Source organism: Delphinus delphis, chromosome 20 (genome assembly GCF_949987515.2).
Source record: "Delphinus delphis chromosome 20, mDelDel1.2, whole genome shotgun sequence".
NCBI classification, from domain to species: domain Eukaryota; kingdom Metazoa; phylum Chordata; class Mammalia; order Artiodactyla; family Delphinidae; genus Delphinus; species Delphinus delphis.
Genome location: NC_082702.1, coordinates 30484159 through 30626694, shown reverse-complemented (window position 1 = coordinate 30626694; position 142536 = coordinate 30484159). Strand labels below are relative to the sequence as shown.

Below are 142536 nucleotides of genomic sequence, written 5' to 3'. Positions count from 1 at the left end.
ACCTGACGCTACATTCCTTTTTCTATGAAATCTGTGACTTGTAATAAAAGCTGTTGACTTTATTCTGGCTCTGTCTTCCTTGGTCTGTCTTGGACAAAGAGACTCCGTGCCCATCAGGGCTGGCGTGGGGAACTGGACTGGACGTGCAGAGACCTCGGCTCTGGACCAAAGAGTACCTCCCCCACACCCCACACCCCCAAAACACACACACTGAGCGTCTTAGCCGCTTAGGTTAATTTGAGCTTCCGTTTCTCAGCTCCAAAGGATACCCTCGCCAGATGACATAGGGCATTGGACACACAGAGGACACACTCCCTCTATTCCCCTTAGGAGTATGGATTGCAGAGAAAGTTGCCCATTTCTCATTTTCCCTCTCTGGGGGCCCCTGCCAAACTCAGCGCTCGGTGATGACAGCCTAGAAAAGCACCCAGAGGGGATGGAATCCCACACCCCTCTCGTGTGACTTCTGCACGGGGCTTGCGTCTAAAACACCCTGGAAAGACCTCTTTGTATTTTCTGCCACAGTTTTCACCCTGGTCAGTAAAACGGATCGCGAAGAAAACACGTCAAAGGACACGATATGTGACACCCAGTTTTCCCTTCAACACGTAAAACCACCTTCACACGTGGAGGAGCAATTCTGGAAACTGGACGCTCTCATATGCTGCACGTACGTTGAAAGTGTGCCCGAGTCCTGGGAACACTTCACAGATGCCCCACTGTGTGGACCACACACGCCTGGAGCAGCTCTGCCCCCTGCCTCCCCACAGGGAACATCAGCCTTGGCTTGCCCAGGGCTACGGACAGGACACCCGCCACCCGTGACAGCTCCCTGCAGGGGCTTGGCTCTGAATCTTCGCAAGTACCTCCCTAGGTCAGGCTGACATCTTCCCTTCCCTCAAAAACCAGCCCGTGGCTCCCTGACACCCCGAAAGAAAGTGATTTGGATTTGGTGGGAATTTCCCGGCTGTTTCCCTGAGACCTGGTTTCAGAAGAAGGACTTCACGTGTTCCTCTGCAGAGTGATGGTGGTGCTGCAGTGCGTGGCGGCGGGGGGGGGGGGGGGGCCTGGTGGGGTTTATTAGCAACAAGTGTGTGCTGAGGGAACGGGTAGTATATTTCAGGTGTTGGGCCCCCTGGCGGTCTGGGGAGGGAACTCCTATTTGATGGGCACTCCGAGAGAAAGAGGAGACACGTGGCTCAGAAGTCAGGACCGAGATGGGCCACAGGTGCCCCGAGTGCACAGGGCATTTCGGGAGCCGGCCCGTGCTGCGTGCGTGGGCGTCGGCGTCAGGCACTCAGGTTCACAGCCACCGTGCCACTTCCTGACCTGGCAAGTCACTGATACTCTCTGAGATTTCATTTCCTCCTTTCGATACAAAAGATTAATTTCAATGAGGGGGAATGAGCGAGATAGTGGCCTGGCTCCCAGCTCGGGCTTCCCGCACGGTGTCCCGTACGATCGCTCTCTCCACACTGACATCTGTGCACAGAGAATCCTTGAGCTCCCGACAAGCTCCTGGAGAAAGGCTCCCTGGTTTGCAAGCAAGCTCATGGTGAGGGCAGGGATGGATAGGAACCTTGCTTATCCAGTGCCAGAGGGCGTGGGGATGTCCTCCAACAAGCCCCGTGGAACGAGTCACCGCCACAGCGTTTGGACAGACTCGGTGAACCTGCATGGTCTGTAGTGATGGTGCCAGTTCCAGAGAGGTTAAGCAACCTACCCAAGGGCACACAGCCTATACTCAGAGGACTAAACCTACACTGCAGCTGTCTCACCTCCCGGCCACACGGTGCCGGTTATGACATCACTGGAGGCTGAATCCGGCCTCTCCTTTTTCAGGGCTGCAGGGTCTTCGGAGACAGTCCAGCTGTGCTCCTGGCTGCAGAGGTGGGAGGCCGAAGCCCAGAGAGGTCACAGAGCTGTGCGGAGGGTTCTGGCTGCCGGCTCAGGGCTCTCCCACTGCTGCCTCTGTGCCAGGTGTTCAGTGTTCTCACCCTTCGTGGGATGACATGGTGTCCGGTTGGGCGCGGGGCTGCAGTCAGCCTGCAGGAGGGCCAGTCCCGTCTGTGCCACGTACAGCCACGGGACATAACCTCTCTGTGGCTCCGTCTGCTCTGCTCTAAAGGGAAAATAATAGTGTCTGGCTCTCGGGATTAAAGAACTGAATACATGCAAAGAAGGTCAGAATATACTGGGCACTCAGTGAGTAATCGATCACATCACCCATTCATCTATTTATCTATTGATTTATTTGTTATCATCAGCCTAGGAGACACTGTTCTCCTTCCAGACACGCAAGCAAGGACGGTGTGTTTAGCTCTGTGCTCTGGGCCGTCCCCATCGACCCTGTGAGCGTGGGACCAGTACCCCCGAGAGGGTTCTCCTGCCTTCACGCAAAGAGCCGTCGACACTACAGATAGAAAGCCGTGAGGAGCACAGTCGGTGTCCTCCTCACAGACACAGAAGGGTCCTGCCACTTCTGCTGTCACCTGCATCAGGATCTCCTTACCATTTTCTTTTCAGTGATTTTCTGAAATACGTTCTACCAAAAGAAACCTCTTGAACGCTACTGAAGGAGAGAGTCAGAAGGTAGCCACAAAATCATAAATACATTCCTACTGTGTCACCTTGGTCGCCCCCGGGATTGAGCTGGACATGGTAGAGACGGGCCGAGGACACAGCTCTGGGCCAAAGGGGAGCTTGCTCACTGACTCCCTCTTTCAGCTGCGAAGCGACAAAAACACAGAAGCAGGGCACCACTCCCCAGCCCTGTGTGCCTGCCTCAGTAGCCTCCCTGTACTGTAGGTACTTTGGACTTTGGGAACCGGGCTCCTGGCTGCTGTCTCCCTTCCCGGTTGGTGTGACAATTCAAAGAGCAAAAGTGACTAACAAGGCTTGGCATGGACTCCACGGTGAGTAACTGTCAGGACTACTCAAAGGGAACTCTATCCACTTGTCTCGCTTTGTTATTTACCGCCAGGTCTGCCTATCACCTACAATGATGCCGCCCCTGGGGAAGCATCCCATGATGAGGGAACCTCCACCCTGGCGTGGGGGTGGACCGGCTACAGTGAGGCGCGCCCCTGGAAAGTTCAGGCAAAGAAGCCCCCGGACAAATGAGCCAGGATCCCCCCCAGGAAAGGAAAACACAAGTGACGCCTCGCGGCTGAAGGCAATGTTCACCGCGCTGCGGTTACAGGAGGCGGTACCGGAAAAACGCTTCCAAAGGACCGTGGTGGGGACCGGGGCTGGCAACGCCCGGGGACACATGGGGTCGGCCAAACGGTGGTGAGGGTCACATCCGCCTGCGCTCTCTGACACCGCTCCCCGGCTCCAGCCAAGCCAGGGACACGAGCGGGAGGCGGGGGCTGTTCTCAGGCTGCAGGAAACGGCGACCCGGAGGCCGGCGGCGCGGGGCCTGGGGCGGGGAAGACCGGAGGACGCGGGAGCCGGATTCCTGCACAAGCCGCCAACACGGTGGCTGCTCCCGTCGGGCACATTGGGAAGGGGCGGCCGGGGGGCTGGGACACCGCTTACCGCACGGCACCCGGTTCCTCCGCTCCAGCCGGCACCGACGTGGAATCGTGCGCTCGGCCCCGCCTGTTGCTCACAGCCCGGCCCAGGGCGCTGCGGGCGGCACGGGCGGCGCGGGCGCGGAGCCGCGGGGCGGGTGCAAGGCGGGGGCGGGGCCTCTGCGCCCGGGCCGCCTCCTCGGCCTATAACTGAGCCCCCGGGCTCCTCGCTCCCACACGGCCCCCACCGGACCCGTGAAGCGGCTTCGCCCCTTGCTTTGGACCTCGGGCCTCACTCCTCCTCCAGATGGACCCCAAGTGCTCCTGCCCCACTGGTAAGGGAGCCCTGCCTTTGAGCCTTAGGATGCCCCCTTCCCGGGCACAGGACGAGAAGGGAGGGCTTTGAGTTTTGAGCTCAGGAGGACTCCTGTCACGGGTCCAGGGCTTTCTTGGTAGCCAGGCTCCTGAGGGCACGTCAGTCTCCCTTTGCCTCTCCGTTGACACTGAGGGCACGGAGGCTCCAGGCTGTCCTTCTTGAGGTCACCCGGCAGGTCAGGGGATTGCTAGACCGGGACCCAGCGTCTGGAGGAGGCCTCGGACCTGCCACGATTTGATGGGAGGAGGGGGCGCTGCCTCTTTGGGGTTCAGGCCATGGGCCCCGGCCCCCGGCCCCAGTCGGCCTGGGCTGCGTCTGGAGCCCGGGACCTTCCCTGTGGAGTCCCATCAGGAGGGGACCTACTCTCCTTGGACCAGAAGAGAGGAGCTGGGGCTTCTCTATCCGCCCGAGTGGACACGAGCTCCCAGGGCTGGGTCCTGACAGAGGAGGAGGGCTCAGGGAGGCACTGCTGACCGTCTGCTGTGGCTCCTGCATCCCCGTCCCTGCTCACCGCTGGCCTCCTTTCCCTTCCCGGCAGGCGGCTCCTGCGGCTGCGCTGGCTCCTGCACCTGCAAAGCCTGCAGATGCACCTCCTGCAAGAAGAGTGAGTGTGCGGGGCCTTCTCTGGGAATGCGGGGTCTGGGCTGAGTGCGAGGAGGGGGCCCAGAGCTCAGCAGGCAGGCAGGAGCAGGACAGTGACCAGACTTCCCGGCACCCCCCTCACCAGGAAGGGATTCACAGTCAGAGCTGGAATCACCTTCGGCATGAGCGAGACCCAGGCGCGCACTAGAGAACAGGGAGACTGAGGCCCAGACGGGCCACCGACAAACAACCTCAGACCTGTCACTAGAACTAGTCCTCCTGCCTCCTGAGTCCCGCTTCCGAGTCCTCTCAGGGACTGAAGCACTTTAGGGACAGGAACCAGTGGCCGTGCGTGGCTTCTCGGACCTGGTGCAGCCCCTTCCTGTCGAAGCAGCCCAGAGCTTCCCTATCCCGAGCGGGAGCTGCTCTGTGCGGGCTTTGCCTCCACTTTGATCCTGAGGACTTGGCTCACATCACTGGTGGTGCTGGGGGCTGGCTTTCTCCTGTCCCCGGAGGCCCTGCTCACTGTCTCTCCAAGGCGCTGTGCCCTGTCCTGGGCACAGATGGGCCGGGCAACCTGAACCTAGTGTCTGAGAGCAATTACCTCAGGACAGGGGACACCATCGTAAACTCAGGGTCTGGGCCCGAGGGCGGCTGGGGCCAGGCCTGCTGCTGGGAAGGGTGGTTCCGGACAACGCGTGGTCCGACCGCACGCTGCCCTTGCCTCCCCAGGCTGCTGCTCCTGCTGCCCCGTGGGCTGCGCCAAGTGTGCCCAGGGCTGCGTCTGCAAAGGGGCCTCGGACAAGTGCAGCTGCTGTGCCTGATGTCGCGGAGAGCCTGCCCCGGGTGTCCACAGAGCAACCAGGACAAACCTGCATTTTACCGTTTTTCATACAACCGGACCTGACGCTACATTCCTTTTTCTATGAAATCTGTGACTTGTAATAAAAGCTGTTGACTTTATTCTGGCTCTGTCTTCCTTGGTCTGTCTTGGACAAAGAGACTCCGTGCCCATCAGGGCTGGCGTGGGGAACTGGACTGGACGTGCAGAGACCTCGGCTCTGGACCAAAGAGTACCCCCCCACACCCCACACCCCCAAAACACACACACTGAGCGTCTTAGCCGCTTAGGTTAATTTGAGCTTCCGTTTCTCAGCTCCAAAGGATACCCTCGCCAGATGACATAGGGCATTGGACACACAGAGGACACACTCCCTCTATTCCCCTTAGGAGTATGGATTGCAGAGAAAGTTGCCCATTTCTCATTTTCCTTCTCTGGGGGCCCCTGCCAAACTCAGCGCTCGGTGATGAGAGCCTAGAAAAGCACCCAGAGGGGATGGAATCCCACACCCCTCTCGTGTGACTTCTGCACGGGGCTTGCGTCTAAAACACCCTGGAAAGACCTCTTTGTATTTTCTGCCACAGTTTTCACCCTGGTCAGTAAAACGGATCGCGAAGAAAACACGTCAAAGGACACGATATGTGACACCCAGTTTTCCCTTCAACACGTAAAACCACCTTCACACGTGGAGGAGCAATTCTGGAAACTGGACGCTCTCATATGCTGCACGTACGTTGAAAGTGTGCCCGAGTCCTGGGAACACTTCACAGATGCCCCACTGTGTGGACCACACACGCCTGGAGCAGCTCTGCCCCCTGCCTCCCCACAGGGAACATCAGCCTTGGCTTGCCCAGGGCTACGGACAGGACACCCGCCACCCGTGACAGCTCCCTGCAGGGGCTTGGCTCTGAATCTTCGCAAGTACCTCCCTAGGTCAGGCTGACATCTTCCCTTCCCTCAAAAACCAGCCCGTGGCTCCCTGACACCCCGAAAGAAAGTGATTTGGATTTGGTGGGAATTTCCCGGCTGTTTCCCTGAGACCTGGTTTCAGAAGAAGGACTTCACGTGTTCCTCTGCAGAGTGATGGTGGTGCTGCAGTGCGTGGCGGCGGGGGGGGGGGGGGGGGGCCTGGTGGGGTTTATTAGCAACAAGTGTGTGCTGAGGGAACGGGTAGTATATTTCAGGTGTTGGGCCCCCTGGCGGTCTGGGGAGGGAACTCCTATTTGATGGGCACTCCGAGAGAAAGAGGAGACACGTGGCTCAGAAGTCAGGACCGAGATGGGCCACAGGTGCCCCGAGTGCACAGGGCATTTCGGGAGCCGGCCCGTGCTGCGTGCGTGGGCGTCGGCGTCAGGCACTCAGGTTCACAGCCACCGTGCCACTTCCTGACCTGGCAAGTCACTGATACTCTCTGAGATTTCATTTCCTCCTTTCGATACAAAAGATTAATTTCAATGAGGGGGAATGAGCGAGATAGTGGCCTGGCTCCCAGCTCGGGCTTCCCGCACGGTGTCCCGTACGATCGCTCTCTCCACACTGACATCTGTGCACAGAGAATCCTTGAGCTCCCGACAAGCTCCTGGAGAAAGGCTCCCTGGTTTGCAAGCAAGCTCATGGTGAGGGCAGGGATGGATAGGAACCTTGCTTATCCAGTGCCAGAGGGCGTGGGGATGTCCTCCAACAAGCCCCGTGGAACGAGTCACCGCCACAGCGTTTGGACAGACTCGGTGAACCTGCATGGTCTGGAGTGATGGTGCCAGTTCCAGAGAGGTTAAGCAACCTACCCAAGGGCACACAGCCTATACTCAGAGGACTAAACCTACACTGCAGCTGTCTCACCTCCCGGCCACACGGTGCCGGTTATGACATCACTGGAGGCTGAATCCGGCCTCTCCTTTTTCAGGGCTGCAGGGTCTTCGGAGACAGTCCAGCTGTGCTCCTGGCTGCAGAGGTGGGAGGCCGAAGCCCAGAGAGGTCACAGAGCTGTGCGGAGGGTTCTGGCTGCCGGCTCAGGGCTCTCCCACTGCTGCCTCTGTGCCAGGTGTTCAGTGTTCTCACCCTTCGTGGGATGACATGGTGTCCGGTTGGGCGCGGGGCTGCAGTCAGCCTGCAGGAGGGCCAGTCCCGTCTGTGCCACGTACAGCCACGGGACATAACCTCTCTGTGGCTCCGTCTGCTCTGCTCTAAAGGGAAAATAATAGTGTCTGGCTCTCGGGATTAAAGAACTGAATACATGCAAAGAAGGTCAGAATATACTGGGCACTCAGTGAGTAATCGATCACATCACCCATTCATCTATTTATCTATTGATTTATTTGTTATCATCAGCCTAGGAGACACTGTTCTCCTTCCAGACACGCAAGCAAGGACGGTGTGTTTAGCTCTGTGCTCTGGGCCGTCCCCATCGACCCTGTGAGCGTGGGACCAGTACCCCCGAGAGGGTTCTCCTGCCTTCACGCAAAGAGCCGTCGACACTACAGATAGAAAGCCGTGAGGAGCACAGTCGGTGTCCTCCTCACAGACACAGAAGGGTCCTGCCACTTCTGCTGTCACCTGCATCAGGATCTCCTTACCATTTTCTTTTCAGTGATTTTCTGAAATACGTTCTACCAAAAGAAACCTCTTGAACGCTACTGAAGGAGAGAGTCAGAAGGTAGCCACAAAATCATAAATACATTCCTACTGTGTCACCTTGGTCGCCCCCGGGATTGAGCTGGACATGGTAGAGACGGGCCGAGGACACAGCTCTGGGCCAAAGGGGAGCTTGCTCACTGACTCCCTCTTTCAGCTGCGAAGCGACAAAAACACAGAAGCAGGGCACCACTCCCCAGCCCTGTGTGCCTGCCTCAGTAGCCTCCCTGTACTGTAGGTACTTTGGACTTTGGGAACCGGGCTCCTGGCTGCTGTCTCCCTTCCCGGTTGGTGTGACAATTCAAAGAGCAAAAGTGACTAACAAGGCTTGGCATGGACTCCACGGTGAGTAACTGTCAGGACTACTCAAAGGGAACTCTATCCACTTGTCTCGCTTTGTTATTTACCGCCAGGTCTGCCTATCACCTACAATGATGCCGCCCCTGGGGAAGCATCCCATGATGAGGGAACCTCCACCCTGGCGTGGGGGTGGACCGGCTACAGTGAGGCGCGCCCCTGGAAAGTTCAGGCAAAGAAGCCCCCGGACAAATGAGCCAGGATCCCCCCCAGGAAAGGAAAACACAAGTGACGCCTCGCGGCTGAAGGCAATGTTCACCGCGCTGCGGTTACAGGAGGCGGTACCGGAAAAACGCTTCCAAAGGACCGTGGTGGGGACCGGGGCTGGCAACGCCCGGGGACACATGGGGTCGGCCAAACGGTGGTGAGGGTCACATCCGCCTGCGCTCTCTGACACCGCTCCCCGGCTCCAGCCAAGCCAGGGACACGAGCGGGAGGCGGGGGCTGTTCTCAGGCTGCAGGAAACGGCGACCCGGAGGCCGGCGGCGCGGGGCCTGGGGCGGGGAAGACCGGAGGACGCGGGAGCCGGATTCCTGCACAAGCCGCCAACACGGCGGCTGCTCCCGTCGGGCACATTGGGAAGGGGCGGCCGGGGGGCTGGGACACCGCTTACCGCACGGCACCCGGTTCCTCCGCTCCAGCCGGCACCGACGTGGAATCGTGCGCTCGGCCCCGCCTGTTGCTCACAGCCCGGCCCAGGGCGCTGCGGGCGGCACGGGCGGCGCGGGCGCGGAGCCGCGGGGCGGGTGCAAGGCGGGGGCGGGGCCTCTGCGCCCGGGCCGCCTCCTCGGCCTATAACTGAGCCCCCGGACTCCTCGCTCCCACACGGCCCCCACCGGACCCGTGAAGCGGCTTCGCCCCTTGCTTTGGACCTCGGGCCTCACTCCTCCTCCAGATGGACCCCAAGTGCTCCTGCCCCACTGGTAAGGGGGCCCTGCCTTTGAGCCTTAGGATGCCCCCTTCCCGGGCACAGGACGAGAAGGGAGGGCTTTGAGTTTTGAGCTCAGGAGGACTCCTGTCACGGGTCCAGGGCTTTCTTGGTAGCCAGGCTCCTGAGGGCACGTCAGTCTCCCTTTGCCTCTCCGTTGACACTGAGGGCACGGAGGCTCCAGGCTGTCCTTCTTGAGGTCACCCGGCAGGTCAGGGGATTGCTAGACCGGGACCCAGCGTCTGGAGGAGGCCTCGGACCTGCCACGATTTGATGGGAGGAGGGGGCGCTGCCTCTTTGGGGTTCGGGCCATGGGCCCCGGCCCCCGGCCCCAGTCGGCCTGGGCTGCGTCTGGAGCCCGGGACCTTCCCTGTGGAGTCCCATCAGGAGGGGACCTACTCTCCTTGGACCAGAAGAGAGGAGCTGGGGCTTCTCTATCCGCCCGAGTGGACACGAGCTCCCAGGGCTGGGTCCTGACAGAGGAGGAGGGCTCAGGGAGGCACTGCTGACCGTCTGCTGTGGCTCCTGCATCCCCGTCCCTGCTCACCGCTGGCCTCCTTTCCCTTCCCGGCAGGCGGCTCCTGCGGCTGCGCTGGCTCCTGCACCTGCAAAGCCTGCAGATGCACCTCCTGCAAGAAGAGTGAGTGTGCGGGGCCTTCTCTGGGAATGCGGGGTCTGGGCTGAGTGCGAGGAGGGGGCCCAGAGCTCAGCAGGCAGGCAGGAGCAGGACAGTGACCAGACTTCCCGGCACCCCCCTCACCAGGAAGGGATTCACAGTCAGAGCTGGAATCACCTTCGGCATGAGCGAGACCCAGGCGCGCACTAGAGAACAGGGAGACTGAGGCCCAGACGGGCCACCGACAAACAACCTCAGACCTGTCACTAGAACTAGTCCTCCTGCCTCCTGAGTCCCGCTTCCGAGTCCTCTCAGGGACTGAAGCACTTTAGGGACAGGAACCAGTGGCCGTGCGTGGCTTCTCGGACCTGGTGCAGCCCCTTCCTGTCGAAGCAGCCCAGAGCTTCCCTATCCCGAGCGGGAGCTGCTCTGTGCGGGCTTTGCCTCCACTTTGATCCTGAGGACTTGGCTCACATCACTGGGGGTGCTGGGGGCTGGCTTTCTCCTGTCCCCGGAGGCCCTGCTCACTGTCTCTCCAAGGCGCTGTGCCCTGTCCTGGGCACAGATGGGCCGGGCAACCTGAACCTAGTGTCTGAGAGCAATTACCTCAGGACAGGGGACACCATCGTAAACTCAGGGTCTGGGCCCGAGGGCGGCTGGGGCCAGGCCTGCTGCTGGGAAGGGTGGTTCCGGACAACGCGTGGTCCGACCGCACGCTGCCCTTGCCTCCCCAGGCTGCTGCTCCTGCTGCCCCGTGGGCTGCGCCAAGTGTGCCCAGGGCTGCGTCTGCAAAGGGGCCTCGGACAAGTGCAGCTGCTGTGCCTGATGTCGCGGAGAGCCTGCCCCGGGTGTCCACAGAGCAACCAGGACAAACCTGCATTTTACCGTTTTTCATACAACCGGACCTGACGCTACATTCCTTTTTCTATGAAATCTGTGACTTGTAATAAAAGCTGTTGACTTTATTCTGGCTCTGTCTTCCTTGGTCTGTCTTGGACAAAGAGACTCCGTGCCCATCAGGGCTGGCGTGGGGAACTGGACTGGACGTGCAGAGACCTCGGCTCTGGACCAAAGAGTACCCCCCACACACACCCCACACCCCCAAAACACACACACTGAGCGTCTTAGCCGCTTAGGTTAATTTGAGCTTCCGTTTCTCAGCTCCAAAGGATACCCTCGCCAGATGACATAGGGCATTGGACACACAGAGGACACACTCCCTCTATTCCCCTTAGGAGTACGGATTGCAGAGAAAGTTGCCCATCTCTCATTTTCCTTCTCTGGGGGCCCCTGCCAAACTCAGCGCTCGGTGATGAGAGCCTAGAAAAGTACCCAGAGGGGATGGAATCCCACACCCCTCTCGTGTGACTTCTGCACGGGGCTTGCATCTAAAACACCCTGGAAAGACCTCTTTGTATTTTCTGCCACAGTTTTCACCCTGGTCAGTAAAACGGATCGCGAAGAAAACACGTCAAAGGACACGATATGTGACACCCAGTTTTCCCTTCAACACGTAAAACCACCTTCACACGTGGAGGAGCAATTCTGGAAACTGGACGCTCTCATATGCTGCACGTACGTTGAAAGTGTGCCCGAGTCCTGGGAACACTTCACAGATGCCCCACTGTGTGGACCACACACGCCTGGAGCAGCTCTGCCCCCTGCCTCCCCACAGGGAACATCAGCCTTGGCTTGCCCAGGGCTACGGACAGGACACCCGCCACCCGTGACAGCTCCCTGCAGGGGCTTGGCTCTGAATCTTCGCAAGTACCTCCCTAGGTCAGGCTGACATCTTCCCTTCCCTCAAAAGCCAGCCCGTGGCTCCCTGACACCCCGAAAGAAAGTGATTTGGATTTGGTGGGAATTTCCCGGCTGTTTCCCTGAGACCTGGTTTCAGAAGAAGGACTTCACGTGTTCCTCTGCAGAGTGATGGTGGTGCTGCAGTGCGTGGGGGGGGGGGAGGGCGGCTGGTGGGGTTTATTAGCAACAAGTGTGTGCTGAGGGAACAGGCAGTATATTTCAGGTGTTGGGCCCCCTGGCGGTCTGGGGAGGGAACTCCTATTTGATGGGCACTCCGAGAGAAAGAGGAGACACGTGGCTCAGAAGTCAGGACCAAGATGGGCCACAGGTGCCCCGAGTGCACAGGGCATTTCGGGAGCCGGCCCGTGCTGCGTGCGTGGGCGTCGGCGTCAGGCACTCAGGTTCACAGCCACCGTGCCACTTCCTGACCTGGCAAGTCACTGATACTCTCTGAGATTTCATTTCCTCCTTTCGATACAAAAGATTAATTTCAATGAGGGGGAATGAGCGAGATAGTGGCCTGGCTCCCAGCTCGGGCTTCCCGCACGGTGTCCCGTACGATCGCTCTCTCCACACTGACATCTGTGCACAGAGAATCCTTGAGCTCCCGACAAGCTCCTGGAGAAAGGCTCCCTGGTTTGCAAGCAAGCTCATGGTGAGGCCAGAGATGGATAGGAACCTTGCTTATCCAGTGCCAGAGGGCGTGGGGATGTCCTCCAACAAGCCCCGTGGAACGAGTCACCGCCACAGCGTTTGGACAGACTCGGTGAACCTGCATGGTCTGGAGTGATGGTGCCAGTTCCAGAGAGGTTAAGCAACCTACCCAAGGGCACACAGCCTATACTCAGAGGACTAAACCTACACTGCAGCTGTCTCACCTCCCGGCCACACGGTGCCGGTTATGACATCACTGGAGGCTGAATCCGGCCTCTCCTTTTTCAGGGCTGCAGGGTCTTCGGAGACAGTCCAGCTGTGCTCCTGGCTGCAGAGGTGGGAGGCCGAAGCCCAGAGAGGTCACAGAGCTGTGCGGAGGGTTCTGGCTGCCGGCTCAGGGCTCTCCCACTGCTGCCTCTGTGCCAGGTGTTCAGTGTTCTCACCCTTCGTGGGATGACATGGTGTCCGGTTGGGCGCGGGGCTGCAGTCAGCCTGCAGGAGGGCCAGTCCCGTCTGTGCCACGTACAGCCACGGGACATAACCTCTCTGTGGCTCCGTCTGCTCTGCTCTAAAGGGAAAATAATAGTGTCTGGCTCTCGGGATTAAAGAACTGAATACATGCAAAGAAGGTCAGAATATACTGGGCACTCAGTGAGTAATCGATCACATCACCCATTCATCTATTTATCTATTGATTTATTTGTTATCATCAGCCTAGGAGACACTGTTCTCCTTCCAGACACGCAAGCAAGGACGGTGTGTTTAGCTCTGTGCTCTGGGCCGTCCCCATCGACCCTGTGAGCGTGGGACCAGTACCCCCGAGAGGGTTCTCCTGCCTTCACGCAAAGAGCCGTCGACACTACAGATAGAAAGCCGTGAGGAGCACAGTCGGTGTCCTCCTCACAGACACAGAAGGGTCCTGCCACTTCTGCTGTCACCTGCATCAGGATCTCCTTACCATTTTCTTTTCAGTGATTTTCTGAAATACGTTCTACCAAAAGAAACCTCTTGAACGCTACTGAAGGAGAGAGTCAGAAGGTAGCCACAAAATCATAAATACATTCCTACTGTGTCACCTTGGTCGCCCCCGGGATTGAGCTGGACATGGTAGAGACGGGCCGAGGACACAGCTCTGGGCCAAAGGGGAGCTTGCTCACTGACTCCCTCTTTCAGCTGCGAAGCGACAAAAACACAGAAGCAGGGCACCACTCCCCAGCCCTGTGTGCCTGCCTCAGTAGCCTCCCTGTACTGTAGGTACTTTGGACTTTGGGAACCGGGCTCCTGGCTGCTGTCTCCCTTCCCGGTTGGTGTGACAATTCAAAGAGCAAAAGTGACTAACAAGGCTTGGCATGGACTCCACGGTGAGTAACTGTCAGGACTACTCAAAGGGAACTCTATCCACTTGTCTCGCTTTGTTATTTACTGCCAGGTCTGCCTATCACCTACAATGATGCCGCCCCTGGGGAAGCATCCCATGATGAGGGAACCTCCACCCTGGCGTGGGGGTGGACCGGCTACAGTGAGGCGCGCCCCTGGAAAGTTCAGGCAAAGAAGCCCCCGGACAAATGAGCCAGGATCCCCCCCAGGAAAGGAAAACACAAGTGACGCCTCGCGGCTGAAGGCAATGTTCACCGCGCTGCGGTTACAGGAGGCGGTACCGGAAAAACGCTTCCAAAGGACCGTGGTGGGGACCGGGGCTGGCAACGCCCGGGGACACATGGGGTCGGCCAAACGGTGGTGAGGGTCACATCCGCCTGCGCTCTCTGACACCGCTCCCCGGCTCCAGCCAAGCCAGGGACACGAGCGGGAGGCGGGGGCTGTTCTCAGGCTGCAGGAAACGGCGACCCGGAGGCCGGCGGCGCGGGGCCTGGGGCGGGGAAGACCGGAGGACGCGGGAGCCGGATTCCTGCACAAGCCGCCAACACGGTGGCTGCTCCCGTCGGGCACATTGGGAAGGGGCGGCCGGGGGGCTGGGACACCGCTTACCGCACGGCACCCGGTTCCTCCGCTCCAGCCGGCACCGACGTGGAATCGTGCGCTCGGCCCCGCCTGTTGCTCACAGCCCGGCCCAGGGCGCTGCGGGCGGCACGGGCGGCGCGGGCGCGGAGCCGCGGGGCGGGTGCAAGGCGGGGGCGGGGCCTCTGCGCCCGGGCCGCCTCCTCGGCCTATAACTGAGCCCCCGGGCTCCTCGCTCCCACACGGCCCCCACCGGACCCGTGAAGCGGCTTCGCCCCTTGCTTTGGACCTCGGGCCTCACTCCTCCTCCAGATGGACCCCAAGTGCTCCTGCCCCACTGGTAAGGGAGCCCTGCCTTTGAGCCTTAGGATGCCCCCTTCCCGGGCACAGGACGAGAAGGGAGGGCTTTGAGTTTTGAGCTCAGGAGGACTCCTGTCACGGGTCCAGGGCTTTCTTGGTAGCCAGGCTCCTGAGGGCACGTCAGTCTCCCTTTGCCTCTCCGTTGACACTGAGGGCACGGAGGCTCCAGGCTGTCCTTCTTGAGGTCACCCGGCAGGTCAGGGGATTGCTAGACCGGGACCCAGCGTCTGGAGGAGGCCTCGGACCTGCCACGATTTGATGGGAGGAGGGGGCGCTGCCTCTTTGGGGTTCAGGCCATGGGCCCCGGCCCCCGGCCCCAGTCGGCCTGGGCTGCGTCTGGAGCCCGGGACCTTCCCTGTGGAGTCCCATCAGGAGGGGACCTACTCTCCTTGGACCAGAAGAGAGGAGCTGGGGCTTCTCTATCCGCCCGAGTGGACACGAGCTCCCAGGGCTGGGTCCTGACAGAGGAGGAGGGCTCAGGGAGGCACTGCTGACCGTCTGCTGTGGCTCCTGCATCCCCGTCCCTGCTCACCGCTGGCCTCCTTTCCCTTCCCGGCAGGCGGCTCCTGCGGCTGCGCTGGCTCCTGCACCTGCAAAGCCTGCAGATGCACCTCCTGCAAGAAGAGTGAGTGTGCGGGGCCTTCTCTGGGAATGCGGGGTCTGGGCTGAGTGCGAGGAGGGGGCCCAGAGCTCAGCAGGCAGGCAGGAGCAGGACAGTGACCAGACTTCCCGGCACCCCCCTCACCAGGAAGGGATTCACAGTCAGAGCTGGAATCACCTTCGGCATGAGCGAGACCCAGGCGCGCACTAGAGAACAGGGAGACTGAGGCCCAGACGGGCCACCGACAAACAACCTCAGACCTGTCACTAGAACTAGTCCTCCTGCCTCCTGAGTCCCGCTTCCGAGTCCTCTCAGGGACTGAAGCACTTTAGGGACAGGAACCAGTGGCCGTGCGTGGCTTCTCGGACCTGGTGCAGCCCCTTCCTGTCGAAGCAGCCCAGAGCTTCCCTATCCCGAGCGGGAGCTGCTCTGTGCGGGCTTTGCCTCCACTTTGATCCTGAGGACTTGGCTCACATCACTGGTGGTGCTGGGGGCTGGCTTTCTCCTGTCCCCGGAGGCCCTGCTCACTGTCTCTCCAAGGCGCTGTGCCCTGTCCTGGGCACAGATGGGCCGGGCAACCTGAACCTAGTGTCTGAGAGCAATTACCTCAGGACAGGGGACACCATCGTAAACTCAGGGTCTGGGCCCGAGGGCGGCTGGGGCCAGGCCTGCTGCTGGGAAGGGTGGTTCCGGACAACGCGTGGTCCGACCGCACGCTGCCCTTGCCTCCCCAGGCTGCTGCTCCTGCTGCCCCGTGGGCTGCGCCAAGTGTGCCCAGGGCTGCGTCTGCAAAGGGGCCTCGGACAAGTGCAGCTGCTGTGCCTGATGTCGCGGAGAGCCTGCCCCGGGTGTCCACAGAGCAACCAGGACAAACCTGCATTTTACCGTTTTTCATACAACCGGACCTGACGCTACATTCCTTTTTCTATGAAATCTGTGACTTGTAATAAAAGCTGTTGACTTTATTCTGGCTCTGTCTTCCTTGGTCTGTCTTGGACAAAGAGACTCCGTGCCCATCAGGGCTGGCGTGGGGAACTGGACTGGACGTGCAGAGACCTCGGCTCTGGACCAAAGAGTACCCCCCCACACCCCACACCCCCAAAACACACACACTGAGCGTCTTAGCCGCTTAGGTTAATTTGAGCTTCCGTTTCTCAGCTCCAAAGGATACCCTCGCCAGATGACATAGGGCATTGGACACACAGAGGACACACTCCCTCTATTCCCCTTAGGAGTATGGATTGCAGAGAAAGTTGCCCATTTCTCATTTTCCTTCTCTGGGGGCCCCTGCCAAACTCAGCGCTCGGTGATGACAGCCTAGAAAAGCACCCAGAGGGGATGGAATCCCACACCCCTCTCGTGTGACTTCTGCACGGGGCTTGCGTCTAAAACACCCTGGAAAGACCTCTTTGTATTTTCTGCCACAGTTTTCACCCTGGTCAGTAAAACGGATCGCGAAGAAAACACGTCAAAGGACACGATATGTGACACCCAGTTTTCCCTTCAACACGTAAAACCACCTTCACACGTGGAGGAGCAATTCTGGAAACTGGACGCTCTCATATGCTGCACGTACGTTGAAAGTGTGCCCGAGTCCTGGGAACACTTCACAGATGCCCCACTGTGTGGACCACACACGCCTGGAGCAGCTCTGCCCCCTGCCTCCCCACAGGGAACATCAGCCTTGGCTTGCCCAGGGCTACGGACAGGACACCCGCCACCCGTGACAGCTCCCTGCAGGGGCTTGGCTCTGAATCTTCGCAAGTACCTCCCTAGGTCAGGCTGACATCTTCCCTTCCCTCAAAAACCAGCCCGTGGCTCCCTGACACCCCGAAAGAAAGTGATTTGGATTTGGTGGGAATTTCCCGGCTGTTTCCCTGAGACCTGGTTTCAGAAGAAGGACTTCACGTGTTCCTCTGCAGAGTGATGGTGGTGCTGCAGTGCGTGGCGGCGGGGGGGGGGGGGGGGGGCCTGGTGGGGTTTATTAGCAACAAGTGTGTGCTGAGGGAACGGGCAGTATATTTCAGGTGTTGGGCCCCCTGGCGGTCTGGGGAGGGAACTCCTATTTGATGGGCACTCCGAGAGAAAGAGGAGACACGTGGCTCAGAAGTCAGGACCAAGATGGGCCACAGGTGCCCCGAGTGCACAGGGCATTTCGGGAGCCGGCCCGTGCTGCGTGCGTGGGCGTCGGCGTCAGGCACTCAGGTTCACAGCCACCGTGCCACTTCCTGACCTGGCAAGTCACTGATACTCTCTGAGATTTCATTTCCTCCTTTCGATACAAAAGATTAATTTCAATGAGGGGGAATGAGCGGGATAGTGGCCTGGCTCCCAGCTCGGGCTTCCCGCACGGTGTCCCGTACGATCGCTCTCTCCACGCTGACATCTGTGCACAGAGAATCCTTGAGCTCCCGACAAGCTCCTGGAGAAAGGCTCCCTGGTTTGCAAGCAAGCTCATGGTGAGGGCAGAGATGGATAGGAACCTTGCTTATCCAGTGCCAGAGGGCGTGGGGATGTCCTCCAACAAGCCCCGTGGAACGAGTCACCGCCACAGCGTTTGGACAGACTCGGTGAACCTGCATGGTCTGGAGTGATGGTGCCAATTCCAGAGAGGTTAAGCAACCTACCCAAGGGCACACAGCCTATACTCAGAGGACTAAACCTACACTGCAGCTGTCTCACCTCCCGGCCACACGGTGCCGGTTATGGCATCACTGGAGGCTGAATCCGGCCTCTCCTTTTTCAGGGCTGCAGGGTCTTCGGAGACAGTCCAGCTGTGCTCCTGGCTGCAGAGGTGGGAGGCTGAAGCCCAGAGAGGTCACAGAGCTGTGCGGAGGGTTCTGACTGCCGGCTCAGGGCTCTCCCACTGCTGCCTCTGTGCCAGGTGTTCAGTGTTCTCACCCTTCGTGGGATGACATGGTGTCCGGTTGGGCGCGGGGCTGCAGTCAGCCTGCAGGAGGGCCAGTCCCATCTGTGCCACGTACAGCCATGGGACATAACCTCTCTGTGGCTCCGTCTGCTCTGCTCTAAAGGGAAAGTAATAGTGTCTGGCTCTCGGGATTAAAGAACTGAATACATGCAAAGAAGGTCAGAATATACTGGGCACTCAGTGAGCAATCGATCACATCACCCATTCATTTATTTATCTATTGATTTATTTGTTATCATCAGCCTAGGAGACACTGTTCTCCTTCCAGACACGCAAGCAAGGACGGTGTGTTTAGCTCTGTGCTCTGGGCCGTCCCCATCGACCCTGTGAGCGTGGCACCGGTTCTCCCGAGAGGGTTCTCCTGCCTTAACGCAGAGAGCCGTTGACACTACAGATAGAAAGCCGTGAGGAGCACAGTCGGTGTCCTCCTCACAGACACAGAAGGGTCCTGCCATTTCTGCTGTCACCTGCATCAGGATTTCCTTACCATTTTCTTTTCAGTGATTTTCTGAAATACGTTCTACCAAAAGAAACCTCTCGAACACTACTGAAGGAAAGCGTCAGAAGGTAGCCACAAAATCATAAATACATTCCTACTGTGTCACCTTGGTCGCCCCCAGGATTGAGCTGGACATGGTAGAGACGGGCCGAGGACACAGCTCTGGGCCAAAGGGGAGCTTGCTCACTGACTCCCTCTTTCAGCTGCGAAGCGACAAAAACACAGAAGCAGGGCACCACTCCCCAGCCCTGTGTGCCTGCCTCAGTAGCCGCCCCGTACTGTAGGTACTTTGGACTTCGGGAACCGGGCTCCTGACTGCTGTCTCCCTTCCCGGTTGGTGTGACAACTCAAAGAGCAAAAGTGACTAACAAGGCTTGGCATGGACTCCACGGTGAGTAACTGTCAGGACTACTCAAAGGGAACTCTATCCACTTGTCTCGCTTTGTTATTTACCGCCAGGTCTGCCTATCACCTACAATGATGCCGCCCCTGGGGAAGCATCCCATGATGAGGGAACCTCCACCCTGGCGTGGGGGTGGACCGGCTACAGTGAGGAGCGCCCCTGGAAAGTTTAGGCAAAGAAGCCCCCGGACAAATGAGCCAGGATCCCTCCAGGAAAGGAAAACACAAGTGACGCCTCGCGGCTGAAGGCAATGTTCACCGCGCTGCGGTTACAGGAGGCGGTACCGGAAAAACGCTTCCAAAGGACCGTGGTGGGGACCGGGGCTGGCAACGCCCGGGGACACATGGGGTCGGCCAAACGGTGGTGAGGGTCACATCCGCCTGCGCTCTCTGACACCGCTCCCCGGCTCCAGCCAAGCCAGGGACACGAGCGGGAGGCGGGGGCTGTTCTCAGGCTGCAGGAAACGGCGACCCGGAGGCCGGCGGCGCGGGGCCTGGGGCGGGGAAGACCGGAGGACGCGGGAGCCGGATTCCTGCACAAGCCGCCAACACGGCGGCTGCTCCCGTCGGGCACATTGGGAAGGGGCGGCCGGGGGGCTGGGACACCGCTTACCGCACGGCACCCGGTTCCTCCGCTCCAGCCGGCACCGACGTGGAATCGTGCGCTCGGCCCCGCCTGTTGCTCACAGCCCGGCCCAGGGCGCTGCGGGCGGCACGGGCGGCGCGGGCGCGGAGCCGCGGGGCGGGTGCAAGGCGGGGGCGGGGCCTCTGCGCCCGGGCCGCCTCCTCGGCCTATAACTGAGCCCCCGGACTCCTCGCTCCCACACGGCCCCCACCGGACCCGTGAAGCGGCTTCGCCCCTTGCTTTGGACCTCGGGCCTCACTCCTCCTCCAGATGGACCCCAAGTGCTCCTGCCCCACTGGTAAGGGAGCCCTGCCTTTGAGCCTTAGGATGCCCCCTTCCCGGGCACAGGACGAGAAGGGAGGGCTTTGAGTTTTGAGCTCAGGAGGACTCCTGTCACGGGTCCAGGGCTTTCTTGGTAGCCAGGCTCCTGAGGGCACGTCAGTCTCCCTTTGCCTCTCCGTTGACACTGAGGGCACGGAGGCTCCAGGCTGTCCTTCTTGAGGTCACCCGGCAGGTCAGGGGATTGCTAGACCGGGACCCAGCGTCTGGAGGAGGCCTCGGACCTGCCACGATTTGATGGGAGGAGGGGGCGCTGCCTCTTTGGGGTTCGGGCCATGGGCCCCGGCCCCCGGCCCCAGTCGGCCTGGGCTGCGTCTGGAGCCCGGGACCTTCCCTGTGGAGTCCCATCAGGAGGGGACCTACTCTCCTTGGACCAGAAGAGAGGAGCTGGGGCTTCTCTATCCGCCCGAGTGGACACGAGCTCCCAGGGCTGGGTCCTGACAGAGGAGGAGGGCTCAGGGAGGCACTGCTGACCGTCTGCTGTGGCTCCTGCATCCCCGTCCCTGCTCACCGCTGGCCTCCTTTCCCTTCCCGGCAGGCGGCTCCTGCGGCTGCGCTGGCTCCTGCACCTGCAAAGCCTGCAGATGCACCTCCTGCAAGAAGAGTGAGTGTGCGGGGCCTTCTCTGGGAATGCGGGGTCTGGGCTGAGTGCGAGGAGGGGGCCCAGAGCTCAGCAGGCAGGCAGGAGCAGGACAGTGACCAGACTTCCCGGCACCCCCCTCACCAGGAAGGGATTCACAGTCAGAGCTGGAATCACCTTCGGCATGAGCGAGACCCAGGCGCGCACTAGAGAACAGGGAGACTGAGGCCCAGACGGGCCACCGACAAACAACCTCAGACCTGTCACTAGAACTAGTCCTCCTGCCTCCTGAGTCCCGCTTCCGAGTCCTCTCAGGGACTGAAGCACTTTAGGGACAGGAACCAGTGGCCGTGCGTGGCTTCTCGGACCTGGTGCAGCCCCTTCCTGTCGAAGCAGCCCAGAGCTTCCCTATCCCGAGCGGGAGCTGCTCTGTGCGGGCTTTGCCTCCACTTTGATCCTGAGGACTTGGCTCACATCACTGGGGGTGCTGGGGGCTGGCTTTCTCCTGTCCCCGGAGGCCCTGCTCACTGTCTCTCCAAGGCGCTGTGCCCTGTCCTGGGCACAGATGGGCCGGGCAACCTGAACCTAGTGTCTGAGAGCAATTACCTCAGGACAGGGGACACCATCGTAAACTCAGGGTCTGGGCCCGAGGGCGGCTGGGGCCAGGCCTGCTGCTGGGAAGGGTGGTTCCGGACAACGCGTGGTCCGACCGCACGCTGCCCTTGCCTCCCCAGGCTGCTGCTCCTGCTGCCCCGTGGGCTGCGCCAAGTGTGCCCAGGGCTGCGTCTGCAAAGGGGCCTCGGACAAGTGCAGCTGCTGTGCCTGATGTCGCGGAGAGCCTGCCCCGGGTGTCCACAGAGCAACCAGGACAAACCTGCATTTTACCGTTTTTCATACAACCGGACCTGACGCTACATTCCTTTTTCTATGAAATCTGTGACTTGTAATAAAAGCTGTTGACTTTATTCTGGCTCTGTCTTCCTTGGTCTGTCTTGGACAAAGAGACTCCGTGCCCATCAGGGCTGGCGTGGGGAACTGGACTGGACGTGCAGAGACCTCGGCTCTGGACCAAAGAGTACCCCCCACACACACCCCACACCCCCCAAAACACACACACTGAGCGTCTTAGCCGCTTAGGTTAATTTGAGCTTCCGTTTCTCAGCTCCAAAGGATACCCTCGCCAGATGACATAGGGCATTGGACACACAGAGGACACACTCCCTCTATTCCCCTTAGGAGTACGGATTGCAGAGAAAGTTGCCCATCTCTCATTTTCCTTCTCTGGGGGCCCCTGCCAAACTCAGCGCTCGGTGATGAGAGCCTAGAAAAGTACCCAGAGGGGATGGAATCCCACACCCCTCTCGTGTGACTTCTGCACGGGGCTTGCATCTAAAACACCCTGGAAAGACCTCTTTGTATTTTCTGCCACAGTTTTCACCCTGGTCAGTAAAACGGATCGCGAAGAAAACACGTCAAAGGACACGATATGTGACACCCAGTTTTCCCTTCAACACGTAAAACCACCTTCACACGTGGAGGAGCAATTCTGGAAACTGGACGCTCTCATATGCTGCACGTACGTTGAAAGTGTGCCCGAGTCCTGGGAACACTTCACAGATGCCCCACTGTGTGGACCACACACGCCTGGAGCAGCTCTGCCCCCTGCCTCCCCACAGGGAACATCAGCCTTGGCTTGCCCAGGGCTACGGACAGGACACTCGCCACCCGTGACAGCTCCCTGCAGGGGCTTGGCTCTGAATCTTCGCAAGTACCTCCCTAGGTCAGGCTGACATCTTCCCTTCCCTCAAAAGCCAGCCCGTGGCTCCCTGACACCCCGAAAGAAAGTGATTTGGATTTGGTGGGAATTTCCCGGCTGTTTCCCTGAGACCTGGTTTCAGAAGAAGGACTTCACGTGTTCCTCTGCAGAGTGATGGTGGTGCTGCAGTGCGTGGGGGGGGGGGAGGGCGGCTGGTGGGGTTTATTAGCAACAAGTGTGTGCTGAGGGAACAGGCAGTATATTTCAGGTGTTGGGCCCCCTGGCGGTCTGGGGAGGGAACTCCTATTTGATGGGCACTCCGAGAGAAAGAGGAGACACGTGGCTCAGAAGTCAGGACCAAGATGGGCCACAGGTGCCCCGAGTGCACAGGGCATTTCGGGAGCCGGCCCGTGCTGCGTGCGTGGGCGTCGGCGTCAGGCACTCAGGTTCACAGCCACCGTGCCACTTCCTGACCTGGCAAGTCACTGATACTCTCTGAGATTTCATTTCCTCCTTTCGATACAAAAGATTAATTTCAATGAGGGGGAATGAGCGAGATAGTGGCCTGGCTCCCAGCTCGGGCTTCCCGCACGGTGTCCCGTACGATCGCTCTCTCCACACTGACATCTGTGCACAGAGAATCCTTGAGCTCCCGACAAGCTCCTGGAGAAAGGCTCCCTGGTTTGCAAGCAAGCTCATGGTGAGGCCAGAGATGGATAGGAACCTTGCTTATCCAGTGCCAGAGGGCGTGGGGATGTCCTCCAACAAGCCCCGTGGAACGAGTCACCGCCACAGCGTTTGGACAGACTCGGTGAACCTGCATGGTCTGGAGTGATGGTGCCAGTTCCAGAGAGGTTAAGCAACCTACCCAAGGGCACACAGCCTATACTCAGAGGACTAAACCTACACTGCAGCTGTCTCACCTCCCGGCCACACGGTGCCGGTTATGACATCACTGGAGGCTGAATCCGGCCTCTCCTTTTTCAGGGCTGCAGGGTCTTCGGAGACAGTCCAGCTGTGCTCCTGGCTGCAGAGGTGGGAGGCCGAAGCCCAGAGAGGTCACAGAGCTGTGCGGAGGGTTCTGGCTGCCGGCTCAGGGCTCTCCCACTGCTGCCTCTGTGCCAGGTGTTCAGTGTTCTCACCCTTCGTGGGATGACATGGTGTCCGGTTGGGCGCGGGGCTGCAGTCAGCCTGCAGGAGGGCCAGTCCCGTCTGTGCCACGTACAGCCACGGGACATAACCTCTCTGTGGCTCCGTCTGCTCTGCTCTAAAGGGAAAATAATAGTGTCTGGCTCTCGGGATTAAAGAACTGAATACATGCAAAGAAGGTCAGAATATACTGGGCACTCAGTGAGTAATCGATCACATCACCCATTCATCTATTTATCTATTGATTTATTTGTTATCATCAGCCTAGGAGACACTGTTCTCCTTCCAGACACGCAAGCAAGGACGGTGTGTTTAGCTCTGTGCTCTGGGCCGTCCCCATCGACCCTGTGAGCGTGGGACCAGTACCCCCGAGAGGGTTCTCCTGCCTTCACGCAAAGAGCCGTCGACACTACAGATAGAAAGCCGTGAGGAGCACAGTCGGTGTCCTCCTCACAGACACAGAAGGGTCCTGCCACTTCTGCTGTCACCTGCATCAGGATCTCCTTACCATTTTCTTTTCAGTGATTTTCTGAAATACGTTCTACCAAAAGAAACCTCTTGAACGCTACTGAAGGAGAGAGTCAGAAGGTAGCCACAAAATCATAAATACATTCCTACTGTGTCACCTTGGTCGCCCCCGGGATTGAGCTGGACATGGTAGAGACGGGCCGAGGACACAGCTCTGGGCCAAAGGGGAGCTTGCTCACTGACTCCCTCTTTCAGCTGCGAAGCGACAAAAACACAGAAGCAGGGCACCACTCCCCAGCCCTGTGTGCCTGCCTCAGTAGCCTCCCTGTACTGTAGGTACTTTGGACTTCGGGAACCGGGCTCCTGGCTGCTGTCTCCCTTCCCGGTTGGTGTGACAATTCAAAGAGCAAAAGTGACTAACAAGGCTTGGCATGGACTCCACGGTGAGTAACTGTCAGGACTACTCAAAGGGAACTCTATCCACTTGTCTCGCTTTGTTATTTACCGCCAGGTCTGCCTATCACCTACAATGATGCCGCCCCTGGGGAAGCATCCCATGATGAGGGAACCTCCACCCTGGCGTGGGGGTGGACCGGCTACAGTGAGGCGCGCCCCTGGAAAGTTCAGGCAAAGAAGCCCCCGGACAAATGAGCCAGGATCCCCCCCAGGAAAGGAAAACACAAGTGACGCCTCGCGGCTGAAGGCAATGTTCACCGCGCTGCGGTTACAGGAGGCGGTACCGGAAAAACGCTTCCAAAGGACCGTGGTGGGGACCGGGGCTGGCAACGCCCGGGGACACATGGGGTCGGCCAAACGGTGGTGAGGGTCACATCCGCCTGCGCTCTCTGACACCGCTCCCCGGCTCCAGCCAAGCCAGGGACACGAGCGGGAGGCGGGGGCTGTTCTCAGGCTGCAGGAAACGGCGACCCGGAGGCCGGCGGCGCGGGGCCTGGGGCGGGGAAGACCGGAGGACGCGGGAGCCGGATTCCTGCACAAGCCGCCAACACGGTGGCTGCTCCCGTCGGGCACATTGGGAAGGGGCGGCCGGGGGGCTGGGACACCGCTTACCGCACGGCACCCGGTTCCTCCGCTCCAGCCGGCACCGACGTGGAATCGTGCGCTCGGCCCCGCCTGTTGCTCACAGCCCGGCCCAGGGCGCTGCGGGCGGCACGGGCGGCGCGGGCGCGGAGCCGCGGGGCGGGTGCAAGGCGGGGGCGGGGCCTCTGCGCCCGGGCCGCCTCCTCGGCCTATAACTGAGCCCCCGGGCTCCTCGCTCCCACACGGCCCCCACCGGACCCGTGAAGCGGCTTCGCCCCTTGCTTTGGACCTCGGGCCTCACTCCTCCTCCAGATGGACCCCAAGTGCTCCTGCCCCACTGGTAAGGGAGCCCTGCCTTTGAGCCTTAGGATGCCCCCTTCCCGGGCACAGGACGAGAAGGGAGGGCTTTGAGTTTTGAGCTCAGGAGGACTCCTGTCACGGGTCCAGGGCTTTCTTGGTAGCCAGGCTCCTGAGGGCACGTCAGTCTCCCTTTGCCTCTCCGTTGACACTGAGGGCACGGAGGCTCCAGGCTGTCCTTCTTGAGGTCACCCGGCAGGTCAGGGGATTGCTAGACCGGGACCCAGCGTCTGGAGGAGGCCTCGGACCTGCCACGATTTGATGGGAGGAGGGGGCGCTGCCTCTTTGGGGTTCAGGCCATGGGCCCCGGCCCCCGGCCCCAGTCGGCCTGGGCTGCGTCTGGAGCCCGGGACCTTCCCTGTGGAGTCCCATCAGGAGGGGACCTACTCTCCTTGGACCAGAAGAGAGGAGCTGGGGCTTCTCTATCCGCCCGAGTGGACACGAGCTCCCAGGGCTGGGTCCTGACAGAGGAGGAGGGCTCAGGGAGGCACTGCTGACCGTCTGCTGTGGCTCCTGCATCCCCGTCCCTGCTCACCGCTGGCCTCCTTTCCCTTCCCGGCAGGCGGCTCCTGCGGCTGCGCTGGCTCCTGCACCTGCAAAGCCTGCAGATGCACCTCCTGCAAGAAGAGTGAGTGTGCGGGGCCTTCTCTGGGAATGCGGGGTCTGGGCTGAGTGCGAGGAGGGGGCCCAGAGCTCAGCAGGCAGGCAGGAGCAGGACAGTGACCAGACTTCCCGGCACCCCCCTCACCAGGAAGGGATTCACAGTCAGAGCTGGAATCACCTTCGGCATGAGCGAGACCCAGGCGCGCACTAGAGAACAGGGAGACTGAGGCCCAGACGGGCCACCGACAAACAACCTCAGACCTGTCACTAGAACTAGTCCTCCTGCCTCCTGAGTCCCGCTTCCGAGTCCTCTCAGGGACTGAAGCACTTTAGGGACAGGAACCAGTGGCCGTGCGTGGCTTCTCGGACCTGGTGCAGCCCCTTCCTGTCGAAGCAGCCCAGAGCTTCCCTATCCCGAGCGGGAGCTGCTCTGTGCGGGCTTTGCCTCCACTTTGATCCTGAGGACTTGGCTCACATCACTGGTGGTGCTGGGGGCTGGCTTTCTCCTGTCCCCGGAGGCCCTGCTCACTGTCTCTCCAAGGCGCTGTGCCCTGTCCTGGGCACAGATGGGCCGGGCAACCTGAACCTAGTGTCTGAGAGCAATTACCTCAGGACAGGGGACACCATCGTAAACTCAGGGTCTGGGCCCGAGGGCGGCTGGGGCCAGGCCTGCTGCTGGGAAGGGTGGTTCCGGACAACGCGTGGTCCGACCGCACGCTGCCCTTGCCTCCCCAGGCTGCTGCTCCTGCTGCCCCGTGGGCTGCGCCAAGTGTGCCCAGGGCTGCGTCTGCAAAGGGGCCTCGGACAAGTGCAGCTGCTGTGCCTGATGTCGCGGAGAGCCTGCCCCGGGTGTCCACAGAGCAACCAGGACAAACCTGCATTTTACCGTTTTTCATACAACCGGACCTGACGCTACATTCCTTTTTCTATGAAATCTGTGACTTGTAATAAAAGCTGTTGACTTTATTCTGGCTCTGTCTTCCTTGGTCTGTCTTGGACAAAGAGACTCCGTGCCCATCAGGGCTGGCGTGGGGAACTGGACTGGACGTGCAGAGACCTCGGCTCTGGACCAAAGAGTACCCCCCCACACCCCACACCCCCAAAACACACACACTGAGCGTCTTAGCCGCTTAGGTTAATTTGAGCTTCCGTTTCTCAGCTCCAAAGGATACCCTCGCCAGATGACATAGGGCATTGGACACACAGAGGACACACTCCCTCTATTCCCCTTAGGAGTATGGATTGCAGAGAAGGTTGCCCATTTCTCATTTTCCTTCTCTGGGGGCCCCTGCCAAACTCAGCGCTCGGTGATGACAGCCTAGAAAAGCACCCAGAGGGGATGGAATCCCACACCCCTCTCGTGTGACTTCTGCACGGGGCTTGCGTCTAAAACACCCTGGAAAGACCTCTTTGTATTTTCTGCCACAGTTTTCACCCTGGTCAGTAAAACGGATCGCGAAGAAAACACGTCAAAGGACACGATATGTGACACCCAGTTTTCCCTTCAACACGTAAAACCACCTTCACACGTGGAGGAGCAATTCTGGAAACTGGACGCTCTCATATGCTGCACGTACGTTGAAAGTGTGCCCGAGTCCTGGGAACACTTCACAGATGCCCCACTGTGTGGACCACACACGCCTGGAGCAGCTCTGCCCCCTGCCTCCCCACAGGGAACATCAGCCTTGGCTTGCCCAGGGCTACGGACAGGACACCCGCCACCCGTGACAGCTCCCTGCAGGGGCTTGGCTCTGAATCTTCGCAAGTACCTCCCTAGGTCAGGCTGACATCTTCCCTTCCCTCAAAAACCAGCCCGTGGCTCCCTGACACCCCGAAAGAAAGTGATTTGGATTTGGTGGGAATTTCCCGGCTGTTTCCCTGAGACCTGGTTTCAGAAGAAGGACTTCACGTGTTCCTCTGCAGAGTGATGGTGGTGCTGCAGTGCGTGGCGGCGGGGGGGGGGGGGGGGGGGCCTGGTGGGGTTTATTAGCAACAAGTGTGTGCTGAGGGAACGGGCAGTATATTTCAGGTGTTGGGCCCCCTGGCGGTCTGGGGAGGGAACTCCTATTTGATGGGCACTCCGAGAGAAAGAGGAGACACGTGGCTCAGAAGTCAGGACCAAGATGGGCCACAGGTGCCCCGAGTGCACAGGGCATTTCGGGAGCCGGCCCGTGCTGCGTGCGTGGGCGTCGGCGTCAGGCACTCAGGTTCACAGCCACCGTGCCACTTCCTGACCTGGCAAGTCACTGATACTCTCTGAGATTTCATTTCCTCCTTTCGATACAAAAGATTAATTTCAATGAGGGGGAATGAGCGGGATAGTGGCCTGGCTCCCAGCTCGGGCTTCCCGCACGGTGTCCCGTACGATCGCTCTCTCCACGCTGACATCTGTGCACAGAGAATCCTTGAGCTCCCGACAAGCTCCTGGAGAAAGGCTCCCTGGTTTGCAAGCAAGCTCATGGTGAGGGCAGAGATGGATAGGAACCTTGCTTATCCAGTGCCAGAGGGCGTGGGGATGTCCTCCAACAAGCCCCGTGGAACGAGTCACCGCCACAGCGTTTGGACAGACTCGGTGAACCTGCATGGTCTGGAGTGATGGTGCCAATTCCAGAGAGGTTAAGCAACCTACCCAAGGGCACACAGCCTATACTCAGAGGACTAAACCTACACTGCAGCTGTCTCACCTCCCGGCCACACGGTGCCGGTTATGGCATCACTGGAGGCTGAATCCGGCCTCTCCTTTTTCAGGGCTGCAGGGTCTTCGGAGACAGTCCAGCTGTGCTCCTGGCTGCAGAGGTGGGAGGCTGAAGCCCAGAGAGGTCACAGAGCTGTGCGGAGGGTTCTGACTGCCGGCTCAGGGCTCTCCCACTGCTGCCTCTGTGCCAGGTGTTCAGTGTTCTCACCCTTCGTGGGATGACATGGTGTCCGGTTGGGCGCGGGGCTGCAGTCAGCCTGCAGGAGGGCCAGTCCCATCTGTGCCACGTACAGCCATGGGACATAACCTCTCTGTGGCTCCGTCTGCTCTGCTCTAAAGGGAAAGTAATAGTGTCTGGCTCTCGGGATTAAAGAACTGAATACATGCAAAGAAGGTCAGAATATACTGGGCACTCAGTGAGCAATCGATCACATCACCCATTCATTTATTTATCTATTGATTTATTTGTTATCATCAGCCTAGGAGACACTGTTCTCCTTCCAGACACGCAAGCAAGGACGGTGTGTTTAGCTCTGTGCTCTGGGCCGTCCCCATCGACCCTGTGAGCGTGGCACCGGTTCTCCCGAGAGGGTTCTCCTGCCTTAACGCAGAGAGCCGTTGACACTACAGATAGAAAGCCGTGAGGAGCACAGTCGGTGTCCTCCTCACAGACACAGAAGGGTCCTGCCATTTCTGCTGTCACCTGCATCAGGATTTCCTTACCATTTTCTTTTCAGTGATTTTCTGAAATACGTTCTACCAAAAGAAACCTCTCGAACACTACTGAAGGAAAGCGTCAGAAGGTAGCCACAAAATCATAAATACATTCCTACTGTGTCACCTTGGTCGCCCCCAGGATTGAGCTGGACATGGTAGAGACGGGCCGAGGACACAGCTCTGGGCCAAAGGGGAGCTTGCTCACTGACTCCCTCTTTCAGCTGCGAAGCGACAAAAACACAGAAGCAGGGCACCACTCCCCAGCCCTGTGTGCCTGCCTCAGTAGCCGCCCCGTACTGTAGGTACTTTGGACTTCGGGAACCGGGCTCCTGACTGCTGTCTCCCTTCCCGGTTGGTGTGACAACTCAAAGAGCAAAAGTGACTAACAAGGCTTGGCATGGACTCCACGGTGAGTAACTGTCAGGACTACTCAAAGGGAACTCTATCCACTTGTCTCGCTTTGTTATTTACCGCCAGGTCTGCCTATCACCTACAATGATGCCGCCCCTGGGGAAGCATCCCATGATGAGGGAACCTCCACCCTGGCGTGGGGGTGGACCGGCTACAGTGAGGAGCGCCCCTGGAAAGTTTAGGCAAAGAAGCCCCCGGACAAATGAGCCAGGATCCCTCCAGGAAAGGAAAACACAAGTGACGCCTCGCGGCTGAAGGCAATGTTCACCGCGCTGCGGTTACAGGAGGCGGTACCGGAAAAACGCTTCCAAAGGACCGTGGTGGGGACCGGGGCTGGCAACGCCCGGGGACACATGGGGTCGGCCAAACGGTGGTGAGGGTCACATCCGCCTGCGCTCTCTGACACCGCTCCCCGGCTCCAGCCAAGCCAGGGACACGAGCGGGAGGCGGGGGCTGTTCTCAGGCTGCAGGAAACGGCGACCCGGAGGCCGGCGGCGCGGGGCCTGGGGCGGGGAAGACCGGAGGACGCGGGAGCCGGATTCCTGCACAAGCCGCCAACACGGCGGCTGCTCCCGTCGGGCACATTGGGAAGGGGCGGCCGGGGGGCTGGGACACCGCTTACCGCACGGCACCCGGTTCCTCCGCTCCAGCCGGCACCGACGTGGAATCGTGCGCTCGGCCCCGCCTGTTGCTCACAGCCCGGCCCAGGGCGCTGCGGGCGGCACGGGCGGCGCGGGCGCGGAGCCGCGGGGCGGGTGCAAGGCGGGGGCGGGGCCTCTGCGCCCGGGCCGCCTCCTCGGCCTATAACTGAGCCCCCGGGCTCCTCGCTCCCACACGGCCCCCACCGGACCCGTGAAGCGGCTTCGCCCCTTGCTTTGGACCTCGGGCCTCACTCCTCCTCCAGATGGACCCCAAGTGCTCCTGCCCCACTGGTAAGGGGGCCCTGCCTTTGAGCCTTAGGATGCCCCCTTCCCGGGCACAGGACGAGAAGGGAGGGCTTTGAGTTTTGAGCTCAGGAGGACTCCTGTCACGGGTCCAGGGCTTTCTTGGTAGCCAGGCTCCTGAGGGCACGTCAGTCTCCCTTTGCCTCTCCGTTGACACTGAGGGCACGGAGGCTCCAGGCTGTCCTTCTTGAGGTCACCCGGCAGGTCAGGGGATTGCTAGACCGGGACCCAGCGTCTGGAGGAGGCCTCGGACCTGCCACGATTTGATGGGAGGAGGGGGCGCTGCCTCTTTGGGGTTCGGGCCATGGGCCCCGGCCCCCGGCCCCAGTCGGCCTGGGCTGCGTCTGGAGCCCGGGACCTTCCCTGTGGAGTCCCATCAGGAGGGGACCTACTCTCCTTGGACCAGAAGAGAGGAGCTGGGGCTTCTCTATCCGCCCGAGTGGACACGAGCTCCCAGGGCTGGGTCCTGACAGAGGAGGAGGGCTCAGGGAGGCACTGCTGACCGTCTGCTGTGGCTCCTGCATCCCCGTCCCTGCTCACCGCTGGCCTCCTTTCCCTTCCCGGCAGGCGGCTCCTGCGGCTGCGCTGGCTCCTGCACCTGCAAAGCCTGCAGATGCACCTCCTGCAAGAAGAGTGAGTGTGCGGGGCCTTCTCTGGGAATGCGGGGTCTGGGCTGAGTGCGAGGAGGGGGCCCAGAGCTCAGCAGGCAGGCAGGAGCAGGACAGTGACCAGACTTCCCGGCACCCCCCTCACCAGGAAGGGATTCACAGTCAGAGCTGGAATCACCTTCGGCATGAGCGAGACCCAGGCGCGCACTAGAGAACAGGGAGACTGAGGCCCAGACGGGCCACCGACAAACAACCTCAGACCTGTCACTAGAACTAGTCCTCCTGCCTCCTGAGTCCCGCTTCCGAGTCCTCTCAGGGACTGAAGCACTTTAGGGACAGGAACCAGTGGCCGTGTGTGGCTTCTCGCACCTGGTGCAGCCCCTTCCTGTCGAAGCAGCCCAGAGCTTCCCTATCCCGAGCGGGAGCTGCTCTGTGCGGGCTTTGCCTCCACTTTGATCCTGACGACTTGGCTCACATCACTGGGGGTGCTGGGGGCTGGCTTTCTCCTGTCCCCAGAGGCCCTGCTCACTGTCTCTCCAAGGCGCTGTGCCCTGTCCTGGGCACAGATGGGCTGGGCAACCTGAACCTAGTGTCTGAGAGCAATTACCTCAGGACAGAGGACACCGTCGTAAACTCAGGGTCTGGGCCCGAGGGCAGCTGGGGCCAGGCCTGCTGCTGGGAAGGGTGGTTCCGGACAACGCGTGGTCCGACCGCACGCTGCCCTTGCCTCCCCAGGCTGCTGCTCCTGCTGCCCCGTGGGCTGCGCCAAGTGTGCCCAGGGCTGCGTCTGCAAAGGGGCCTCGGACAAGTGCAGCTGCTGTGCCTGATGTCGCGGAGAGCCTGCCCCGAGTGTCCACAGAGCAACCAGGACAAACCTGCATTTTACCGTTTTTCATACAACCGGACCTGACGCTACATTCCTTTTTCTATGAAATCTGTGACTTGTAATAAAAGCTGTTGACTTTATTCTGGCTCTGTCTTCCTTGGTCTGTCTTGGACAAAGAGACTCCGTGCCCATCAGGGCTGGCGTGGGGAACTGGACTGGACGTGCAGAGACCTCGGCTCTGGACCAAAGAGTACCCCCCACACACACCCCACACCCCCCAAAACACACACACTGAGCGTCTTAGCCGCTTAGGTTAATTTGAGCTTCCGTTTCTCAGCTCCAAAGGATACCCTCGCCAGATGACATAGGGCATTGGACACACAGAGGACACACTCCCTCTATTCCCCTTAGGAGTACGGATTGCAGAGAAAGTTGCCCATCTCTCATTTTCCTTCTCTGGGGGCCCCTGCCAAACTCAGCGCTCGGTGATGAGAGCCTAGAAAAGTACCCAGAGGGGATGGAATCCCACACCCCTCTCGTGTGACTTCTGCACGGGGCTTGCATCTAAAACACCCTGGAAAGACCTCTTTGTATTTTCTGCCACAGTTTTCACCCTGGTCAGTAAAACGGATCGCGAAGAAAACACGTCAAAGGACACGATATGTGACACCCAGTTTTCCCTTCAACACGTAAAACCACCTTCACACGTGGAGGAGCAATTCTGGAAACTGGACGCTCTCATATGCTGCACGTACGTTGAAAGTGTGCCCGAGTCCTGGGAACACTTCACAGATGCCCCACTGTGTGGACCACACACGCCTGGAGCAGCTCTGCCCCCTGCCTCCCCACAGGGAACATCAGCCTTGGCTTGCCCAGGGCTACGGACGGGACACTCGCCACCCGTGACAGCTCCCTGCAGGGGCTTGGCTCTGAATCTTCGCAAGTACCTCCCTAGGTCAGGCTGACATCTTCCCTTCCCTCAAAAACCAGCCCGTGGCTCCCTGACACCCCGAAAGAAAGTGATTTGGATTTGGTGGGAATTTCCCGGCTGTTTCCCTGAGACCTGGTTTCAGAAGAAGGACTTCACGTGTTCCTCTGCAGAGTGATGGTGGTGCTGCAGTGCGTGGGGGGGGGGGGAGGGCGGCTGGTGGGGTTTATTAGCAACAAGTGTGTGCTGAGGGAACAGGCAGTATATTTCAGGTGTTGGGCCCCCTGGCGGTCTGGGGAGGGAACTCCTATTTGATGGGCACTCCGAGAGAAAGAGGAGACACGTGGCTCAGAAGTCAGGACCAAGATGGGCCACAGGTGCCCCGAGTGCACAGGGCATTTCGGGAGCCGGCCCGTGCTGCGTGCGTGGGCGTCGGCGTCAGGCACTCAGGTTCACAGCCACCGTGCCACTTCCTGACCTGGCAAGTCACTGATACTCTCTGAGATTTCATTTCCTCCTTTCGATACAAAAGATTAATTTCAATGAGGGGGAATGAGCGAGATAGTGGCCTGGCTCCCAGCTCGGGCTTCCCGCACGGTGTCCCGTACGATCGCTCTCTCCACACTGACATCTGTGCACAGAGAATCCTTGAGCTCCCGACAAGCTCCTGGAGAAAGGCTCCCTGGTTTGCAAGCAAGCTCATGGTGAGGCCAGAGATGGATAGGAACCTTGCTTATCCAGTGCCAGAGGGCGTGGGGATGTCCTCCAACAAGCCCCGTGGAACGAGTCACCGCCACAGCGTTTGGACAGACTCGGTGAACCTGCATGGTCTGGAGTGATGGTGCCAGTTCCAGAGAGGTTAAGCAACCTACCCAAGGGCACACAGCCTATACTCAGAGGACTAAACCTACACTGCAGCTGTCTCACCTCCCGGCCACACGGTGCCGGTTATGACATCACTGGAGGCTGAATCCGGCCTCTCCTTTTTCAGGGCTGCAGGGTCTTCGGAGACAGTCCAGCTGTGCTCCTGGCTGCAGAGGTGGGAGGCCGAAGCCCAGAGAGGTCACAGAGCTGTGCGGAGGGTTCTGGCTGCCGGCTCAGGGCTCTCCCACTGCTGCCTCTGTGCCAGGTGTTCAGTGTTCTCACCCTTCGTGGGATGACATGGTGTCCGGTTGGGCGCGGGGCTGCAGTCAGCCTGCAGGAGGGCCAGTCCCATCTGTGCCACGTACAGCCATGGGACATAACCTCTCTGTGGCTCCGTCTGCTCTGCTCTAAAGGGAAAGTAATAGTGTCTGGCTCTCGGGATTAAAGAACTGAATACATGCAAAGAAGGTCAGAATATACTGGGCACTCAGTGAGCAATCGATCACATCACCCATTCATTTATTTATCTATTGATTTATTTGTTATCATCAGCCTAGGAGACACTGTTCTCCTTCCAGACACGCAAGCAAGGACGGTGTGTTTAGCTCTGTGCTCTGGGCCGTCCCCATCGACCCTGTGAGCGTGGCACCGGTTCTCCCGAGAGGGTTCTCCTGCCTTAACGCAGAGAGCCGTTGACACTACAGATAGAAAGCCGTGAGGAGCACAGTCGGTGTCCTCCTCACAGACACAGAAGGGTCCTGCCATTTCTGCTGTCACCTGCATCAGGATTTCCTTACCATTTTCTTTTCAGTGATTTTCTGAAATACGTTCTACCAAAAGAAACCTCTCGAACACTACTGAAGGAAAGCGTCAGAAGGTAGCCACAAAATCATAAATACATTCCTACTGTGTCACCTTGGTCGCCCCCAGGATTGAGCTGGACATGGTAGAGACGGGCCGAGGACACAGCTCTGGGCCAAAGGGGAGCTTGCTCACTGACTCCCTCTTTCAGCTGCGAAGCGACAAAAACACAGAAGCAGGGCACCACTCCCCAGCCCTGTGTGCCTGCCTCAGTAGCCGCCCCGTACTGTAGGTACTTTGGACTTCGGGAACCGGGCTCCTGACTGCTGTCTCCCTTCCCGGTTGGTGTGACAACTCAAAGAGCAAAAGTGACTAACAAGGCTTGGCATGGACTCCACGGTGAGTAACTGTCAGGACTACTCAAAGGGAACTCTATCCACTTGTCTCGCTTTGTTATTTACCGCCAGGTCTGCCTATCACCTACAATAATGCCGCCCCTGGGGAAGCATCCCATGATGAGGGAACCTCCACCCTGGCGTGGGGGTGGACCGGCTACAGTGAGGAGCGCCCCTGGAAAGTTTAGGCAAAGAAGCCCCCGGACAAATGAGCCAGGATCCCTCCAGGAAAGGAAAACACAAGTGACGCCTCGCGGCTGAAGGCAATGTTCACCGCGCTGCGGTTACAGGAGGCGGTACCGGAAAAACGCTTCCAAAGGACCGTGGTGGGGACCGGGGCTGGCAACGCCCGGGGACACATGGGGTCGGCCAAACGGTGGTGAGGGTCACATCCGCCTGCGCTCTCTGACACCGCTCCCCGGCTCCAGCCAAGCCAGGGACACGAGCGGGAGGCGGGGGCTGTTCTCAGGCTGCAGGAAACGGCGACCCGGAGGCCGGCGGCGCGGGGCCTGGGGCGGGGAAGACCGGAGGACGCGGGAGCCGGATTCCTGCACAAGCCGCCAACACGGCGGCTGCTCCCGTCGGGCACATTGGGAAGGGGCGGCCGGGGGGCTGGGACACCGCTTACCGCACGGCACCCGGTTCCTCCGCTCCAGCCGGCACCGACGTGGAATCGTGCGCTCGGCCCCGCCTGTTGCTCACAGCCCGGCCCAGGGCGCTGCGGGCGGCACGGGCGGCGCGGGCGCGGAGCCGCGGGGCGGGTGCAAGGCGGGGGCGGGGCCTCTGCGCCCGGGCCGCCTCCTCGGCCTATAACTGAGCCCCCGGGCTCCTCGCTCCCACACGGCCCCCACCGGACCCGTGAAGCGGCTTCGCCCCTTGCTTTGGACCTCGGGCCTCACTCCTCCTCCAGATGGACCCCAAGTGCTCCTGCCCCACTGGTAAGGGGGCCCTGCCTTTGAGCCTTAGGATGCCCCCTTCCCGGGCACAGGACGAGAAGGGAGGGCTTTGAGTTTTGAGCTCAGGAGGACTCCTGTCACGGGTCCAGGGCTTTCTTGGTAGCCAGGCTCCTGAGGGCACGTCAGTCTCCCTTTGCCTCTCCGTTGACACTGAGGGCACGGAGGCTCCAGGCTGTCCTTCTTGAGGTCACCCGGCAGGTCAGGGGATTGCTAGACCGGGACCCAGCGTCTGGAGGAGGCCTCGGACCTGCCACGATTTGATGGGAGGAGGGGGCGCTGCCTCTTTGGGGTTCGGGCCATGGGCCCCGGCCCCCGGCCCCAGTCGGCCTGGGCTGCGTCTGGAGCCCGGGACCTTCCCTGTGGAGTCCCATCAGGAGGGGACCTACTCTCCTTGGACCAGAAGAGAGGAGCTGGGGCTTCTCTATCCGCCCGAGTGGACACGAGCTCCCAGGGCTGGGTCCTGACAGAGGAGGAGGGCTCAGGGAGGCACTGCTGACCGTCTGCTGTGGCTCCTGCATCCCCGTCCCTGCTCACCGCTGGCCTCCTTTCCCTTCCCGGCAGGCGGCTCCTGCGGCTGCGCTGGCTCCTGCACCTGCAAAGCCTGCAGATGCACCTCCTGCAAGAAGAGTGAGTGTGCGGGGCCTTCTCTGGGAATGCGGGGTCTGGGCTGAGTGCGAGGAGGGGGCCCAGAGCTCAGCAGGCAGGCAGGAGCAGGACAGTGACCAGACTTCCCGGCACCCCCCTCACCAGGAAGGGATTCACAGTCAGAGCTGGAATCACCTTCGGCATGAGCGAGACCCAGGCGCGCACTAGAGAACAGGGAGACTGAGGCCCAGACGGGCCACCGACAAACAACCTCAGACCTGTCACTAGAACTAGTCCTCCTGCCTCCTGAGTCCCGCTTCCGAGTCCTCTCAGGGACTGAAGCACTTTAGGGACAGGAACCAGTGGCCGTGTGTGGCTTCTCGCACCTGGTGCAGCCCCTTCCTGTCGAAGCAGCCCAGAGCTTCCCTATCCCGAGCGGGAGCTGCTCTGTGCGGGCTTTGCCTCCACTTTGATCCTGACGACTTGGCTCACATCACTGGGGGTGCTGGGGGCTGGCTTTCTCCTGTCCCCAGAGGCCCTGCTCACTGTCTCTCCAAGGCGCTGTGCCCTGTCCTGGGCACAGATGGGCCGGGCAACCTGAACCTAGTGTCTGAGAGCAATTACCTCAGGACAGAGGACACCGTCGTAAACTCAGGGTCTGGGCCCGAGGGCGGCTGGGGCCAGGCCTGCTGCTGGGAAGGGTGGTTCCGGACAACGCGTGGTCCGACCGCACGCTGCCCTTGCCTCCCCAGGCTGCTGCTCCTGCTGCCCCGTGGGCTGCGCCAAGTGTGCCCAGGGCTGCGTCTGCAAAGGGGCCTCGGACAAGTGCAGCTGCTGTGCCTGATGTCGCGGAGAGCCTGCCCCGAGTGTCCACAGAGCAACCAGGACAAACCTGCATTTTACCGTTTTTCATACAACCGGACCTGACGCTACATTCCTTTTTCTATGAAATCTGTGACTTGTAATAAAAGCTGTTGACTTTATTCTGGCTCTGTCTTCCTTGGTCTGTCTTGGACAAAGAGACTCCGTGCCCATCAGGGCTGGCGTGGGGAACTGGACTGGACGTGCAGAGACCTCGGCTCTGGACCAAAGAGTACCCCCCACACACACCCCACACCCCCCAAAACACACACACTGAGCGTCTTAGCCGCTTAGGTTAATTTGAGCTTCCGTTTCTCAGCTCCAAAGGATACCCTCGCCAGATGACATAGGGCATTGGACACACAGAGGACACACTCCCTCTATTCCCCTTAGGAGTACGGATTGCAGAGAAAGTTGCCCATCTCTCATTTTCCTTCTCTGGGGGCCCCTGCCAAACTCAGCGCTCGGTGATGAGAGCCTAGAAAAGTACCCAGAGGGGATGGAATCCCACACCCCTCTCGTGTGACTTCTGCACGGGGCTTGCATCTAAAACACCCTGGAAAGACCTCTTTGTATTTTCTGCCACAGTTTTCACCCTGGTCAGTAAAACGGATCGCGAAGAAAACACGTCAAAGGACACGATATGTGACACCCAGTTTTCCCTTCAACACGTAAAACCACCTTCACACGTGGAGGAGCAATTCTGGAAACTGGACGCTCTCATATGCTGCACGTACGTTGAAAGTGTGCCCGAGTCCTGGGAACACTTCACAGATGCCCCACTGTGTGGACCACACACGCCTGGAGCAGCTCTGCCCCCTGCCTCCCCACAGGGAACATCAGCCTTGGCTTGCCCAGGGCTACGGACGGGACACTCGCCACCCGTGACAGCTCCCTGCAGGGGCTTGGCTCTGAATCTTCGCAAGTACCTCCCTAGGTCAGGCTGACATCTTCCCTTCCCTCAAAAACCAGCCCGTGGCTCCCTGACACCCCGAAAGAAAGTGATTTGGATTTGGTGGGAATTTCCCGGCTGTTTCCCTGAGACCTGGTTTCAGAAGAAGGACTTCACGTGTTCCTCTGCAGAGTGATGGTGGTGCTGCAGTGCGTGGGGGGGGGGCGGAGGGCGGCTGGTGGGGTTTATTAGCAACAAGTGTGTGCTGAGGGAACAGGCAGTATATTTCAGGTGTTGGGCCCCCTGGCGGTCTGGGGAGGGAACTCCTATTTGATGGGCACTCCGAGAGAAAGAGGAGACACGTGGCTCAGAAGTCAGGACCAAGATGGGCCACAGGTGCCCCGAGTGCACAGGGCATTTCGGGAGCCGGCCCGTGCTGCGTGCGTGGGCGTCGGCGTCAGGCACTCAGGTTCACAGCCACCGTGCCACTTCCTGACCTGGCAAGTCACTGATACTCTCTGAGATTTCATTTCCTCCTTTCGATACAAAAGATTAATTTCAATGAGGGGGAATGAGCGAGATAGTGGCCTGGCTCCCAGCTCGGGCTTCCCGCACGGTGTCCCGTACGATCGCTCTCTCCACACTGACATCTGTGCACAGAGAATCCTTGAGCTCCCGACAAGCTCCTGGAGAAAGGCTCCCTGGTTTGCAAGCAAGCTCATGGTGAGGCCAGAGATGGATAGGAACCTTGCTTATCCAGTGCCAGAGGGCGTGGGGATGTCCTCCAACAAGCCCCGTGGAACGAGTCACCGCCACAGCGTTTGGACAGACTCGGTGAACCTGCATGGTCTGGAGTGATGGTGCCAGTTCCAGAGAGGTTAAGCAACCTACCCAAGGGCACACAGCCTATACTCAGAGGACTAAACCTACACTGCAGCTGTCTCACCTCCCGGCCACACGGTGCCGGTTATGACATCACTGGAGGCTGAATCCGGCCTCTCCTTTTTCAGGGCTGCAGGGTCTTCGGAGACAGTCCAGCTGTGCTCCTGGCTGCAGAGGTGGGAGGCCGAAGCCCAGAGAGGTCACAGAGCTGTGCGGAGGGTTCTGGCTGCCGGCTCAGGGCTCTCCCACTGCTGCCTCTGTGCCAGGTGTTCAGTGTTCTCACCCTTCGTGGGATGACATGGTGTCCGGTTGGGCGCGGGGCTGCAGTCAGCCTGCAGGAGGGCCAGTCCCGTCTGTGCCACGTACAGCCACGGGACATAACCTCTCTGTGGCTCCGTCTGCTCTGCTCTAAAGGGAAAATAATAGTGTCTGGCTCTCGGGATTAAAGAACTGAATACATGCAAAGAAGGTCAGAATATACTGGGCACTCAGTGAGTAATCGATCACATCACCCATTCATCTATTTATCTATTGATTTATTTGTTATCATCAGCCTAGGAGACACTGTTCTCCTTCCAGACACGCAAGCAAGGACGGTGTGTTTAGCTCTGTGCTCTGGGCCGTCCCCATCGACCCTGTGAGCGTGGGACCAGTACCCCCGAGAGGGTTCTCCTGCCTTCACGCAAAGAGCCGTCGACACTACAGATAGAAAGCCGTGAGGAGCACAGTCGGTGTCCTCCTCACAGACACAGAAGGGTCCTGCCACTTCTGCTGTCACCTGCATCAGGATTTCCTTACCATTTTCTTTTCAGTGATTTTCTGAAATACGTTCTACCAAAAGAAACCTCTTGAACGCTACTGAAGGAGAGAGTCAGAAGGTAGCCACAAAATCATAAATACATTCCTACTGTGTCACCTTGGTCGCCCCCGGGATTGAGCTGGACATGGTAGAGACGGGCCGAGGACACAGCTCTGGGCCAAAGGGGAGCTTGCTCACTGGCTCCCTCTTTCAGCTGCGAAGCGACAAAAACACAGAAGCAGGGCACCACTCCCCAGCCCTGTGTGCCTGCCTCAGTAGCCGCCCCGTACTGTAGGTACTTTGGACTTCGGGAACCGGGCTCCTGGCTGCTGTCTCCCTTCCCGGTTGGTGTGACAATTCAAAGAGCAAAAGTGACTAACAAGGCTTGGCATGGACTCCACGGTGAGTAACTGTCAGGACTACTCAAAGGGAACTCTATCCACTTGTCTCGCTTTGTTATTTACCGCCAGGTCTGCCTATCACCTACAATGATGCCGCCCCTGGGGAAGCATCCCATGATGAGGGAACCTCCACCCTGGCGTGGGGGTGGACCGGCTACAGTGCCGCGCGCCCCTGGAAAGTTCAGGCAAAGAAGCCCCCGGACAAATAAGCCAGGATCCCCCCAGGAAAGGAAAACACAAGTGACGCCTCGCGGCTGAAGGCAATGTTCACCGCGCTGCGGTTACAGGAGGCGGTACCGGAAAAACGCTTCCAAAGGACCGTGGTGGGGACCGGGGCTGGCAACGCCCGGGGACACATGGGGTCGGCCAAACGGTGGTGAGGGTCACATCCGCCTGCGCTCTCTGACACCGCTCCCCGGCTCCAGCCAAGCCAGGGACACGAGCGGGAGGCGGGGGCTGTTCTCAGGCTGCAGGAAACGGCGACCCGGAGGCCGGCGGCGCGGGGCCTGGGGCGGGGAAGACCGGAGGACGCGGGAGCCGGATTCCTGCACAAGCCGCCAACACGGTGGCTGCTCCCGTCGGGCACAATGGGAAGGGGCGGCCGGGGGGCTGGGACACCGCTTACCGCACGGCACCCGGTTCCTCCGCTCCAGCCGGCACCGACGTGGAATCGTGCGCTCGGCCCCGCCTGTTGCTCACAGCCCGGCCCAGGGCGCTGCGGGCGGCACGGGCGGCGCGGGCGCGGAGCCGCGGGGCGGGTGCAAGGCGGGGGCGGGGCCTCTGCGCCCGGGCCGCCTCCTCGGCCTATAACTGAGCCCCCGGGCTCCTCGCTCCCACACGGCCCCCACCGGACCCGTGAAGCGGCTTCGCCCCTTGCTTTGGACCTCGGGCCTCACTCCTCCTCCAGATGGACCCCAAGTGCTCCTGCCCCACTGGTAAGGGAGCCCTGCCTTTGAGCCTTAGGATGCCCCCTTCCCGGGCACAGGACGAGAAGGGAGGGCTTTGAGTTTTGAGCTCAGGAGGACTCCTGTCACGGGTCCAGGGCTTTCTTGGTAGCCAGGCTCCTGAGGGCACGTCAGTCTCCCTTTGCCTCTCCGTTGACACTGAGGGCACGGAGGCTCCAGGCTGTCCTTCTTGAGGTCACCCGGCAGGTCAGGGGATTGCTAGACCGGGACCCAGCGTCTGGAGGAGGCCTCGGACCTGCCACGATTTGATGGGAGGAGGGGGCGCTGCCTCTTTGGGGTTCGGGCCATGGGCCCCGGCCCCCGGCCCCAGTCGGCCTGGCCTGCGTCTGGAGCCCGGGACCTTCCCTGTGGAGTCCCATCAGGAGGGGACCTACTCTCCTTGGACCAGAAGAGAGGAGCTGGGGCTTCTCTATCCGCCCGAGTGGACACGAGCTCCCAGGGCTGGGTCCTGACAGAGGAGGAGGGCTCAGGGAGGCACTGCTGACCGTCTGCTGTGGCTCCTGCATCCCCGTCCCTGCTCACTGCTGGCCTCCTTTCCCTTCCCGGCAGGCGGCTCCTGCGGCTGCGCTGGCTCCTGCACCTGCAAAGCCTGCAGATGCACCTCCTGCAAGAAGAGTGAGTGTGCGGGGCCTTCTCTGGGAATGCGGGGTCTGGGCTGAGTGCGAGGAGGGGGCCCAGAGCTCAGCAGGCAGGCAGGAGCAGGACAGTGACCAGACTTCCCGGCACCCCCCTCACCAGGAAGGGATTCACAGTCAGAGCTGGAATCACCTTCGGCATGAGCGAGACCCAGGCGCGCACTAGAGAACAGGGAGACTGAGGCCCAGACGGGCCACCGACAAACAACCTCAGACCTGTCACTAGAACTAGTCCTCCTGCCTCCTGAGTCCCGCTTCCGAGTCCTCTCAGGGACTGAAGCACTTTAGGGACAGGAACCAGTGGCCGTGCGTGGCTTCTCGGACCTGGTGCAGCCCCTTCCTGTCGAAGCAGCCCAGAGCTTCCCTATCCCGAGCGGGAGCTGCTCTGTGCGGGCTTTGCCTCCACTTTGATCCTGACGACTTGGCTCACATCACTGGTGGTGCTGGGGGCTGGCTTTCTCCTGTCCCCGGAGGCCCTGCTCACTGTCTCTCCAAGGCGCTGTGCCCTGTCCTGGGCACAGATGGGCCGGGCAACCTGAACCTAGTGTCTGAGAGCAATTACCTCAGGACAGGGGACACCATCGTAAACTCAGGGTCTGGGCCCGAGGGCGGCTGGGGCCAGGCCTGCTGCTGGGAAGGGTGGTTCCGGACAACGCGTGGTCCGACCGCACGCTGCCCTTGCCTCCCCAGGCTGCTGCTCCTGCTGCCCCGTGGGCTGCGCCAAGTGTGCCCAGGGCTGCGTCTGCAAAGGGGCCTCGGACAAGTGCAGCTGCTGTGCCTGATGTCGCGGAGAGCCTGCCCCGGGTGTCCACAGAGCAACCAGGACAAACCTGCATTTTACCGTTTTTCATACAACCGGACCTGACGCTACATTCCTTTTTCTATGAAATCTGTGACTTGTAATAAAAGCTGTTGACTTTATTCTGGCTCTGTCTTCCTTGGTCTGTCTTGGACAAAGAGACTCCGTGCCCATCAGGGCTGGCGTGGGGAACTGGACTGGACGTGCAGAGACCTCGGCTCTGGACCAAAGAGTACCTCCCCCACACCCCACACCCCCAAAACACACACACTGAGCGTCTTAGCCGCTTAGGTTAATTTGAGCTTCCGTTTCTCAGCTCCAAAGGATACCCTCGCCAGATGACATAGGGCATTGGACACACAGAGGACACACTCCCTCTATTCCCCTTAGGAGTATGGATTGCAGAGAAAGTTGCCCATTTCTCATTTTCCCTCTCTGGGGGCCCCTGCCAAACTCAGCGCTCGGTGATGAGAGCCTAGAAAAGCACCCAGAGGGGATGGAATCCCACACCCCTCTCGTGTGACTTCTGCACGGGGCTTGCGTCTAAAACACCCTGGAAAGACCTCTTTGTATTTTCTGCCACAGTTTTCACCCTGGTCAGTAAAACGGATCGCGAAGAAAACACGTCAAAGGACACGATATGTGACACCCAGTTTTCCCTTCAACACGTAAAACCACCTTCACACGTGGAGGAGCAATTCTGGAAACTGGACGCTCTCATATGCTGCACGTACGTTGAAAGTGTGCCCGAGTCCTGGGAACACTTCACAGATGCCCCACTGTGTGGACCACACACGCCTGGAGCAGCTCTGCCCCCTGCCTCCCCACAGGGAACATCAGCCTTGGCTTGCCCAGGGCTACGGACGGGACACTCGCCACCCGTGACAGCTCCCTGCAGGGGCTTGGCTCTGAATCTTCGCAAGTACCTCCCTAGGTCAGGCTGACATCTTCCCTTCCCTCAAAAACCAGCCCGTGGCTCCCTGACACCCCGAAAGAAAGTGATTTGGATTTGGTGGGAATTTCCCGGCTGTTTCCCTGAGACCTGGTTTCAGAAGAAGGACTTCACGTGTTCCTTTGCAGAGTGATGGTGGTGCTGCAGTGCGTGGGGGGGGGGAGGGCGGCTGGTGGGGTTTATTAGCAACAAGTGTGTGCTGAGGGAACAGGCAGTATATTTCAGGTGTTGGGCCCCCTGGCGGTCTGGGGAGGGAACTCCTATTTGATGGGCACTCCGAGAGAAAGAGGAGACACGTGGCTCAGAAGTCAGGACCGAGATGGGCCACAGGTGCCCCGAGTGCACAGGGCATTTCGGGAGCCGGCCCGTGCTGCGTGCGTGGGCGTCGGCGTCAGGCACTCAGGTTCACAGCCACCGTGCCACTTCCTGACCTGGCAAGTCACTGATACTCTCTGAGATTTCATTTCCTCCTTTCGATACAAAAGATTAATTTCAATGAGGGGGAATGAGCGAGATAGTGGCCTGGCTCCCAGCTCGGGCTTCCCGCACGGTGTCCCGTACGATCGCTCTCTCCACACTGACATCTGTGCACAGAGAATCCTTGAGCTCCCGACAAGCTCCTGGAGAAAGGCTCCCTGGTTTGCAAGCAAGCTCATGGTGAGGCCAGAGATGGATAGGAACCTTGCTTATCCAGTGCCAGAGGGCGTGGGGATGTCCTCCAACAAGCCCCGTGGAACGAGTCACCGCCACAGCGTTTGGACAGACTCGGTGAACCTGCATGGTCTGGAGTGATGGTGCCAGTTCCAGAGAGGTTAAGCAACTTACCCAAGGGCACACAGCCTATACTCAGAGGACTAAACCTACACTGCAGCTGTCTCACCTCCCGGCCACACGGTGCCGGTTATGACATCACTGGAGGCTGAATCCGGCCTCTCCTTTTTCAGGGCTGCAGGGTCTTCGGAGACAGTCCAGCTGTGCTCCTGGCTGCAGAGGTGGGAGGCCGAAGCCCAGAGAGGTCACAGAGCTGTGCGGAGGGTTCTGGCTGCCGGCTCAGGGCTCTCCCACTGCTGCCTCTGTGCCAGGTGTTCAGTGTTCTCACCCTTCGTGGGATGACATGGTGTCCGGTTGGGCGCGGGGCTGCGGTCAGCCTGCAGGAGGGCCAGTCCCGTCTGTGCCACGTACAGCCACGGGACATAACCTCTCTGTGGCTCCGTCTGCTCTGCTCTAAAGGGAAAATAATAGTGTCTGGCTCTCGGGATTAAAGAACTGAATACATGCAAAGAAGGTCAGAATATACTGGGCACTCAGTGAGTAATCGATCACATCACCCATTCATCTATTTATCTATTGATTTATTTGTTATCATCAGCCTAGGAGACACTGTTCTCCTTCCAGACACGCAAGCAAGGACGGTGTGTTTAGCTCTGTGCTCTGGGCCGTCCCCATCGACCCTGTGAGCGTGGGACCAGTACCCCCGAGAGGGTTCTCCTGCCTTCACGCAAAGAGCCGTCGACACTACAGATAGAAAGCCGTGAGGAGCACAGTCGGTGTCCTCCTCACAGACACAGAAGGGTCCTGCCACTTCTGCTGTCACCTGCATCAGGATTTCCTTACCATTTTCTTTTCAGTGATTTTCTGAAATACGTTCTACCAAAAGAAACCTCTTGAACGCTACTGAAGGAGAGAGTCAGAAGGTAGCCACAAAATCATAAATACATTCCTACTGTGTCACCTTGGTCGCCCCCGGGATTGAGCTGGACATGGTAGAGACGGGCCGAGGACACAGCTCTGGGCCAAAGGGGAGCTTGCTCACTGGCTCCCTCTTTCAGCTGCGAAGCGACAAAAACACAGAAGCAGGGCACCACTCCCCAGCCCTGTGTGCCTGCCTCAGTAGCCGCCCCGTACTGTAGGTACTTTGGACTTCGGGAACCGGGCTCCTGACTGCTGTCTCCCTTCCCGGTTGGTGTGACAATTCAAAGAGCAAAAGTGACTAACAAGGCTTGGCATGGACTCCACGGTGAGTAACTGTCAGGACTACTCAAAGGGAACTCTATCCACTTGTCTCGCTTTGTTATTTACCGCCAGGTCTGCCTATCACCTACAATGATGCCGCCCCTGGGGAAGCATCCCATGATGAGGGAACCTCCACCCTGGCGTGGGGGTGGACCGGCTACAGTGCCGCGCGCCCCTGGAAAGTTCAGGCAAAGAAGCCCCCGGACAAATGAGCCAGGATCCCCCCAGGAAAGGAAAACACAAGTGACGCCTCGCGGCTGAAGGCAATGTTCACCGCGCTGCGGTTACAGGAGGCGGTACCGGAAAAACGCTTCCAAAGGACCGTGGTGGGGACCGGGGCTGGCAACGCCCGGGGACACATGGGGTCGGCCAAACGGTGGTGAGGGTCACATCCGCCTGCGCTCTCTGACACCGCTCCCCGGCTCCAGCCAAGCCAGGGACACGAGCGGGAGGCGGGGGCTGTTCTCAGGCTGCAGGAAACGGCGACCCGGAGGCCGGCGGCGCGGGGCCTGGGGCGGGGAAGACCGGAGGACGCGGGAGCCGGATTCCTGCACAAGCCGCCAACACGGTGGCTGCTCCCGTCGGGCACAATGGGAAGGGGCGGCCGGGGGGCTGGGACACCGCTTACCGCACGGCACCCGGTTCCTCCGCTCCAGCCGGCACCGACGTGGAATCGTGCGCTCGGCCCCGCCTGTTGCTCACAGCCCGGCCCAGGGCGCTGCGGGCGGCACGGGCGGCGCGGGCGCGGAGCCGCGGGGCGGGTGCAAGGCGGGGGCGGGGCCTCTGCGCCCGGGCCGCCTCCTCGGCCTATAACTGAGCCCCCGGGCTCCTCGCTCCCACACGGCCCCCACCGGACCCCTGAAGCGGCTTCGCCCCTTGCTTTGGACCTCGGGCCTCACTCCTCCTCCAGATGGACCCCAAGTGCTCCTGCCCCAGTGGTAAGGGAGCCCTGCCTTTGAGCCTTAGGATGCCCCCTTCCCGGGCACAGGACGAGAAGGGAGGGCTTTGAGTTTTGAGCTCAGGAGGACTCCTGTCACGGGTCCAGGGCTTTCTTGGTAGCCAGGCTCCTGAGGGCACGTCAGTCTCCCTTTGCCTCTCCGTTGACACTGAGGGCACGGAGGCTCCAGGCTGTCCTTCTTGAGGTCACCCGGCAGGTCAGGGGATTGCTAGACGGGGACCCAGCGTCTGGAGGAGGCCTCGGACCTGCCACGATTTGATGGGAGGAGGGGGCGCTGCCTCTTTGGGGTTCGGGCCATGGGCCCCGGCCCCCGGCCCCAGTCGGCCTGGGCTGCGTCTGGAGCCCGGGACCTTCCCTGTGGAGTCCCATCAGGAGGGGACCTACTCTCCTTGGACCAGAAGAGAGGAGCTGGGGCTTCTCTATCCGCCCGAGTGGACACGAGCTCCCAGGGCTGGGTCCTGACAGAGGAGGAGGGCTCAGGGAGGCACTGCTGACCGTCTGCTGTGGCTCCTGCATCCCCGTCCCTGCTCACCGCTGGCCTCCTTTCCCTTCCCGGCAGGCGGCTCCTGCGGCTGCGCTGGCTCCTGCACCTGCAAAGCCTGCAGATGCACCTCCTGCAAGAAGAGTGAGTGTGCGGGGCCTTCTCTGGGAATGCGGGGTCTGGGCTGAGTGCGAGGAGGGGGCCCAGAGCTCAGCAGGCAGGCAGGAGCAGGACAGTGACCAGACTTCCCGGCACCCCCCTCACCAGGAAGGGATTCACAGTCAGAGCTGGAATCACCTTCGGCATGAGCGAGACCCAGGCGCGCACTAGAGAACAGGGAGACTGAGGCCCAGACGGGCCACCGACAAACAACCTCAGACCTGTCACTAGAACTAGTCCTCCTGCCTCCTGAGTCCCGCTTCCGAGTCCTCTCAGGGACTGAAGCACTTTAGGGACAGGAACCAGTGGCCGTGCGTGGCTTCTCGGACCTGGTGCAGCCCCTTCCTGTCGAAGCAGCCCAGAGCTTCCCTATCCCGAGCGGGAGCTGCTCTGTGCGGGCTTTGCCTCCACTTTGATCCTGAGGACTTGGCTCACATCACTGGGGGTGCTGGGGGCTGGCTTTCTCCTGTCCCCGGAGGCCCTGCTCACTGTCTCTCCAAGGCGCTGTGCCCTGTCCTGGGCACAGATGGGCCGGGCAACCTGAACCTAGTGTCTGAGAGCAATTACCTCAGGACAGGGGACACCATCGTAAACTCAGGGTCTGGGCCCGAGGGCGGCTGGGGCCAGGCCTGCTGCTGGGAAGGGTGGTTCCGGACAACGCGTGGTCCGACCGCACGCTGCCCTTGCCTCCCCAGGCTGCTGCTCCTGCTGCCCCGTGGGCTGCGCCAAGTGTGCCCAGGGCTGCGTCTGCAAAGGGGCCTCGGACAAGTGCAGCTGCTGTGCCTGATGTCGCGGAGAGCCTGCCCCGGGTGTCCACAGAGCAACCAGGACAAACCTGCATTTTACCGTTTTTCATACAACCGGACCTGACGCTACATTCCTTTTTCTATGAAATCTGTGACTTGTAATAAAAGCTGTTGACTTTATTCTGGCTCTGTCTTCCTTGGTCTGTCTTGGACAAAGAGACTCCGTGCCCATCAGGGCTGGCGTGGGGAACTGGACTGGACGTGCAGAGACCTCGGCTCTGGACCAAAGAGTACCTCCCCCACACCCCACACCCCCAAAACACACACACTGAGCGTCTTAGCCGCTTAGGTTAATTTGAGCTTCCGTTTCTCAGCTCCAAAGGATACCCTCGCCAGATGACATAGGGCATTGGACACACAGAGGACACACTCCCTCTATTCCCCTTAGGAGTATGGATTGCAGAGAAAGTTGCCCATTTCTCATTTTCCCTCTCTGGGGGCCCCTGCCAAACTCAGCGCTCGGTGATGAGAGCCTAGAAAAGCACCCAGAGGGGATGGAATCCCACACCCCTCTCGTGTGACTTCTGCACGGGGCTTGCGTCTAAAACACCCTGGAAAGACCTCTTTGTATTTTCTGCCACAGTTTTCACCCTGGTCAGTAAAACGGATCGCGAAGAAAACACGTCAAAGGACACGATATGTGACACCCAGTTTTCCCTTCAACACGTAAAACCACCTTCACACGTGGAGGAGCAATTCTGGAAACTGGACGCTCTCATATGCTGCACGTACGTTGAAAGTGTGCCCGAGTCCTGGGAACACTTCACAGATGCCCCACTGTGTGGACCACACACGCCTGGAGCAGCTCTGCCCCCTGCCTCCCCACAGGGAACATCAGCCTTGGCTTGCCCAGGGCTACGGACAGGACACCCGCCACCCGTGACAGCTCCCTGCAGGGGCTTGGCTCTGAATCTTCGCAAGTACCTCCCTAGGTCAGGCTGACATCTTCCCTTCCCTCAAAAACCAGCCCGTGGCTCCCTGACACCCCGAAAGAAAGTGATTTGGATTTGGTGGGAATTTCCCGGCTGTTTCCCTGAGACCTGGTTTCAGAAGAAGGACTTCACGTGTTCCTCTGCAGAGTGATGGTGGTGCTGCAGTGCGTGGCGGCGGGGGGGGGGGGGGGGGGGCCTGGTGGGGTTTATTAGCAACAAGTGTGTGCTGAGGGAACAGGCAGTATATTTCAGGTGTTGGGCCCCCTGGCGGTCTGGGGAGGGAACTCCTATTTGATGGGCACTCCGAGAGAAAGAGGAGACACGTGGCTCAGAAGTCAGGACCGAGATGGGCCACAGGTGCCCCGAGTGCACAGGGCATTTCGGGAGCCGGCCCGTGCTGCGTGCGTGGGCGTCGGCGTCAGGCACTCAGGTTCACAGCCACCGTGCCACTTCCTGACCTGGCAAGTCACTGATACTCTCTGAGATTTCATTTCCTCCTTTCGATACAAAAGATTAATTTCAATGAGGGGGAATGAGCGAGATAGTGGCCTGGCTCCCAGCTCGGGCTTCCCGCACGGTGTCCCGTACGATCGCTCTCTCCACACTGACATCTGTGCACAGAGAATCCTTGAGCTCCCGACAAGCTCCTGGAGAAAGGCTCCCTGGTTTGCAAGCAAGCTCATGGTGAGGCCAGAGATGGATAGGAACCTTGCTTATCCAGTGCCAGAGGGCGTGGGGATGTCCTCCAACAAGCCCCGTGGAACGAGTCACCGCCACAGCGTTTGGACAGACTCGGTGAACCTGCATGGTCTGGAGTGATGGTGCCAGTTCCAGAGAGGTTAAGCAACTTACCCAAGGGCACACAGCCTATACTCAGAGGACTAAACCTACACTGCAGCTGTCTCACCTCCCGGCCACACGGTGCCGGTTATGACATCACTGGAGGCTGAATCCGGCCTCTCCTTTTTCAGGGCTGCAGGGTCTTCGGAGACAGTCCAGCTGTGCTCCTGGCTGCAGAGGTGGGAGGCCGAAGCCCAGAGAGGTCACAGAGCTGTGCGGAGGGTTCTGGCTGCCGGCTCAGGGCTCTCCCACTGCTGCCTCTGTGCCAGGTGTTCAGTGTTCTCACCCTTCGTGGGATGACATGGTGTCCGGTTGGGCGCGGGGCTGCAGTCAGCCTGCAGGAGGGCCAGTCCCGTCTGTGCCACGTACAGCCACGGGACATAACCTCTCTGTGGCTCCGTCTGCTCTGCTCTAAAGGGAAAATAATAGTGTCTGGCTCTCGGGATTAAAGAACTGAATACATGCAAAGAAGGTCAGAATATACTGGGCACTCAGTGAGTAATCGATCACATCACCCATTCATCTATTTATCTATTGATTTATTTGTTATCATCAGCCTAGGAGACACTGTTCTCCTTCCAGACACGCAAGCAAGGACGGTGTGTTTAGCTCTGTGCTCTGGGCCGTCCCCATCGACCCTGTGAGCGTGGGACCAGTACCCCCGAGAGGGTTCTCCTGCCTTCACGCAAAGAGCCGTCGACACTACAGATAGAAAGCCGTGAGGAGCACAGTCGGTGTCCTCCTCACAGACACAGAAGGGTCCTGCCACTTCTGCTGTCACCTGCATCAGGATTTCCTTACCATTTTCTTTTCAGTGATTTTCTGAAATACGTTCTACCAAAAGAAACCTCTTGAACGCTACTGAAGGAGAGAGTCAGAAGGTAGCCACAAAATCATAAATACATTCCTACTGTGTCACCTTGGTCGCCCCCGGGATTGAGCTGGACATGGTAGAGACGGGCCGAGGACACAGCTCTGGGCCAAAGGGGAGCTTGCTCACTGGCTCCCTCTTTCAGCTGCGAAGCGACAAAAACACAGAAGCAGGGCACCACTCCCCAGCCCTGTGTGCCTGCCTCAGTAGCCGCCCCGTACTGTAGGTACTTTGGACTTCGGGAACCGGGCTCCTGACTGCTGTCTCCCTTCCCGGTTGGTGTGACAATTCAAAGAGCAAAAGTGACTAACAAGGCTTGGCATGGACTCCACGGTGAGTAACTGTCAGGACTACTCAAAGGGAACTCTATCCACTTGTCTCGCTTTGTTATTTACCGCCAGGTCTGCCTATCACCTACAATGATGCCGCCCCTGGGGAAGCATCCCATGATGAGGGAACCTCCACCCTGGCGTGGGGGTGGACCGGCTACAGTGCCGCGCGCCCCTGGAAAGTTCAGGCAAAGAAGCCCCCGGACAAATGAGCCAGGATCCCCCCAGGAAAGGAAAACACAAGTGACGCCTCGCGGCTGAAGGCAATGTTCACCGCGCTGCGGTTACAGGAGGCGGTACCGGAAAAACGCTTCCAAAGGACCGTGGTGGGGACCGGGGCTGGCAACGCCCGGGGACACATGGGGTCGGCCAAACGGTGGTGAGGGTCACATCCGCCTGCGCTCTCTGACACCGCTCCCCGGCTCCAGCCAAGCCAGGGACACGAGCGGGAGGCGGGGGCTGTTCTCAGGCTGCAGGAAACGGCGACCCGGAGGCCGGCGGCGCGGGGCCTGGGGCGGGGAAGACCGGAGGACGCGGGAGCCGGATTCCTGCACAAGCCGCCAACACGGTGGCTGCTCCCGTCGGGCACAATGGGAAGGGGCGGCCGGGGGGCTGGGACACCGCTTACCGCACGGCACCCGGTTCCTCCGCTCCAGCCGGCACCGACGTGGAATCGTGCGCTCGGCCCCGCCTGTTGCTCACAGCCCGGCCCAGGGCGCTGCGGGCGGCACGGGCGGCGCGGGCGCGGAGCCGCGGGGCGGGTGCAAGGCGGGGGCGGGGCCTCTGCGCCCGGGCCGCCTCCTCGGCCTATAACTGAGCCCCCGGGCTCCTCGCTCCCACACGGCCCCCACCGGACCCCTGAAGCGGCTTCGCCCCTTGCTTTGGACCTCGGGCCTCACTCCTCCTCCAGATGGACCCCAAGTGCTCCTGCCCCAGTGGTAAGGGAGCCCTGCCTTTGAGCCTTAGGATGCCCCCTTCCCGGGCACAGGACGAGAAGGGAGGGCTTTGAGTTTTGAGCTCAGGAGGACTCCTGTCACGGGTCCAGGGCTTTCTTGGTAGCCAGGCTCCTGAGGGCACGTCAGTCTCCCTTTGCCTCTCCGTTGACACTGAGGGCACGGAGGCTCCAGGCTGTCCTTCTTGAGGTCACCCGGCAGGTCAGGGGATTGCTAGACGGGGACCCAGCGTCTGGAGGAGGCCTCGGACCTGCCACGATTTGATGGGAGGAGGGGGCGCTGCCTCTTTGGGGTTCGGGCCATGGGCCCCGGCCCCCGGCCCCAGTCGGCCTGGGCTGCGTCTGGAGCCCGGGACCTTCCCTGTGGAGTCCCATCAGGAGGGGACCTACTCTCCTTGGACCAGAAGAGAGGAGCTGGGGCTTCTCTATCCGCCCGAGTGGACACGAGCTCCCAGGGCTGGGTCCTGACAGAGGAGGAGGGCTCAGGGAGGCACTGCTGACCGTCTGCTGTGGCTCCTGCATCCCCGTCCCTGCTCACCGCTGGCCTCCTTTCCCTTCCCGGCAGGCGGCTCCTGCGGCTGCGCTGGCTCCTGCACCTGCAAAGCCTGCAGATGCACCTCCTGCAAGAAGAGTGAGTGTGCGGGGCCTTCTCTGGGAATGCGGGGTCTGGGCTGAGTGCGAGGAGGGGGCCCAGAGCTCAGCAGGCAGGCAGGAGCAGGACAGTGACCAGACTTCCCGGCACCCCCCTCACCAGGAAGGGATTCACAGTCAGAGCTGGAATCACCTTCGGCATGAGCGAGACCCAGGCGCGCACTAGAGAACAGGGAGACTGAGGCCCAGACGGGCCACCGACAAACAACCTCAGACCTGTCACTAGAACTAGTCCTCCTGCCTCCTGAGTCCCGCTTCCGAGTCCTCTCAGGGACTGAAGCACTTTAGGGACAGGAACCAGTGGCCGTGCGTGGCTTCTCGGACCTGGTGCAGCCCCTTCCTGTCGAAGCAGCCCAGAGCTTCCCTATCCCGAGCGGGAGCTGCTCTGTGCGGGCTTTGCCTCCACTTTGATCCTGAGGACTTGGCTCACATCACTGGGGGTGCTGGGGGCTGGCTTTCTCCTGTCCCCGGAGGCCCTGCTCACTGTCTCTCCAAGGCGCTGTGCCCTGTCCTGGGCACAGATGGGCCGGGCAACCTGAACCTAGTGTCTGAGAGCAATTACCTCAGGACAGGGGACACCATCGTAAACTCAGGGTCTGGGCCCGAGGGCGGCTGGGGCCAGGCCTGCTGCTGGGAAGGGTGGTTCCGGACAACGCGTGGTCCGACCGCACGCTGCCCTTGCCTCCCCAGGCTGCTGCTCCTGCTGCCCCGTGGGCTGCGCCAAGTGTGCCCAGGGCTGCGTCTGCAAAGGGGCCTCGGACAAGTGCAGCTGCTGTGCCTGATGTCGCGGAGAGCCTGCCCCGGGTGTCCACAGAGCAACCAGGACAAACCTGCATTTTACCGTTTTTCATACAACCGGACCTGACGCTACATTCCTTTTTCTATGAAATCTGTGACTTGTAATAAAAGCTGTTGACTTTATTCTGGCTCTGTCTTCCTTGGTCTGTCTTGGACAAAGAGACTCCGTGCCCATCAGGGCTGGCGTGGGGAACTGGACTGGACGTGCAGAGACCTCGGCTCTGGACCAAAGAGTACCTCCCCCACACCCCACACCCCCAAAACACACACACTGAGCGTCTTAGCCGCTTAGGTTAATTTGAGCTTCCGTTTCTCAGCTCCAAAGGATACCCTCGCCAGATGACATAGGGCATTGGACACACAGAGGACACACTCCCTCTATTCCCCTTAGGAGTATGGATTGCAGAGAAAGTTGCCCATTTCTCATTTTCCCTCTCTGGGGGCCCCTGCCAAACTCAGCGCTCGGTGATGAGAGCCTAGAAAAGCACCCAGAGGGGATGGAATCCCACACCCCTCTCGTGTGACTTCTGCACGGGGCTTGCGTCTAAAACACCCTGGAAAGACCTCTTTGTATTTTCTGCCACAGTTTTCACCCTGGTCAGTAAAACGGATCGCGAAGAAAACACGTCAAAGGACACGATATGTGACACCCAGTTTTCCCTTCAACACGTAAAACCACCTTCACACGTGGAGGAGCAATTCTGGAAACTGGACGCTCTCATATGCTGCACGTACGTTGAAAGTGTGCCCGAGTCCTGGGAACACTTCACAGATGCCCCACTGTGTGGACCACACACGCCTGGAGCAGCTCTGCCCCCTGCCTCCCCACAGGGAACATCAGCCTTGGCTTGCCCAGGGCTACGGACAGGACACCCGCCACCCGTGACAGCTCCCTGCAGGGGCTTGGCTCTGAATCTTCGCAAGTACCTCCCTAGGTCAGGCTGACATCTTCCCTTCCCTCAAAAACCAGCCCGTGGCTCCCTGACACCCCGAAAGAAAGTGATTTGGATTTGGTGGGAATTTCCCGGCTGTTTCCCTGAGACCTGGTTTCAGAAGAAGGACTTCACGTGTTCCTCTGCAGAGTGATGGTGGTGCTGCAGTGCGTGGCGGCGGGGGGGGGGGGGGGGGGGCCTGGTGGGGTTTATTAGCAACAAGTGTGTGCTGAGGGAACGGGTAGTATATTTCAGGTGTTGGGCCCCCTGGCGGTCTGGGGAGGGAACTCCTATTTGATGGGCACTCCGAGAGAAAGAGGAGACACGTGGCTCAGAAGTCAGGACCGAGATGGGCCACAGGTGCCCCGAGTGCACAGGGCATTTCGGGAGCCGGCCCGTGCTGCGTGCGTGGGCGTCGGCGTCAGGCACTCAGGTTCACAGCCACCGTGCCACTTCCTGACCTGGCAAGTCACTGATACTCTCTGAGATTTCATTTCCTCCTTTCGATACAAAAGATTAATTTCAATGAGGGGGAATGAGCGAGATAGTGGCCTGGCTCCCAGCTCGGGCTTCCCGCACGGTGTCCCGTACGATCGCTCTCTCCACACTGACATCTGTGCACAGAGAATCCTTGAGCTCCCGACAAGCTCCTGGAGAAAGGCTCCCTGGTTTGCAAGCAAGCTCATGGTGAGGCCAGAGATGGATAGGAACCTTGCTTATCCAGTGCCAGAGGGCGTGGGGATGTCCTCCAACAAGCCCCGTGGAACGAGTCACCGCCACAGCGTTTGGACAGACTCGGTGAACCTGCATGGTCTGGAGTGATGGTGCCAGTTCCAGAGAGGTTAAGCAACCTACCCAAGGGCACACAGCCTATACTCAGAGGACTAAACCTACACTGCAGCTGTCTCACCTCCCGGCCACACGGTGCCGGTTATGACATCACTGGAGGCTGAATCCGGCCTCTCCTTTTTCAGGGCTGCAGGGTCTTCGGAGACAGTCCAGCTGTGCTCCTGGCTGCAGAGGTGGGAGGCCGAAGCCCAGAGAGGTCACAGAGCTGTGCGGAGGGTTCTGGCTGCCGGCTCAGGGCTCTCCCACTGCTGCCTCTGTGCCAGGTGTTCAGTGTTCTCACCCTTCGTGGGATGACATGGTGTCCGGTTGGGCGCGGGGCTGCAGTCAGCCTGCAGGAGGGCCAGTCCCGTCTGTGCCACGTACAGCCACGGGACATAACCTCTCTGTGGCTCCGTCTGCTCTGCTCTAAAGGGAAAATAATAGTGTCTGGCTCTCGGGATTAAAGAACTGAATACATGCAAAGAAGGTCAGAATATACTGGGCACTCAGTGAGTAATCGATCACATCACCCATTCATCTATTTATCTATTGATTTATTTGTTATCATCAGCCTAGGAGACACTGTTCTCCTTCCAGACACGCAAGCAAGGACGGTGTGTTTAGCTCTGTGCTCTGGGCCGTCCCCATCGACCCTGTGAGCGTGGGACCAGTACCCCCGAGAGGGTTCTCCTGCCTTCACGCAAAGAGCCGTCGACACTACAGATAGAAAGCCGTGAGGAGCACAGTCGGTGTCCTCCTCACAGACACAGAAGGGTCCTGCCACTTCTGCTGTCACCTGCATCAGGATCTCCTTACCATTTTCTTTTCAGTGATTTTCTGAAATACGTTCTACCAAAAGAAACCTCTTGAACGCTACTGAAGGAGAGAGTCAGAAGGTAGCCACAAAATCATAAATACATTCCTACTGTGTCACCTTGGTCGCCCCCGGGATTGAGCTGGACATGGTAGAGACGGGCCGAGGACACAGCTCTGGGCCAAAGGGGAGCTTGCTCACTGACTCCCTCTTTCAGCTGCGAAGCGACAAAAACACAGAAGCAGGGCACCACTCCCCAGCCCTGTGTGCCTGCCTCAGTAGCCTCCCTGTACTGTAGGTACTTTGGACTTCGGGAACCGGGCTCCTGGCTGCTGTCTCCCTTCCCGGTTGGTGTGACAATTCAAAGAGCAAAAGTGACTAACAAGGCTTGGCATGGACTCCACGGTGAGTAACTGTCAGGACTACTCAAAGGGAACTCTATCCACTTGTCTCGCTTTGTTATTTACCGCCAGGTCTGCCTATCACCTACAATGATGCCGCCCCTGGGGAAGCATCCCATGATGAGGGAACCTCCACCCTGGCGTGGGGGTGGACCGGCTACAGTGAGGCGCGCCCCTGGAAAGTTCAGGCAAAGAAGCCCCCGGACAAATGAGCCAGGATCCCCCCCAGGAAAGGAAAACACAAGTGACGCCTCGCGGCTGAAGGCAATGTTCACCGCGCTGCGGTTACAGGAGGCGGTACCGGAAAAACGCTTCCAAAGGACCGTGGTGGGGACCGGGGCTGGCAACGCCCGGGGACACATGGGGTCGGCCAAACGGTGGTGAGGGTCACATCCGCCTGCGCTCTCTGACACCGCTCCCCGGCTCCAGCCAAGCCAGGGACACGAGCGGGAGGCGGGGGCTGTTCTCAGGCTGCAGGAAACGGCGACCCGGAGGCCGGCGGCGCGGGGCCTGGGGCGGGGAAGACCGGAGGACGCGGGAGCCGGATTCCTGCACAAGCCGCCAACACGGTGGCTGCTCCCGTCGGGCACATTGGGAAGGGGCGGCCGGGGGGCTGGGACACCGCTTACCGCACGGCACCCGGTTCCTCCGCTCCAGCCGGCACCGACGTGGAATCGTGCGCTCGGCCCCGCCTGTTGCTCACAGCCCGGCCCAGGGCGCTGCGGGCGGCACGGGCGGCGCGGGCGCGGAGCCGCGGGGCGGGTGCAAGGCGGGGGCGGGGCCTCTGCGCCCGGGCCGCCTCCTCGGCCTATAACTGAGCCCCCGGGCTCCTCGCTCCCACACGGCCCCCACCGGACCCGTGAAGCGGCTTCGCCCCTTGCTTTGGACCTCGGGCCTCACTCCTCCTCCAGATGGACCCCAAGTGCTCCTGCCCCACTGGTAAGGGAGCCCTGCCTTTGAGCCTTAGGATGCCCCCTTCCCGGGCACAGGACGAGAAGGGAGGGCTTTGAGTTTTGAGCTCAGGAGGACTCCTGTCACGGGTCCAGGGCTTTCTTGGTAGCCAGGCTCCTGAGGGCACGTCAGTCTCCCTTTGCCTCTCCGTTGACACTGAGGGCACGGAGGCTCCAGGCTGTCCTTCTTGAGGTCACCCGGCAGGTCAGGGGATTGCTAGACGGGGACCCAGCGTCTGGAGGAGGCCTCGGACCTGCCACGATTTGATGGGAGGAGGGGGCGCTGCCTCTTTGGGGTTCAGGCCATGGGCCCCGGCCCCCGGCCCCAGTCGGCCTGGGCTGCGTCTGGAGCCCGGGACCTTCCCTGTGGAGTCCCATCAGGAGGGGACCTACTCTCCTTGGACCAGAAGAGAGGAGCTGGGGCTTCTCTATCCGCCCGAGTGGACACGAGCTCCCAGGGCTGGGTCCTGACAGAGGAGGAGGGCTCAGGGAGGCACTGCTGACCGTCTGCTGTGGCTCCTGCATCCCCGTCCCTGCTCACCGCTGGCCTCCTTTCCCTTCCCGGCAGGCGGCTCCTGCGGCTGCGCTGGCTCCTGCACCTGCAAAGCCTGCAGATGCACCTCCTGCAAGAAGAGTGAGTGTGCGGGGCCTTCTCTGGGAATGCGGGGTCTGGGCTGAGTGCGAGGAGGGGGCCCAGAGCTCAGCAGGCAGGCAGGAGCAGGACAGTGACCAGACTTCCCGGCACCCCCCTCACCAGGAAGGGATTCACAGTCAGAGCTGGAATCACCTTCGGCATGAGCGAGACCCAGGCGCGCACTAGAGAACAGGGAGACTGAGGCCCAGACGGGCCACCGACAAACAACCTCAGACCTGTCACTAGAACTAGTCCTCCTGCCTCCTGAGTCCCGCTTCCGAGTCCTCTCAGGGACTGAAGCACTTTAGGGACAGGAACCAGTGGCCGTGCGTGGCTTCTCGGACCTGGTGCAGCCCCTTCCTGTCGAAGCAGCCCAGAGCTTCCCTATCCCGAGCGGGAGCTGCTCTGTGCGGGCTTTGCCTCCACTTTGATCCTGAGGACTTGGCTCACATCACTGGTGGTGCTGGGGGCTGGCTTTCTCCTGTCCCCGGAGGCCCTGCTCACTGTCTCTCCAAGGCGCTGTGCCCTGTCCTGGGCACAGATGGGCCGGGCAACCTGAACCTAGTGTCTGAGAGCAATTACCTCAGGACAGGGGACACCATCGTAAACTCAGGGTCTGGGCCCGAGGGCGGCTGGGGCCAGGCCTGTTGCTGGGAAGGGTGGTTCCGGACAACGCGTGGTCCGACCGCACGCTGCCCTTGCCTCCCCAGGCTGCTGCTCCTGCTGCCCCGTGGGCTGCGCCAAGTGTGCCCAGGGCTGCGTCTGCAAAGGGGCCTCGGACAAGTGCAGCTGCTGTGCCTGATGTCGCGGAGAGCCTGCCCCGGGTGTCCACAGAGCAACCAGGACAAACCTGCATTTTACCGTTTTTCATACAACCGGACCTGACGCTACATTCCTTTTTCTATGAAATCTGTGACTTGTAATAAAAGCTGTTGACTTTATTCTGGCTCTGTCTTCCTTGGTCTGTCTTGGACAAAGAGACTCCGTGCCCATCAGGGCTGGCGTGGGGAACTGGACTGGACGTGCAGAGACCTCGGCTCTGGACCAAAGAGTACCCCCCCACACCCCACACCCCCAAAACACACACACTGAGCGTCTTAGCCGCTTAGGTTAATTTGAGCTTCCGTTTCTCAGCTCCAAAGGATACCCTCGCCAGATGACATAGGGCATTGGACACACAGAGGACACACTCCCTCTATTCCCCTTAGGAGTATGGATTGCAGAGAAAGTTGCCCATTTCTCATTTTCCTTCTCTGGGGGCCCCTGCCAAACTCAGCGCTCGGTGATGACAGCCTAGAAAAGCACCCAGAGGGGATGGAATCCCACACCCCTCTCGTGTGACTTCTGCACGGGGCTTGCGTCTAAAACACCCTGGAAAGACCTCTTTGTATTTTCTGCCACAGTTTTCACCCTGGTCAGTAAAACGGATCGCGAAGAAAACACGTCAAAGGACACGATATGTGACACCCAGTTTTCCCTTCAACACGTAAAACCACCTTCACACGTGGAGGAGCAATTCTGGAAACTGGACGCTCTCATATGCTGCACGTACGTTGAAAGTGTGCCCGAGTCCTGGGAACACTTCACAGATGCCCCACTGTGTGGACCACACACGCCTGGAGCAGCTCTGCCCCCTGCCTCCCCACAGGGAACATCAGCCTTGGCTTGCCCAGGGCTACGGACAGGACACCCGCCACCCGTGACAGCTCCCTGCAGGGGCTTGGCTCTGAATCTTCGCAAGTACCTCCCTAGGTCAGGCTGACATCTTCCCTTCCCTCAAAAACCAGCCCGTGGCTCCCTGACACCCCGAAAGAAAGTGATTTGGATTTGGTGGGAATTTCCCGGCTGTTTCCCTGAGACCTGGTTTCAGAAGAAGGACTTCACGTGTTCCTCTGCAGAGTGATGGTGGTGCTGCAGTGCGTGGCGGCGGGGGGGGGGGGGGGGGCCTGGTGGGGTTTATTAGCAACAAGTGTGTGCTGAGGGAACGGGCAGTATATTTCAGGTGTTGGGCCCCCTGGCGGTCTGGGGAGGGAACTCCTATTTGATGGGCACTCCGAGAGAAAGAGGAGACACGTGGCTCAGAAGTCAGGACCAAGATGGGCCACAGGTGCCCCGAGTGCACAGGGCATTTCGGGAGCCGGCCCGTGCTGCGTGCGTGGGCGTCGGCGTCAGGCACTCAGGTTCACAGCCACCGTGCCACTTCCTGACCTGGCAAGTCACTGATACTCTCTGAGATTTCATTTCCTCCTTTCGATACAAAAGATTAATTTCAATGAGGGGGAATGAGCGGGATAGTGGCCTGGCTCCCAGCTCGGGCTTCCCGCACGGTGTCCCGTACGATCGCTCTCTCCACGCTGACATCTGTGCACAGAGAATCCTTGAGCTCCCGACAAGCTCCTGGAGAAAGGCTCCCTGGTTTGCAAGCAAGCTCATGGTGAGGGCAGAGATGGATAGGAACCTTGCTTATCCAGTGCCAGAGGGCGTGGGGATGTCCTCCAACAAGCCCCGTGGAACGAGTCACCGCCACAGCGTTTGGACAGACTCGGTGAACCTGCATGGTCTGGAGTGATGGTGCCAATTCCAGAGAGGTTAAGCAACCTACCCAAGGGCACACAGCCTATACTCAGAGGACTAAACCTACACTGCAGCTGTCTCACCTCCCGGCCACACGGTGCCGGTTATGGCATCACTGGAGGCTGAATCCGGCCTCTCCTTTTTCAGGGCTGCAGGGTCTTCGGAGACAGTCCAGCTGTGCTCCTGGCTGCAGAGGTGGGAGGCTGAAGCCCAGAGAGGTCACAGAGCTGTGCGGAGGGTTCTGACTGCCGGCTCAGGGCTCTCCCACTGCTGCCTCTGTGCCAGGTGTTCAGTGTTCTCACCCTTCGTGGGATGACATGGTGTCCGGTTGGGCGCGGGGCTGCAGTCAGCCTGCAGGAGGGCCAGTCCCATCTGTGCCACGTACAGCCATGGGACATAACCTCTCTGTGGCTCCGTCTGCTCTGCTCTAAAGGGAAAGTAATAGTGTCTGGCTCTCGGGATTAAAGAACTGAATACATGCAAAGAAGGTCAGAATATACTGGGCACTCAGTGAGCAATCGATCACATCACCCATTCATTTATTTATCTATTGATTTATTTGTTATCATCAGCCTAGGAGACACTGTTCTCCTTCCAGACACGCAAGCAAGGACGGTGTGTTTAGCTCTGTGCTCTGGGCCGTCCCCATCGACCCTGTGAGCGTGGCACCGGTTCTCCCGAGAGGGTTCTCCTGCCTTAACGCAGAGAGCCGTTGACACTACAGATAGAAAGCCGTGAGGAGCACAGTCGGTGTCCTCCTCACAGACACAGAAGGGTCCTGCCATTTCTGCTGTCACCTGCATCAGGATTTCCTTACCATTTTCTTTTCAGTGATTTTCTGAAATACGTTCTACCAAAAGAAACCTCTCGAACACTACTGAAGGAAAGCGTCAGAAGGTAGCCACAAAATCATAAATACATTCCTACTGTGTCACCTTGGTCGCCCCCAGGATTGAGCTGGACATGGTAGAGACGGGCCGAGGACACAGCTCTGGGCCAAAGGGGAGCTTGCTCACTGACTCCCTCTTTCAGCTGCGAAGCGACAAAAACACAGAAGCAGGGCACCACTCCCCAGCCCTGTGTGCCTGCCTCAGTAGCCGCCCCGTACTGTAGGTACTTTGGACTTCGGGAACCGGGCTCCTGACTGCTGTCTCCCTTCCCGGTTGGTGTGACAACTCAAAGAGCAAAAGTGACTAACAAGGCTTGGCATGGACTCCACGGTGAGTAACTGTCAGGACTACTCAAAGGGAACTCTATCCACTTGTCTCGCTTTGTTATTTACCGCCAGGTCTGCCTATCACCTACAATAATGCCGCCCCTGGGGAAGCATCCCATGATGAGGGAACCTCCACCCTGGCGTGGGGGTGGACCGGCTACAGTGAGGAGCGCCCCTGGAAAGTTTAGGCAAAGAAGCCCCCGGACAAATGAGCCAGGATCCCTCCAGGAAAGGAAAACACAAGTGACGCCTCGCGGCTGAAGGCAATGTTCACCGCGCTGCGGTTACAGGAGGCGGTACCGGAAAAACGCTTCCAAAGGACCGTGGTGGGGACCGGGGCTGGCAACGCCCGGGGACACATGGGGTCGGCCAAACGGTGGTGAGGGTCACATCCGCCTGCGCTCTCTGACACCGCTCCCCGGCTCCAGCCAAGCCAGGGACACGAGCGGGAGGCGGGGGCTGTTCTCAGGCTGCAGGAAACGGCGACCCGGAGGCCGGCGGCGCGGGGCCTGGGGCGGGGAAGACCGGAGGACGCGGGAGCCGGATTCCTGCACAAGCCGCCAACACGGCGGCTGCTCCCGTCGGGCACATTGGGAAGGGGCGGCCGGGGGGCTGGGACACCGCTTACCGCACGGCACCCGGTTCCTCCGCTCCAGCCGGCACCGACGTGGAATCGTGCGCTCGGCCCCGCCTGTTGCTCACAGCCCGGCCCAGGGCGCTGCGGGCGGCACGGGCGGCGCGGGCGCGGAGCCGCGGGGCGGGTGCAAGGCGGGGGCGGGGCCTCTGCGCCCGGGCCGCCTCCTCGGCCTATAACTGAGCCCCCGGGCTCCTCGCTCCCACACGGCCCCCACCGGACCCGTGAAGCGGCTTCGCCCCTTGCTTTGGACCTCGGGCCTCACTCCTCCTCCAGATGGACCCCAAGTGCTCCTGCCCCACTGGTAAGGGGGCCCTGCCTTTGAGCCTTAGGATGCCCCCTTCCCGGGCACAGGACGAGAAGGGAGGGCTTTGAGTTTTGAGCTCAGGAGGACTCCTGTCACGGGTCCAGGGCTTTCTTGGTAGCCAGGCTCCTGAGGGCACGTCAGTCTCCCTTTGCCTCTCCGTTGACACTGAGGGCACGGAGGCTCCAGGCTGTCCTTCTTGAGGTCACCCGGCAGGTCAGGGGATTGCTAGACCGGGACCCAGCGTCTGGAGGAGGCCTCGGACCTGCCACGATTTGATGGGAGGAGGGGGCGCTGCCTCTTTGGGGTTCGGGCCATGGGCCCCGGCCCCCGGCCCCAGTCGGCCTGGGCTGCGTCTGGAGCCCGGGACCTTCCCTGTGGAGTCCCATCAGGAGGGGACCTACTCTCCTTGGACCAGAAGAGAGGAGCTGGGGCTTCTCTATCCGCCCGAGTGGACACGAGCTCCCAGGGCTGGGTCCTGACAGAGGAGGAGGGCTCAGGGAGGCACTGCTGACCGTCTGCTGTGGCTCCTGCATCCCCGTCCCTGCTCACCGCTGGCCTCCTTTCCCTTCCCGGCAGGCGGCTCCTGCGGCTGCGCTGGCTCCTGCACCTGCAAAGCCTGCAGATGCACCTCCTGCAAGAAGAGTGAGTGTGCGGGGCCTTCTCTGGGAATGCGGGGTCTGGGCTGAGTGCGAGGAGGGGGCCCAGAGCTCAGCAGGCAGGCAGGAGCAGGACAGTGACCAGACTTCCCGGCACCCCCCTCACCAGGAAGGGATTCACAGTCAGAGCTGGAATCACCTTCGGCATGAGCGAGACCCAGGCGCGCACTAGAGAACAGGGAGACTGAGGCCCAGACGGGCCACCGACAAACAACCTCAGACCTGTCACTAGAACTAGTCCTCCTGCCTCCTGAGTCCCGCTTCCGAGTCCTCTCAGGGACTGAAGCACTTTAGGGACAGGAACCAGTGGCCGTGTGTGGCTTCTCGCACCTGGTGCAGCCCCTTCCTGTCGAAGCAGCCCAGAGCTTCCCTATCCCGAGCGGGAGCTGCTCTGTGCGGGCTTTGCCTCCACTTTGATCCTGACGACTTGGCTCACATCACTGGGGGTGCTGGGGGCTGGCTTTCTCCTGTCCCCAGAGGCCCTGCTCACTGTCTCTCCAAGGCGCTGTGCCCTGTCCTGGGCACAGATGGGCCGGGCAACCTGAACCTAGTGTCTGAGAGCAATTACCTCAGGACAGAGGACACCGTCGTAAACTCAGGGTCTGGGCCCGAGGGCGGCTGGGGCCAGGCCTGCTGCTGGGAAGGGTGGTTCCGGACAACGCGTGGTCCGACCGCACGCTGCCCTTGCCTCCCCAGGCTGCTGCTCCTGCTGCCCCGTGGGCTGCGCCAAGTGTGCCCAGGGCTGCGTCTGCAAAGGGGCCTCGGACAAGTGCAGCTGCTGTGCCTGATGTCGCGGAGAGCCTGCCCCGAGTGTCCACAGAGCAACCAGGACAAACCTGCATTTTACCGTTTTTCATACAACCGGACCTGACGCTACATTCCTTTTTCTATGAAATCTGTGACTTGTAATAAAAGCTGTTGACTTTATTCTGGCTCTGTCTTCCTTGGTCTGTCTTGGACAAAGAGACTCCGTGCCCATCAGGGCTGGCGTGGGGAACTGGACTGGACGTGCAGAGACCTCGGCTCTGGACCAAAGAGTACCTCCCACACACACCCCACACCCCCCAAAACACACACACTGAGCGTCTTAGCCGCTTAGGTTAATTTGAGCTTCCGTTTCTCAGCTCCAAAGGATACCCTCGCCAGATGACATAGGGCATTGGACACACAGAGGACACACTCCCTCTATTCCCCTTAGGAGTACGGATTGCAGAGAAAGTTGCCCATCTCTCATTTTCCTTCTCTGGGGGCCCCTGCCAAACTCAGCGCTCGGTGATGAGAGCCTAGAAAAGTACCCAGAGGGGATGGAATCCCACACCCCTCTCGTGTGACTTCTGCACGGGGCTTGCATCTAAAACACCCTGGAAAGACCTCTTTGTATTTTCTGCCACAGTTTTCACCCTGGTCAGTAAAACGGATCGCGAAGAAAACACGTCAAAGGACACGATATGTGACACCCAGTTTTCCCTTCAACACGTAAAACCACCTTCACACGTGGAGGAGCAATTCTGGAAACTGGACGCTCTCATATGCTGCACGTACGTTGAAAGTGTGCCCGAGTCCTGGGAACACTTCACAGATGCCCCACTGTGTGGACCACACACGCCTGGAGCAGCTCTGCCCCCTGCCTCCCCACAGGGAACATCAGCCTTGGCTTGCCCAGGGCTACGGACGGGACACTCGCCACCCGTGACAGCTCCCTGCAGGGGCTTGGCTCTGAATCTTCGCAAGTACCTCCCTAGGTCAGGCTGACATCTTCCCTTCCCTCAAAAACCAGCCCGTGGCTCCCTGACACCCCGAAAGAAAGTGATTTGGATTTGGTGGGAATTTCCCGGCTGTTTCCCTGAGACCTGGTTTCAGAAGAAGGACTTCACGTGTTCCTCTGCAGAGTGATGGTGGTGCTGCAGTGCGTGGGGGGGGGGGGGCGGAGGGCGGCTGGTGGGGTTTATTAGCAACAAGTGTGTGCTGAGGGAACAGGCAGTATATTTCAGGTGTTGGGCCCCCTGGCGGTCTGGGGAGGGAACTCCTATTTGATGGGCACTCCGAGAGAAAGAGGAGACACGTGGCTCAGAAGTCAGGACCGAGATGGGCCACAGGTGCCCCGAGTGCACAGGGCATTTCGGGAGCCGGCCCGTGCTGCGTGCGTGGGCGTCGGCGTCAGGCACTCAGGTTCACAGCCACCGTGCCACTTCCTGACCTGGCAAGTCACTGATACTCTCTGAGATTTCATTTCCTCCTTTCGATACAAAAGATTAATTTCAATGAGGGGGAATGAGCGAGATAGTGGCCTGGCTCCCAGCTCGGGCTTCCCGCACGGTGTCCCGTACGATCGCTCTCTCCACACTGACATCTGTGCACAGAGAATCCTTGAGCTCCCGACAAGCTCCTGGAGAAAGGCTCCCTGGTTTGCAAGCAAGCTCATGGTGAGGCCAGAGATGGATAGGAACCTTGCTTATCCAGTGCCAGAGGGCGTGGGGATGTCCTCCAACAAGCCCCGTGGAACGAGTCACCACCACAGCGTTTGGACAGACTCGGTGAACCTGCATGGTCTGGAGTGATGGTGCCAGTTCCAGAGAGGTTAAGCAACCTACCCAAGGGCACACAGCCTATACTCAGAGGACTAAACCTACACTGCAGCTGTCTCACCTCCCGGCCACACGGTGCCGGTTATGACATCACTGGAGGCTGAATCCGGCCTCTCCTTTTTCAGGGCTGCAGGGTCTTCGGAGACAGTCCAGCTGTGCTCCTGGCTGCAGAGGTGGGAGGCCGAAGCCCAGAGAGGTCACAGAGCTGTGCGGAGGGTTCTGGCTGCCGGCTCAGGGCTCTCCCACTGCTGCCTCTGTGCCAGGTGTTCAGTGTTCTCACCCTTCGTGGGATGACATGGTGTCCGGTTGGGCGCGGGGCTGCAGTCAGCCTGCAGGAGGGCCAGTCCCGTCTGTGCCACGTACAGCCACGGGACATAACCTCTCTGTGGCTCCGTCTGCTCTGCTCTAAAGGGAAAATAATAGTGTCTGGCTCTCGGGATTAAAGAACTGAATACATGCAAAGAAGGTCAGAATATACTGGGCACTCAGTGAGTAATCGATCACATCACCCATTCATCTATTTATCTATTGATTTATTTGTTATCATCAGCCTAGGAGACACTGTTCTCCTTCCAGACACGCAAGCAAGGACGGTGTGTTTAGCTCTGTGCTCTGGGCCGTCCCCATCGACCCTGTGAGCGTGGGACCAGTACCCCCGAGAGGGTTCTCCTGCCTTCACGCAAAGAGCCGTCGACACTACAGATAGAAAGCCGTGAGGAGCACAGTCGGTGTCCTCCTCACAGACACAGAAGGGTCCTGCCACTTCTGCTGTCACCTGCATCAGGATTTCCTTACCATTTTCTTTTCAGTGATTTTCTGAAATACGTTCTACCAAAAGAAACCTCTTGAACGCTACTGAAGGAGAGAGTCAGAAGGTAGCCACAAAATCATAAATACATTCCTACTGTGTCACCTTGGTCGCCCCCGGGATTGAGCTGGACATGGTAGAGACGGGCCGAGGACACAGCTCTGGGCCAAAGGGGAGCTTGCTCACTGACTCCCTCTTTCAGCTGCGAAGCGACAAAAACACAGAAGCAGGGCACCACTCCCCAGCCCTGTGTGCCTGCCTCAGTAGCCTCCCTGTACTGTAGGTACTTTGGACTTTGGGAACCGGGCTCCTGGCTGCTGTCTCCCTTCCCGGTTGGTGTGACAATTCAAAGAGCAAAAGTGACTAACAAGGCTTGGCATGGACTCCACGGTGAGTAACTGTCAGGACTACTCAAAGGGAACTCTATCCACTTGTCTCGCTTTGTTATTTACCGCCAGGTCTGCCTATCACCTACAATGATGCCGCCCCTGGGGAAGCATCCCATGATGAGGGAACCTCCACCCTGGCGTGGGGGTGGACCGGCTACAGTGAGGCGCGCCCCTGGAAAGTTCAGGCAAAGAAGCCCCCGGACAAATGAGCCAGGATCCCCCCAGGAAAGGAAAACACAAGTGACGCCTCGCGGCTGAAGGCAATGTTCACCGCGCTGCGGTTACAGGAGGCGGTACCGGAAAAACGCTTCCAAAGGACCGTGGTGGGGACCGGGGCTGGCAACGCCCGGGGACACATGGGGTCGGCCAAACGGTGGTGAGGGTCACATCCGCCTGCGCTCTCTGACACCGCTCCCCGGCTCCAGCCAAGCCAGGGACACGAGCGGGAGGCGGGGGCTGTTCTCAGGCTGCAGGAAACGGCGACCCGGAGGCCGGCGGCGCGGGGCCTGGGGCGGGGAAGACCGGAGGACGCGGGAGCCGGATTCCTGCACAAGCCGCCAACACGGTGGCTGCTCCCGTCGGGCACATTGGGAAGGGGCGGCCGGGGGGCTGGGACACCGCTTACCGCACGGCACCCGGTTCCTCCGCTCCAGCCGGCACCGACGTGGAATCGTGCGCTCGGCCCCGCCTGTTGCTCACAGCCCGGCCCAGGGCGCTGCGGGCGGCACGGGCGGCGCGGGCGCGGAGCCGCGGGGCGGGTGCAAGGCGGGGGCGGGGCCTCTGCGCCCGGGCCGCCTCCTCGGCCTATAACTGAGCCCCCGGGCTCCTCGCTCCCACACGGCCCCCACCGGACCCGTGAAGCGGCTTCGCCCCTTGCTTTGGACCTCGGGCCTCACTCCTCCTCCAGATGGACCCCAAGTGCTCCTGCCCCACTGGTAAGGGGGCCCTGCCTTTGAGCCTTAGGATGCCCCCTTCCCGGGCACAGGACGAGAAGGGAGGGCTTTGAGTTTTGAGCTCAGGAGGACTCCTGTCACGGGTCCAGGGCTTTCTTGGTAGCCAGGCTCCTGAGGGCACGTCAGTCTCCCTTTGCCTCTCCGTTGACACTGAGGGCACGGAGGCTCCAGGCTGTCCTTCTTGAGGTCACCCGGCAGGTCAGGGGATTGCTAGACCGGGACCCAGCGTCTGGAGGAGGCCTCGGACCTGCCACGATTTGATGGGAGGAGGGGGCGCTGCCTCTTTGGGGTTCGGGCCATGGGCCCCGGCCCCCGGCCCCAGTCGGCCTGGGCTGCGTCTGGAGCCCGGGACCTTCCCTGTGGAGTCCCATCAGGAGGGGACCTACTCTCCTTGGACCAGAAGAGAGGAGCTGGGGCTTCTCTATCCGCCCGAGTGGACACGAGCTCCCAGGGCTGGGTCCTGACAGGAGGAGGGCTCAGGGAGGCACTGCTGACCGTCTGCTGTGGCTCCTGCATCCCCGTCCCTGCTCACCGCTGGCCTCCTTTCCCTTCCCGGCAGGCGGCTCCTGCGGCTGCGCTGGCTCCTGCACCTGCAAAGCCTGCAGATGCACCTCCTGCAAGAAGAGTGAGTGTGCGGGGCCTTCTCTGGGAATGCGGGGTCTGGGCTGAGTGCGAGGAGGGGGCCCAGAGCTCAGCAGGCAGGCAGGAGCAGGACAGTGACCAGACTTCCCGGCACCCCCCTCACCAGGAAGGGATTCACAGTCAGAGCTGGAATCACCTTCGGCATGAGCGAGACCCAGGCGCGCACTAGAGAACAGGGAGACTGAGGCCCAGACGGGCCACCGACAAACAACCTCAGACCTGTCACTAGAACTAGTCCTCCTGCCTCCTGAGTCCCGCTTCCGAGTCCTCTCAGGGACTGAAGCACTTTAGGGACAGGAACCAGTGGCCGTGCGTGGCTTCTCGCACCTGGTGCAGCCCCTTCCTGTCGAAGCAGCCCAGAGCTTCCCTATCCCGAGCGGGAGCTGCTCTGTGCGGGCTTTGCCTCCACTTTGATCCTGACGACTTGGCTCACATCACTGGGGGTGCTGGGGGCTGGCTTTCTCCTGTCCCCGGAGGCCCTGCTCACTGTCTCTCCAAGGCGCTGTGCCCTGTCCTGGGCACAGATGGGCCGGGCAACCTGAACCTAGTGTCTGAGAGCAATTACCTCAGGACAGGGGACACCATCGTAAACTCAGGGTCTGGGCCCGAGGGCGGCTGGGGCCAGGCCTGCTGCTGGGAAGGGTGGTTCCGGACAACGCGTGGTCCGACCGCACGCTGCCCTTGCCTCCCCAGGCTGCTGCTCCTGCTGCCCCGTGGGCTGCGCCAAGTGTGCCCAGGGCTGCGTCTGCAAAGGGGCCTCGGACAAGTGCAGCTGCTGTGCCTGATGTCGCGGAGAGCCTGCCCCGGGTGTCCACAGAGCAACCAGGACAAACCTGCATTTTACCGTTTTTCATACAACCGGACCTGACGCTACATTCCTTTTTCTATGAAATCTGTGACTTGTAATAAAAGCTGTTGACTTTATTCTGGCTCTGTCTTCCTTGGTCTGTCTTGGACAAAGAGACTCCGTGCCCATCAGGGCTGGCGTGGGGAACTGGACTGGACGTGCAGAGACCTCGGCTCTGGACCAAAGAGTACCTCCCCCACACCCCACACCCCCAAAACACACACACTGAGCGTCTTAGCCGCTTAGGTTAATTTGAGCTTCCGTTTCTCAGCTCCAAAGGATACCCTCGCCAGATGACATAGGGCATTGGACACACAGAGGACACACTCCCTCTATTCCCCTTAGGAGTATGGATTGCAGAGAAAGTTGCCCATTTCTCATTTTCCCTCTCTGGGGGCCCCTGCCAAACTCAGCGCTCGGTGATGAGAGCCTAGAAAAGCACCCAGAGGGGATGGAATCCCACACCCCTCTCGTGTGACTTCTGCACGGGGCTTGCGTCTAAAACACCCTGGAAAGACCTCTTTGTATTTTCTGCCACAGTTTTCACCCTGGTCAGTAAAACGGATCGCGAAGAAAACACGTCAAAGGACACGATATGTGACACCCAGTTTTCCCTTCAACACGTAAAACCACCTTCACACGTGGAGGAGCAATTCTGGAAACTGGACGCTCTCATATGCTGCACGTACGTTGAAAGTGTGCCCGAGTCCTGGGAACACTTCACAGATGCCCCACTGTGTGGACCACACACGCCTGGAGCAGCTCTGCCCCCTGCCTCCCCACAGGGAACATCAGTCTTGGCTTGCCCAGGGCTACGGACAGGACACTCGCCACCCGTGACAGCTCCCTGCAGGGGCTTGGCTCTGAATCTTCGCAAGTACCTCCCTAGGTCAGGCTGACATCTTCCCTTCCCTCAAAAACCAGCCCGTGGCTCCCTGACACCCCGAAAGAAAGTGATTTGGATTTGGTGGGAATTTCCCGGCTGTTTCCCTGAGACCTGGTTTCAGAAGAAGGACTTCACGTGTTCCTTTGCAGAGTGATGGTGGTGCTGCAGTGCGTGGGGGGGGGGGGGAGGGCGGCTGGTGGGGTTTATTAGCAACAAGTGTGTGCTGAGGGAACGGGCAGTATATTTCAGGTGTTGGGCCCCCTGGCGGTCTGGGGAGGGAACTCCTATTTGATGGGCACTCCGAGAGAAAGAGGAGACACGTGGCTCAGAAGTCAGGACCAAGATGGGCCACAGGTGCCCCGAGTGCACAGGGCATTTCGGGAGCCGGCCCGTGCTGCGTGCGTGGGCGTCGGCGTCAGGCACTCAGGTTCACAGCCACCGTGCCACTTCCTGACCTGGCAAGTCACTGATACTCTCTGAGATTTCATTTCCTCCTTTCGATACAAAAGATTAATTTCAATGAGGGGGAATGAGCGAGATAGTGGCCTGGCTCCCAGCTCGGGCTTCCCGCACGGTGTCCCGTACGATCGCTCTCTCCACACTGACATCTGTGCACAGAGAATCCTTGAGCTCCCGACAAGCTCCTGGAGAAAGGCTCCCTGGTTTGCAAGCAAGCTCATGGTGAGGCCAGAGATGGATAGGAACCTTGCTTATCCAGTGCCAGAGGGCGTGGGGATGTCCTCCAACAAGCCCCGTGGAACGAGTCACTGCCACAGCGTTTGGACAGACTCGGTGAACCTGCATGGTCTGGAGTGATGGTGCCAGTTCCAGAGAGGTTAAGCAACTTACCCAAGGGCACACAGCCTATACTCAGAGGACTAAACCTACACTGCAGCTGTCTCACCTCCCGGCCACACGGTGCCGGTTATGACATCACTGGAGGCTGAATCCGGCCTCTCCTTTTTCAGGGCTGCAGGGTCTTCGGAGACAGTCCAGCTGTGCTCCTGGCTGCAGAGGTGGGAGGCCGAAGCCCAGAGAGGTCACAGAGCTGTGCGGAGGGTTCTGGCTGCCGGCTCAGGGCTCTCCCACTGCTGCCTCTGTGCCAGGTGTTCAGTGTTCTCACCCTTCGTGGGATGACATGGTGTCCGGTTGGGCGCGGGGCTGCAGTCAGCCTGCAGGAGGGCCAGTCCCGTCTGTGCCACGTACAGCCACGGGACATAACCTCTCTGTGGCTCCGTCTGCTCTGCTCTAAAGGGAAAATAATAGTGTCTGGCTCTCGGGATTAAAGAACTGAATACATGCAAAGAAGGTCAGAATATACTGGGCACTCAGTGAGTAATCGATCACATCACCCATTCATCTATTTATCTATTGATTTATTTGTTATCATCAGCCTAGGAGACACTGTTCTCCTTCCAGACACGCAAGCAAGGACGGTGTGTTTAGCTCTGTGCTCTGGGCCGTCCCCATCGACCCTGTGAGCGTGGGACCAGTACCCCCGAGAGGGTTCTCCTGCCTTCACGCAAAGAGCCGTCGACACTACAGATAGAAAGCCGTGAGGAGCACAGTCGGTGTCCTCCTCACAGACACAGAAGGGTCCTGCCACTTCTGCTGTCACCTGCATCAGGATTTCCTTACCATTTTCTTTTCAGTGATTTTCTGAAATACGTTCTACCAAAAGAAACCTCTTGAACGCTACTGAAGGAGAGAGTCAGAAGGTAGCCACAAAATCATAAATACATTCCTACTGTGTCACCTTGGTCGCCCCCGGGATTGAGCTGGACATGGTAGAGACGGGCCGAGGACACAGCTCTGGGCCAAAGGGGAGCTTGCTCACTGGCTCCCTCTTTCAGCTGCGAAGCGACAAAAACACAGAAGCAGGGCACCACTCCCCAGCCCTGTGTGCCTGCCTCAGTAGCCGCCCCGTACTGTAGGTACTTTGGACTTCGGGAACCGGGCTCCTGGCTGCTGTCTCCCTTCCCGGTTGGTGTGACAATTCAAAGAGCAAAAGTGACTAACAAGGCTTGGCATGGACTCCACGGTGAGTAACTGTCAGGACTACTCAAAGGGAACTCTATCCACTTGTCTCGCTTTGTTATTTACCGCCAGGTCTGCCTATCACCTACAATGATGCCGCCCCTGGGGAAGCATCCCATGATGAGGGAACCTCCACCCTGGCGTGGGGGTGGACCGGCTACAGTGCCGCGCGCCCCTGGAAAGTTCAGGCAAAGAAGCCCCCGGACAAATGAGCCAGGATCCCCCCAGGAAAGGAAAACACAAGTGACGCCTCGCGGCTGAAGGCAATGTTCACCGCGCTGCGGTTACAGGAGGCGGTACCGGAAAAACGCTTCCAAAGGACCGTGGTGGGGACCGGGGCTGGCAACGCCCGGGGACACATGGGGTCGACCAAACGGTGGTGAGGGTCACATCCGCCTGCGCTCTCTGACACCGCTCCCCGGCTCCAGCCAAGCCAGGGACACGAGCGGGAGGCGGGGGCTGTTCTCAGGCTGCAGGAAACGGCGACCCGGAGGCCGGCGGCGCGGGGCCTGGGGCGGGGAAGACCGGAGGACGCGGGAGCCGGATTCCTGCACAAGCCGCCAACACGGTGGCTGCTCCCGTCGGGCACAATGGGAAGGGGCGGCCGGGGGGCTGGGACACCGCTTACCGCACGGCACCCGGTTCCTCCGCTCCAGCCGGCACCGACGTGGAATCGTGCGCTCGGCCCCGCCTGTTGCTCACAGCCCGGCCCAGGGCGCTGCGGGCGGCACGGGCGGCGCGGGCGCGGAGCCGCGGGGCGGGTGCAAGGCGGGGGCGGGGCCTCTGCGCCCGGGCCGCCTCCTCGGCCTATAACTGAGCCCCCGGGCTCCTCGCTCCCACACGGCCCCCACCGGACCCGTGAAGCGGCTTCGCCCCTTGCTTTGGACCTCGGGCCTCACTCCTCCTCCAGATGGACCCCAAGTGCTCCTGCCCCACTGGTAAGGGAGCCCTGCCTTTGGGCCTTAGGATGCCCCCTTCCCGGGCACAGGACGAGAAGGGAGGGCTTTGAGTTTTGAGCTCAGGAGGACTCCTGTCACGGGTCCAGGGCTTTCTTGGTAGCCAGGCTCCTGAGGGCACGTCAGTCTCCCTTTGCCTCTCCGTTGACACTGAGGGCACGGAGGCTCCAGGCTGTCCTTCTTGAGGTCACCCGGCAGGTCAGGGGATTGCTAGACCGGGACCCAGCGTCTGGAGGAGGCCTCGGACCTGCCACGATTTGATGGGAGGAGGGGGCGCTGCCTCTTTGGGGTTCGGGCCATGGGCCCCGGCCCCCGGCCCCAGTCGGCCTGGGCTGCGTCTGGAGCCCGGGACCTTCCCTGTGGAGTCCCATCAGGAGGGGACCTACTCTCCTTGGACCAGAAGAGAGGAGCTGGGGCTTCTCTATCCGCCCGAGTGGACACGAGCTCCCAGGGCTGGGTCCTGACAGAGGAGGAGGGCTCAGGGAGGCACTGCTGACCGTCTGCTGTGGCTCCTGCATCCCCGTCCCTGCTCACCGCTGGCCTCCTTTCCCTTCCCGGCAGGCGGCTCCTGCGGCTGCGCTGGCTCCTGCACCTGCAAAGCCTGCAGATGCACCTCCTGCAAGAAGAGTGAGTGTGCGGGGCCTTCTCTGGGAATGCGGGGTCTGGGCTGAGTGCGAGGAGGGGGCCCAGAGCTCAGCAGGCAGGCAGGAGCAGGACAGTGACCAGACTTCCCGGCACCCCCCTCACCAGGAAGGGATTCACAGTCAGAGCTGGAATCACCTTCGGCATGAGCGAGACCCAGGCGCGCACTAGAGAACAGGGAGACTGAGGCCCAGACGGGCCACCGACAAACAACCTCAGACCTGTCACTAGAACTAGTCCTCCTGCCTCCTGAGTCCCGCTTCCGAGTCCTCTCAGGGACTGAAGCACTTTAGGGACAGGAACCAGTGGCCGTGCGTGGCTTCTCGGACCTGGTGCAGCCCCTTCCTGTCGAAGCAGCCCAGAGCTTCCCTATCCCGAGCGGGAGCTGCTCTGTGCGGGCTTTGCCTCCACTTTGATCCTGAGGACTTGGCTCACATCACTGGTGGTGCTGGGGGCTGGCTTTCTCCTGTCCCCAGAGGCCCTGCTCACTGTCTCTCCAAGGCGCTGTGCCCTGTCCTGGGCACAGATGGGCCGGGCAACCTGAACCTAGTGTCTGAGAGCAATTACCTCAGGACAGGGGACACCGTCGTAAACTCAGGGTCTGGGCCCGAGGGCGGCTGGGGCCAGGCCTGCTGCTGGGAAGGGTGGTTCCGGACAACGCGTGGTCCGACCGCACGCTGCCCTTGCCTCCCCAGGCTGCTGCTCCTGCTGCCCCGTGGGCTGCGCCAAGTGTGCCCAGGGCTGCGTCTGCAAAGGGGCCTCGGACAAGTGCAGCTGCTGTGCCTGATGTCGCGGAGAGCCTGCCCCGGGTGTCCACAGAGCAACCAGGACAAACCTGCATTTTACCGTTTTTCATACAACCGGACCTGACGCTACATTCCTTTTTCTATGAAATCTGTGACTTGTAATAAAAGCTGTTGACTTTATTCTGGCTCTGTCTTCCTTGGTCTGTCTTGGACAAAGAGACTCCGTGCCCATCAGGGCTGGCGTGGGGAACTGGACTGGACGTGCAGAGACCTCGGCTCTGGACCAAAGAGTACCTCCCCCACACCCCACACCCCCAAAACACACACACTGAGCGTCTTAGCCGCTTAGGTTGATTTGAGCTTCCGTTTCTCAGCTCCAAAGGATACCCTCGCCAGATGACATAGGGCATTGGACACACAGAGGACACACTCCCTCTATTCCCCTTAGGAGTATGGATTGCAGAGAAAGTTGCCCATTTCTCATTTTCCCTCTCTGGGGGCCCCTGCCAAACTCAGCGCTCGGTGATGAGAGCCTAGAAAAGCACCCAGAGGGGATGGAATCCCACACCCCTCTCGTGTGACTTCTGCACGGGGCTTGCGTCTAAAACACCCTGGAAAGACCTCTTTGTATTTTCTGCCACAGTTTTCACCCTGGTCAGTAAAACGGATCGCGAAGAAAACACGTCAAAGGACACGGTATGTGACACCCAGTTTTCCCTTCAACACGTAAAACCACCTTCACACGTGGAGGAGCAATTCTGGAAACTGGACGCTCTCATATGCTGCACGTACGTTGAAAGTGTGCCCGAGTCCTGGGAACACTTCACAGATGCCCCACTGTGTGGACCACACACGCCTGGAGCAGCTCTGCCCCCTGCCTCCCCACAGGGAACATCAGTCTTGGCTTGCCCAGGGCTACGGACAGGACACCCGCCACCCGTGACAGCTCCCTGCAGGGGCTTGGCTCTGAATCTTCGCAAGTACCTCCCTAGGTCAGGCTGACATCTTCCCTTCCCTCAAAAACCAGCCCGTGGCTCCCTGACACCCCGAAAGAAAGTGATTTGGATTTGGTGGGAATTTCCCGGCTGTTTCCCTGAGACCTGGTTTCAGAAGAAGGACTTCACGTGTTCCTCTGCAGAGTGATGGTGGTGCTGCAGTGCGTGGGGGGTGGGGGGGCGGCTGGTGGGGTTTATTAGCAACAAGTGTGTGCTGAGGGAACAGGCAGTATATTTCAGGTGTTGGGCCCCCTGGCGGTCTGGGGAGGGAACTCCTATTTGATGGGCACTCCGAGAGAAAGAGGAGACACGTGGCTCAGAAGTCAGGACCAAGATGGGCCACAGGTGCCCCGAGTGCACAGGGCATTTCGGGAGCCGGCCCGTGCTGCGTGCGTGGGCGTCGGCGTCAGGCACTCAGGTTCACAGCCACCGTGCCACTTCCTGACCTGGCAAGTCACTGATACTCTCTGAGATTTCATTTCCTCCTTTCGATACAAAAGATTAATTTCAATGAGGGGGAATAAGCGAGATAGTGGCCTGGCTCCCAGCTCGGGCTTCCCGCACGGTGTCCCGTACGATCGCTCTCTCCACACTGACATCTGTGCACAGAGAATCCTTGAGCTCCCGACAAGCTCCTGGAGAAAGGCTCCCTGGTTTGCAAGCAAGCTCATGGTGAGGGCAGGGATGGATAGGAACCTTGCTTATCCAGTGCCAGAGGGCGTGGGGATGTCCTCCAACAAGCCCCGTGGAAGGAGTCACCGCCACAGCGTTTGGACAGACTCGGTGAACCTGCATGGTCTGGAGTGATGGTGCCAATTCCAGAGAGGTTAAGCAACTCACCCAAGGGCACACAGCCTATACTCAGAGGAGTAAACCTACCCTACAGCTGTCTCACCTCCCGCCCACATGGTGCCGGTTATGACATCACTGGAGGCTGAATCCAACGGCTCCTTTTTCAAGGCTGCAAATGTCTTCGGAGACAGTCCAGCTGTGCTCCTGGCTGCAGAGATGGGAGGCTGAAGCCCAGAGACGTCACAGAGCTGTGCAGAGGGTTGTGACTGCCAGCTCAGGGCTTTCCCACTGCTGCCTCTTACCAGGTGTTCAGGTTTCTCACCTTTCACGGGATGACATGGTGTCCGTTTGGGTTGGCGGCTGCAGTCAGCCTGCAGGAGGGCCAGTCCCACATGTGTTCATTACTGCCAGCTGATATAACCTCTCTGGTCATTCTCCTCTGCTGCAAAAGTGTAAAATAGTAGTGCCTGATTATTTAAAAATTTATCTATGCAACAAATTAGGATGTCAGAATTTAATAGGATTTAAGAATGTAATATATACAACAATATTAGGTTTAAGCCTGGCACACAGTAAGTAACCAAAGTATTAGCTGTTACTTTATTATTATTAGTCATATTTTAGGCGATATTTTCCTACTTACAAACCAATAAGACAGGACTGCTGTGCACAGCTGTGTGTCCTGTGTCGTCCTCATCAGTCGTGTGAGTATGTGCCAGTTCGCAGAAAGGGTTATCATCTTTCCCAGAAAAGAGGAGTTGGCACTTGAGATATAAAGCCAGGAGCAAGCCTGTCCCTGTCCTTCAAAAAGTTGAAGGAGGATGCCTACCATCTGCTGTCACCTGCACTAGGATTTTACTTAAAATTTTTTCTTTTTAAAATAAATTTATTTATTTTTATTTATTTTGGACTGCAGTGGGTCTTCCTTGCTGCACGCGGGCTTTCTTTAGTTGCGGCGAGCGGGGGCTACTCTTCATTGTGGTGCACAGGCTTCTCACTGTGGTGGCTTCCCTAGTTGCGGAGCGTGGCCTCTAGGCACTTGGCCTTCCGTACTTGCGGTGTGTGGGCTCAGTTGTGGTGCACGGGCTTAGTTGCTCCACAGCATGTGGGATCTTCCTGGACCAGGGCTCGAACCCATTTCGCCTGCATTGGCAGGCGAATTCTTAACCACTGCGCCACCAGAGAAGCCCAGGATTTCCTATATGTATATAAAGTTCTAAAATTTTCCTTTTCCTCAGCCACAATAGGTCTTTCCCAGGGCCCCAAGGGAAGTGGGTTTGCTGACCTTTCTTCAGTGGTTTGGGGATTTTATTTTTTCATGGAGAAGTGTCTGAGCAGAGCTTGAAGCCTGCACCCTTGAGGCAGGTTTTCTCTCGTCTTACTACCTGTTCCCAGTATTTCTCACAGGTCCCTGATAGAGGTCCATGGAGAAGGGCCTGTAACAAGTGTAAATTCCCTGTGGGTGTGTGGTTTTTAGGATTTCATACTCTCATACTTGCCCACATTTGGCCTTTAGCCCTCGATTCGAATTTTTAGAGTAATTGTACTCACACATATGGTGACTCCATCTTCCACCTGTCTGCAGACGGTAAGCCAGTGTTCACTTCCCATCTCTCCTTCAAAATGCCTGTCTTCCCCGAGATTTCAGGGTAATTGTTTGCCTTGCAACCTCTTTGAATGAGTCAGAGAAAGTCATGATTTTGAGGATAATCCACTTTTTTCTTTCTGTTAAGGTGGGAGTGGCATTCCTTAGAGCTTTCTATATCCCGGGAGCCAGAAGTCACCCCAGGGATTCTGAAAGAGTCAGTTTTCACGTGACACGTCAGGGACTCACTTCAAGGTGGTCACTGCTTGGACCTGATGTGGTCCAGGCTGCAGAAAGGGTTCAGAGGAATTGCTGGAAGAGACGGCCTCAGGGAGGGGCCTGGGAGGATACTGTGTAAGTTGAAGAAAGAATTGTAGACCTGTGGGAGGGTCAGTAAGGGCCATACAACAGTGCCACAGTGTCACCATGGCAAGTCCCCCTCCTTCCCACTCCAGGTACATCCTCGGTCTGTGCCCCCTCCATGTCTACAGGCGGCTCCACATGGAGGAGAGGGACACTGCCCTCTGGTTCCCTCACATCCACTTACTGGAGTTGTTGACGGCCCAGAGACATGGAGCAGATGCAGTGTCCCCCTCAGCCCCTCCCAGGGCCCAGCCTACTGGACTCTTCGTGTCCAGAGGCCAAGCCAGAGCTGCCCAAGTCACCCTCCTGCCAGTGGTGCCCTCTCTCATCCTTCTCTCGCTAATGAGGATGACTTAATTCCAGCCCACGACAAAGACACTGACTTGGTCTCCAAAAGAACATTTATTTCCAAAATTGAGGCCACAGAAACAGAAATTCCCCCTCCCTGACCTCTGCTACTCCCATCAGATAATTCCCCAGCCTCCACAATAAGATGCCTCTTAGGCCCACAAACACCTTCTATAGAATACCCCTGTCTGGGGTCCCACAAGCCCCCAAGGCCAGCTGAGCCTCCCGTTCACAGCTCAGCATGTTTTAACTGGGGTGGCTTCTTTGCCGCCTCCTTGGACAGGAGCTCGTTCCAGAAAGCCACTTCCTTGTCTTTCAGCTTCTCGGCTGCCTGGGTGGTGACGCCAATCTGAAGGTACCCTTCTTTCTGGTCATATATTGGCCAAGGGGGAAGCCCCTCCCCATTGGGATTCCTGGGAACAGAATCACATAGAAATTCCCCAAAGCTACTGTGTGGCCCCAACAACCCTCAGAGATTGTCAGGGACCCCCTGGCTTCATCTCTGCCAAAGGCTCATACGCCTCCAGAGACAGGAGGCTGACCATCTCCTGGGCAGCCTGTCCACTGATGGAGCTCTCACGTCAGGGGCCACAGGGCAGGGAGTTTGCCCAGCACACGTTGGAGCTCCTCCCCCCCAGCAGACACGCCCTGCCCCTTCCCAACCCTGCCCCATCTGTGCCAGCAGCTCACCCGTTCCGAGCAAAGTTGGCCCAAAATTTCATCACCATCTTGCTGAGATTGGTCTCCTCTTCTGAGGCACCATCTGTGGGGAGGAGACAAAGCCATTGCTACTCAAAGTGTGGTTCAGGGGCAGCAGCAGCCCTTGAGAACTTGTTAGAAATTCAGAAACGGAGCCCTTATTCCAGACCTACTGAGTAAAACCACATTTTAAGAAGATCTTGGGTAATTCAAGTGCACTTTAAGCTTGACAGTTACTGACCTAGGTCGGGCTCAGTGAAGGGCTGGGTCACAGGGCCACACCCCAGGGTTTCTGCTACAGTAACCCCACCTCCCAGGATACTCTCCTCTGGGTCTTTTTTCAATCTCCTACACCCACACACATTTTCATAGAATCTGAAAAATAACCAAGCTGCAAGGCCCCCAAAGAGTCACCCAACCAGAAAGTGCCCAGAGGCACTGCCATGTACAGCCCTGGGTTGTGTCACACATAAGTTGTCGGTAACTGCAGAGGGTTAAGACATTAAAGACATCTGTGAGAGGTATTCTTTAAAATATAATCCTAAACATATTTAATTTTTAAAGATATGAGTTTTAGATAGATAGATGATTGGATAGACAGACACATATTAGTCCTGATTCAAGGTTAAGAGCAATTCTAACCTTACTCTCACGTACCTTCTGATATGCTCTTGTGAGTGCGAAGTGAGTGGTGGCATTCTAGCCCTGAGCAGGGCCCTGCAGGTGACCCACCTCCTGCCTTACTGATGCCCAGGTCTGGATTCTTAGAGTGACCATGGAGGAGGGCGCAAGGATACACATTCTCCACCATGCACATTAGAGCAAGAGAAAGGTTAGGACCCTTTGTCCTTCAACCCTGTTATGGTGAATTCAGGAAACTAAGACCTGGAGAGAAGGAGGAACTTGCCCAAGGCCACCAAACCAAGACTTGAACCCACATCCCCTAACTCCAAGTCTGTAGTCACCAAAGGGCCATCACCTTTCAAAAATGGAGCCCCGAAGACTGAGAAGAGCTCATCCCCATGGTCCCCCATCACCGTCTTGGGTTTCATGGCTGATGAGAAGCTTGGGCGATACTGGAACTCATACATGTAAGTGGGGGCTCCGGCATCTGGAAGACATGGATTCATGCACAGTTCACTTCAGCAGACGCACACCTGGATGGTATCAAGGGCTCCAGAGGTGGGTGGGGGGGGCGCTGTGAGCAATCAGGAAATTGGGGGCATGCCTGGTCCTGAGTGAACAACAATATTAACAGCAGCTGCCCGTTGTGAGAACCAACTGTGTGCCAGACCCTGTGTGTCCCTGCAGGAAGCCCCTGGTTATCAGCATAACAGAGAAAAACAGTTTGGGAAAAGTTCTATGACTTGCTTAAGGGTGTACTGGTGGTGGAGGTGGAACTGGATTTGAGCCAGCTATTGAATGAATGAATGTTGAAACTTTGGGGAAATCGATTCAAAATAACTATCATTATAGAGGCATTGGGTCAATACATATAAACCTCTTTGCCTATTGATGCATTCACAGAGCAGAACATCTAGATACATAGTCTATGTACACAGAAATACCACGACATTTCATTGCTAACAGGTTAGTCTTCATTCCCTTGGAGAATACCTGCAGCCTGACAGGTGCCTTCTATTATGCCCATTTTGAGCGTTTCTGGTATTTTTCACACGTATTCCAAGAAGAGTGAAGTAAATCCAAGTTGCTGGCCTGAAAGTGCAGATATTTAAATACAAGCCTATGCAGAAAGGGGACAGTCTATTCCTTGTGTCTCAGGAAACCACAATTCAGCATTTCCTTTTTCTCTGTCATCTCACAGGTCTTGCTTCCTGCTTGGCCCGGGGAGTGTTAAGGTGGTGGCAGAAGGAAGAAGGGGCCGAGGAAGGGTACAGTTCCTCCCTCCTCCTCTCCCCTGCCCTTACGCTCACCACCCCCCCTCTAAGCCCCAGGAAGATGTCAGTTTTCCTGCTGACGCTTCAGCAGCGTTGCCCATTTTGCTCCTTCAGGGCTAACTCACAGGCCACCCGCCCGGGGAGCTCTGTGCTCTGCCTTGATCATTATGCCCAGAGCGAGTGACTCTACCCGGGAAGGGTCAGGTCCCAAGTCAGGCTGGCGGGGAAATATCACACGTTTTCCCTTCCTGGGGACAGAATCACATTTGGAAAATGCAGAAAAAAGGAATAAGAACAAAATGATCACATATAATCCCACTGCTCAGAGAAACCTCTGTTAATATTTTAGCACTTATCTCACTTATGTATATAAAATAAGGATACTATTGGATGTGTAGTTTTGTAATGACTATAATAATTTCTTCATATCATTAAATGTTTGTCAACTACATAGTGTAACAATATATGCCATCCTGACAGGAGGATGTACAATAATTTATTTAATTGCCTCCCTTCCCCCCTCTCACTGCACTCTTGGTTTAGCAAGAGGCATTGTTTGGAAGAAGCAATCCGTCTGTGGTTTCATAATCCAATTGCTAAACAGCTGCTTCAGGGTCAAGCAGAACTCACTGAAAGGAGGGTGTTTACCCTTGCCTCTGCTACTCAGAAGTGTTAGAACGGAACTGAGAACCCAACCATACAAAGAAAGACCTAGTGTGAATGAGAGAACTTAATTATGGCATGCCCCAAAGATATTCTTTTCATTCCTCTCTTCTTCTTTTTTTTTTTTCAGTGTTTTGCCTTAAACCACTGAGATTTATAAAAAAAATTCCTACGGGGGTACTTTTCTGGTGGTCCGGTGGTTAAGACTCCATGCTCCCAGTGCAGGCAGCCCGGGTTCAATCCCTGATCGGGGAACTAGATCCCGCATGCCGCAACTAAAGATCCCGCATGCCATAACTAAAGATCCCGCATGCCATAACTGAAGATCCTGTGCGCCACAACTAATACCCGGCTTAGCCAAATAAATAAATATTTTTAAAAAATTCCTGCAATCACAACACACGTCTTCAAAGGAAAGTAGGGCAGAGATTTCAATAATAACAATTAGGAGCAGCAACAAAAGCAGGGGGAAGGAGAGAGCTAGTAACAAAAATATGCAAATTAAAACAGTGTGATGTTCTTTTTTTGTGAGGTAAGACTTATATAAAATTGGCAGCATTATTTTTATTCTTTTAATCTGACTATCCCAAGTGAGAGAGCTAAGAAATCCACACTCTCATACACTAGAAAGCAATTTCACAAAATGTATCAAGAACTTTAAAATTCTACTACAGCCCAGCTTAATAATTTCACTTCTAGAAACCAACTCTAAGAAAATTATTTGAGACTTGGTTAAAGATTTATGCACATAAGGCTGAGTATGATGTTTTCTGTAGCATCAAAATGAGCAGCCAGGCTAAATACCCAATAGGACAGGAATACTAAAGTAAATTTTAATCCATCATACCATGAAATAATTGCTATTTTCCATGAATTTATATTGACATTGAGGAAATGCCTACAATATAGTTGTCTATGAACATAAAATTAATTTTAAAATTATGTGTAAGACATGGAAAGGCTAATAGAAAAAAAAATGTCAAAACTTTATAGATGGGGCTTCCCTGGTGGCGCAGTGGTTGAGAGTCCGCCTGCCGATGCAGGGGACACAGGTTTGTGCCCCGGTCCAGGAAGATCCCACATGCCAAGGAGCGGCTGGGCCCATGGCTGCTAAGCCTGCGCGTCCGGAGCCTGTGCTCCATAAGGGGAGAGGTCACAAGAGTGAGAGGCCTGCGTACCGCAAAAAAAACAAAAAACCAAAACTTTATAGCTGATACTTCTAGGTGAAGGAATTATGAGTAATATATAGTTGCTTCTTTAATATGTTCCCATATTTTCAAAACTTTCTACAATGGTAAGATTAATTTTATACTCAGAAAACTACTTTATCAAAAAGAGATTGAGAGAAATACGACAATGAAAAAATAACATTGATAAACTCTGGGAAGTGCTGGCAATAAGACCCTGAATTCAAAGTCACGGGATGTCAGATAAAAAACTCAAGTCCAGTATGGCTGGGAGCAGCTGAAGGGGATACTACAAATCAAGACATGTAGCAAGAGGCAAGACCAAATTTATGAAAGAACAGATTTGACCCCAGGCAGTCCCTGGCTGGTCATCAGGACCCTAGGGAGGAAGAAATGGTAACTAGAACCTCCAAAGTACTGTACTGAGTGCTCGGGGATAGAGTAAGTCAGCCACAGCTATGTTTTATCATGCTTATAAAGTCTCAAAGTTTAAAACCCTTCTAGCACCGTTAGGCAGGGAGGTCTGGACCCCAGAACCATCTCCTGGCTTGCAGACTAGGTGAATGTGGTCTCCAAGAAATGAAGGGTCCTGTGAGTAACTCAAAAGGTACCCAAAAGGGACACCTCCTCTCCAGGTGAGCTCATGCATCCCTGACCTCACACCCTACACACAGTCTTGGGTCAATGTTGGAAGGTCCTGTGGTGGACACAGCACACACTGGGAGAAACAACAGCCAGCCACAGACATTGACATTCTCTAGACTGCGTGGCCCCACTCTTCCAATAATCACTCCTTTCAGCTTTCTTGGTCCCAGACAACATTCCTGATCCTATGCTTGGCCTCCCTCTACCCCCAGCTCCACTGGTTAACAAACTAGTTTGCAGATAGCTCTGACCTTGGAAACCTTCCAAGACCTATCTTCCAAGATTTCCCCTCTAGCCCCACAGACCACCGCAATTCAGGTGAGGAGCCCTGTGGCAGAGGCTGTCGGTGCCTCCCCATATCCCCTGCTTCCGGGCACGCCAGCCTGAGTTCCACCTCCTGCATCCGTAGCTCTTTGCCTGGGTCTTTGGCAGCCAGAGACCACTCTGCCCACATGTGCAACAGGTCAAAGCACCAGGGAATTAACTGCCCTTGGGAACAGCCTTCAACCAATGACTCGTCAAAGTTGGAGGATAAATACCCCAGCTCTCTTGCCACTCACTAGGGATAACCCTGAGACATGTGTTCTGCTGGTTTCCCAGAGTTCCCCAGGTCCGGGTGTCCACAGTGGATGCTTTCTTGACAGTGCAGTGTGGACTGGCTTCCTCTCCATTCATGTCACTTCTCCACTCCTCTACTGGTGTTTCCTGGGATCACCCCCCCAAATAAACTCTTTGCATTTGGATCCTTTTCTCGGAGTCTGCTTCTGGTGGAAACCAAAACAGGACAGTGCCCCACCCCAGGCCAAACGCAATCAGTCTTGGATGTACGACCCTCAGCAATGTCCACATGTGTTTGTGCTGAGGGCTGGGCAGGACAGTCAGTGAAGCTGGAGAGGTCAGTGTCCCTCTCCCATCCAGTGTCTGGGACTCACCTCTGTGGCGACGGGCCACATTCACAGATGGGACACCGAACATCCCATCTGCAAGCAGGTCCAGGAACAGGTCTTTCCTTCTGGCAGGGTCGTCCGTCCCTCCTAAATACTTGTCAGCCGCCACCACGGCCAGTTCCTCAGGGATGCTCTGAAATAGATCCAGTGAAAGTGACCACTGTTAAAGTTAAATGTAAAATGGAGACCAGACTTACGCATTATCTGTGCAGACAAAACTATTTAAGCCATGTAAGCAAAACTAACTCTAGCGTATTTCATGCACATAAGCAAAACCTAACTTAGGTTATTTTTTGTAAATCCCTCTGACAATCAAAAAATAAACTAAGTCATCTCCCTAAAATAGTATGAGATAATCACTTTTAACCAATCCCTTGCCACCTGAAAACCTCTATTGTAATAAGCAATCACTGAAAATGTTAACAACTTCCTCATTTTCACTTTATAAGCCATCCTGTAACTTCACCCCCCACCCCACCCCCGCCCCCCCGCCGAGCTTCCTACCAGCCTTTGAAGTTGGAAGCCCCCAGGGCGTGAACTATATTTTATGTACCATAAACTCTTACTAAATACTCTTCATTCATTTGGTGGTTTAAATTTTGCTATTTCTGGATTTTTTTTTTTTTTTTTTTTTCGGTATGTGGGCCTCTCACTGTTGTGGCCTCTCCCGCTGCGGAGCACAGGCTCCAGACACACAGGCTCAGCTGCCATGGCTCACGGGCCCAGCCGCTCCTTGGCATGTGGGATCTTCCCAGACCGGGGCAGGAACCCGTGTCCCCTGCATCGGCAGGTGGACTCTCAACCACTGCGCCACCAGGGAAGCCCCTATTTCTGGATTTTTGACTTCACCACCCCTGGTGAGTGACACAGTTTCTCTTCTTGTGTTAATGGTGAACTTTTTGAGCTCAGTGCAAACTTTCCCCCTCCCCCAATCCTGGGTAGTGATAAGAAAAGCAGAAAAAGTGGGGCAGAACCCTCCCAGCCCCAGTCTTCATTCTGCCATTAGTTGCTTTGCAATTGGGAACAAGCCTCTTCCCCTCTTTAGGGCTCAGCCAGTTCCTGTGATTCCTAGACTCTTACAAGGATGGGGTAGGACTTCCACACGAGTGACGTGGCCGTCTTCTGGTCCAGCTTGCCTTCAGAGAATGAGTAGCCCATGAACTGTTAAAACAAAGGTTAAGCAATTGTGAATCATCAGGTAATGACAGGAAAAACCAAAGTTACCAACAAACCAAACCAATGCAGGCTGAAGGTCACTGTCATATCTTGATGGGCATGGGTCCATTTTTTTTTTCTTTTTGAGTCTTTTATTGTTTATTTATTTAACATCTTTATTGGAGTATAATTGCTTTACAATGGTGTGTTAGTTTCTGCTTTATAACAAAGTAAATCAGTTATACATATACGTATGTTCCCATATCTCTTCCCTCTTGCGTCTCCCTCCCTCCCACCCTCCCTATCCCACCCCTCTAGGTGGTCACAAAGCACCGAGCTGATCTCCCTGTGCTATGCAGCTGCTTCCTACTAGCTATCTATTTTACGTTTGGTAGTGTATATATGTCCATGCCACTCTCTCACTTTGTCACAGCTTACCCTTCCCCCTCCCCATATCCTCAAGTCCATTCTCTACGTCTGCGTCTTTATTCCCATCTTGCGCCTAGGTTCTTCATGACCATTTTTCTGTTTGTTTTTTAGATTCCATATATATGCGTTAGCATACGGTATTTGTTATTCTCTTTCTGACTTACTTTACTCTGTAGGGCATGGGTCTTTGAAGAGTTGGGCAAAATCAATGAATCAAAAGGAATTTTATATCTAGAAATCAAGGAATGCAAAGAAGATAAAGTAATTGTTAAGGGAAGCTGTCCCAGTCTTTGTGTGTGTGTGTGTGTATATATGTGTGTGTGTGTGTATATATATATATATGTGTGTCTGTGTGTGTATATGCGTGCATATATATGTGTGCATATATATATATATATATTTAGGCTAGAGTCTCCACGGTGGTCATCAAGACAGAGAGGGAAGGTTTCAGCCAGCCAAGTGTTGAAGTAGAGGGCTCTGGGGCAGATGACACAGACCTCACAAATACCCCGCCTGTGTTAGATAGCAGAGAAAGCCCCAAATTCTGCCATTATGGTTTTGGTCCTTTGGTATAACCTCTGAAATCATTCTGAAGACCTGCAGAACTCTGCACATAACAACTGCATCAAAACTCTGCACTAAGTGACTTCACCAAACTCTAGCACGGCCACAAGCAGCTTAAGGCCATGTCCCCAGGATGACCCCAGGCCCCCTTAAAAAGCTCTGTGCTGCCAGGAAAATTTACCGTCTGCTCTAGCCAAAACCTGGTGATAGGCAGGTAGGTCCCTGGACCCTTTCTTAGTGCAGTTACTTTAGAAACCTTGTAATTATAAATCCTTTTTCTGCCCTTTGGGATGTAAAACCACTGCTTCAACCTGTTTTCTCAAGGACCTGAGAGCCAACTTTTATGAAAAGCAAACATTCAGGGGATAATTCTTGCTCTCTCCCCCAGTCCCTGTGGAAAGATAATGCCTAACTTCAGTGGGAGCCTTGCTTCTACTTACACCACGGCCTCCTGTCATAAAGACAGAAGCTTGTTTCTTCTCCAGATAAATGCCAGCTAACAAATCCAGGTGGCCCAGTTTCATGGACAAATCCCCCCTCCCCGCACCCGCAGCCTTAAATAGGCTCCAGCCTTTTGTTTCAGCGATTTAGGTTCAGTTTACAATTGATCTTTTCCCTATAGCAAGAGTGTCCCTGAATCAAACTCATTACCAATTCAACTGGTGTCCGGCTTTGTTTATCTTTGGCAGAAGGGAAAGTACTTCCTAACTTTTAGAAGTCAATTTTAACTCAGGAGGAAGCAGGCTCCTTTGAATGTTTCCAGTTAGATGAATGAGAGTGTGAGGTGTGGGTGGGTGGAATTTATGGGGAAACTATGAAAGCACCAAGCCCAGGGGAGAGGCTGCAGGTCCCAGGCCTCACTCTCCTTAACTCCCAAACCCCTTCCCCTTTCCAGGCCTTGGGTTTCTCATCTGCTCAATGATTATCTCTCCCAGCCCTCCTGGCACTGACATTTCAGGATTCTTGGATGGGAGGACAAGCAGAGAGTGTGTGGGGATGTGGGTCCCCAGGGCCGCACCACCCAGGTGACAGCTGGGCCATCGTGGAGAAGGTTTCCACGGAAACGTCAAGGTGTATGAAGGTCCCAGAGGTGCGTGCGTAGAAGGAGGGATCCTGTGACCAGAGATGGGAGGGGTGATGCGACGGGCAGGGGAGGCGAGTCTAAGAGGCCTGCACTTTCTCACCATCGGCAGAATCCAGCCACACTCCTGCTTGTTGATTCCCACGACGTAGGGAACGGGGTGGAAGTTCTTTTCAGCCAGAATCTCTTCGGGCATCTTTGGCAGCAGCACTCCGTCAAGCACGGTGGGCAGGAAAGGAAAGCTCTGGGGAAGAGGGCAGCGTCACGTCTGTGCTTCCCCTTCGAGGTCACACCCGCGTCCCCCTCTCCACCTGCCTGAGCTCACAGCCGGCATCGCAGACCTGCGTGCCCATGGGCGGTGGCCACACACTCAGGGTCCTAACAAAGGGGGCTAAGTCTGTGGACCCCAGGGGGCAGAACTCTGACCAGGGCCAGCAGTGGTTAGGTGATGCGGGCAGATCTTCACTCAAGTTGGTATAAACTATATAACGTAATGTGTATTTAATTTGAAGGGTGTGTGTATCTATATGCATCTCTCCATCTATAGTCAGTTCTTGTAAGCATCTTACCTCTCTGGGGTCTCCGTGTAAATCAAGAGCGAAAAATTTCTGTGAAGACAAAGGCAGAGGCTGTGGGTGAGAAGGCTTCCTGAGAGCAAAGCTGATCCTGTGAGCTGTGCGTCAAAGGTATCAAGTCCTCCCTCCTGGTGCCACCCTGGCTGGGCTGAAAGGAAGTGGGCAGGGCACCAGCTCCCCTGGGCATGAGCACAGGGTGCAGGTATGGGATGGGGGAGGGGAGCTCTGGAGAGGACTGCTGCTTGTGCCTGCCCTGCCCTGCACCCATTTCCTCTTCTTGTTCCTCCAGGCGAAAACACCCCAATTTTCCTTTGGGGGACTCCCTCTTCCCCAGTCTCACTCCACGATTCCAGGCATCTATATGTGACCTGAGGTGCACCATCTCCCTGAAGACAGGGATTACTTCAGGGATGGACATGTGCCCATGTCAGTTCAATAGAGTTTACCCAAAACTGTTGCTGGAATTATTGGGAAAGAGGGTTTCTAAGCAGATAGGATGTAAGTCTAGAATACTGCTGTTGTCTAACCTCCCCAGGGGATAAATCCGCCTGAGAGTGAAGCCAACACAGAGAGGTAAAAAGCTGAGGGATAGAGACAGAGTCTTGATGATATCATATGTGCATCTGGATCCGGACATGCCTGAAGCCATCAACTCCTGGACTTTTCAGTTAGTTACCTGAAGATTCTGTTACAACATATCCCTTTCTCTTCTCAAGTCACTTCGAGATGAGTTTTCTCCTCCTGCATTAGAAAATCCTGACTCATACAAGCTCACTGAAATTCACCCCACTCCACGCTTCTCTTTGTTGTGAGTTCACCAAGATTGTGCTGATTTTATTGTGACACTGCAGCTAACAGTCCTGACCAGTATGCAGGAAGTCCCAGTAAGGGTCCCTCCGTTATGGGTTGTAGCCCCGCAATCCAGGTGTGTGTGTGTGCACGTGCACACCCACGTGTGTTATTGGGGAGAGAGGATAATCATGGAAACACTTCCACATGATCTCAGAAGATCTCAGAAGGATAACATGGGCTCTTAGGTTCTCTGGATTCTCCCAAAGTCACCGACTCTCCCCTTATAAGCGGATCTCTTGTGCCACACGGAGAATTGCTGAAATAAATTTACCTCTTTCCAGGCATCAGAAAACAGTTGTGTTTTTATCTTTGAGCACATTGGTCACCTTATTTGAGCCTGAGAAACCAGGATCCAAGGCTACATTGGACTTAACCCATGGAAACAGAGCAGAGTCCAGTGCTGGAGGCTGGCCGCTGGGGGTCCAGGAGCATCCTCAGGGGTCCAGGGTCCAGACTCTCCCCTTACAAGCGGATCTTATAAGTGGTGATCTCTGGGTATCTGTTGTGCTGTAGCTTCCTGTGATGACCCACTACCATAGCCATCCACCAATCCTGAAATGTCACCTTCTCTGTGAAGCATCCCTGCTTACTATAATGAATGCATCCCCTCTCTGTATTCCCACCACACTTAATCCGCTAAGTATATGGGCGTGTTTCTCCTTGAATAGTTCCTTATGAGCAGGGACTATATCCAGTTACGTCTGCGTCACCCACGCTGTTACCTCCCCCCATACACTTAGCAAAGACAGATGGATGGGTGGATGGAATTAGTCAATACTTGGAGTATTGAATTGGGGGGATAAGTGGATAGATGGATGATAGCTAGCAGATTAGGTGATGGATGGATCACTGATTTTAGAGAGATGGATGATGAAATACAGATATATGAATGATTGATAACAGATGAATGAATGTTATAGATGAGTTGATATTAGATTGATGAAAAGATACTGATGAATTGGATTCACTGGTGGATGGACAGATGTATAATAAGATGATGAATGAATGGATGGATGAATAGGTGGATGGATGGCTGGATGGATGAATGGGTAGATATACGATTATGTGAGAATCACTACTGAGGCAGACGTGCAGAAAATCTAGAAAATTGGGCCACCACTGGATGATAATTGAGGTGGTTTCTAAATTAACCAAGACAATTGTGACAACCTTTCTGAAGAGCTTTGTTCTGAATAACCCCATTCCCAAAATTCAGGATGGTAATCACCTCTGAGAATGTGTAATGTTTAATTTCTTAAAAATCTATCAGATTCCACTTACATGACTGAATCTAGGATGGGCAAATTCATAGACAGAAAGTAGATTAGAGGTTTCCAGAGACTGGGGGGAAGGGGAGAAGGCAGAGTAACTGTTTAAAGAGGTAGGGATTTTTTGTTTGGGATGATGAAAAGTTTTGGAAATAGCGGTGATGGTTGCACAGTACTATGAGTGTAATTAATGCCACTGAATTGTACACTTAAAATGATTAAAATGGTAAATTGTATGTGACACATATATATTTACAATAAAGAAAATAGTCACATATAAAAAAATCTATCAGAAAAACAAGATTGGAAAAAGTAAGTTTTGATAGATATGAGGAGTTATTACACAGTTGTTCATTATGTTATTTTTTGTCTTTGCTAACATCTGAGTTATTCCATAATAAAAAAGAAAGAAGGAAATTCCCCATTCAGATCCAGTCTGACACTGCTCTTGAGAGGTGAGAAAGTGTCCCAGGTAGTTTTTCCAGGGCAAGGGGATAGGTGAAATGATGAAGCCTGGGGCCATGTTTACAGGGCGGGGAGCTTGTGTGGCCATGAGAGTGGATGTACTCACCATCTTCAGCGTTATCTCCAAGAGCTCGTCCTCTGTCTTCTGGCGCAGGCAGTGAACAAGGACAGCTGAGGTGGTGCTTTTGCACCCAGCAAAGACAGCAATTTTCTGCAGAGATCACAGGTGACAGCAGAATTCAAGAGCCCTGTCTCTTCCCTCCATCAATAAAGAGGTGTTCTGTTCCAACCTCAATTTCTAAAGTCAACACATGGTAGCGAAGATACTCTAGACCAGTATGTCCTGGATCCCAGACAAGCCAATTATACTCCTCAGCCTCTGCTGCCTTATCTCTGTTCAAGTGGACATAATGATGTCAAAGCTGAACATCTAAAGAGAGGCAGCATGGAGTGGGGCTTGAGAGCATGGAATCCAGAATCCCACTAATTTCAAATCTCGGCTCACCCAATTAATAGCCTTTTGGCCTCAGGCTAGACACTTGCAAAGTGCAGCCAGAGGGGAAGATGCAGAAGGAGAGAAATCAGGCTCCATGATGGCGGGACCATGAAGAGTGTACATGGGCTGCCCAGAGCCTGGTCCGGTGTCTGACATACAATCAATGCTCAGTATGTATTTGGTGAAAAATTAAATAAAAAGGCACATGAAGAAGTAGAGCGGGGAGAGAGGGAGAGGGGGAGAGAGAGAGAGAGAGAGAGAGAGAGAGAGAGAGAGAGCGAGCGAGAGCGCACAAGAATATGAGTCTTGGATTCTTCATTCTGCCAATTTCTGGTCCTGTGTGACAGCAAAATCCAGCACCATTTCTGCCACCTTTGTTTCCTTTAAATAAACTCCCCCTTCTTGACTTAAGCCTGATCAATGGGCTTCTGCTGTTAATAGCCAAAGAATTCTGAAAAAGTCTCAACAATTTTTTAAGTTCTTGGTGTCTTTTCTCCTCCCCTCCTGCTTACCAGTCAGTCCCTTTAAGTCTGGCTGCTGCCCCCACCCGTCCACCAGCTCTCACAGCCCGACGAAATCGCTCCACATCAGTGACTCCAGCGCACACTCCTCAGCAGAGCCTCCCTGTTGCTCACCCTTCCTTGGCTTCCTGACACTCTCCAAATAAAGACAAAGTCCTCACCAGGTCCTCTGCAGCATGGCCCTGCCGATGGCTCCATCCTCACTTCACTCCAGGTTCCGTCTGCTCTTTCTGCTCTGGCCACAGCAGCCTTTCTCGCTCTCTCTCAGTTGAGATACCTGCTCCTGCCACAGGACATTTGCACAGGCTGTTCCCTCTTCCTGGATATTCTTTTCTTACCAAGTAATTTACTGCTCATCCTTCTCATCTCAACTCGTTGATCACTTTTTTTCATGAAGCCTTTCCTGATAACCTCCCCCTATCCACTGGACTAAGCGCTCCTTTTGGATTCTGTTATGACATCAGGTATCTCTCCTCTATTGCTCTAGTCACAGTTGACATTTTGTAAGTTGTGCAATTATATAATTATTAATCTGTCTCCTCAATTATAACAGAAGCTTCATGAGGTTGCGAGATGTCAGATTATATCAAAACTATTTGTTGAGTGAATGAATGAATCAATGAATGAATTCTTCAGGAACCCACCCCAGTCACAAGCTCCCAAGGAGAATCCACTCCAGGCACACATGGTGCCAATGAGTTCATCAGATTTCAGACCCTGAGCGAGGCAAGATAGGATGACAGTTCACTGACCACTGTCCAGGCCAGCACCCCACCTGGAACACTTTGGGAAGCGTGTTCAGTGGAAAATGCATGGGGCTGGCAGTCCAGAGTCATGAGCCTGAGTCCGGCTCTGCTCTGATCACTCGCTGACCCTGGCAAGTGCTTCTGCTCTCTGCCCCAGTTTGCTCAGCGGTAGAAGGTGGAGGTGGGATGAGGTGTGTCCTTGCCCTCCCTGATCAGCCATCCTCACTTCTGTGATTCTCTGAGGATGTCAACTGGCTCCCACAGCAAGAAAGACCCCTGACAACTCCAGGAGAGCAGAGCAAAGGGTGTGGGGACAGTCCAGTGTGAGACCTACCTTAGCTGCAGCCTTCATGTCCTTCTTGACCAGGATAGAAGTGAGGGCCACACCACTCTCAGAGATGGCCCGGTGGAAGAGATTCTTGGCCAGGGGAGATAACACCTGGGAGGAGGGTGGCGAGAAAGGGAGTTTATGCTCACGGGGAGGGGTCTTCAAGAGCTACCCCCATCCACAGCCCTGTCCTGGGCTGTTCCCCTGGAGACCATGGGGCCTGGCTTCTGCAAGAAAACCTCAGCTGGAAGGAGCCAGGAGCAGAGTGAAGGACAAAACAGGAAGTGTGTGGCACACTGATTATAACAATCAAAGTATCTGAAAGGCAGCTCAGCAATTCCTAGCAGCACTTTAAAGCACAGTTCTGATTCCCCATTTGTATTACTTAGCATTTATTTTAAGGAAAATGATCATGGAGGCACACAAAAATCTCTAAAATGTTCGTGTTATTTATAACAGTAAAAATTGGAAATAACACAAGGTTCTAATATATGACATTGGGTAAATAAGGTATTTTTCATTCTTACAATGAAATACTATACTATACTCGACTATATACACAAAAAATATTAAAGAATAACTAATGGTGAGGGAAATATTTGTGTTATAATATTAAGGAAGTTTTTTTGTTTAAAAATTCATAGAGACAGATAGGTAGATAAATGATAGATGATAGATAGATAGATAGATAGATAGATTCATGGAAAAAAGACTAGAAAAATAAAACTGTCCATGGTGACAATCCCTGGCTAATGGGATTGTGGATGAATTTTTATTTTGGGAGAGTTATCTATGCTTTTCTTTTTTCTCCATTTTATAAAATAAAAACATTTTCCTCTGAAGATTCAACTACAAATCCAACATATGTTTTAAAAATACAGTAATAGTGTTAACCTTCTGCTCAACTGTGAGGCAGCTGGAGGGTTTCTAACAGCTCCCAGCGCCTTCTAATCTGGTTTTCCACCTTTGCTTCCCTCGGTGTCTCCCAACTGCCATTCCCACATCAGGCTCCCAGGTCGTGTCTGTGTTCCATTTCCCGGGTCCCATCCCCCCTTCCATCCTCCTTCCTCTCTCTACCTCTCCTCACCCAGCCCAGCTCCATCCTCAGCCCCAGACACCGCTGCCCTCCTTCCTGAGATGAACAAGCCATCAGACCTCCCCAGAGGAGGCCTCTGACCTGTTCTTAGTGTTTGTGTCCCCTTGAATTGTAGATCTGGCTTCAAGCCAAATAATGACATTGCACCCAACTTCATGGTTGCCTCCTCTTATCCAGAATTTACACCCACCCCTACTTCCCAAGAGGAGTGAGGTGAGTACTAATAGTAAAATGATTAGGAAGGAGAGTAAGAGCTCAACCAACACAGGACAGGAGGAATGTCTCCGTTGCAGCCGTGGCTGGAGATATTGCCCCAGGATGCTAAGCTGAGCTCTGAGCTTCCTGCAGTCCAAGGAGAGTTTGGCCATAACTTTCCACCATCTGATGCTGCACAGAGTAGGGTCAGCCTTGAATCCAGGTCCCATGACTAGACTGGCTGGTCTGCAAGGGGTCCCATCGGTAGCCACATCAGGGCCAGGAACACTTACAAGAATAGAGACACTTTCCCCTCCTGCTGACTCTCCAAAGATGGTCACAGAGCCTGGATCCCCTCCGAAGTTGGCAATGTTCTCCTGGACCCAGTGCAGTGCGGCCAACTGGTCCAAGTGACCCCAGTTCCCCCGACTGTGTTCATCCCCTGTGCTGTAAGAGAACAGGGTGGGGTTGAGAGCAGACATGTCACAGCAGGGCTCTCAGGACCACAGATGGGGCTGGGGGTCTGGGTGAGCCTTCTGCAAGAGACTGGGCTTCCAGAGCCCTGACACTGGGGTCTTCACCTGCCTCCCATCCTGCAGCATTGTTCCGCTGTAGCGCTCTATACATCCATCCCACATCTATTTATTGAGCATCTACTATTCTACAATTCCAAAGGGAATTCCAGGCAGAAGAAACAGCACATGCAAAGGCCCCGGCATCCAGTGAACAAAAGTGTGAATCTAGGACCTACAGCTACAGAGGGCCCTGAGGGCCTCGGTAAGGATGTCAATGTCATCTTGAGTAAGTTAGGAAGCCATTGCAGGGATGACATGATTCCATTTATGTGTTAAATGATCACTTTGGCTACTGTGTGGATCAGACACGGTGTAAAATAGCAGGGTTATAAAAGTAGGTGTTATTACAACAATCCAGGGGAGAGACACAGAGTGCTTTGAACAGGGTGACTACAAGGGAGGAGGTGAGAAGTGGCTGGATTCTGAACATATTGTAAAAGTGGAGCCAAGAGGATTTGCTGGTGACTGGATGTGGCGTGTGAGAAAAAGAAAAGAATCCAAGTGCCCCCAGGCTTTTATCCTGAGTAACTGGAAGGATGGAGCTGCCTGCAGCTGAGCAGGAGGCCCTGTGGAGAAAGGAGGAGGGTTTGGGGCAGGGGCATCGGGAGTCAAGGGTTAAGTTTGTCCGAGGAAGGGAGAGGTGCCCTCAGGTGTCCCGTGGGGATGGCAGGAGGTAGTTAATGATGTACCTGTGGGTTTCAAAGGAGAAATGGGCTAAAAATAGGGAGCCTGGAAGTGCCCCCTGAGGTCACTCAGGGAACCAGTGGGACAGAGAAGAAGATGCACACAGAGGCTGAGACGGGGAGGGGAGGGTCCGGGAGGGGCCGAGAAGGAGCTGCCATGAGGGAGGAGGTGGCCAGGAGCCAAGAGCAGGAAATTTTTCAAAAAGGTTTGAGGGGTGACGTGCGGTTGCTGCCAAGGCTGGGCCGCTGGTGACCTGGACCAGAGCAGTGTGGTGTCTGGTCGGGGTGAAACCCTGACTGATGTGGTAGAGGAGAGCCTGGGGGAGAGGGAGGGGGGAGTGTACGCAGTTATACTGTAACTGGGAGCAGCCGTGGGCTGCGGGAGAAGGACATGAGGAGTCTCAGTGAAGGTGACACATCCCGGGACATGACTCGCCTGGGACAGCCCTCCTCCAGCCCATAGGTCTTTCCAGTGAGATGACCACCCCTCGCCCAGCCCACCCACCAGCCATCTGAGGGTAAGAGGTCCTGGGGCTGGTGCATTCAGAAAAGGCTCAGTAACTGTGCCTGCAGGAAGTCCGGTTCCTCTCCCCACGGACACTCCATGGAGGAGACTCGAGCCTTCGCTCATGCATGTGCCAAACTCCACGAAGGAAATGGGGTGAGTGGGCCCTACACTCCTCTCAGTAGATGTGTCCACTGGAGTCAGGTGCTCGTTACAGCCTCCAAGTTCCAGCCACCCGTTCCTCCACCTACAAGACTTTACGGAGCTCCCACGTGAGTCTGCTCCTTCTTTCCTTCCCCATGAGGTAAGACGTATAAGCCTCTAACTGCTGCACTGCATGTTAACTGTCACCTTACAGGTATGCAACATGCTGGGCAGCACAGGTGAAAAAGAGATGAGCATTTCAGACGAGGTAACATTTGGGTTGGGTTTTGCAGGAATAATAGGAGTTTGTCAGGCAGATTAGGCATTTTACATGCAAGTAAGTGGACCAGGGTGGCTGGGGAAGGAGAAGGTAGGTAGAGCCCAATTATGAGGGGACTTGCATGTCTTAGTAGGGAACCTAGCAAAGATCCCTTTGAGGGCTTGCATGACCAGAGTGGGGTCCTAGCACTCCCACACTGAGGGTCAATGTGCCGTGAGGAGAGGCCAGTGTCTTACCTGAAGAATCCCCAGATGCCCAGGCGGTACTGAACGGCCACCACCACCACGTTTTCATGGGCAGAGAGGGCCAGCCCATCATAGGTTGATGCCCCGCCCAACATCAGACCTCCTCCGTGGATCCACACCATCACCTGGATGGGGAAGAAGCAACCATACAGGGCACAGGAAGCAGAGCTGGGAAAGACCTCAAGAGGCTGTCTGGTTTGGTCATCTACCCGTTCTCCCAGCTGTGGCCCAACTCAGTGCACCCTGGCTGCCCCTGCCTGTCTCCCCTGCCTCAGTGCCACCTCCTGCCAGTGCTCTTCATGCTGAGAACATCATCATGGGAACAGCCAAGGCTAAGAGCGCCATCTTCTCCCCAACACTCCCACAGTCCTCACTCCCGGACCCCTCACGCAGCTCAGCACACTCTGCATGCAACAGCCCTTGGTTAGAAGCTTATTTCAGCTTCACCTTAGTTACCTTTTGTGTGGTGAAATAAACTTCTCATGTGAATGATGACCATGTCAAGAAGCACACGCCCTGGGTGGTACCTCTTCTTAATAGGCCTTTCCACTGCCTCCTCTGCTCCCCAAATCTCACCCATCCTCCAAAGCCCAGCCTAAAAGCCACCTCCTCTAAGAAGTCTTCAATCATCTGATGAATATGATTTGAAAACCTACTAGGTGCCAGGGACTGTGGTAAGGATTAAGGATGAGAGTGGACATGACAATTCATAATGCATGGCCCTGAATTTAAAGAGTTCACATAGCAAGAAAGTGAGAATGGCTAAAATAATAGTATAATGATTTTGTTAATAAAAAAATCAAAGAACTCATACATGAACTATGTGTCAAGTACTGCTCTAAGCATTTAAAAATAAACCATCCACAAGATAGGGACTACTATTGTCCCATTTCACAGACAGGAAAACTGAGGCACTTAACCACCCTGAGGTCACGCAGCTCATAGGCGGTGGAGGCAGCACTTGAACCCAGGCAGTCTGGCTCCAGAGTCCACACGTCGAGCTGCCCAGCACACAGCAGCCAATGGCCATGGTGCAGTAGGCTGGCTGTTGGGGCAGGAGGAATTTCTTCCCTTCAACTCTAACTAATGCATCAGCAAGACTTGCCTCGTGTGCTGTGTCAGACACTGACATAAAGCTTGATATTCATCATTGAACACTTGTGTGTAATTATCCCTGATTTGAAGAAACAGAGCTGGGTCTCTCAGCTAGTAAAAGGCAGAACCAGGATTTACACCCAGACCCTGCAGTTCCAGAGCCTGTATGCATAGCAGAGGTTCTCCAGTTTCAGGTTCCTGGAGCCCCTGCTCCTCCTACATCTCTGATCCCTGCCTACCTCCGGGCAGAGGGACTGAGTGTGCAGTCACCTCTGAGTTCAGGCTGAGCCAAGGGCTGGCCAGCAGTGATTTGCTGAAGAAGCTAGTCCAGCTCTGTGCAACCCAGATGCTAAGATCCTCGAAGGCAGGGGCTGTGTGGTCATGGTTTTATGTTCCTCCTTTCTCTTAACCCCCAATTCTAGCTATGCATATGGGGGCGCTGAGTATGTACTAGGGGAATGAATGAATGCATGAATGAATGAACAATTGTCCTCACCTCTTTGAGCCCAGCATATGCAGGGCCACCTTCTAGTCACAAGTTCACAGATGCCCTCCTCCACATCTGGGCACCATGCCAGGGGTGTTCCTGGGAGATGGCTGGGTGCTCACACCCCGCCTGTCTCTACCCCACTGACCCCTCCTTTCCCAGCAGACCAGCCCCACCCTCCAGCCTGAGTCTGGAAGGCTGCCCCATCTCTGGGCTTCCATTTATTCTGCAAATGCTGACTCACTGGGACATCAGCTTGTGTCAAAGTAAATTACGAAGTGAAATTATCTACAATAAAATCTTGATAGTTGGCAAAGGCAAAGGAAAGGGCTTCTCTGTTGCTCCAGGCTCTGCACCCTCCACCTGTGACACTGAGACACTGAGAGTTTGTCAGAGAAGGTCTCTGTGTGCTGAGGAAAGGCCACCCACAGGCTCCACTTGCTAGTGTGTGTGTGTGTGTGTGTGTGTGTGTCAAAGAGCGTGACTTGAGATCAGGAGACCCGTGCTCTAGTCCTGCAACCCTACTCTGCGACCTCGCCTTCCCCTCACTGGGCTTCAGTTTCTCTATCTGTAACAGAACGGTTGGGTTGTTGGCTTATCTCCAAGATTCCTTCCAGCTCTGACTTTATTGGAAATTATGTCTTAGCCACCCTGGGTATCAGATTCCTAATCTAACAATTAAGAGTAATCCTTCTTGTCCATCTATTAGCATGAGAGACCTTAGAAAAATTAAAATGTTCATTACAGATGTACAGCAAACTCCCCCAGAGGCCCTATGTCTGTCACTAAGGGAAACTGAGGTGTGGAAAACCTGTGTTCCTCGATGTCAGGTTTGGCTGTGGTGGTAAAGAAAGCCCTGGGGCCCCTGGAACAGCCTGGGGCCCCTGGAACAGCCTTGGTTCAAGACACCCCAACCCAACACTGCCTTCATCCCCTTCCAGTCTACACCAGCCTTGACCATGTGTTCCCACTGCTTACCGGCAGCCTGCTTCTCTTCCTCAAGTCAGCAGGAGTGTAAATATTTAGGTAAAGACAGTCTTCGGAAAACCTGAGATTAATGTTCTCCTTTCTGTTGGTAAAGAGCTCTGAGATCACTTGCCCTGCCACTGGGTCTTGGGAGCACCTGGGAGAGGCAAGGAGAGAAATGAATTCTTGAAGTTCAATCAGAGCTGACCAAGGAGATGTCTCCTGTGGTCAGGCCAGGTCTTGGACTGGCAGGTTTAGGGCAGTAAATAGAGTTGTTCTCACCAGACTCAAGACACTGGGTTAGGTAGGAGGCTACCAGGGGCATCTGATGGGGGCTTCTCAGGCTCACCAAGGTCTCCCAGGACCAGGTATGGTGAGGCCTGACCCTCTTCCCTTCCTGGGGCCTTTGGGATGCCCTGAGTCAAGGAAGGAGACTGCCTATACGCTGCTGGGCCTGGGAAAGGACCATTTCCTGCTTGCCCTGGGTCCAGACCAGCTCTCCGCTGGGCGCTGTATGATGCCCGCTATAGGGTGACCATATTCTGCCAACAGGGAAACATGTTCTAGTCCACGGGAGACTTCCATAAACCAGGAGAAATCACCCAAACGGCAGTTATTTACGGCCTACAACAGGTCAGAGGTCAAATATTTATGGGGCAGCTTTAGAGGAACTACGCTCTAGTCCTGCCTCAGCCTAATTTTTTTTTTTTTTTTTTCCGGTACGCAGGCCTCTCACTGTTGTGGCCTTTCCCGTTGCGGAGCACAGGCTCCGGACGCGCAGGCTCAGCGGCCATGGCTCACGAGCCCAGCCACTCCACGGCATGTGGGATCTTCCCGGACCGGGGCACGAACCCGTGTCCCCTGCGTCGACAGGCGGACTCTGAACCACTGCGCCACCAGGGAAGCCCATGACTCAGCCTAATTTGCTGGGTTTCCTTAGGTGAATTCTTTGCCTGCTCTGGGCCCCAGTCTGCTCCTCTGTGTAAATGAGGGGAGTGATTTCCATAAGGGTCCTGCAGCACTGACATATTAAAATTCTATCATCAACCCATCACAGGCAAGAACTATTGGTTGCCCTAATAGAAGATTTTTTTTTTATCATTTAAATTTTATTTTATTTATATTTTTATATAGTAGGTTCTAATTAGTTATCTATTTTATACATATTAGTGTATATATGTCAATCCCAATCTCCCAATTCATCACACCACCACCACCACTCCCCACTTGGTGTCCATACGTTTGTTTTCCATATCTTTGTCTCTATTTCTGCCCTGCAAACCGGTTCATCTGTATCATTTTTCTAGATTCCACATATATGTGTTAATATACGATATTTGTTTTTCTCCTTCTGACTTACTTCACTCTGTATGACAGTCTCTAGATTCATCCACGTCTCTACAAATGACCCAATTTCATTCCTTTTTATGGCTGAGTAATATTCCATTGTATATATGTACCACATCTTCTTTATCCATTTGTCTGTCGATGGGCATTTAGGTTGCTTCCATGAGCTGGCTATTGTAAATAGTGCTGCAATGAACATTGGGGTGCATATGTCTTATTGAATTATGGTTTTCTCAAGGTATATGCCCAGTAGTGGGATTGCTGGGTCATATAGTAATTCTATTCTTAGTTTTATAAGGAACCTCCATACTGTTCTCCATAGTGGCTGAATCAATTTACATTCCCACCAACAGAGCAAGAGGGTTCCCTTTTCTCCACATCCTCTCCAGCATTTGTTGTTTGTAGATTCTTTGATGATGGCCATTCTGACTGGTATAGGGTGATACCTCAATGTAGTTTTGATTTGCATTTCTCTAATAATTAGTGATGTTGAGCATCTTTTCATGTGCCTCTTGGCCATCTGTATTCTTCTTTGGAGAAATGTCTGCTTAGGTATTCTGCCCATTTTTTGATTTGTTTGTTTGTTTTTTTATTAATTTAATTTAATTTATTTTTTTAACATCTTTATTGGAGTATAACTGCTTTACAATGGTGTGTTAGTTTCTGCTTTATAACAAGGTGAATCAGCCATACATATACATATATCCTCATATCTCTTCCCTCTTGCATCTCCCTCCCACCCTCCCTAACCCACCCCTCTAGGTGGTCACAAAGCACTGAGCTGATCTCCCTGTGCAACGCGGCTGCTTCCCACTAGCTACCTGTTTTACCTTTGGTAGTGTATATATGTCCATGCCACTCTCTCACTTTCTCCCAGCTTACTCTTCACCTTCCCTGTGTCCTCAAGCCCGTTCTCTAGTAGGTCTGTATCTTTATTCCCATCCTGCCCCTAGGTCCTTCATGACCATTTTTTTCCTTAGATTCCATATATATGTGTTAGCATACCGTATGTTTTTCTCTTTCTGATCTGACTTACGTCACTATGTATGACAGACTCTAGGTCCATCCACCTCACTACAAATAACTCAATTTCATTTCTTTTTATGGCTGAGTAATATTCCATTGTATATATGTGCCACATCTTCTTTATCCATTCATCTGTAGATGGACACTTAGGTTGCTTCCACGTCCTGGCTATTGTAAATAGAGCTGCAATGAACATTGTGGTACATGACTCTTTTTGAATTATGTTTTTCTCAGGGTATATGCCCAGTAGTGGGATTGCTGGGTCGTATGGCAGTTCTATTTTTAGTTTTTTTTTTTTTTTTGTCCCAGGGAGTTCATCTCCTTTATTTATTTATTTATTTTTATTTATTTATTTTTTTGGTACGTGGGCCTCTCAATGTTGTGGCCTCTCCCGTTGCGGTGCACAGGTTCCGGACGCGCAGGCTCAGCGGCCATGGCTCACGGGCCCAGCCGCTCCGCGGCATGTGGGATTTTCCCGGACCGAGTTATGAACCCGCGTCCCCTGCATCGGCAGGTGGACTCTCAACCACTGTGCCACCAGGGAAGCCCCTCTATTTTTAGTTTTTTAAGGGATCTCCGTACTGTTCTCTATAGTGGCTGTATCAATTTACTTTCCCACCAACAGTGTAAGAGGGTTCCCTTTTCTCCACATCCTCTCCAGCATTTATTGTTTGTAGATTTTTTGATGATGGCCATTCTGACTGGTGTGAGGTGATACCTCATTGTAGTTTTGATTTGCATTTCTCTAATGATTAGTGACGTTGAGCATCCTTTCATGTGTTTGTTGGCAATCTGTATACCTTCTTTGGAGAAATGTCTATTTAGGTCTTCTGCCCATTTTTGGATTGGGTTGTTTGTTTTTTGATATTGAGCGGCATGAGCTGCTTGTAAATTTTGGAGATTAATCCTTTGTCAGTTGCTTCATTTGCAAATATTTTCTCCCATTATGAGGTTTGTCTTTTCGTCTTGCTTATGGCTTCCTTTGCTGTGCAAAAGCTTTTAAGTTTAATTAGGTCCCATTTGTTTATTTTTGTTTTTATTTCCATTACTCTAGGAGGTGGGTCAAAAAAGATCTTGCTGTGATTTTTGTCAAAGACTGTTCTTCCTATGTTTTCCTCTAAGAATTTTATAGTGTCCGCTCTTATATTTAGGTCTTTAATCCATTTTGAGTTTATTTTTGTGTATGGTGTTAGAGAGTGTTCTAATTTCATTCTTTTACATGTAGCTGCCCAGTTTTCCCAGCACCACTTATTGAAGAGATTGTCTTTTCTCCATTGTATATCCTTGCCTCCTTTGTCAGAGATTAGTTGACCATAACTGCGTGGGTTTATCTCTGGGCTTTCTATTCTGTTCCATTGATCTATATTTCTGTTTTTGTGCCTGTACCATATTGTCTGGATTACTGTAGCTTTGTAGTATAGTCTGAAGTCAGGGAGTCTGATTCCTCCAGTTCCGTTTTTTACCCCTCAAGATTGCTTTGGCTATTCGGAGTCTTTTGTGTTTCCATACACATTTTAAGATTTTTTGTTCTAGTTCTATAAAAAATGCCATTGGTAATTTGATAGGGATTGCATTGAATCTGTAGGTTGCTTTGGGTAGTAGAGTCACTTTCACAATATTAATTCTTCCAATCCAAGAACATGGTATATCTCTCCATCTGATTGTGTCATCTTCGATTTCTTTCATCAGTGTCTTATAGTTTTCTGAGTACAGGGCTTTTACCTCCTTAGGTGGTTTATTTCTAGGTATTTTATTCTTTTTGTTGCAATGGTGAATGGGATTGTTTCCTTAATTTCTCTTTCTGATCTTTCACTGTTAATGTATTGGAATGCAAGAGATTTCTGTGCATTAATTTTGGATCCTGCAACTTTACCAAATTCATTGATTAGCTCCAGTAGTTTTCTGGTGGCATCTTTAGGATTATCTCTGTATAGTATCACGTCATCTGCAAACAGTGACAGTTTTACTTCTTCTTTTCCAATTTGTATTCCTTTCATTTCTTTTTCTTCTCTGATTTCTGTGGCTAGGACTTCCAAAACTTTGTGGAATAATAGTGGTGAGAGTGGACATCCTTGTCTTGTTCCTGTTCTTAGAGGAAATGCTTTCAGTTTTTCACCATTGAGAATGATGTTTGCTGTGGGTTTGTCGTATATGGCCTTTATTATGTTGAGGTAGGTTCCCTCTATGCCCACTTTCTGGAGAGTTTTTTATCATAAATCAGTGTTGAATTTTGCCAAAAGCTTTTTCTACATCTATTGAGATGATCATATGGTTTTTATCCTTCAGTTTGTTAATATGGTGTATCACATTGATTGATTTGCATATACTGAAGAATCCTTGTGTCCTTGGGATAGATCCCAGTTGGTCATGCTGTATGATTCTTTTAATGTGTTATTGGATTCTGATTGCTAGTATTTTGTTGAGGATTTTTGTGGTTATATTCATCAGTGATATTGGGCTGTAATTTTCTTTCTTTGTAGTATCTTTTTTTGGTTTTGGTATCAGGGTGATGGTGGCCTCGTAGAATGAGTTTGGGAGTGTTTCTTCCTTTGCAATTTTTTGGAAGAGTTTGAAAAGGATGGGTGTTTGCTATTCTCTAAATGTTTCATAGAATTCACCTGTGAAGCCATCTGGTCCTGAGCTTTTGTTTGTTGGAAGATTTTTAATTACAGTTTCAATTTCATTACTTGTAATTGGTCTATTCATATTTTCTGTTTCTTCCTGGTTCAGTCTTGGAACGTTATACCTTTCTAAGAATTTGTCCCTTTCTTCCAGGTTGTCCATTTTATTGGCATAGAGTTGCTTGTAGTAGTCTCTTATGATGGTTTGCATTTCTGCGGTTTCTGTTGTAACTTCTCCTTTATAATCTAATTTTATTGATTTGAGTCCTTTCCCTCTTTTTCTTGATGAGTCTGGCTAAAGGTTTATCAATTTTGTTTATCTTCTCAAAGAAGCATCTTTTAGTTTTATTGATCTTTGCTACTGTTTTGTTTCTATTTCATTTACTTCTGCTCTGGTCTTTATGAATTCTTTACTTCTATTAACTCTGGGTTTTGTTTGTTCTTCTTTCTCTAGTTCCTTTAGGTGAAAGTTTAGATTGTTTATTTGAGATTTTTCTTGTTTCTTGAGGTAGCATTGTATTGCTACAAGCTTCCTTCTTAGAACTCCTTTTGCAGCATCCCATGTGTTTTGGATTGTCATGTTTTCATTGTCATTTGTCTCTAGGTATTTTTTGATTTCCTCTTTGATTTCTTCAGTGATCTCTTGGTTATTTAGTAATGTATTGTTTATCCTCCAAGTGTTTGTATTTTTTACGTTTTTTTCCCTGTAATTGATTTCTAATCTCATAGTGTTGTCGTCAGAAAAGATGCTTGATATGATTTCAATTTTCTTAAATTTACTGAGGCTTGATTTGTGACACAAGATGTAATCTATCCTAGAGCATGTTCCACGTGCACTTGAGAAGAAAGTGTAAGTCTGCCATTTTTGGATGGAATATCCTATAAATATCAATTAAATCTATCTGGTCTATTGTGTCATTTAAAGCTTCTGTTTCCTTATTAATTTTCTGTTTGGATGATCTGTCCATTGGTGTAAGTGAGGTGTTTAAGTCCCCCACTATTATTGTGTTACTGTCGATTTCCTCTTTTATAGCTGTTAGCATTTGCCTTACGTGTTGAGGTCCTCCTATGTTGGGTGCATATATATTTATAATTGTTATATCTTCTTCTTAGATTGATCCCTTGATCATTAGGTAGTGTCCTTCCTTCTCTCTTGTAACATTCTTTATTTTAAAGTCTATTTTATCTGATATGAGTATTGCTACTCCAGCTTTCTTCTGCTTTCCATTTGCATGGAATATCTTTTTCCATCCCTTCACTTTCAGTCTGTATGTGTCCGTAGGTCTGAAGTGGGTCTCCTGTAGACAGCATATATACAGGTCTTGTTTTTGTATCCATTCAGTGAGCCTGTGTCTTTTGGCTGGAGCATTTAATCCATTCACATTTAAGGTAATTATCAATATGTATGTTCCTATTACCAATTTCTTAATTGTTATGGGTTTGTTTTTGTAGGTCCTTTTCTTCTCTTGTGTTTCCCACTTAGAGAACTTCCTTTAGCACTTGTTGCAGAGCTGGTTTGGTGGTGCTGAATTCTCTTAGCTTTTGCTTGTCTCTAAAGCTTTTGATTTCTCCATCGAATCTGAATGAGATCCTTGCCGGGTAGAGTAACCTTGGTTGTAGGTTCTTCCCTTTCATCACTTTAAATATATTGTGTCACTCCCTTCTGGCTTGTAGAGTTTCTGCTGAGAAATCAGCTCTTAACCTTATGGGAGTTCCCTTGTATGTTATTTGTCATTTTTCCCTTGTTGCTTTTAATAGTTTTTCTTTGTCTTTAATATTTGTCAATTTGATTACTATGTGTCTCAGCGTGTTTCTCCTTGGGTTTATCCTGTCTGGGACTCTCTGCGTTTCCTGGACTTGGGTGGCTATTTCCTCTCCCATGTTAGAGAAGTTTTCGACTATAATCTCTTCAAATATTTTCTGGGGTCCTTTTTCTCTCTCTTCTCCTTCTGGGACTCCTATAATGCGAATGTTGGTGCATTTAATGTTGTCCCAGAGATCTCTTAGGCTGTCTTCATTTCTTTTCATTCTATTTTCTTTATTCTGTTCCGTGGCAGTGAATTCCACCATTCTGTCTTCCAGGTCACTTACCTGTTCTTCTGCCTCAGTTATTCTGCTATTGATTCCTTCCAGTGTATTTTTCATTTCAGTCATTGTATTGTTCATCTCTGTTTTTTCTTTAATTCTTCTAGGTCTTTGTTAAACATTTCTTGCATCTTCTCAATCTTTGCCTCCATTCTTTTTCTTAGGTCCTGGATCATCTTCACTATCATTATTCTGAATTCTTTTTCTGGAAGATTGCCTATCTGCACTTCATTTAGTTGTTTTTCTGGGTTTTATCTTGTTCCTTCATCTGGAACATATTCCTCTGCCTTTTCATTTTGTCTCTCTTTCTGTGAATGTGGTTTTCGATCCATAGGCTGCAGGACTGTAGTTCTTTTTGCTTCTGCTGTCTGCCCTCTGTTGGATGAGGCTATCTAAGAGTCTTGTACAAGCTTCCTGATGGGAGGGACTGGTGGTGGTAGAGCTGGGTGTTGCTCTGGTGGACAGACCTCAGTAAAACTTTAATCTGCTTGTCTGCTGATGGGTGGGGCTGAGTTCCCTCCCTGTTGGTTGTTTGGCCTGAGGCAACCCAGCACTGGACCCTGCAGGCTATTTGGTGAGGCTAATGGTGGACTCTGGGAGGGCTCACACCAAAGAGTCCTTCCCAGAACTTCTGCTGCCAGTGTCCTTGTCCCTGCAGTGAGCCACAGCCGCCCCCCACCTCTGCAGGAGACCCTCCAACACTAGCAGGTAGGTCTGGTTCAGTTTCCTATGGGGTCACTGTTCCTTCCCCCTGGGTTCTCATACGCACACTACTTTGTGTGTGCCCTCCAAGAGTGGAGTCTCTGTTTCCCCCAGTCCTGTCAAAGTCCTGAAATCAAATCCCACTAGCCTTCAAAGTCTAATTCTCTGGGAATTCCTCCTCCTATTGCCAGGCCCCCAGGTTGGGAAGCCTGACGTGGGGCTCAGAACCTTCCCTCCAGTGAGTGGACTTCTGTGGTATAAGTGTTCTCCAGTTTGTGAGTCACCCACCCAACAGTTATGGGATTTGATTTTATTGTGATTGTGCCCCTCCTACAGTCTCATTGTGGCTTCTCCTTTGTCTTTGGATGTGGGGTATCTTTTTGGTGAGTTCCAGTGTCTTCCTGTCAATGATTGTTCAGCAGTTAGTTGTGATTCCAGTGCTCTCTCACCAACTGTTGTTTTAAATACTCCTTATGTATTAACTCATTTAATCTTCACATCAGCCCCATGATTTAGGTTCTATTATTATCCACATTTTACAGTTGAGAAACTGAGGCACAGAGATATTAGAGAATTTGCCCAAGGTCACACAGCCAGAAAGAACCATACTATGTAGTGCTTATGTTTCCAAGGACCTTATAAGCCACATTTCCAGATCTCAGTGTCCCCACAAAACAGCATGACTGCCTCCAGTATGTCGACGAGATAACTGAAGCACTGAGGTGCTTGGATGACACAGCTGTCAATTGGCAGAGTCAGAGCTCCAAAGATAAACTCTTGATTTCCATCCCGGGGGAACTTTCCCCAGATCATCAAAGCAAGGGGCGTAATATTCATAAAAGAAGACAATCAAAAGTTTAAAAAGAGAAAAATAAGTCAATGTCACTAGTATTCAGATAAATGTAGAATAAAGAGAATAATCATATATATAATGACGAAGATAATAAAAATTATCGTTATTTTGCCTATTCAATAGCCCAAAATCATTTTTAATAACCCAAAACATTGTTTAAAATTCAGTTAATGGAGGTTTTCATATATTAAATAAAGGGGTGCAGTTGGAGTATTTCTGAAGGGAAATTTTAAAAATACTCTTACTCAGAAATGTTATTTCTTAGAACTTATCCAAAAATATTTATGAACATGCATGAAGATTTAGCTACAGGATATTCATCATAGTGCTACTTATATTATCAAAATCATCAAGAACAATTAATAATCCCAAATAAAAGGTGCAGTAAATAAATTATGATTCAATATGCAACGTAATGCAGCTATTAAATGTCGGGGTGTGATATTTAATGACATAGAATGATGTTCATGATATACGTTCATGAGCAAAACAGGCATCTAAAGTATCTGTCTTGGGGTTTCCCTGGTGGCGCAGTGGTGAAGAATCTGCCTGCCAATGCAGGGGACATGGGTTCCAGTCCTGGTCCGGGAAGATCCCACATGCCGTGGAGCACCTAAGCCTGTGAGCCACAACTACTGAGCCCATGCGCCACAACTACTGAAGCCCGCGTGCCTAGAGCCTGTGCTCCATAACAGGAGAAGACACTGCAATAAGAAGCCCGTGCACCACAACGAAGAGTAGCCCCCGCTGGCCGCAACTACAGAAAGCACGCATGCAGCAACGAAGACCCAGCGCAGCCAAAAATAAATAAATTAAAATAAATAAATAAAGTAAAGTATCTGTATCGTGTAATATGATATTGTGATATAAGAAGAAATATGTATTTGATCTTTGTCCAGTTTCTGCTGAAGAGCTCTTTTTTTTTTTTTTTTTTTATTGCCATAGGCAGGCCTCTCACTGTTGTGGCCTCTCCCGTTGCAGAGCACAGGCTCCGGACGCGCAGGCTCAGCGGCCATGGCTCACGGGCCCAGCCGCTCCGCGGCATGTGGGATCTTCCCGGACCGGGGCACGAACCCACGTCCCCTGCATCGGCAGGCGGACTCTCAACCACTGCGCCACCAGGGAAGCCCTGAAGAGCTCTTAAAACCCTTGAAATCTCCTGAGTGGTGTATACTGTTGGGTTAATGAGGTCACTTTTGGACCTCATCTAAGAGCAGGAACTGGTTGCCAGAGGAACAATCATGTGATTAGAGGGTTGGAACTTTGCGCCACAGCCCCCTGACCTCTGGAAAGGGGAGATGGGCTGGAGAGGGATCAATCACCAGTGACCAATGCTTTCAATCATCCTGCCCATGTAATGAGGGCTCCATAAAACCCAAAAGGACAGGGTTCAGAGGGCGTCCTGGCTGGTGAACCAGAACTCTTCTAAGTGCCACCGTGCTGGGTCCCAAACTCCAGAAGGATGGATGGATGCTCCTTTGTTAGGGACCTCACCTTATGGATATCTTCATCTGGCTAGTGGCTTGTATCCTTTAATATCCTTCATAATAAACTGGTAATCTAGTGAGAAAACTAATTTCCTGAGTTCTGTGAGCTGCTACGGCAAATTAATAGAACCTAAGGAGGGGGTCACAGGAACCTCTAATTTATAGCCAGTTGGTCAGAAGCATAGGTGACGACTTGGACTTGGAACTGGCATCGAAGCAGAGGGAGCTATTGTGGAGCTGAGCCCTTAATCTGTGGAATCTGATGCTATCTCTAGGAAGAGAGTATTAGAATTAGCTAAATTGTTGGACACACATATGGTGTGTGAGAATTGCTTTTTGGTGTGGGGGAAAAAACACACACATTAGAATTGGGTACAGAAAATTATGTGATTACATTTTAAGGGAGAAATTATGCAACAGATAAAAGACTGGAAAAATAGAATCTAAAATATGAACAACAGTTCTTGCTCGGTGGTGTATGCTTTTCATTTTCTTACCTTTACTTACCTATATTTTCTCACTTTTATGTAATAAGTATGTATTACTTATTACTTGCAATCAGGAAATTAAATGTATACTTGCAATAAAAATAAATAAAACATATTAATTGCAATCAGGAAATAAAAAGAATGAATATTATTTTAAAGGAATGGAAGAAGTAAGGAAGGAAGGGAGTAAGGAGAGAAGAGAAGAAAAGAAAATTCAGCAAGAGGCAGGACCCTGGAAATTATTAGAAATCTCTTGCTGAGATAAATATGGTCTGAATCAATGCTTGTAGACATCTAAGGTGCCTTGGTGGACAGTTGTGAGTCTTCTTGCCCAACCTGACCAGCTAACTAGAACACATCAACCATCGTTCTGCTTGTGACTAGGTAGCCAGACACATTTGGGAGTTGAGAACTTGCCCAGTCAACACCCCAAAGCACTACCCATCCACACATCTCCTGGCCCACCTCACTTCCCACTATGGTAAAGTTCAAGAAGGAAAATGAATAGAACTGTGAAAATTAATAAAGAGAACCCGCACTAAAATGGAATCTGGAGGTGAGGAGGGGGAGATCTCAGGAAGATATCACTCCATCTCAATACAGATCCCCCTAGGAAGAGACATACTGTGCACCTCTGACCAGAAATGACACGACTTTACCACAAGAAAGATTTCCTCCTTGCCTGGCAACAGCTCAGCCAATCAGAGACTATCATTACTCAGCCAATTAAAAGCCACTACATAACAAACTCCCAGTTTCCTCCAATGGACTTTTGTTTATAACAGTGCCTTCTAACTTCCCCTTTGCCTCTATAAAAGAGTTTCCTTTCCTTTTACCAGACTTGCATGTGGTTTGCCATAGTTGCATGTCCCCAATTGTGATTCTTTGCTGCTCCCAAATAAATCTCTGGTTTTGCTGGTAAAATATCTGGTTGTTTTATTGTTTTAGGTTAACAGAATCATTACTTTTGAAACCCCTCACCTGCTCAACTTTCTATTTTTTTCCACAGCACTTATCATATTCTAACATACTGTATAGTCTATTTACTAATTTGCATATTGTTTACTATCTATCTGCCCCTGCTAGAATGCAAGCTCCATGAAGGTGGGATCTTTGTTCTGTTCACTAATAGATTCCAGGAAACTAGAAAATGCCTGGCAAAGTTGCTCAATAAATATTAGTTGAATAAAGGGCTCTAGAATGCTGTGAGAGTTCTGAAATGTTTGTAAGGATCTACAATATCTTAGGATTCCAGAACAAAGTATGAGCCACTCAGAGGATTGCCTTGGCTCCTTCCTGTGTCCCTTTGAGGCTAACATCCCCACTGGAAGATGCCAAAGTCACACCTTGACTTACATGGGAGGGTAAGAGGTGGTATTCTTCACGAAGATCCATGGTTCTGCAGGCTGCGGCGGAGCAAACCTCAAGGATCCAAGAGGGGGCCTGGCAAAAGGGACTCCCAGGAAAACAGCCACAGGCTGTGCAAAACCTTCTAAGCTGACGTATTTCCCCAGGACTCTGCCCTGCGCGGTGTCCACAACAGGCGGTGAGGGTGGTTGCCCTGCTGGACATTGAGAGGAAATGAGAACATGTCAGTGGTGAAGGTGTGAACTGGATTCTGGGTGAATTTTGTTACTTTTGCCACGTGATCTTGAATGTCCCCTCAACTCTCTAAGCCTCAGTTTCTTCTTATGTAAGAGAGAGTGAAGCTAACTGTCCTTCCTAACTCACAGCGCTATCTGAAGGAGTGAATTGGAATTGGAGGTATAACAGCATCAAATAAGACATAAATGCAAAAAGAAGAACCACTGGGAATGAAGAGGGCATTCAGTTTCCACACTTAGGAGCATCTAGAAACAATCACTGGATGCTGGTGCCGAGCTGCACGCTGGATGAGAGGATGAACAAGAGCAGGTTGCTCTTCTCAGAAATCTGGCCTTATGTGGAGGATGAGCCACATACATACCTGACCCTACTGCTGGGAAGAAAGTGGTCCGTGTCCTGAGAGACGTACCAAGTAAGGTGCCATAGGAGACAGAAGAGGGAGCGAGGCCTTCTGACTGGTGGCTTCATGGAGGCAGTGACCTTGGAGCTGGGACTTGCAGTAGTGGAAGGAGTGACAAGGGGAGGTGGAAGAGGGTGCTTAAAGGTATAAACAGAGATGAGATTGTGCAGAGGTGAGGCTCTGCGACAGCAAAGTGCAAGACCTGCTTGAGGAAGAGCGATTGGCCCATTTGGGTCAGGAAGAGTAATGGGGGAGGAACATAATCCTGGATGAGACAGATTCATGTCTGGGAGGGTCTCAAACGCCAGGCCAGTGATTCGGGCTTTATTTAGTGGGTAAATGAGCAGCAGTGAACCGTCCTGGAGTAAAAGAGAGTGACACAATCAGCTTGAAGAGGCCCCTTCTGCTGGCTCTGAGCACGGTCATCCAGAGGGAGCGAGACGGGCTCAGATTCCATCTGTCCCCTTCTCGTGGAGCAGACAGTTCTTTCTCACTGAGCTGAAATGCGTCTCCCTGAAGCTGCCACATCAGTCCTGGTCCTACCTGCTCTGGGACATCCTGCACCTTCATGTGACAGGCAGCCTTAGTGACCCATGTTCATACCCATCCCTCAAGTCTTCTCTTGTCCATCCTCAACAGCTTCAGTTTGTTTAAGCATCCTAACAGGAAACGATTTCCAGCCTCTCATCCTCCCAATTGTTCCCCTTTAGATATAGACACAAGGTCAACCTCTCTCTCAAAGTATGTGGCCAGAACAGAAAAGAATAACCCAGATTTGGTCTTCCGGACAAATCCGATGATAACCTTCAAGAGAGATGAAGTGGACAGATGTCCAAATGGCAAGGGTGAAAAAGTGGGCGATTGGCTGAGAGGTATAGGCAATACTGGTAACAGCAGCAGTTACCACTTGTGTTATATGTAATGTTTGTATATTGAGCACTTACTATGTGCTACATGGGCATTCCAGTTCCTTTAAACTAATCTTCACAAAAGCCTTGCTAGGTAGACATCAATATGCCCATTTTTCAGATGAAGTAACTGAGGAAATGGAGGCAGCCAGTATGGACTTTCTTTTTTAAAAACTTTTATTTATTTTTGGCTGTGTTGGGTCTTGGTTTCTGTGCGTGGGCTTTCTCTAGTTGTGGTGAGCGGGGGCTACTCTTCATTGCAGTGCATGGGCTTCTCATTGGGTGACTTCTCTTGTTGCAGAGCATGGGCTCAAGGCACGTGGCTTCAGTAGTTGCAGCGTATGGGCTCAGTAGTTGTGGCATGCGGGCTCTAGAGTGCAGGCTCAGCAGTTGGGGCGCACGCGCTTAGTTTCCACAGCATGTGGGATCTTCCCAGACCAGGGATCAAACCCGTGTCCCCTGCATTGGCAGGCGTATTCTTAACCACTGTGCCACCAGGGAAGTTCCCAGTATGGACTTTCTAAAGATGGAAGTGGCATGGCCCTGCCAGGGGGTAAACAGCAGTGAGGGAATAATCTGCCCCTAATTTGGTTCTTACTCTGCTCTTACCCTCAGTTCCAGGCCTCTCACAGTGTCATAGGCCCAGGAAGAAGAGAAAACCCAGTGGAGCCTGGGCTGTCAGTGCACTGACAGCCAGAGCACTGGCTCTGGACTCAGGAGTTAGAGATAGAATTCAGAGCATGATTTTCCGGTTGACCTTGGGCATGTACATTTCCCTCTCTGAGTCTCAGTTTCCCCACCTATAAAATGGCACAGATGCATTCTGAGGTCCCTTGCCGCACCCTTGTATTAACCAGGTCTTTTATGTTCTGTATTCTGATGCCTTGACATCTGGGGCCTTGCTGATTCTGGAGGGACTGCCCCTCCCAGAGTTCGCCAATCCCTAATGATAGGAATGAACTTCCCCTTCAAGCGTGCCAGAGCCTGTACCCCAACTACCAGGCCCTCCACATCTGGCCACTATCAACCTGCCCTAATCACTCCAGGCCAAGTACCTGACAACTGTGCAGTCCCTAAGCCCCAGAACCTGTTGAAATTGGCTACTTTGCCAATCCCAAACCTGCATATCCTGCCTCACCTCTTCCATCCCCCCAGCAACCAAGATAAAGCCCCTCACCCCCAGTTCCTCCTTCTTCCCTGTGTCTCATGACCCACCCAGGGCTTCACCTCCAGGCCCCCCATGGTAGTTCCGTACTCCTTCCTCTGGGGAAATTGAGTCATAAACCATCTTTTCAATGACAGTTGGTTCCTGATCTGTGGGCCTTAGAATACCCCAAATTGTCTATTAATACACTGTCTTTCTTTTTCTGGCTGCCCTGCGAGGCATGTGGGATCTTAGTTCCCTGAGCAGGGATCAAACCTGCGCCCCCTGCAGTAGAAGTGCAGAGTCTTTAACCACTGGACTGCCAGGGAAGTTCCAATATACTTTTTTTTTTTTTCAGTACACTGTCTTTTAAAACAACTTCTTTATCCCTTTTTTGCACTCTCTCCATTCCAGGCACTCTCTCAGAAACAACAGCCCATTTCAACCTCACAACAGCCTAATGATGTAGATACAGCTTTCACCCCCATTTTATAGAGGGGGAAACTGAGGCACAGAAAAAGGAAGTCCTTTGCCTAAGCTCACAGTGCTAGTAAGTGCTGAGCTGGGATGCAAACCCACACACTCTGCCTCCAGAGGCGATATTAATATTCTGGTAAGCTAAGCTCCAGGATTTGGCCACGTCCGTATTAGTAATCAAGAGGAAAAGATATGGAACTCTCCCAAGTCCTCAGCTGGAGGTTGAGGTTAGCTGGTTGTCCAACCAGGAGGTTAGCTGGTTGTCCTCCTCTGGTGTGGCGGCGTGCAGCCGAGTCTAGGGTGCTTATCGTCCACTGTGTCTCCTGCTGCGGGGGACCAGCTGGGCTAGACGGTCCAAGTCCACAGAGCGTGCGCTGCTGCAGAACCGCCCCTGTCACTCCTTTCCCTTGTCCCACACAAGGATTTCCAAAGGTCCCCCGCTATTTGAATTTAGGAGGACTCACCCAAAGCCGTGAAAGTGGTGAGGGAGGACAAGACCAGAGCGAAGAGCCACATCGTGGAAGGACAGCAGCTCCTGTGCCCGCAGGTCTCGGCCCTGCTCCGAGGGGCTGTTCCAGTCCCCGCCCCCAGCTCTCTGCACAGGCTCCCGCCCCAGTTGCTCAGTAGCCTAATCTGGAAATAACAGAAAAGCTCTCCCACCCTTCCCCGTGGGCTGCTGTTTAGGGCTGTAAGCCACGCCCACCCAGAATTTACCTTCTTTTAAATCAAGAGCCCGGACTTTACTCTCCAATTACAGGTAGCTACCTACAGGTTCAACGATTTGTTTCGTAAGTGTTTCTCCCTTCCTGGACTCTAACCTTAGTGTACTGTGGGCTACCAAGGCAGACACAAGCACACAGAGGTCTTTGGACCAGGGGAGGCTGTGGTCTGGGGTCCTCAGAACAATTTGAAAACTTTCAGAGCAACTCCCAGACCCACAGCTGCCCAGCTGGGGAATTAAGGGCAAATCTTTTCATTTCCCTGGGCTTCTATTTCATAGAGTTCCATGCTCTTATTTTAGAAACATCTTAAATTTCATTCAGTCTCCCTTCTGATGCCTAAATTAACTTCACAGTATTCCTGCTAAGTGACTCAGCCTCCTGTTGCACACCTGCAGGGTCAGGGAACTCATTACCTCTCCAGGCAGGGATCTTTGGACAGAATGTTCTTACAATAAAGGAACTCCATCTCTCTATAGTCTTTGGTTCTAATTATTCATTCATCCATCCCTCCATCTTTCCTTCCATTTATTCATTATTTCATTTATTCATTCATTCTCCAAACATTTACCAAATGCCTGGCACTATGCTAAGTGCAATGGATACAAAGATAAACTCAAGACATGTTCCATCTCCTGGAGGAACTCTCTATGTAATAAATAAGACAGATGCAGGGAGAGGTGATAGGTAGATTGCAGTGCAATCTGAAAGCACCAAAGTAGAGGGATACAAAGTGCTCTGAGTACACCTGTGAAAGTGCCACTTACTCACTAGGGACACAAGGAAAATGCTCAAAGCCTGTTTTATAGAATTATTAAATGTTGAACAGTAGGACATTCTCTAAATACATTCTGGTACAGCTGGCTAAGGAAATACTATGCTTTCACTCAAACTAGTGAAGCACACCTCTATTTATTTAGTTAGTTATTTTTGGCTGCGTTGGGTCTTTGTTGCTGTGCGTGGGCTTTCTCTAGTTGAGGCGAGCGGGGGCTGCTCTTTTTTGCAGTGCGCGAGCTTCTCACTGGGGTGGCTTCTCTTGTTGCAGAGCACAGGCTCTAGGTGCGGGGGCTTCAGTAGTGGTGGCACGCAGGCTCAGTAGTTGTAGTGCATGTGCTTAGTTGCTCTGTGGCATGTGGGATCTTCTCTGACCAAGGCTCGAATCCGTGTCCCCTGCATTGGCAGGCGGATTCTTAACCACTGAGCCACCAGGGAAGTCATACACACCTCTATTTATTGACAAGGAAAGGCAGTCATGATCTATTGTGAAGGGGAAAAAAACAGATTATAATATAACTATGACTGCTTTAGGAAACAGTTTGGCAATTCCTCAAAAATCAAACACAGGGATTTCCCTGGCGGTCCAGCGATTAAGACTCCATGCTTCCGCTGCAGGGGGCGTGGGTTCGATCCCTGAGGATCCTGCATGCCACGTGATGAGGCCAAAAAAATTTAAAAATTAAAAAAAATCAAACACAAAGTTACCAGATTTCCCAGCAATTCCACTCCTAGGTATATACCCACAACAGCTGAAAACATATCTAATCAAAAACTTGTACACAAATAGCTGCATTAGTCACAACGGCCCGAAGTGGAAAGAACCCAAATATCCAGGAACTGATGAATGGACAAATAAAATACTATCTATCTATACAATGGAATATTATTCAGCCATAAAAAGAAATGAAGTACTGGTACATGCTAAACATGGATGAACCTTGAAAATATTACGCTAATGTAAGAAGCCAGACATGAAAGGACATATATTGTATGATTCTATTTGTATGAAATGTCCAGATTAAGCAAATCCATAGAGGCGGAAAGTAGTTTAGTGGCTGCCGCAGGCCTGGGGTGGGGGAATGATGTGCGGCTGCTAATGCATGGAGGCTTCTCTTTGAGGTGATGAAAATGTTCTGGGATTACATAGTGGTGATGGTTGCACAACCCTGTGAATATACTGAAAACCACTGAAGTGGACGCCTTAGAAAGGTGAATTTTATGGTGTGTGGATAATCTTTCAATAAATAAATATTTTTAAAAATCTAGGGCTTCCCTGGTGGCGCAGCGGCTGGGAGTCCGCCTGCCAATGCAGGGGACACGGGTTCGAGCCCTGGTCTGGGGAGATCCCACATGCCGCAGAGCAACTGGGCCCGTGTGCCACAACTACTGAGGCTGCACGCCACAACTACTGAAGCCTGCGAGCCTAGAGCCCGTGCTCCGCAACAAGAGAAGCCACCGCAATGAGAAGCCCACGCACCGCAACGAAGAGTAGGCCCCGCTCACCTCAACTAGAGAAAGCCCAGTGCGGCAACAAAGACCCAACGCAGCCAAAAATAAATAAATAAATTTATAAAAAAAATTTTTAAAAATAAATAAAAAATCTAGTCATGTACAATATCCCATTATAATATAAAAAATATCTTTCTTTGGGGAGGAAAAATTTTGGAAGGTTATACCTCTAACTTGTGTTGCAACAGCCATTTCCTGGCTATAATATTGCGAGTGTTTTTATTAGTATTTTCCACTTTTATTCACTCAGACATGCATTTGCCAAATATTTACGGAGCGCTCACAGTGTGAGAATGACCGTGCTGAGGGCTTTGTATGCAGGATCTCACTTAGTTCTCAAAATAAACCTGTGAATTGATACTATGATCTCCCAGTGCTCAGTGAGGACAAGGAAATGGCCCACAGTCACAAAGCAAGTAAGAGGAAGAGCTGAGAATTGAACAAAAGCTGCACAGTGTTATAGACCTTACTCTAAACATTGTGTTAACCGGAGTCGTGAGATGTGAACTTTGTTCTTGTCCGTGGAGAGGGAGCAGATGTGAAGGGGTTGTCTCTAGGGCAGAAGACTGAAAAGGTAGCTGTGCCTTCTCCATGCTTGCACTGTTTCCCAACTGTCATTTGTCAAAACTGACCTTGTCCAGGCCAGACCAATATTAACATTAGGAAGAATTGGGCAACCATAAAGCACATGACAAATCTTAGAAAAGCTCATGGGTTCTTGGCCAACGTCATAGGTTGTAGCTGAAATGAAGCTTTTGGAGATCCAAGTTCTAAGAGTGATGCTCATCTGCACCCACTGTAGCCACTGTGGCAGGCCGGCGAGGGGTGAGTTTGGGACAGCAGTAGAGTCAGGCCCCAGAGGCGACTGCTTCTACAAAGACTGACCAGGGCTGGGCTCCTCCCTTTTACCAGGAAAGAAACATGGGTCCTAAAGAACACCCTAATAAAGAACACCCCTATCTCTATCCACACTGAACAACCCAGGCTGTCTTCCTAAGCAGAAAACAAAGCTGTTTCTAATCACTTTGCACTCATACACTCACACACGTGCGTGCACGCGTGCGTGCGCGCACACACACACACACACACACACACACACACAGAGCTGTTAAGGCAAAACCATCCTGCCTTTTGCCCTGGCCAGCTGGCCTTTGCAACTTGAGACAGACCTGGCTCTTAGACTATGAAGACTGCAGGATGCTGTCTTAGCAAAATATAAAAGGTAAGGATGAATTATTCTCCCAGCCCCACTGTTCCATCACATGCCCTCTTGTGACACCCACAGTTCCGCAAACACGCGCAGCTATGCCCAGACCTTGAAGTGTCTGCAGCCTGCATGCCCACTCCTGGCTCATGATGACTCTGCAGAAATGGGTAAGGCATCAAGCCAGACCTCAGTTTGCTTAACCTGTGCCCGCTCCCTGGGTCGCACCAGCTGTAAGTGATACAGCTCTTGTTTCAGTGGCATTTGATAGAGATTACAGCTTTTAACTTGGGAAACTCCCATATGGAACTAGTCTGAAGAGGAAAATCCTATACTGGCCTTAATGCCTAAGTAGCTGGGCAGGTCTTGGGAAAGAAGACACCCCTAAGCTCCAAATCAGACCCCTGCCATCTCCATCAATTCACTCAACAGATACATGGAGAACAAGCACTAGACAAGTCTGAGCCCATGTCCTACTGGACCATTCAACTGGACTCTGTCCATTAATCATGGGATTAATCAGGCAGAGTCTTCATGGTGGCGAACGCTGCACTGGCGGACCAGAGGTCTGGAAACCCACAGGGTGACTTCGGAACGTCCTTTTTGGAAAGGGAGTGGTGAGAGGCAGGGGTGGCGATGGCTGAGGTGATCCCTCATGCGCCATCCACCTTGGATCAACATTCTATGAACCTGGAATTCTATGAAATTTTTCAATGCAGCCTAGACATATACAGTGTTTCTGGAATCTGTTATTCTCATGCTAACATCACATTTTTAGCCGTATCAGCGTACCGTCTGTACTATTATGAGCAGTTTTCTTTTTTTTTTAATTTATTTTTGGCTGTGCTGGGTCTTTGTTGCTGCACGCAGGCTTTCTCCAGTTGTGGCGAGCGGGGGCTACTCTTCGTTGTGGTGTGCAGGCTCCTCATCGCGGTGGCTTCTCTCGTTGCGGTACACGGGCTCTAGGCATGCGGGCTTCAGTAGTTGTCGCCCATGGGCTCAGTAGTTGTGGCTCATGAGCTCTAGAGTGCAGGTTCAGTAGTTGTGGCGCATGGGCTTAGTTGCTCCGCAGCATATGGGATCTTCCCGGACCAGGGCTCGAACCCATGTCCCCTGCATTGGCAGGCGGATTCTTAACCACTGCGCCACCAGGGAAGTTCCTATGAGCAGTTTTCTTAAATGAATTAATTCTTTTTGTTTTAATGCAATTGTTCAAAAAAATTTTACCCATTTCCATAAATGGAAGATTATAAATTGTCATGAATTAAAGGTGTTTAAAAGGTAAAAATTCAACTGAGTAAAATTTAAAGATCTTATTGGCTCTATTCAATAATTAATGAATTGGGCAGTGTCCCATATAGCAGAAAGAAAGATGCTCAGAGAGCTATACAAAATGAAAGACTCTTACAGGCAGAAGGAGGTGGGACAAGGAAGTTACTAAATAAGAGTGCATTTTTTGTGGCATGCTCACCTTACATTAAGGGGTGGCAGGGGTCTATCAGGCCAATGACCTCACTGGTTCTGACCAGGCAATTCCGGATTGACATAAATCACAGCAAGATCTTTTTTGACCCATCTCCTAGAGTAATGAAATAAAAACAAAAATAAACAAATGGGACCTAATTAAACTTAAAAGCTTTTGCACAGCAAAGGAAGCCATAAACAAGACGAAAAGACAACCCTCAGAATGGGAGAAAATATCTGCAAACGAAGCAACTGACAAGGGATTAATCTCCAAAATATAACAACAGCTCATGAAGCTCAATACCAAAAAGACAAATGACCCAATCAAAAAAAGGGCGGAAGACCTAAACAGACATTTCTCCAAAGAAGACATACAGATGGCCAAGAGGCACATGAAAAGATGCTCAACATCACTAATTATTAGAGAAATGCAAATCAAAACTACAATGAGGTATCACCTCACACCAGTTAGAATGGGCATCATCAGAAAATCTACAAAGAGCAAATGCTGGAGAGGGTGTGGAGAAAAGGGAACCCTCTTGCACTGTTGGTGGGAATGTAAATTGATACAGCCACTATGGAGAACAGTATGGAGGTTCCTTAAAAAACTAAAAATAGAACTACCATATCACCCAGCAGTCCCACTACTGGGCATATACCTTGAGAAAACCATAATTTGAAAAGATACATGCACCCCAAGGTTCATTGCAGCACTATTTACAATAGCCAGTTCATGGAATGCCCATCAATAGACGAATGGATAAAGAAGATGTGGTACATATATACAATGGAACATTACTCAGCCATAAAAAGGAACGAAATTGTGCTATTTGCAGAGACGTGCATGGACCTAGAGACTGTCATACAGAGTGAAGTAAGTCAGAAAGAGAAAAACAAATATCCTACATTAACGCATATATGTGCAATCTAGAAAAATAATACAGACGAACCTATTTGCAAAGCAGAAATAGAGACACAGATGTAGAGAACAAAGGACACCAAGGGTGAAAAGGGGGGGGGGATAAATTGGGAGATTGGGATTGGCACGTATACCCTACTATGTGTAAAACAGATAACTAATGAGAACCTATTGTTTAGCACAGGGGAAAAAAAAAGAAGGTACAATCTGTTTGTTAACCTTAAAAATGCATTCCAATATACAGTAGGTGCAGGCAAATTCTGTTTGGTTCCACTTATACAAGGTACCTTGAATAGTCAAATTTATGGAGTACGAAAGTACATTTGTAGATGCCAGGGGCTACGGGGTTGGGGGCATGGGGAGGGGGAATGGGGAGTTGATGTTTAATGGGGACAGAGTTTCAGTTTAGGAAGGTGCAAAATGCAGTAGATGGATGACGGTGAGAGTTGCACAGCAATGTGAATGTACTTAGTGCCACTGAACTGTACAGTTAAATATGGTTAAAACAGTATGTTTTATATTATGTGACCTTTACCACAATAAAAACAAATTTTTAAAGGGGGGTTTGGCAGGGGTCTATCAGGCCAATGACCTCACTGGTGCTGACCAGGCAATTCCAGATTGACCGGTTTAACATTTTACTCCTGGGAGAAGTTGAACTATAATTAAGTCAGATATTAAACCTGTTTGGTGACATGTGCTTAGTGCAAGTGATTCCATTTGGGGACTGTTGTCTCTTTTGACAATTTTCTGCTTTTGGTCAGAGTCTCAGCTTAACTGAGAGACGTGATAAAAATTTAAGGCATCGGTGCCACTCCCAGCTGCCACTCTGAAGTTTTTGCTGATCCTCTGTGTGTATTCACAGGTCATGATGTTTTTGCTGAATCTCTGTTGTATTCAGAGGTCATGATTTTCGATTCACATTTTTTTAGCTGGTTATTCTCTTTGTTCCTTTTCTGATGTTCCAGTCTTAGGGAGATTAGCTACGAATATGTATCTAAGATTTTGAGGGGCTACAACACACCAGGGAGATTACTATGATTATTAGAAGCAGGATAATTCCCAATGTCTAGAGTGTACTTTAAAGCCGTGGTCCCCAAGAACCTAAATCAATCAAAATCAAATGAGTCAAGGAAAGACCCCATTGAAAGGGTCACTTTCTTAAGGCACGTGGCTTGCTCAGTGATCTCATGCTCAAATGATGTTCAGCTTCCTCAGAAGTGTTAATCCAGGTGCCTCAAGTGTCGTGGTCCACTGCACAGACACCTACTTGTTCAGCTAAAAGATAATCACTGGCAGTTTTATTATCAGAAACAACCTGTCCAATACATACACTACCAAATGTAAAACAGTTAGCTAGTGGGAAGCTGCTGCACAGCACAGGGAGATCAGCTTGGTGCTTTGTGACTGCCTGGAGGGGTGGGATAGGGAGGGTGGGAGGGAGACGCAAGAGGGAGGGGATATGGGGATATACGTATACGTATAGCTGATTCACTTTGTTATACAGCAGAAACACACCATTGTAAAGCAATTATACTCCAATAAAGATGTTAAAAAAACAAAACAAACAAACAAAAAACAACCTGTCCAGAGAGTCTAAGGATTTTTGTTGGGCAACCATTATGTTAGCAGAAGATCCTGCAATACTTTGAACAGTTGAGGAGAGGTTTCAGATCATAGCCTCATTTGCACCTACTCCTACCCGGGAGAGTAGTAATCTGCCACAGGAAGCTAATCTTGAATGATGAATGCCTTCTGATAATTCCCAGTTGAGTCTGTGTCTCAGGGCTGGAAAGGCATCAGCCATGGAGGTCAATAAAATTTGAGGGTTGATAGACCACACAGGCATATGTATTCCAGTTATCCTTGCCTTGTGCCCGTCTTTTTGTACACAGTTTGGGATCACAGGCAGGGAATCAGAGACAGGGAAATGGACCCCCAGGGTCACGTTGTCCGACACAGTACAGAGGGGACTGAGTTTGTTCCAGGGAAACTGAGGCACTGGAAATCAGGGTAAGTTTGTGACAGGAAAAACTACAGAATCACCACCATCATGGCAAATCTAACTGTCATTTGGTGGTTGGATTACCATTATTTGCAATGTCCTGAGGCATTTGAGCAATGGCATTATCTTTCCAGGCCAGAGCAAGACAAAAGGTGGACAAAAGAATCATAAAATATTTTCATGGTGTAAGAATTAGGAAAAGAATGGTCAAGTAGCAAAGGAGAAATGGAATGAAACTTTCTGGATCCAATGTCTTGGTAGGAAGTAGTCTACCTCAATGTTGGCTACTTCTTTTCCTAGTCAATTTGATTTTGAGGTCTCCAGCAGGTGTGCAGTTCCTAGCGTCTAGAGGAATCCTTTTAAGTTGACAAATGAGGACCCAAAGGACTTCCCTGGTGGCACAGTGGTTAAGAATCCACCTGCCAGACTTCCCTGGTGGCACAGTGCTTAAGAATCCGCCTGCCAATGCAGGGCACATGGGTTCGAGCCCTGGTCCAGGAAGATCCCACATGTCATGGAGCAAATAAGCCCATGCACCACAACTACTGAGCCTGCACTCTAGAGCCCACGAGCCACAACTACTGAGCCCACGTGCCACAACAACTGAAGCTCGCCTGCCTAGAGGCCATGCTCCACAACAAGAGAAGCCCCTGCAATGAGAAGGCTGCACACCGCAACGAAGAGGTGCCCCTGCTCTCTGCAACTAGAGAGAAGCCCATGCGTAGCAACGAAGACCCAATGCAGCCAAAAATAAATAAATGAAACAAATAAATTTATATATTAAAAAAAAGAATCTGCCTGCCAATGCAGGGGACACGGGTTTGAGCCCTGGTCCAGGAAGATCCCACATGCCGTGGAGCAACTAAGCCCATGTACCACAACTACTGAGCCCATGTGTCACAACTACTGAATCCTGTGTACGTAGATGCCGTGCTCCACAACAAGAGAAGCCACTGCAGTGAGAAGCCTGTGCACTGCAACGGAGGGTAGCCCCCGCTCGCCACAACTAGAGAAAGCCTGCGTGCAACAACAAAGACCCAACGCAGCCAAAACTAAATAAATAAATAAATAAATTAAAAAAAAAGGAAATGAGGACCCAAGGTTTAAGTCCCTGATATTTGGCTGTCATCTGGGTAGTCAGGAGGACCTGTTATAATGGGCTCCCTTCCAAGGAGATTAAAGGACAGTCTTTGTGCTTAGTGATTCCAAATCAGAAAGGTGGGAAAAAACTTGAAACTTTAGTTTGGAGAGTCATAGCCAGATATTTGAGGAAAGTAGAAAAATTCAGGATCCAGTCCAGTTTACAGCAACATGTCTTGGATTTATCTTTGTATCCACTACACTTAGCATAGTGCCAGACATTTGGTAAATGTTTGGAGAATGAATGAATAAATGAAATAATGAATAAATGGAAGGAAAGATGGAGGGATGGATGAATGAATAATTAGAACCAAAGACTATGGAGAGATGGAGTCCCTTTATTGTAAGAACATTCTGTCCAAAGATCCCTGCCTGGAGAGGTAATGAGTTCCCTGACCCTGCAGGTGTGCAACAGGAGGCTGAGTCACTTAGCAGGAATACTGTGAAGTTAATTTAGGCATCAGAAGGGAGACTGAATGAGATTTAAGATGTTTCCAAAATAAGAGCATGGAACTCTATGAAATAAAAGCCCAGGGAAATGAAAAGATTTGCCCTTAATTCCCCAGCTGGGCAGCTGTGGGTCTGGGAGTTGCTCTGAAAGTTTTCAAGTTGTTCTGAGGACCCCAGACCACAGCCTCCCCTTGTCCAAAGGCCTCTGTGTGCTTGTGTCTGCCTTGGTAGCCCACAGCACCCTAAGGTTAGAGTCCAGGAAGGGAAAAACACTTATGAAACAAATTGTTTGAAGAGTCTCCGGCCACCTGTAATTGGAGGGTTTAGTCGTGGCTGTCAGTATAAAAGAGGGGAAACTCTGGGGCGGGGAGGGTGTGTCTTAGAGGTGGCCGGGGGTTCGGGGGGGGTAGGAGCTTGCAGCCAGAGCTAGAGAGGGCGGGACTGGAGGGGGGCAGAGCTGAGGGGTGGGACCGTACTGCCTCTCCAAACTCCTAGAGACCTGTAGGCATGCGAGCTGCTCTTCTGTACTGTGGCTCTTTGCTCTGGTCCTGACCTCCCTCTCCACTTCCACAGCTTGGCATGAGTCCTGCTGAAATGCAAATAGCAGGGTGACATTTTGAAATTTTTGTCTGGGACGAGGTGCCAGAGATGCATACAGGGCCAAAGTTCCCTAGCAGTGGCTCACCCTCTGGGCTTGGAGCTTTGAGTCCAGCCAATCTGGTGGCAGGAGACAGAGGGGAAGGTAAACACCATGAGACACAGCTGCACGGGCCATGTGCAGGAGGGACAGCAGCTGACCTCCCGCCTTGCTGTTGAGAACTTTGGAGAGTGCCTACTATTTTCCTCTTGATTATCAGTATGCATGAGGCCAAATCATGGAGAGTGGCATACCAGAATATTAATACCGACTCTGGAGCCATAGTGCGTGTGTTTGCATTCCAGCTCAGCACTTACTAGCTGTGTGTCCTGAGGCAAGAACCTTCCCTTTTCTGTGCCTCGGTTTTGTATTTCTAAAATGGGGGTGACAAGTGTATCTACCTCATTGGGCTACTGCGAGGTTGAAATGGGTTGCTGTTTCTAAAGAGTGCCTGGAATGGAGAAAGAAAAATAAAGTAATTCATAAATAAAGGGGTTGTTTTAAGATATAGTGTATTAATAGACAGTCTGAGGTGTGGTAAGGCCACGGATCAGGAGCCAACTGCCACTGAAAAGATAGTTTGTTACTCACAGCTCCCCAGAGGAGGGGGCGTGACACCACCATGGTGGGCCACAGCTGAGGCACCGGGTGCATCAGGAGGCAGAGGAAGGAACGAGGAATTGGGCGCAAGAACCTTTATCTTGGTTGCTGGGGGCAAGGTCGAGGTGAAGCAGAATAAGCAGGTTTGGGATTGGCAAACTAGCCAATTGCAATGGGCTCTGGGGCTTAGGGAGTTCCCACAGTTGTCAGGTACTTGGCCTGGAGTGATTAGGGCAGGATGATAGTGGCCAGATGTGGAGGGCCTGATAGAGAAGGTAGTTGGGGTACAGGCTCTGGCACGCTTGATGGGGAAGTTCATTCCTATCATTAGGGATTGGCGAACTCTGGGAGGGGCAGTCCCTCCAGAATCAGCAAGGCCCCAGATATCAAGGCATCAGAATACAGAACATAAAAGACCTGGTTAATACAAGGGTGCGGCAAGGGACCTCAGAATGCATCTGTGCCATTTTATAGGTGGGGAAACTGAGACTCAGAGAGGGAAATGTACATGCCCAAGGTCAACCGGAAAATCATGCTCTGAATTCTATCTCTAACTCCTGAGTCCAGAGCCAGTGCTCTGGCTGTCTGTGCACTGACAGCCCAGGCTCCACTGGGTTTTCTCTTCTTCCTGGGCCTATGACACTGTGAGAGGCCTGGAACTGAGGGTAAGAGCAGAGTAAGAACCAAATTAGGGGCAGATTATTCCCTCACTGCTGTTTACCCCCTGGCAGGGCCACGCCACTTCCACCTTTAGAAAGCCCATACTGGCTGCCTCCATTTCCTCAGTTACCTCATCTGTAAAATGGGCATATTAATGTCTACCTAGCAAGGCTTTTGTGAAGATTAGTTTAAAGGAACTGGACTGCACATGCAATAATTTAAAAGTTATTAAGAATTTCAAGATGGCAACAGCAGAGTACTAAAGCTACCACGGAGCCTGGAGGCTTCTGAGTGGGTACTGTGTGACAGCACAGGTCTCACACCCATGACAGAGCTGGTGACAGAGCTGGGATAGGACCCTTGCCAGTTTGGCTCTAGAATCTAAGTCCTTAAGTGCAAAGTAATCCTTCCTTCCTACACAGACCATGGTTTAAAAATCTTTACCTGGGCTTCTCATCTTCCTTCAGGGATGGAGCTGGACGACAACCCCAGGGCCAGACTCCCAGCACTTTTCCCAAATAATGGTGACTGTGCCTGAGCTGACACTTCCAGGGACAGCATTCGGACTGATCCCTTGGCTCTTGCAGCCTCTAGAGCCCCAACCATGCAGCGGCTGCTTGGGTGGGAGCTTCCCAAATCTTATTCCTCCTCTTCAAACTGAGATTTAATGCCTTCTTGTCAGGTGGACTCCCCAGCCTCCAAGATGGAACTAATCCAGGACCTGGCACCTTGGAAGTGCTAAGGAGACTTCACTCACAGAGCATTTCTCTGAAGAGTATCTATCTTTTGCCTCTTACCTGGGCTAATCAAAGACTCTAACCAGTTCTCCCTGCTGCTGTTCTCCACCCTGCAGAGCCAGAGAGATTCATCTCAATGGCCACAGTTGTTTTCACATCTCTCTGTACGTGTCCTTTGCCATGTGATTTTGCAGCTGCACTCATGAAGAGTCTGGGCCGGCCGCTTGACTCGCTTTGATAATAAAACACAGCAGACGTGATGGTGTGCCAGCTCTCAGCTCTGGATATAAGAGGCCTTGCATACAAATACTTACTCTCTTGCGCCCCTGTGACCGCCATGTGAACAAGTCTAGATGAGACTGCTGGAGAAGAGACAGCACCTGGAGGCAACAAAGACCAGCCAGCCTCTGGCTGACCCACAGATGCAGACACTTGCGTGAGCCCAATCAAGATCAGCAGAGGCTGGTCCAGATCAGCAGTACTTGCTTGGTAGCCCACAGACTCGGGAGCCAAATATATGGTTGTTGTTTTCAGTTTGGGGGTGGTTTGTTACACAGCAATTGCTCACTGATACATTATATAACACCCAAGTCTGATCACATTACTCCACCAATCTAGAGCTTTTCAGTGACTCCCCACCACCCTCTGGAAAAAGTTCCATCACCTTATCCAGAATAGGAGGGCCCTTGTCTTCTGGATTTTATGTCCCTCTGCAGCCCTTTCACTTAGACCCTTCAAATCTGCAAATCCTTGTATTCCCTGTACTGCTTCATACTTCTGTGCTGTCACTTTTGTGACTCTCATGACCTGGAATTTCCCTCATGACTCAGCTCAAGTGTCATCGGTAATGGGGAGCCCTGTCTCCCTAGGTGGGATTCTGTGTGTGATTTCACTGCCAGGTCATGAAATGGCCTCGTCTCATTCATCTGTAAACCCAACCACCCACTGAGGGCTGACCATGTTCCAGATACTTGTCTAGGCACTGGATATACAAATAAAAGTAAGTGGTTGTGACCTCCTGGCCCCAAAGTTGTTGGTCCCCTGAAAGATCAGTTTGACAAATTGTGGTGAGTGCAGTGACAAGGATAGGTTCAGAAAGGCTTTTTTTAGAGGTGACATCTTGAGGGACAAATAGGAATTAGTCAGTTTCAGAGAAATGCACAGGTATGAGGCCCAGGGGGCTGGGTGTGCTTGGGGACACACCTGCAGGTAGTACAGGATGACTGGAGCAGAGAGGCAGGGTGGGCTGAGAAGGGGGAGTTTGGATTTACCTTGAAGGCAATGGGAGCCACTAGAGGGCTTTAAAGAAGCATGCAATATGTGCTCAATAAATGTTTCCTTATTAGCACACCGTCTGTCTTCTCCATTAGACTGAGAGTTCCCGAGGACAGGGTTATTCCTTCTTTGTATTCTCCACTTCCTTCCTGGAATGGCTGGGTATGATTTTGATCAATGAATGAATGAGTGAATAATGCCACCCAAGATATAACAATACAAAACCCAATGGATCTTTTCATCCAAACAAGAACCGCTTTTCACTCCCCTGGTCAGGGAGGTGTTGAGGGTTCAGATAGGCTCTGAGACGGGTCCAGAGAACAAAGACCCCTAGTCCTCTGGGCTTCCCTGAGCCTTTGCTTGGCAGCAGGAGTGTGTGCTGGTGCTACCTGGTGGCCACAGTGCTCATGTTCTATTTTGATTGTCCTCCTCCATTGCCAAGGGGCCCTGTCAGGCCAGAGAAGGGGAGCAGGAGCCTGGAGTGGGCAGAAATGCTCTGCTCAGCATGTAACCAAAATTTTGGTCCCTGTTCCCAATGCCAAATGATAATGAGGACAAGGTTTTGAGAATAAAGGAAAGAGAGAAAAGATTTTAATATAACAACACTGCTTTTAATGTACACACATCATGCTCCTATCATTTCACTAGCAAAACCAGGGTCTTCAGAACTCAGTATTAACTACAATACCATCCCACATGGCTATCTATAGCCTTAGAAACACTTTGTGCTCTTTAGATGTGGGGGCAGCAGGAGAAAATGGAAAAGAATAGTGGCTTCTCAGGATAGCTTCACCAAAGTGCCAGATGATCCAACCCAATTGTCTGGAGTGAGAAAAATTTCTTGTCAACTAGTTCATCATCCTTTCCAAAGTTTCACAGAAAACCCTGTACTCTTCTGCTCTTGGTACTTAGAAACATTCCAGTCTTTTAGCTCTTTGACTATTCCTTCATTCAACAAGCATGTTTTTCACTCACATCACAGTCCAAATGAGTTTTGCCAACTGCAGCTGGCCTTCCCTCATGATTTGGTATCTGGCTTCTCCATCTTGTGAGGCTGAGATCTTCCAGGGCCTCCTGAGTCACCTCTGCTGTTCTAGAAGAGTCTCCTGAAGAGGCGGGAAGCAATTGGAGCTCACCCTGGGGACACAGTTGCTGGCAGGAGCCATTTTTGGTAGCTCATTCTACCACAAGCACACTGGTGCTGGCCAGTGTCATTTTGGAGTTCTTGAGATATTTACTTATTTATTTATTTATATTTATTTTTTGGTTGCCCCACATGGCTTGTGAGATCTTAGTTCCCTGACCAGGGATTGAACCTGCACTCTCTGCAGTAAAAGTGCAGGGTCCTAACCACTGGACTGCCAGGGAATTCCCTTGAGAAATATTATTTTGCCAGCAAATGAGGAGGGTAGGAGACTAACTTCTTGAAAACTACTGTCCTACTCTCTGAAAGAGGGCAGGTCTATTTAAGGAGAATTTTGAGGGTAGGGGTAACAGGACTACGTGACTGAGACCTCACTGGGCTGGTGCTGTTTCTTTCGATATATCTGTGATTCATGGCCATTGCAGTGGTCTGCCTCTGGTCAAGATGCTCTGTTTTTCTTCTGCTTGATCCTACACACCTGTGACTCAAATTAAGAAGAACTAGCCAAACAGGCTAGAACTTATCAGCATAGTTAGCAGACAGAAACAGCATGTGTACATTATTTGATTTAATGCATGAGTTAAAGGAGGTGGTCAGTTGTTAAATTTTTAACTCTATATTCAGCTACATATTCCCCACTGTCAGTTATAACCCTCCATATCTATGGCAGTGAGGACTAAAAAGTCATCTGGCTACTTCCTGCTGAACAGGGGCAATGTTAAAATTGGGGAGGATTAGAAGAGAGAAAGTTCTGGACTTTCATTTTAAAGGATTCGCTTGTCCCAAAAGGTGCTCTAGAATCCTGCAAGATAAGCAGAGAGGCTTTTTCTTTCTTTCTGGCCTGATGTCACCTTTTGTTATATTAACACCTTGGAGGGCATAAGGTTGCAGTCGGCTGCCAGGTTCTCAGTCGTACAGAAACAGGTCTGAAACCACATCCGTAACAGCCATCCAGCTCTGTATTCAATGCCTGAACCATATTTACTCTACTTTGATTTTTAAATGTATACTTTTTCTCAATGGTTAAAGCAGATGTACAAGTGTATGTAATAGGACACAAACAGGCTGTTCTGGTTAGCCTAAAGTTCAAAATAATGTATAAGCCACAATGACTTTCCCATACCTCAATATGTGAAAATTTCCTCCATCATTTTTCCCTTTTAGTTGCAAATCTCTCCATAGAAAGCACTGATAATCAATACATTTTTCCATTGTTGTTGGAGTGGTTTAGCTGCCTGCTCCAGGTCCATTCATGTCCCTCAGGGCTAGGCTTACTCTTCGTTTATACCTTTGCCTAGTTCTCCACATTGGGGGAAAACTAATCAGATAGGACAAACAAATATAGTGAGGTATGCTGACAGGGAAACACTTTATAGGCTATGCACTTAATCAATTGTACCAAATTGTCATTCAAACATACGTGCTTTTAGCAGTACACTCAAAGCAAGCAGTGATATATGTCATGAATAGTTAGACAACTTCACTAGAGAAATTTCTTTCCATCCTGAACATTGGTGTTAAACGTATGGTCAGAAGTAAAACAATAACTTTCCATTTTGATAGGAAGACAAACATTTGGTAAACAATTCAATTAAATTAGTTGGATGGTTCTTCAGGGCTGATACAGATCCTTGGGTCAGCTGCCTACCACTGCTGTTGTCTTCTTATCCTGTGTGGTTGTCATTTGGGGTCAGCAGTCTTTTCTGTAGACAGTTCAATGCAGAGGCCCTTCTTAATTGGGAAATATGAATTTAAGAGTTGTTTCCCTTCAGTTTCCTTGTGCATGGGGTACTTGAGAATACCTGATAAGAAGTCTTTCATCTAGGTTGAAGACAGTCCTTTAAATGATGCTTTTTCCAGTATGCATAACCCCTTGGTTATAGATCATGGGGCACCTGATCTTCATCCAAAGATAGATTACAGTGATCAGCTTCAGAAACAAGCTTAGGATATCTTCTTAATAACTCAGTTAAACTTTACAATAACGTAACATAGTAACAAAGAGCTATTTGGGAAGAGAGTTTTAGACAGTAAATACTGACCTCAATTAACAGAACTAGAATTTAACACCTATTGAAACAATCTTTTCTCTCTAAAAACAATCTTTTCTCTCTAAAAACAATCTTTTCTCTCATTTTTACCAAGTATAGCCAAATTATGATTGTAGAAAGAATATCCCAAGTGGAAAACACATTTTCTAACCATTTCTTTTTTCATTGTGAGGGCATCAGTCTTGCAGTCAGGGAAGGCTTTAACCCATTAAATAAAAAATGGGGTTTGCCAGGGACCTGGGACAATCCAAGTGTCTGTCTTGGGTTTCCCATAGCCCTGACTGTTTAACTCACAGCTATTGTTTACATATCTTAATTTCTCTGATTTAGGAGCAGACTGTTGCCATGTTATAAAGACATCAGGATGGCAATGAGGGGTTAAGTTTCTTTGTAGAACCAGAATGGAGTTTATCTACATGTGCTATAATCTTTACAGATTCTGTTGTTGCCTTTGCATGAAAGTCAGTTAGGGCATTTCCCTAACACTCAGGTTCAGTCCCTTTGGTGTGAGCCTCAAATTTGATGATGGATAACATTTTATGTCAGGTCATATAAGATTTTAAGGAATTTCATATAATTTCTGTAACACCCACAATATACTTATATAGACATAATAAAAAGAAGGCTTAATGTTACCTTTTATTTGACAATGCTTCCCCTCTAATTTAATCTACCAAATAATCCTAGTTAGTTTAATATTTTTTTCTGAGATGCCGCAGGGGCCCTCTGAAGCACCTCAAAGTTAGCTGGAGGTCAGAAGAACCTTAACTAGAATTTGACTTTTGGGAAGTTTGTCAAAAATATCAAAAAGTTTCAAAACACTTGGTGAACGGAATTATAGGTCATTTTGAAACAATACTTATTCACTCAACCAAAGTAATAAAAGATTTCAAAAGCAAATACAAGTCACTTAAAGGCCAAGAGATTCACACAATCTGTTATCAAAAGCAGCATTTCAAGAAAACTTTGTTCTTTTAACAGAGAGAAAACCAAATTCTTTTTTTTTTTTGGTACCACCTTACTGTTAATAACAAAATCCATTTATTTAATTAAATTCAATCTAATCTTAATCAATCCTGACCATTAAAAAACCCTCCTTTTTTCAAGGTTCTTTTTCTGTAAACCTTCCATAACTTTATGTGTCCATATTAATTTGTCCCCTTTTTTAAAACTATAAACAAGCAGCTCTAGGACAAAATTATTTTTTTTTCCCCATGAATATATTTCCCGTCTTCATGTCTTCTGTCACTGACAATATATATCCTACTATCTTTACATATTGAAATGTTTCCCTTATTATTTTAGTAGCTTTAGTTATATATAATAATTTTTAAACTCTTAGAAACCTTAACAAAACCAAGAAACAAGTAATTTAACTGGCTGTGATATCAGCATTCCTTGATTAGCAAACTTAAGAATTTATTTCATAACCTCCAAAAACATAGTTTCCTCATAGCATGATTTCTCTTGCATGTGGTGCAAGATGCATGTCTAGTAAACCCAAACATCTTTAGTTTCCCTCTCGTAAGAAGACAAAAGTAGGTAAACTTAGATTTGTTCAGCAATCAATGTTCCAGTATTTTACCTTAAAAATGATTTTGACATTTAATGTTATCATTTAATTTAATTTAGCAAAACTCTAATATTTCAAGTTACCAGAAACCTGGAAAAACTATTTTTAAGTAGACATTTCTAAAACATAATTATTCCCAAAGTGTTCACCCAAAAGCTTTTATCCCATACCAAGTTAATTTTCTTGCTGACAAATTTTGCAAGATATACTGGGCTGGCCAAAAGGTTCGTTCGGTTTTTTTCATAAGATGTCTCTAGTAGCACTTAGTTTTCTTTAACTTCATTCGAAACAATTTTGTTAGATTGTATGTGACAGCTGTCATATCAGCATGCATTTAAAAAAAGACATCAAAATTGGTGAATTTTTGTATAGCCATTTTAATATTGAAGATGGAAGAAAAAAAGCAACATTTTTGGCATATTACGGTTTATCATTTCAAGAACGGTAAAAATACAACTGAAATGCAAAACAGAGTTGTGCAGTGTAAGGAGAAGGTGCTGTGACTGATCGAACGTGTCAAAAGTGGTTTGTGAAGTTTCGTGCGGGAGATTTCTCGCTGGATGATGCTCCACGGTTGGGTAGACCAGCTGAAGTTGATAGCGATCAAATCGAGACATTAATTGAGAACAATCAACATTATACCATGTGGGAGACAGCTGACGTATTCAAAATATCCAAATCAAGCTCTGAAAATCATTTGCACCATCTTGGTTGTGTTAATTGCTTTGAGGTTTGGGTTCCACATAAGTTAAGCGAAAAAAACCTTTTTGACCGTATTTCTGCACATGATTCTCTACTTAAACGTAAGGAAAACGTTCCGTTTTTAAAACAAATTGTGACGGGTGATAAAAAGTAGATACTGTACAATAATGTGGAACGGAAGAGATTGTGGGGCAAGTGAAATGAATCACCACCAACCACACCAAAGGCCGGTCTTCATCCAAAGAAGGTGATGCGTATATGGTGGGATTGAAAGGGAGTCCTCTATTATGAGCTCCTTCCAGAAAACCAAACGATTAATTCCAACAAGTACTGCTCCCATTTACACCCACTGAAAGCAGCACTCAACGAAAAGCGTCTGGAATTAGTCAATAGAAAACGCAAAATCTTCCATCAGGATAATGCAAGACTGCATGTTGTTTTATGACCAGGCAAAAACTGTTACAGCTTGGCTGGGAAGTTCTGATTCACCCGCCATATGCACCAGACATTGCACCTTCGGATTTCCATTTACTTCGGTCTTTATAAAATTCTCTTAATGGAAAAAATTTCAGTTCCCTGGAAGACTGTAAAAGGCACCTGGAACAGTTCTTTGCTCAAAAAGATAAGTTTTAGGAAGATGGAATTATGAAGTTGCCTGAAAAATGGCAGAAGGTAGTGGAACAAAAGGGTGAATACGTTGCTCAATAAAGTTCTTGATGAAAATGAAAAATGTGTCTTATTTTTACTTAAAAACCGAAGGCACTTTTTGGCGATCCCAATAGTATGAACTTATTGACTCTCAGTAAGCCCAAGTACAATAAAAGTACAATACTTAATGTTGATGATTCTAAAGATGTGCCTTGCTAATTAACATACTTAAACAATGAACTACTTAAGCTGACTTTAATACTAGATATTAATTTAATACTTAATATTCCTCAGATCATGTGAACTTGAAATTTATTTAGCTTAATTTCTCTTGTATTTAGAAATGTTTGATTTGTAAGTGCTTACTTTAAGCCAATTAAATAGAGCTCATTTACAAATTAACCTCAGCAATATTATCCAAAGACAAAGACACGTAATGAGACATCCATATATCCAGACAGACAAAGAGAGCTCATAGTTTCTACTTGAGGTTAAAAATGCCTCTTTAGGGCTTCCCTGGTGGCGCAATGGTTGCGAGTCCGCCTGCTGATGCAGGGGACACGGGTTCGTGCCCCGGTCCGGGAAGATCCCACATGCAGTGGAGCGGCTGGGCCCGTGAGCCATGGCCGCTGAGCCTGCACGTCCGGAGCCTGTGCTCCGCAACGGGAGAGGCCACAGCGGTGAGAGGCCCGCGTATCGCAAAAAAAAAAAAAAAAAAAAAAAAAAGCCTCTTTGCCTTGTTTTCCTCCTTGGCTTGAGGTTCTGTTGCAGCAGAAATAGAAATGAAGTTTCCCTTCTCCTGAGAACAAGGAAAATAAAGGGAACAGTGAACAGGCTAGAGAAGAAACATAATCTGGCCTGAAAGAGTTAATCACTCCTAGTTTTTTGTTTTTTGTTCTGTTACTAGCATCTGTAGTTTCTGTAACTAGATTTGTACTTCACAAAGCTAACCTATTACTCTTTAACACTATGTGAATTACATCCTGCACTCCCATGTAGTAAATCACCCCTTGTAGGATTTGCATTTCAGAAAAAAGGTCGCAGGCGGATAAGGCAGAGACAAACGGACCCAATTACCCGACTGCCTGACGCCAGCTGTGACTGTCTTGAAATAATGCGGGAAGAAGAAGAATGCAAGACCTTCACCACTCTGATCCTTATCATATACCCCCGGACTGCAGCCCCACATATAAAATCTTCTCCGATTCCCGAAGGAGGGTGGGGGGGCACAGTCCTTGAGGCGCTAGCCTGCTGTGTCTTCCCTTGTGCCTGGCAGAAAAATCACGCCCTCTCTCTCTTCCTCCAAAATCTCTGGCTCCGAATTTCTGTTCGGCATCGGTGCACAGAGAAGCCGAGATTTCGTCCACAAAATGGGGGCTCCTCCGTGATCTGCTCGCAGGCAGGCGGCTCCGCAGTGCCCCTCGGCTTGATCGGAAGCTTGGGGATCTCTCTCCAAGCCCTTCAGGCGAGCGGAGGGTTCGAGGATATCCCTGAGTCCAGATCGCCAGGGACTCCCTGCCCCAGGGCTGTGCCCCGATCACACCCGGCCCGCCAACTCGGCTACGGAACTCCGAGGCTGCGGCAGAGAACGCGGGAGAGGCTGACCCAGCAGCTGCCAGGCTTCTTTTGCCTTAAGGACACCTTCTCTTCTCTTGCCCTTGCCGGTCTGGACTTCCACTCTGAGAAAACACTGAATATTGGAAGATCAGAAAGAGGGCATACGGAGGTCGCGACACACCCCGTCAGCACCTACGGTGAGTCTCCGGGAGTGCACTCCGGGACCTTTGACCGTACCCCCCCCCCCTACGTAGGGGAACTCGGTTCCAATTTGCGGGATTTTCCTGCAAAGGGAAATCCTGATGTGGAATTCTCCCTGCAAAGGGAGATTCTGATGTAAGGCGCCGCTTTGGGGCAACCATCCAGGTCGAGTGGGACTCAGAAGTCACGTTTGGGCAGGTCTCTGCCATATGTTTCTCTTTTTTCTTTTTGAGCATCCCTTTGCTGTTTCCTTTTATGGTTTATGTTTATGTGTGACTTCCAGCTGACGAGGTGAAGGCTTATGTTTTGATTTGAGCGCGCTAACATCTAACGTCTGTTACCAACTGCTCTAGACAAAATGGGAAGCGCTTCCTCTAAGGTTCCACCCTCATCTGGGAACTTTTAGGGAAAATCTTAAATGACTGGTCGACCTGTAGCTATGATCCAATGACAAAGAAAAATGGCCTGAAAATGGGTCTCCTACAATTAGATCTTTATTGCCACAGGATGGGGAAAATGGACCGAGGTTCCCTTATGTTCAGGACTTTGTGCCCCTTTTTTTTTTTTTTTTTGTGGTACGCGGGCCTCTCACTGTTGTGGCCTCTCCCGTTGCGGAGCACAGGCTGCGGACGCGCAGGCTCAGCGGCCATGGCTCATGGGCCCAGCCACTCCGCGGCATGTGGGATCTTCCCAGACCGGGGCACGAACCCGCGTCCCCTTCATCGGCAGGCGGACTCTCAACCACTGCGCCACCAGGGAAGCCCGAGAAAGATCATTTTTGACAGTATGGCCACAGTATTCTTTAGACTCTGGAGAAAACTGGTTAAAATAAAACTTTTCTTAAAATTGCAAAGCCAGTTCTTTTTGCATGTGCAATTAGAAAAGGCTAGCTTGTTAAAATACTTTTCTTCAAAATTCTGACCCTGAGAGAACAAAAATATGCCTAGGAGGAAGCTTGAAGTTAACTCTTATCATGTCCTTGAGTTACAAACACAGCCCACTTTGCTTGAGAGTTCAGCCTTGGGTTAATTAGTAGAACTTCAAGCCAAAAAAAAAAAAAAAAAGAGGCAAAGACACATTTTAAATCTCAAGTGGAAACTATGAGATCTCTGTCTGTCTGGATATATGTGTATGTCTCAGTACGTGTTTTTGTCTTTGGATAATATTGCTGAGGTTAATTTGTAAAGGAGCTCTATTTCATTGGCTTTAAAGAAAAGTAAGCGCTTACAAATCAAACAATTCTAAATACAAGAAAAGTTAAATAAATTTCAGGTTCATGTGAACTGGGAAATATTCAATATTAAATTAATACCTGGTATTAATGTTTAAGTTTGTTGATCTAATTCATCTGAACATGTCTTTAGAGCCATCAACATTAAGTATAATACTTTTATTGTGCCTAGGTTTAATATAAACTAAATAAGATCTGATTATATCTGCTACAAATTTGTCAGCAATGAAAATAACTCGATGTGAAGAAACTTTTAAGAAGAAAAACTGCAAATGAGATAAGAACTTTGGGTGAATTTTTAGGAATAATTATGTTTTAGGAATATTTACTTAAGCATGATCTCTCCAGATATTAAACAACTTGAAAATTTAGAGTTGTGCTAAATTAAGTTAAAGGATGGAAGTTTATTAAGCAGTAATTACTGAACATTGGCTTCCTTTTACAGAGAAACAAAAGGTTTAGAACTATTAAAAAATGTGTTTGGTGCCACACTATTTTCTATAAGGAAGCAAATTCTTCAAAAATTATTATTTGGATGTATGTTTACCAATCTACAGAGTGCTGATATAAAGGACAGTTCATGGTTGCTTAAGGAAAGTAGAAAGTGGTTTTTAGTAAGGAAGGTAAGAGGAATGGAATTGCATTTTATTAAAGGAAAAGGAAGTAGGTCTGATTTACAGGTGGCTGTTTCTGATTGGGAAAATAAAGTGATGGATACAGAAAGTGATAAAAAAGGTTTGCAGAATGTGGACCCTTAGAAAAGAGTTTTATACATGGTACAAGTTTTCTTAAGATGCTGAACTGCCTTGGATGACAGATTTCAAGCTTGCTTATTTATTTATTTATTCATTCATTCATTCATTTATTTTTGGCTGCATTGGGTCTCTGTTCCTGCACACAGGCCCTCTCTAGTTGTGGCCAGCGGGGGCCACTTTTTGTTGCGGTACGTGGGCCTCTCATTGCAGTGACCTCTCCTGTTGTGGAGCACAGGCTCCAGGAGTGCAGGCTTCAGTAGTTGTGGCGCACAGGCTTAGTTGCTCCGCGGCATGTGGGATCTTCCCGGACCTGGGCTCAAACCTGTGTCCCCTGCATTGGCAGGCGGACTCCCAACCATTGTGCCACCGGGGAAGTCCCATGCTTCTTTACCTTTTAAGTGATCCGTTTGATACTTGCCTTTAAAATCTTCTATCAAGGGCTTCTCTGGTGGCGCAGTGGTTGAGAGTCCGCCTGCCGACGCAGGGGACACGGGTTCGTAACCCGGTCCGGGAAGATCCCACATGCTGCAGAGCGGCTGGGCCCGTGAGCCATGGCCGCTGAGCCTGCGCGTCCGGAGCCTGTGCTCCACAACGGGAGAGGCCACGGCAGTGAGAGGCCTGCGTACCGCAAAAAAAAAAAAAAAAAAAAATCTTTTATCGTTACTTTGGCTAAGTGAATAACTACTGTTTCCCAGTGACGTATGATCTTATCTGACTGAGTGTTCTAAACGCTTTTGATTTTTTTCATAAAACTTCCCAAATCAAATGTAATGAAGTTTCTTTGACCTCTAGGCAACTTTGGGGTGCTTCAAATGGCCCCTGAAACATCCCAAAGAGAGAGATTACACTAATTAGGTTCATTTGGTATGTTAAAAGTATGTGGGAAGTATTGTCAAATGTGTAATAAATCTTCTTAGGTTATATTGTATGGTAATTGTTACTAATATAGATAGTCTAGAAATTATATGGAGTTTCAAAAAAATTCTGCTATGTCCTGGTAAAATGTTATCAGTCATAATTCTAGTTATTATCTTAAGTGTCATATGTCACAACAGTAACCAAGTTACCTTGTTAATTACATTGTAATCAGATTTTAAATTTGCCTTAAGCCTTTTGTCTCCAGAGACACAGTTTCACTCTGATCCCTTTGCAAAAATGCTTCCTCATCAAGAAGATTTATAAAAAGGACTTCTGGATAAATACAAGTTTCTGACTTTCAGACCATAATGCTAAATTGGATATAAAGAAGCTCTTCTCCTCAAGCTACTTATGGTTTACAACAATTTGGTGATTTACATTTATGGGTAAAATTAAAACATGTATCTTCTCTATCTGCTCCCTCCAGAGACTGGAAACTCTTAGGTCCCCAGCAGCTTTATCAGATAAATTAGGAAGGCTACCTCGCTAACAGGTATAGAAATCTCATGGTATTTTCGGGACCTTGCAAAGGGAGGAATTCACCTACATCTGGTAAGCGAAATCTGTGACAAGCCCTTGGTGTGACTTCCCTGAGAGGTCTTTTAAAAGTTCAGTCTGAGACTCCTTATAAAAGTTTCAGCAAGCAAAAAGCCTATATGATCAATTACAGTTATATAAATCATCAGGCCAAGTTTATTGATACCAGACTAAAATTTGGTTCTCTTTCTCTGTTTACAGAACAAGGTTTTCTTGGAATGCTGCTTTAATAACAGACTATGTCAATTTCTTTGCCTTTACGTGATTTACATTTGCTTTTAAAATCTTCTGTTACTTTGGTAAAGTAAATATTATTTCACAGTGATCTGTAAAGATTATGATGGCGCACGTAGATAAAGTTCACTCTGCTTCTACAAAAATTGACCCCTCATTGTCAGACTTTTGCCATCCTGATGTCCTGAAAACATGACAACAGTCTACTCCTAAATCAGGGAATTAAAAATGTGTAAACATTAGCTGTCAATCAAACAGTCAGGGCTATGGAAAATCCAAGACGGCTGCTTGGCTTTTTCCGGCTCCCTAACAAACCTCATTTTTTATTTGATGGTATAAAGCCTTCCCTGGCTGCAAGGTTAATGCCCTCACAGTGAAGAAAAAAAATTATGTTTTACTGAATATTAAATTCTAGTTTTGTTAATTGAGGTCTGTGTTTACCAAGACTCACTTCCCAGATAGTTCCTTGCTGTTATGTTATATTGCTAAGAAGTTTAATTGAATTATTAAAGGCCACTCTAAGTTTGTTTCTAAAGCTGATCTCAGTAATCTATCTTTGGATGAAGATCAGATGCCCCACGACCGACAACCAGAGGAGTATACATACTGGAAAAGACATAATTTAAAGGACTATCTCCAAACTGGAGGGAAGGACCCTTATCTGGTACTCTTAACTAGTTCGTACACAGTAAAACTAAAGGGAATTAATTCTTGGATTAATTTCCACTCACGAAGGGCCCCTGCACTGGACTGGCCTATAGAGAGGGCAGCTGACCTCAAAATCACCTTAAAACAATGCTCAAACAGCGGAGAAACTACACTCACCCCAGGATGAGAAAAAGACAACATCAGAAGTAGACAGCTTACCCAAGATCCTGGACCTGACTCATATGCCCATCTATAATGTTCTCTTGACTTCTTGGACCTTTGCATATGAATCAAATGTTTTTCTATCATAGGCACGATCCTATGCTAGTTTTAAAAATCAATCCAGTTGTTGGGTTTGTGGCCAATTACCTATGTCTAGTACTTCTGGATTACCTGAGTGGACTTCTCCACTCCAAGGCTCTAATTGGTTGACTCTTAAGAAATTAATCGTAAAAGGAAAATTATAGTCATGTCCAGGCCACTATTGGTATTACTAGATAAGATCCCCTTACCTGACCCATTAATAATACCTGCTCTGACCCTGACCATAAATATGAATTTTCCTCTATTACTCAAAGTTCAATCAGAGCAACAAGCAAAATTTCAGCCAAGGAATAAAACCTCCCACCATCATGGGATGGATTTATGTAGTTAACACCAGGCTATGGTAATTTAAGCTTAAAGGCTCCTCTGTGCTGGGAACAATTAAATCATACTAAGGATAATCATTCTAGTAACACTAGGAAGCTGGGCTGAGTACCTTATGGACAATGCCAATGTATAATTTCCCTGAAGAACAGGGATTAGTATAGAACAGACTAAGTCAAGACAACCTGGGATATACTGGGCTGCACCTAATGGAAGTTCTTGGCTATTTGCATTTTGCCTATTTCAAAAAAATGATTGTTTCTTACATTACCAAATGTGTGACTGAGCCTCTGATAAAGTGAGGATATATAGTTCCATGGGAGATCAAATGATTACCATAACCTAACTTTTAAAAGTTCAGTCTGAGACTCCTTATAAAAGTTTCAGTACCTTATGGACAATGCCAATATATAATTTCCCTGATATATATAAATATATAAATAATATATAAATTCCCTTCTCATATATGAGA

At 52.9% G+C, this 142536-nt stretch overlaps 1 protein-coding gene and 1 non-coding gene across 3 annotated transcripts; both read right to left on the bottom strand.

Annotated features, from left to right (window-relative positions):
* Window positions 1-79204: 79204 nt before the first annotated feature.
* On the bottom strand, window positions 79205-115796 carry CES1 (carboxylesterase 1). 2 transcript variants are annotated; one of them, XM_059999267.1, is made up of 14 exons: window positions 115586-115796; window positions 111944-112148; window positions 99991-100135; window positions 97422-97555; window positions 95292-95445; window positions 93714-93818; window positions 91723-91827; window positions 89026-89064; window positions 88560-88700; window positions 86308-86388; window positions 85213-85360; window positions 80867-80998; window positions 79879-79951; window positions 79205-79601 (listed from the first exon to the last, which is right to left on the bottom strand). In XM_059999267.1, exons 1-14 carry the CDS (start codon window positions 115635-115637, stop codon window positions 79418-79420), a joined length of 1698 nt encoding a protein of 565 aa, XP_059855250.1. In that variant the 5' UTR covers window positions 115638-115796; the 3' UTR covers window positions 79205-79417. The 2 variants fall into 2 exon arrangements, with proteins under 2 accessions (XP_059855250.1, XP_059855249.1); XM_059999266.2 differs by having other exon boundaries at window positions 79206-79601; window positions 111944-112151; window positions 115586-115785.
* On the bottom strand, window positions 114900-114973 carry TRNAR-UCU (transfer RNA arginine (anticodon UCU)). The gene has a single exon. It is a non-coding gene; the product is annotated as a tRNA-Arg (tRNA).
* Window positions 115797-142536: the final 26740 nt, after the last annotated feature.

Coding starts and splice junctions, on each gene's coding strand:
- CES1 (XM_059999266.2), bottom strand. CDS start 115,637: ATGTGGCTCTTCGCTCTGGTCTTGTCCTCCCTCACCACTTTCACGGCT. Junction 97,556..99,990: donor GGAAGAGAAGCAGGCTGCCG/GTAAGCAGTGGG, acceptor TTCCCCATCCAG/GTGATGGTGTGGATCCACGG. Junction 88,701..89,025: donor TACACGGAGACCCCAGAGAG/GTAAGATGCTTA, acceptor CCTCTTCCCCAG/AGCTTTCCTTTCCTGCCCAC.